General features: G+C 40.1%; 2 protein-coding genes across 3 annotated transcripts; both read right to left on the bottom strand.

The window, feature by feature from the left end:
- Positions 1-10,075: 10,075 nt before the first annotated feature.
- FBXO22 (F-box protein 22) lies at positions 10,076-40,129 on the bottom strand (the record flags this gene model as incomplete). Its single annotated transcript, XM_084239502.1, has 7 exons — positions 10,076-10,493; positions 13,706-13,871; positions 20,575-20,739; positions 34,180-34,275; positions 35,104-35,191; positions 39,633-39,771; positions 39,993-40,129. The coding sequence occupies 7 exons, from the start codon at positions 40,127-40,129 to the stop codon at positions 10,076-10,078; spliced, it is 1,209 nt and encodes a 402-aa protein (XP_084095628.1).
- A 6,630-nt stretch (positions 40,130-46,759) lies between these two features.
- Positions 46,760-105,803, bottom strand: UBE2Q2 (ubiquitin conjugating enzyme E2 Q2; the record flags this gene model as incomplete). Of its 2 annotated transcripts, XM_084240861.1 has the most annotated exons (13): positions 46,760-46,791; positions 48,825-48,891; positions 51,092-51,187; positions 51,612-51,660; positions 56,320-56,378; positions 70,159-70,249; positions 76,237-76,297; positions 78,614-78,698; positions 81,598-81,738; positions 84,193-84,249; positions 90,989-91,093; positions 96,375-96,476; positions 105,642-105,803. In XM_084240861.1, 13 exons carry the CDS (start codon positions 105,801-105,803, stop codon positions 46,760-46,762), a joined length of 1,107 nt encoding a protein of 368 aa, XP_084096987.1. The 2 variants fall into 2 exon arrangements, with proteins under 2 accessions (XP_084096987.1, XP_084096988.1); XM_084240862.1 differs by lacking the exon at positions 90,989-91,093.
- Positions 105,804-122,257: the final 16,454 nt, after the last annotated feature.

Here is a 122,257-nt window from a genome sequence, read left to right as displayed (position 1 = left end):
TTAACATTTAAAAGCATCTTGAGAAAAGATGAAACAATAGGGACTAGACTTACCTTCTGTGGGGAACAGTGAAAAATAAATGAGCATAATACATAACTCAATGGCTTTCAAGACATTGGACATCAGTAAACAAAGGGATCATGATTTATAAGAGATTAAAAACAGGCAGATGTGCTGATAATTACTTCAGAGAGAGAGAGTGTCCTGCCCGTGGCATAGATTGGGGGTTCCCAGGCTGAGACTGGCAAACTCACTCAGTGAAGATGCAAGCTGAGTCCAGAAAGCTTGAGAATGGCCATACCTCTTTGAATACTGGAAGAGAGAGAGAGCTGCAAAGAGAGAGAGCTCCAGAGGCTTATAGTTCAAGTGTCCAGTTCAAGTATCCGCACATATATAGAAGAAAAATTCTTGAGGTTAGGGAAGAATCTCTTGAAAGATTGCAAAGTAACAGTACTCACTCATGGTCAGGAAAAGTGCCTGTTCCTAATAGTAAGACTAAAATCCTCATTTTTCATGGGACTCCATGGTGGAGTCCACAGAAGAGTGCTACCCTAGCAGCAGGGAATAGTCAGCCCTAGATTTAGCACTGCTTCTGTTCTACCTAACAAACCTGAAAAGCCAGAACGGAACAGACCAAATTGTTTCCAATTAACTCATCCCCTATGGAAACTCAGTACTACCCCAAAAATCTAGAACCCAAGTAAAATTGACATCTCATATTGGCTCAAATGTTACCAGTTTGGCTTAACGTGAAAATCCATCAACCTCGCTAACAGAATAAAAGATTAAAAACATGATCATCACAAGAGAGGCAACACCATGGACAATTTATTTATGAAAACTCCACAGCTAACATTATCATTGGAAAACCTGAAGACTTTTTTTCCTAAGATAAAGACAAGGATGCCCAACCTCATCAGTTCCATTCAACATAGTACTGGAAGTGTTAGCAGGAGCAATCCAACTTCCCAGAAAGAAATAAAAAAATTCATATTAGAAATGAAGAAGTCAGATTATCACTGTTTCTAGATGCATGTAGAAAACATAAACACTCCATTAAAAAACTATTAGAATGAATGATGAATCAGTAAAGTAGCAGGATACAAGAATGAGCATGTGAAAATCAATTGGTACATGACAAGTGTCAACATCACTAATAATTATGGAGATGTAAATCAAAACCACAAATAGATACCACCATACCTCTGTTACAATGGCTATTATCAAAATGGTATATTGGTGAGGATGTGGAGAAAAGGGAACCTCTTTACACTGTTGGTGGAAATATATGTTCATCCATTATAGAGGCTCTTCAAAATATTAAAAATAGAACTATAATATGTCACAGCAATCCCTTTTCTGAGTATTTATGTCCAAGGGAAATGAATTCAGTTCATCAAAGAGATAACTGTGCCCCCATGTTTATTGTATATTATTCATAATAGCCAAGATAGTAAAACAATGTAAATGTCCATCAATGGATGACTGGATAAAGAAATAGTCATACACATGTACAGAATGTGTGTATGTACATACGTATACATATAATGGGACATGAGTATTTCCTTAAAAGGAAATTCTTCCTAAAAACCTAAATAAGGGACCAGGGAAAAGACTAATACAAAGTAAAAATCAAAATCAACAAGCAACTATAAACCAGAGACACACTACAGGGTGGTGGGGAGAGGAAGGATTAGGGTCAAAATAAGGGGGGTGCAGTTTAATAGGGAATATAACCAAAATGAAAATGCATACATTGTGCAAAAATGAAAAATGATGTTATTAAGAATTATATAAAATAAAATATTTATTTATTTATTTATTTTTTTAATAGAGGCATGTTTTTCTTTATTTGTTTGCTTGTTTGTTTTTGTTTATACATGCACTGGGTGCAGTCAGAAGCGCGGGAGGGTGAGAGAATTCACCAGAGCCAGAGCAAGGGGCAGAGCAGGCAGAAGGACCGAAGTACACTGCTGAGGGGAGCAGCGGGCGGCAGGAGAGGTCTGCGCGCCATGTGGGACCCTCCTCCGGTGGCCGGGGAGCAGCCGGGGATTGAACCGGCACCGCAGAGGCCGCGGGCAGCTTCGCAACCCAGCGCTCTACCGCTGCGCCACCGGGGAGGCCCTAAAATAAAATATTTTTTTAAAAAAGGAAATTCTTCCATTTGCAACATGGATGAACCTGGAGGACATTGTGCTAGGTGAAATCAGCCAGATGCAGAAAGAAAAATATTGCACATTACTTGTGAAATCTACAAAAAGTTGCAGAGAAGCAGAGAAAGAAGTAGAAGAACCCCAGTGGTTACCAGGGATCGGAGGTGGGGAAAGTGGGGAGATATTGGTCAAAGTATGCAAAGTTAGTTAGGTTGGATTAATAAGTCTAAAAACCTAATGTATAAAATTATGACCATATTTAACAATACTGTATTATATCCTGGAAGCTTGCTAATGTGTAGATTTCAAGTAATTTTCTCTCACCAAAATATATTAAAATGGTAACTGTGAGGAGATGGATATTTTAATTCAATTGTAGCAGTCATTTTCCTTTGTGTATGTAGATCCAACCATCATATTGTATACTTGAAATAATTTAAATTTTTAGTAAAAATAAATATAATAGATTCAAAGTTAAACTTAAAGGGAAATTTAGCAGTCTGCAAAGAAGCAGGAAATATGTTTAAAAATGAGAAAAATTAATAAATTGAAACTGATCCAGAACTGAGAATTACCAAGAGAACATTAAAGTTGTTATAAATATATCTCATGTATTCAAAAGTTAGAGGTGAACTTAATGTAGTATACATATGTTGATTCTTAGCTATGAAAACCTGAAACTTATATAATGTTACAATGCAATGACCATAGTGATACAGCAATAGAGACTTTTTGAAATTTTATTTTATTTTATTTTTTATATATTTCTTACATCATTTTTCATTTTTGCACAATGTATGCATTTTCATCTTGGTTATATTCCCCATAAAATTGCACCCTCCTTATTTTGACACCAATCCCTCCTTTCCCCATCCTGTAGTGTGTCTCTGATTTATAGTTGCTTGTTGATTTTGATTTTTTTTATTATAGTTATTCTTTTTCCTGGTCCCTTATTTAGGTTTTCTAAATTCCTGCTATGAGTGAGACCATCCAGTATTTTTCTTTTTCTTTCTGGCTTATTTCACTGAGAATGATCCCTTCCAGCTCCATCCATGTTGCTGCAAATGGCATGTGTTTATCTTTTTTGATTGCTGAGTAATATTCCATGGTGTATATGGACCACATCTTCTTGATCCAGTCATCTATTTTTGGGCATTTGGGTTGTTTCCAAAGCTTAGCTATTGTAAACAGTGCTGCTATAAACATAGGGGTGCAGGTGCCCTTTGGAATTGATGTTTCTGTGTCCTTTGGGTAAATACCTAGGAGTGGAATTGCTGGATCATATGGAAGCGCTACGTTTAGTAGGTCAAGAAATCTCCACACAGCTCTCCATAGTGGTTGGACCAGTTTGCACTCCCACCAGCAGTGCAGGAGAGTTCCTTTTTCTCCACACCCTCGCCAACATTTGTTGTTGCTAGTTTTTTTAATATGTGCCATTCTCACTGGTGTAAGATGGTATCTCATTGTAGTTTTGATTGCATTTCCCTGATTACAAGTGATGTTGAACATTTTTTCATATGCCTGTTGGCCATTTGCATTTCCTCTTCAGAGAAGTTTCTTTTTAGCTCTTCTGCCCATTTTTTGACTGGATTATTTTCTTTGTTGTTGTTGAGTCTCATCAGCTCTTTGCAGATTTTTGTGATCAGTCCTTTATCATTAGTGTTGTGTGCAAAAATGTTCTCCCAGTTGGTGGGGTTTCTCTTTGTTTTTGTTATTGTCTCTTTTGCTGTGCAGAAGCTCTTTAATTTGATGTAGTCCCAGCTGTTTATCTTTGCCTTCACTATCACTGCTTTGGTGTTGAGTCTTTAAAGATGTTCCTGAGGTTGTTCCTCATTTTCTGTGTTAGTATCATCTTTGTGTTTAGTTGACGTTTTGTAGTGAAGCATTTTATTCCTCTTTCCACTTCTTTTTTGAGTAGATCCTTCTTTGTGGTTGCCATGAGGATTGTATTTAACATCCTAGAGTAGTAACACTAATTTTAATTCATGCCACTTAAATTTCAATAACATATGAAAACTTTGCTCTTATATAATTCTTTTCTCACCCCCTTTTAGTTACTGGTCACAAAATTACATCTTTTAGCAGTTATGTATATGAAAACCTACACAAGTATAAACATCAAAGTCATAATACTAGCATTTATAACTTCCCATGTATACCTTTACTAAAAATCTTTTATTTCTTCATACTGTTTCAAGTTCCTGTGTGCTGTCCTTTCATTCCAGCCTGAAGAACTGCTGTTAGCATTGCCTGGAGAGCAGGTCCACTGGTCTAAATCTCCACCAACTTTTATCTGGTAGTTTTCATTTCTCCTTCATATTTGGAGGTCATTTAGTCATTTAGTTGAGTTTTTGAAGAACACTTTGAATATATCAAACCATTGCCTGTGGTCTCCTAAGTTTCTGATAAGAAATCTGATCATTGTAAAGATCTTGAATATGATGAGCCTTTTCATTGTTGCTGCTTTGAAGTTTCTCTTTAGCTTTGGATAGTTTGATGGTGTATCTTGGTGTGTATCTCTTTTGAGTGTACCCTATTTAAGTTTCTTGATATGTACATTCATATCTTGATTCTAAGCTGGCTTTTGGCCATTATTTCAAGTAATCTCTATGAAGTTTTCATAGAGATTCTGTGTGCTTATGGCACACCCGCAATGCATTCCTTGTTCTATTTGATGGTGTCTAACAAATCTCTTAAGACTATTTACTTTTGCTTCTGCTCCTGAAGTTATATAGTCTAACTTCAGTTGTGCTTTTTCCTGGTCAAATGTGCCATTAAACTCCTCCAGTAGAAATGTTACTGTGCTTCTGTGGGTCCAGAATTTGTTTTTTTTTAAATAGTTGATATTCTAATTTTTGTCCCTCTGCCTGACTTGCATTACTTATTTGAGCATATTTTAAAGTGTGTCACTATTAAATTCAGTGTGTGCCCTGCCCAGAGCCTGTTTCTATTTATTTATTTTTTGGACAGGCTTTCTCTGTTTCTTTGTATACCTTATGATTTTTTCTTTTGAAAATTGGGTATATCATTACTGTGATATGATTAGTTCTGTCTATGAACCTCATCATCAGGTTTATAGGCCTTGTTTTTTGTTTTTATTGCTGAAAGTTGTATACTTTCAGACTTTTCCAAACAAATTTTACAAAGACTACCTCTGGGGTGCATCATTGACGCCTGTATTCTTTTCATCTATGTTTGGCTGTTTTGACAGATTTCCTTGAATGCCAGAGTTCTTGGATTTGCAGATTAGCTGAGTGCTAGGGCATTCCTCCAGTCCTAGGCTTGCTGAGTCTAGGTTTCAGACCAAAGTAAAAGCTTAAGGTATTCGGTCTTTTCTGAGCATGCATTTTTGCCTGGGCATGTATGTTGCTTGGGCATTATATGACATCTTAGATCCCTTGGTAAACAGCTCCTTTTAAATTGTCCAAATCCAAGAGATTTACCCCAGCTTTTCTGGGTCATATGTGGCCTATCCATAATTTCTTGCCTCAGGTAACTGAGTCTGTAGTCACTTTGCTACTTTTTCTTAAGAATTATTTATTTATGCATACAAGAGCTGGGGTACAGGCCAGAGATACGGGGGAGGGGTGTGTGTGAGAGAGGATCCACCAGAGACAGAGTGGGGAGCAGAACAGGCAGACTGACTGAAATACACTGCTGAGGGGAGCAGCGGGTGAGTCAGGAGAGGTCTGCTGCACCATGTGGGCTGCTCCCTGGCCGGGGATCGAACTCACAATGCAGAGGATGAGGACAGCTTTATTAGGTTGCATCTTAACTCCTTGCGTCACCAGGGAGGCCCTGTAACACTTTTATTTAACTGTTTATATCCTTTTGTTTTACGTGTGTGTGTCTGTGTGCTTTTAACACTTTTTTTTTAAAAAGATTTATTTATTTATTTATAAAAGCACTAGGTACAGTCAGAAGCGCAGGAGGGTGAGAGAATTCACCAGAGCCAGAGCGGGGAGCAGAACAGGCAGAAGGACTGAAATACACTGCTGAGGGCCTCCCTGGTGGCGCTGGTTCAATCCCCGGCTGCTCCCGGCCACCAGAGGAGGGTCCCACATGGCGCACAGACCTCTCCTGCCGCCCGCTGCTCCCCTCAGCAGTGTACTTCAGTCCTTCTGCCTGCTCTGCTCCCCGCTCTGGCTCTGGTGAATTCTCTCACCCTCCCGCGCTTCTGACTGTACCCAGTGCATGTATAAACAAACAAATAAACAAATAAGTAATAAAACATGCCTCTATAAAAAGAGGCATGTACCTTAAATACACTGCTGAGGGGAGCAGCGGACGAGACAGGAGAGGTCTGCTTCGCCATGTGGGTTTCTCCCTGGCCAGTTGGGAATCTAACTCATGCCGCAACTCCTTGCGCCACCAGGGAGGCCCTCACCTTGCTTTTACAAGCAGTGTCTGTCACCTTTCCTGCCTTATTTCCAAGTTATGCAAAACCAAGTCCTTCAGCTATCAGCCAGACGATTGGAAAAGACACACAATAAATTGCAATTAAATCCTATTCAGCTTCTTCTGGTTTGAGGGAAGTAACTGGGACTGCTACTCTAAAAAATACTGACCATGCTGGGGAGAGGTAGAGCAAGATGGAGTAAAAGGCTCAAAAGCTTTCCCATCATTTAAAAATGCTTTTTCATTACTGGGCATTATTTTGGATGCTATAAAACTGTTTCCTAGCATTCCAACAATGGTGGTCCAGGCAATTGCCTTTAAAATTTTTTTTTTATTTTTACATAGAACTGGGGTGTATGCCAGAGGGGGGGTGTGTGTGTGAGTGGGCGGGGTGAGAGGATTCACCAGAGACAGAATAGGGAGAGGAACAGGTGGATTTTACTGAAATACACGAAGGGGAACGCTGGGCAAGACAGGAGAGGTCTCCTACACCGTGTGGCCAGGGATCCAACTGAGGCCACAGTGGTGCTAGCAGAGACTTAACCCATAGGCCACCAGGGAGGCCCCTGCTTTTTTTCTTCTTTCTTGTTTCTATGGGGGAGCAAAAGATCGTTGCATCCTAGTCTACCATTTTGCTGGCATCGTTTAGGTCAACTGTTTTATTTCTATCTGAAACCCTGGTATCATGACAAAACAGAAGTTTTAGATATATGTATGGTAACAGAATTTTGGTTAGTGAGATTTGGTCTCAAATTTCTCAATCTGGTCATTTGCATTTAAAATCTATCAGTATATTTTCTTCCAATTTCTTGCAGTTATGAGTCTTACCTTCTTGCTGGTTGTGACAGGTACTGGAGAATAACTTGTATGAGCTATTTGTGAAATGAAAATGCTCCATCTGCTCTTAGTACCCAAAAACTAAAAGCAGCTCATTGCTTCTGCCAATGTTTTCCCCTTTACGGTAACATATATTCTTGTAACTTAATTGTGGCACAGGATAGGAATGAAACATCTAAAACAAAAGTATGTTTTACAAGTATCTAATTCTATTAAGCCAACATTAAAATAACTTTCTGGTAAAACACCCTTTAGAGTATAGATGTTAATTTCGTTTGCTTAACAAGGATGTTATTACTAATATATATTGTTTTATTATTTTAGGGCTCACTAAGCAGACTTTCTACAGATGAAAATCACGTCAGTTATCTAATCTCACAATTTCCAATCAAGAGGATTTGGAGTTTTATGAAAATTTATGGTAACACTAATCTAGGTTATACTATGTGTGTGCAGTGTTTATAAAAGGTTTTCTCCTTGAAAGTTTTTGTGGCTTTGGACATTTAACTTTTTGTGTTTACTTGATAAATATGCATTATAAATCAGTGGCAAAACTTGCTATATGGCTTCTCTTACTAGGTGAAGAAGCTGATATATTTGCCAACGATCCAGGTTTAAGCAAAGTTGAGACATCTTTGCAAGGGGACTACTGGATTCCCCTTCATTAGTATAGGTCAGTGTAGATTCCGTAACTGTGCACAATGTGTCTATTACTGGTCTTATTCCCAAGATTTCCTTTACTGAGCCTCTTCTCCCCTTTATAATCTGCACCAACCCTTACAGCTAAATAAATTCATTGTTCCTAACAGCCCTGAAGATTGACCTCTAAGAACCCCCTTGTTTTTCTCCAATATTTTGTGAAATGGCCCAGTAGCAGACTCCTTTGGAAAGAGGGTCTTCACTTGAAAAAAATAAAATAATCCTTTGAACTTCAGGTTTCTTTTGTTCCTACTTTCATTTTCAAAAATCCCTTTTCTCTGCTATTCACACAACTCTGGATAACATCAGGGACAAAGAAAATTTATGAAATATTCCTTTGATGCTATGTAAGCATATCCAAGAATTCAATTTTTGAGGTATTATCTACTTGGTAACAGAAAAATTAATAGCTAAATAGAAATGTCTAAATATTTAAAGTTCTACGACAAACTTTTGTTTGGAATTTGTAAGATACAGAATAACCATAAAAAATGATTTTATAAATTGCAAGAGAAAAATTTTTTTATGGTAAATGGAAAAAAAGTCATAAAAATAGAAAAACAGGAATGTTAATACTTTACTTGTCTTACAAGTTTTCTGTTGTCCTGTTACAAGCACTGACCATTACAAAAAATACCTTTTATTAGTTATACTGTATTAGCAGCATATGCTAATACAAACTGTAACAAGGGGTGAGGGTTGGGGTATGCGGCTTAGGCAAGACAGAAATTAATACTTCTGTCTGGTAAGATCCTGTGGAGGGAGGTAAGTATTTCAGGCGAATTATGGCAGCATTTCACCAAGAGTGTAAATACCCAGGCTCTTCTGTTGCAATCTCCTTCCATGATGGGGTGCTGGCTCTTATGTAGAGTTCAAGTGGGCTTTGTGGCCCGTTCTCTGCAATGATGTCAAGAAAGAGGGAAAAACCATTCACACCATTTTGAGCACCATGTACTTCCCCTTACATTTGCAAGGGAGAGTGGGAATGTGGTCTTTGTTCTGGGAGACATATTCCTGGATAAATATCAAAAGTTCTCTCATTATATGAAAAGGCAAGATGTCAGTACTCTCTGAAAAATCTCATTTAAATATCTGCATAATTAGAAACCTGAACATGAAAGTCATTCTCCTGAGAATAAGCCAGAATGTAGTAACTGATAAATACCTGCTAGTCTGGTTTCTGAATAATTACTTTATTTCCTTTATTCACTCACCAAAAGCAATGAAATACAAAACATTATCTGAATTGAATTTCTGATGTATACTTTATTGGTATCAAAACCAAAATAAGGTGATATAGTTGTTTGGTCTGCCAATTTACCACATAGAACAAGGTGGAAAAAATATTTCCTTTTAACAATTTTTTATTGAGGGAAAAGGAAATTTTCTTTCCTTGTAAAGTAATAAAATACTGATTAGCCTTGGCAATTTATTTGACTATGCAACTTTAGAGTACTAAAACAAAAATAGTCCTTTAATTTTTACCAAGTAAGTAAAAAGTCAATACATTTCTAAAAAACTGGTAAAACTGTAAAGCGGAGAATGATACCATTGCCTACTTCTCTCCTTTACTAAGGGAGAAAAACATGTCTACATGATTCTGCTAAAAAAACCACCCAACAATTCAGAGGTAGTCATGGAATGTCTGTCTCAGTCTCCAGCCTACACACGAGCCCTCCTCAGCCCCCCGTGGAGAGGACACGGCAAGCCCTGTCCCTAGCAGCGACATCTGGTGCGACAGCCATAACCAGGCTGCTGTGCCTGATACAAGAGCTCAACTCTGGGTCTGTATAACCTTACATACAAAGTTGTCCTTCATCTCATATATTAAAAAAACAATCTCAACATAAATCTTTAGAGTGTCAAAGCTACAAAACAGATACATAAAAAATTACTTTTGTTTGAAATACACACATCCCAGTTTTCCATTTTCTGGAAAATGTAGAGTCCCCCAAATTACATATGTGAAAGCCCTTTTACAGGTGGCTCTATTTAGGTGACCCGAGGTGAATGAGTGCCATGATTGTGGTATAGCTATGAAAGAGATCATCATCCTTCACCTCATTACATTTCTTCAGTGTGAAGTTCCCAGTGACTATGCGATCACATCCAATCTCTCCATTTCCAAAGAAGCCAAATAAAGGAACACTAGGAAAAAACTTTCTAAATGCATCAGCCTCTACATTCCTCTTGGCTCTGTAATACTGGAAGCCCCTGCCAACACATGCGAACATGAAGCCGATGGTGTTGTGCTCTGGAATGTTGGCTGCTTTCAGGCGCTGCACGGCAGCCTCGGCAGTCTTCTCATCGTTGACGTCCTCGTTGAGAAGCACAGTGGCGCTCTGGATTCGGTGCCCACTAAATGACAGTCCAACCACACCAGTGGCATCAATATCCAGAGGGGTCCTGTAAAATTCAGTTAGAAACTAAAAAGGAGGCAGTGTATTTGACAGTGTAAAAGAAGACAGAAATCCTCTGACTCACTGGTTGGGAGCAGCTTACCTTAGCAGCGTGCAGCTAGTCTAAGGCTCACTCTCCCCAACAAGAGGATCATAACAAAGATTAAAAATTAAACTACTGAAAATTAGTACATTTAAGCAATGTAGAAGGCAGAAATCTATGGCAAAGTAAGCAACTATCTGTTCAGTCACAAATACAAAGCAGCAAATGCATCTCGACAAAGATTTGTAAAATCCAGCATGGGTTTTCAAAACATAGAGTATCATTACCTTTATCACTCCCTTAAGAGAAACCTTACAATTTTATTCACACACGATTGTCTCTATTAAATGAAACTTTTTAGTACATTTTCTAGTATACTATCTTTGTATCTCACCCCGACTCCAGCTGTCAAATTCTTTAAAAGATGTATTAAAATTCAATCACAGAGGATAGTTTTACTAAGAACCTATAATTCCAGAAGTTTTAGCTTTATGTTGTTTGCTCCATATGGAAATGTGACTGATTACATTGCTCCATGTCTTATTTAATCTTTTGATCCGAGAATTCAATTGATGTGCAGGTAAAAACACATTTTCTTTTCATTTGTATTTGCCTATTTTTATTTTAAAATATTTTATCCTTACTAAAAATATATATTCAATATCAATACAGTTATAAAGCTAAATCAGTGACACCCATGGGGTGGTAAGGGAGAGACAAATAAGTAACTTACATTTAGCTAATCTAAGATTATATTGGGGTGAAAAGACTTAAGTAGAAGTGACTGAGATGAGACTTGTTGGTGGCAAAACTGGTTTCTTAGGGGCAGAATCCATTTTCTGAAGTGCCCTGCTGTTCCTTTATTTCCTCTCTGGTGGACAACTGCAGCATGTCAATCTCTTGCCTGAATCAATTTTTTATTCATTTTTTTTGGGGGTGTGTGTGTGTAGTAATCTGAACATGATTAAAATGGAGCACTGATTTACTCACTGGCTTTTCTTACCCAATGACAGATTAAGATGAATGTGTCCTCTAAGGAAAAATGAGTGGGAGTGTATTTGGGTATAATAAAAATTAAATGATATGCCAACAGGCTAGCACCCCAGATGTTTTATGTCTGAGAAAGACATTGGCATTTCAGAGTTAAGTTACATATTAAAAAAAGCACTACTGTGCTATTTTTATGTATAATTTAAAGGTAAAGAGGGAAAATTGTACAAGTGGGGAAATAACATAAATAACTATCAAGAACTGGTGTATATATGCACGAAATCCAATGTTGGATATCTTATTGCTTTAAATTGAATGCACTTGGCTTTCTTTCCCCCATTGGTAGTCCGGGGATCTTGACTTTGGCAATCTACTATCCCTGGTCCATTAGGGAGACTACCTGGCTGGAGATCAAAACTGGGGTGACTTAACAATGGTTTTGCAGATAGTTCTTGCTGGATCCAAACACTAAACAAGCAAGTGTTTGCAGGAAGTATCTGGGGAGTAGGAGAGAAGGGAGACGAGGGTATTCACATTTTCCTGCTTCTGATAATCTCTACTTATGCTATTGATACTTTATACCAAATGATATTTATACTACTTAATTAGCTTAAGCTCAAAATACTGTTATTTTCAATCAAAATGTAAAGGGATGGGCCTCTCTGGTGGCGCAAGAGGTTAAGACACAACCTATGTGGTGGGAGTGCAAACTGGTCCAACCACTATGGAGAGCTGTGTGGAGATTTCTTGACCTACTAAACGTAGCACTTCCATATGATCCAGCAATTCCACTCCTAGGTATTTACCCAAAGGACACAGAAACATCAATTGCAAAGAGCACCTGCACCCCTTTGTTTATAGCAGCACTGTTTACAATAGCTAAGCTTTGGAAACAACCCAAATGCCCAAAAATAGATGATTGGATCAAGAAGATGTGGTCCATATACACCATGGAATATTACTCAGCATTCAAAAAAGATAAACACATGCAATTTGCAGCAACATGGATGGCGCTGGAAGGGATCATGCTCAGCGAAATAAGCCAAAAAGAAAAAGAAAAATACCGGATGGTCTCACTCATAGCAGGAATCTAGAAAACTTAAATAAGGGACCAGGAAAATGAATAACTATAAGAAAGTGAAAATCAGAATCAACAAAAAACTATGAAACAGAGACACTTTTGGGGGGTGGGAGGGGAGGGATTGGGATCAGAATGGGGGGGTTGCAAATGTATGGGGAATATAAAAATAAAATTTATTATTAAAAAAAAAAAAAAACAAACCTCTTGAGAGTTTAGAGAATATGCCTTGTTGTTATCGAATTAAATGGCTTAACAACAACAAAAAAAAGACACAACCTATGAAGCTATCCGAAGCACCTGCAGCATGAATTTGATCCCCAGCTGGGAGCAACTTACATGGCGCAGCAGACCTCTCCTGACTCACCCGCTGCTCCCCTCAGCAGTATACTTCGGTCAGTCTGCCTGTTCTGCTCCCTACTCTGTCTCTGGTGAATCCTCTCACCGCCCCACACCTCTGGCCTTTACCCCAGATCTTGTGTGCATAAATAAATAAATCTTTAAAACAAAATGGAAAGGGAGTAGAAGACTATTTTTATCCATGAAAGCATAAGCCTCAGTAGCAAAAATCAAAAACTTGCAATTTCTAAGCTTGAAAAAGCCCAAAATGTTTGTCAAGTAATTCCAATAGGCCTGCAAGATACTCCAAAAAGAAAAGGTTTTGTGGATAATTGGACTTTGAACTACCACAGATAATAACAGTATTCCCTCTCTCGATTTCCAACTCACTTAGTAAATTAGAGGTTCTGAGACATTTTACCGCAAAGATTCACTGTTTAACCATACCTTTCCTTTAGAGGAGGAGAGAGAATTAGAGACATTATGGTTACAAAGAGCCCAGAGCTGTCAAGGGAGCTCTGTAGTTACTGTAGATAAGAGGAGACAATGTTGAAGTTTTAAGAGTGTTGGGTCCAACTAAGAATAAGTTCTTATATGAATTTCACTACTCAACTGCAAGTAGAATTACATTGAGTAAGCCTCTCAGCCTGTGTCTATTGAAAAATTAAATGAACTGTCAGCTTAGCAATTCTTTAAGAAAGACCCAGAGTAACTAAAACTTGAGAACATTTCCCATCATGCACAGAAGTCTGAAGTACATTAGACATACTTTTCAGAGGTCAGCGATGCCAAGTTGTCCACCTGGCCTCCAGCCAAGATGACATTCATATCACTGAATGTGCTGACTACGCGCTGCAGGTAATTGCTGGCTCCTACCCTACAGCAATTATAGCCAAAAACAAGGACCACACGAAGCTCAGGGTTATCTAAAAGACCTGCAAAGAAATGAATAGCAAGAATTAAAGTTAGTTGTAAAACAGATTTTTAAAATCTAATTAAAAAGTGTTTTTATACAGCCTGCAAAATGAAAATTTTATTGCTAATCACTTGCAATCCTAATTAAATACAATTTAGTGCTTAAGCTATAAGTTTTCCCTTTAAATCTTTAATACCATTCAAAATCTTTACAACAATTTTTCCTCATAAAAAAAAATCAAATGGTTGTTTAGAAACTAATAAGACAATATAACACAAATAAAGAGGCAGCTATGTAAGTGAGTAGCACCATTGGTGGACCTTGGTGCCAGCCATGTCCACACAGGCCACCAACTGGAACAAAAGGGAGCACTGGTTTACAGCAGTGGAAATTTAAAGAGCCAGAGAAAACAGAAAAGGGACTAAGCCATCATAGTGCGCTGAATGATAACCCCCCAAAACTCTATCTACACCAGAACCAATAAGGTGACCTAATCTGGAAAAAGGGTCTTTGTAGATGTAAAAGTTGAGGATCTTGAGATGAGATCACCTGGAATGTCTAGGTTGGTCCTAAATACCATGAAAAATCTCCACATAACACATGTGGCACAGAGACATAATGCAACCAAATGCGATGTTGACAACAACCAGAAGCTGAGAAGACAAAGAATAGATTCACCACTGGAGTCTCAAGGAGTGCTGTCCTGTCTGACCTGTGGCAGAATAAATGTCAAATGTTTCAGCCACCAAGTCTGTGGTGATGGCACTCTCAGGAAACTAATGAGCCACTATAGGCCTCATCCACCTTTTCCATACAGAGGGTGAAGGTGAATTTACTATACGGAAATTCATTTCAAAGCACGAGCAACTCTAGGCATGTGGACAGAAAGCACAGCAATAGGAGTTGGCAGAGTTTAACAGGAGACAGTGGCCCCAGCAATGCCCCCGTCACCTGTGCTTCCGGCACCCTATTGGCAGACTATCAATTTGAGATTTTTGCCAGCATTACAGCTGATTGGGCCACACGACTCCCACACTGATAAACCTGAAGTGAAGGTTAACAGAAATAAGGCTCACCTTGGGACAGGGATGGGAATTCGAGTGATCAGTGGCTAACACCAGACAGTGACATCCTGAGAGAATACTCTATTTTGTATTCTCTACAAAGTGAATCACTGATTTGGGAAGTTTTAAAAGGCCATGAGTATACAAATCCCGTACTTTCATATCATACTCTAAACCATTATTAAAAGTGTTGTTTTCTTTCCTCCCCCCAAAAAAAGATCAGTTCAGCGAATTTTAAGACATGGTTTTCTTTGTTAGAATTAATTTTCTGAGTTTGGGCTCAACAGTCTAGCCTTACTTTACAAATAAGGACTGCTAATCCCAGAAAAGTGACTAGTCCAGGCTAGTACCATGTCAAAACTCTAGGTTAAAAACCCTTATCTCCTGACTCTCAGGTTTTAGAAACCTAAAGACTTCTAAATCTCCACCTTTTCTATTTTCTAAGCTCTAGATCAGCCCTTATAATGAATTTGTAATTCAGCTGAATAATTTTAAAGGCTCCACCCCGTTCATATACCAAAGCACATCCAGTGCTTTCAACATGTTCCTCCAGTGGGAGGAATCACACGCACACCTACTGGGAATCACACACACACCTAGAATCTACAATAATTTTCCCCATTCCAACTTAGAGAATAACGCTATCTGAGCCCAAGCTGCTGCCTGATAGAGCAGATGGATCTGCATTTAGCCAACAGCCTCTCTGGAGCCCGAAAAAGGTCACTGAAGGAAAGAACGAGTCAAACTCCTTCCCACTCAGTATTAAGAGCACCCCTGCTCTTTCTGAGGGGAATCTAGGCACTGCATTCAGGCTCTCCTCAGTCTCTCGTTGTGGACAAGTATTCGGGTCTTTCAACTTCAAGAAAGCACACTAGTCACATCCCAGCAGTGTGCTGGCAGATGACAACCATGAGAAGCTGTGATCTACTTCGCCATTATTTCAAACCCTGCTGACAGATCCAAGGTTCAGCCATGTGCCTCAAGCACCCACTTCTTTGGTGACCGCATATTCTCAGATTAAGCAGAGAGGTTAGTAACCAGTTCTCCCTGACTTGGATCCTAACAACTGCTTTTCTTGAGACTCATTTGGGATGATGGCACTGGCACTTCATAGACTGCAATAACACCAAATAGCCTGAAAAAATTACTCTATTAACTGTAAAGGCATTGGGGTTCCAACAGAATTTATCTCAGCTCTCAGAAAACTGGGAAGAGTGTGCTGCTTCTGTTCCAACTTAGCCAAACCTGTGGATCACCTCTAGCGAATGTCAATGGGATGCTTTTCGTTTAGTACCCTCAGACCCCAGCCGCCTGCATCCCGTCTATGTATCTCTCAATTCAAAGTTCTTCCACTGATACTCTCTCATCTTTGTAAGCTGCCTTAAACTCATTTTCAAATAAATGAAAATTCACTACAGCACTGATCAAGCTGAGTGATAAAAGAAAAAAATAAAAATAAAAATAAAACTTAGACACCAAGACCAGTGTCAAGAGTTAGAAAAGCGAACTCTGAGGACAGGGCAGCATGGCATGAGAAGACTTTAGGTCTACCGGTTCAGGCTTCTATCTTTTTAGAGGAGCCACTATGAAGACAATCGTTTCACAACCTACTTGAAAGTTATATAATCCAAATGGAGAGAAAAGGAAGCGTCTAACACGAGAGGCTGATACATGCACAAATCATGTATCTGTCCCACAAAGCCAAGTTCTGTCCCACAACCTCAGGCTAACCACCGCTTCCCTCTTCCTGTCTTTACACCCAGCTCTCTTAACCTACCAGTGCTAAGTCAGCACAAGTAGGACATGGTGTTGGAGTCAGACCTAGGTTGAAACTTGGGTTCATCCACCTGCTGTTGTACAGCTGTCACTTAAATTCTCCAAGTTCAGGCTGCCTTTGAAAGCCCGGAAGAGCAGGTGGTGGTGATGAATAAATGACAGTATTATAAAGCATCTCATTTCAGTGCCGGCACTCAGCAACGGCACGGTGGAGGAGAGTTAACAGAACACATTTTGGCCAAGTTGCAGGCCCAACCAAAATTTACATCTGTTTAACCTACTAATGAAATGAGGAAGCTTTAGACAACATTTTCCTTTGATTCAAACACCACCAAGTTTAGAGAAAAGAGCTCAAATCCGGGGTCACCTGTGCTACTCTGGTTTTTATCTAGTTGTTACATCTTTTGACAGGCACCTTATCCAAACTCTCCCTGATGTACAAAGGGAAGCCCACATGAGCTGGGAACAGACCCAGAACAGTCATGGTTTGAGGTTTAAGAACTGTTCAGTAGCTCAGTGACACCTGCCACAAAGAACAGCAAGATAACAACATTGTCATCAATTACTATTAATTCCTTGATGATCCCCAAACATCTCTGGTGCAGCCTATCCTCTTTAGCTCCAGATCCATATATTCAAGTGTCTGGTCAATGTCCCCATTTCATACTCCATGTGTCCACACTAGAACTGACTGATTCCTCTAAACTGTGCCCTTAACTGTCCTCACCCCAGGAGAAAGGACCAGGTGGCTGCCAGAGCCTGATTAATGTGGTAACCACCTCCCTCACTGTAAACATCCTGTATTTTAACCAGCTGCCACATCCTGTTAATTCGACCTCGAAGCTTCACGTTTACCTGTCTCTCAACTCCACTGGACCCACCCCATTCATGCCTTAGTCATGTTACAGCCTCCCAGTTTTCCTGTGTCCAGTCTTGCCTTCCTGCAAACTGATCACCACACCACGGTCAGAAGGGTATTTCTAAAAGGCCTATCCTTTGTCAGATCCTGCTTTCTGCTACCTCACTCTGTTTTGTGTCAGTTAACTGGACAAAAGGGTGAAGACTGCAGTATTCCTCCCCAGCCCACACGTCAGGGTCTCCCTATCCTAGTTCACCTCTTCTCAGGCTCTGTTCACCTGTGTACCTTCTGCACACTCTGGACCAGATTAAGTCCCATGGTTCTATGTTTTCTAGCACATTTGTGTTTCTCTTGGTAACACTCATTTTACGTGAGCCTGTCCCATTAGACTGGCTCCTCCAGGAGGCAGGTACAGTGAGTCTCCAACATTTCTATAGCTTGCACGCCTGGCATCAGCACTGCTACAACAACCAAATGCAAGGTGCATTTCAGAGAAGCGTGCCATTCCAGGGCTGCCGTGGGCTTCCCTACATGGCTTCTAGTCACTGTGATAAGCTCACAGGAAGGGGAAAACACGACAGTCCATGGGCCAACTGTTTTTATAGATAGTTTTATTGGAACCCACCATTTGTTCTCATAGTGACTACGGCTGCTTCTGCTCTAGCAGCAGAGTTGAACAGATGGAGCTAGGAAGTATGGCTGGCAAACACTAAACCACTTACTTGCTAACCCAGTACAGCAAATGTGCATAGCCCCTAAGGGACACAGACATGAACAGGACTACCCAGTGTCACTGACATAGAAAGGAGCTGCTGCAGACCTCTGCTTGGGAATGCAGGTGAGGTAAAATAGCCTCCAACTATTCCTTCTGGCCCACTTCAGATCCCTCCACGTATTTGAGTACAGAGAAGATAATGATCCAAACTTAGAAATATGGGAAACAGGGACACAAAACAGCATGTTAAAGAATAGAGATAATCATCTCAATCTGGGCAAAGCATCAATTTCCTAAAGGCCATAAACAGGATGAAAATAAACCAAAACTGTAGATGGCAAAGAGCGCAGGAAAGGATCGAGTAAGAACACTTCATAGAGCACAATAAACAGGGGCGCTTTACTCTTCATTTTCTGATTCCTTGAACTTGGTGTTATAATGCAAATAAGGGATAACAAATCCAGTAACTAGATGCTAGCTTCCAGCGGGACACTCAATGCGATTGCCAAGGTGCTGTGGAGCAGAGGAGAGAGCCCGCCATTGGCACCATCCTCTCCTTGGGATAAGAGACAGCACACAGGAGCGGGGGAGAAGTGGCTCTGTGACCTTCAGCGAAACACTGACTCAAAAGCCAACCAAAAAAAAAAAAAGGTTTCTCTAATGAGGTTTGCTTTCTCCCAACCTGCTCCTCCTCCCCAGTGTGCCCCATATTTTTGCATTTCATACCCCCATAGTCCCACTCTCCTAGGCTCAAAACTTAGTTCTCACAGAGGCCCCAGTCTTCCTTCTTGTGCACAGCTAATTATTTATTAATTTTCTTCAATCAATTCCTTACTCCTCATGGCCCCATATTATTTCTTGCCTAGGTGGCTGTGGCTCCTAACTGGTTTCCCACTTTCAATATCTCCTCACTGTGTGTGTGTGTGTGTGTGTGTATTCACTATCAGCTAAACAGCAGCTGTCAGTAGTACCTACACTCTATAGTCTCATTCCCACAATCCCCTTCATATACTTTGTGTTTGCAAAATGAAACAGCTTACTGTGTCTCTGTATGCATTGATTATCTGGCTATTCCACTCTTTCTGGCAACCCTTAGCCTGATCCTTGACTCACCCTTGTCACTTAGATACTCCCATCCTTCAAAGGCTTAAACACTGCTTACTCCAGGAGGCCTGTCTGCTCTCCTCCCACTGGCGAGCCCCACACAGCAGTCTTTCCACACCTCTCTGTTTGTACAACCCACCTTTTCACTTGGTTATAATTAAAGACAATTCCAACTGACAGTGGTTCAACTCAGGATTGCTTAGCTTTGAAATGACATGAGAGCCATATGCATTCAGTAGAAATTGTACTTTAAATTGCAAATTAGGGCATTTTGTTTTTCACTTTCAATAAATTATGAGACAGTTAAGACTTTATAAAATAAGCTTTGTGTTAGACGATTTTGCCAACTATAGGCTAATGGCAGTGTTCTGAGCATATATGAGGTAGGTGAGGCTAAGCTATGGCACCTGGTAAGTTCAAGCATTTTCAACTTATGATGGATTTATTCCCATCTTTCTACTTAGCTGACATAAAAGGTAATTCATACCTTCTAATATATTTTTAAAAGGCTTATTACTACTAAGTGTTTATTACTGATATAAAAAAGTTCAAAAAAACCATTTAGCTTCAAAAGCAAAAATATGACAAAATAATAAGAAAATATTTAAAGAGAAATAAGTCTTTCAAAATTCAATATTACAACAAGTGGAGAAAAAGGAACCCTAGTACGATGTTGGTGAGCATGGTCCAGCCCCTACGGAAAGAAGTGCAGAGACTTCTCAAAAATCTGAAAATGGATTTACTAGACTCAGCATTTCCACTCCTACATATCTACTCAAAAAACACAATAATACTAATTTGAAAGGAAACCTGCACACCTGTGTTTACGCCTATGTTTACTGTGGCACTATTTACAATAGCCAAGATATGGAAACAACCTAAATGCCCCAGAACAGAAGAGTAAATCAAGAAAATGTGGCATATACACATAATGGAATACTACTCAATGATCAAAAAAGACAAACTAATGCTATTTACAGTAACAAGGATGGAGCTAGAAGGGATTATTCTAAGCGGAAGTGAGTCAAAAGGAAAAAGATAAATATCAGATGGTTTCACTTAAAAAAGCTCTCCTCTCTGTTAATTACTAGCCTGAATTACACACATCTTCAGCAACATCTATATTTAATTCAGACTCTCTCAAAGGCACAAACAAAATCAGTTAACAAACGCGGGCTACTAATGGTAAATAGTAATAACTTACCTACTTCAGTAAGTCGATGCCTTTCTAATGTTAAGTTCTTTGGATCCTTAATAAAATGAAAGGGCTGTATTTTTATTCCTTCGATTTGAGGGAATAACAGAGCAAAGCCGGATTCTCCAATTTCTATTTCCTGAGGTCGATTGCTACCTGATCCCATTGGAGTCACTAGGAAAAAAGTTGAAACGGTTTCATGAACAGATACAATAAAAACTTAAATTTCATTTGGTAACAGTGTAAATTAACCAGCCCCACCTAGATAACTACTATATAGGTGACTAAGATCAATCAACAAACTATAAGGCACTCTTTAAAAAAAAGGTATTTCAGCTTTGACATTTTAAAGAGTATATTGTCATGTATCTGCAATTTATTTTCAAATGGTCCAGAAGGAAATGTTTTCATATAAACAAAGACAGAAAAAGCAAATGTTACAAAATGTTTTAAACTGGCAAAACTAGATGAAGGGTATATGGTTGTTTCTTGTATCAGTCCATTATACTCTCAACTTTTCTGTAAGTTTGAAGTTTTTCTAAATAAAAAATTAAGTGGTAGCAAATACATCTTCATAGCAACTTCACTTTGTAACAGAGTTATCCCAAAAAATAACCACACATGCTTTTATCAGATAATTTTTAATAGGAAGTAAAAAATGACCTAAACTTGTATTTATATTAAAAATTACGTAGCTATTAAGAATGACTGACAGACAAGAAGAAAACATCAGAACCCTGCTACCCTACCCCATTCACAAAGCCAACACACTTCAACCAACAGAAAGGAGGAAAAAACAACAACAAAAACAACAAAATAGAGATCAAGCGCAACAATGAGTAGAAAGGAACTACCGCAGGCACTGCACCCTGTGACCGGGAACCGTGCAGAACCATGCCGGAATTGCCATGGAGGTGAGCAAATGGCTCCGGGTGCCATTAGAGGAAGATAAAGATTCCTTGGAGAGACCTGCAAATAGCCAAAGGCCAACCGATAAGCTTGTTCAGAAAAGTGCATGTGCTCGAAAAGCATACGCAATCGCGGCTGCCCAGGTCCCTGTGGCTGCAACCTAGGATTAAGGGGAGATGTGTGGGAGCCTCCACTGAGGTGAATGACCCTCACTGGGTAATCAAAACCAGGCATCCAGGTATGGGAGCAGGGTGGAAAGGCGCCATTTCTGCAGACACTGAACTGAGAACCGGGGCACAAAATTCGGGGCGTGGGATCCCCATGACAGCAGGGTAGAGGGCAGACACAGCACCCCCATGCCACTGAGGCACTCCATGCCACCCCCCACTCTGTTCTCCAGAGACCCACAGGGGAAAAAGCACAGTTCTGGAAGGATACTAGGAACGATCTCTGGCGCCACTTAGTGATCAGAAAAAAATCACCAACTTCCTAATAGTTGGAAGACAGGGATTCCAAAACTACCCTCAGGCCCTGAGAGGGTGGGCCACGCAAAAGGGGGCAAGAAGGGAAATGAGGCATGGAGCAAGACCCCATTCTGGAACTGAGAACTGGGCACTGGATCCGGAGCGTGGGACATGCCAGAATAGTGGGCACTGCACGGGATGACAGCCAGCATTTGGGATCTGAGACCCCTGGAATTAAGAACTAGAGTCCAGAATTCAAGGTGTGGGATCCACACAGCTATGGGCACAGCACTGGGTGAATATAGGGCAGACATTGCACCCAGCATGAGCAATAGCCCCTGTGTTGAGGTGCTCCCCTACCCTCCTCCATTTCTCAGAGAACTACAGGAAAAAGCACAGGTCAGCAAGTACAGGTCTCTGGCGCCACCTAGTCACCGCAGCAAGATCACCAACTAGCTGATTCCCTGCTGGAACTGAGTAAATACAGAGGAAAAGAACTGTAAGAGAGAGTACCCAGCAACACAGCCACAGCATCAACACCCTGGTGGAGTTTTGGCCTACCAGTGCTTGTCTCAGTCTGGTAAACAGTTTCCAACACCAGTGAAGGAGCACTCCAAAGAGATGCCTGCCAACACCAAGGGCACAATGTCCCAACACATAGAACTACTTAGAAAGCAAACAGAAGGGAGAAGGAAAAATATAAATAACCAAGCAAGCCCGCAAGGGAGAACACACTACAAAAAGTAAATCAGTCACCAGAACTCAACAATGACATGGATGAACATCTCTGAATGTCAGAGAATTTAGAATCATCATGATTAAAAAGAATAAAGAATTTATCTTCCCAATCAGTGGGGTGTTTGTTTTGGTTAATGATGGCAAAAAGTGAAGCTAATTCCATACAGGCTTTGTGGATGCCATCCCCACTCCATCAAGACACCAGGAACTACAAATCCCAGGATCCCCAAAGGGAAGTTGCAAGGACCTAAGGTCGGAGTTAAGCAGCCATTTGTTTGTAAATAAAAACCAGCCATGTTAGTGGGGTCGGGCATGCTTGGGTCATGCTCTTGGCCAGGCAGGTTTGGTCTTGGTGGGTCATTTGGGATTCCAGGTCGGCGGAATGGGTAGAACACATTTATCCCTCTTTTCTCCCTGAGTGGTACATTTCTTCATTGCCTTTCCCTTGTAAATAAATCTTTTGCTATCCTTTAAAAAACAAATAAATAAAAGTTAAAAAAAAAAAATATATATGGGCCTCCCCAGTGGCGCAGCGGTTGAGCGCTGGGTTGCGAAGCTGCCCGCAGCCTCTGCAGTGCCGGTTCGATCCCCGGCTGCTCCCCGGCCACCGGAGGAGGGTCCCGTATGGCGCGCAGACCTCTCCTGCCGCCTGCTGCTCCCCTCAGCAGTGTACTTCGGTCCTTCTGCCTGCTCTGCTCCCCGCTCTGGCTCTGGTGAATTCTCTCACCGTCCCGCGCTTCTGACTGTACCCAGTGCATGTACAAACAAAACAAACAAATAAATAAATATTAAAAAAAAAAAACATGCCTCTATAAAAAAAAAAAATATATATATATGGACTTGCTACTGTAGGAAGTTTTACCTGAGAAGTCAATGATCAAAATGCTCATTACAGGGAAAAAAAAGGAATAAAGAAAAGGAAAAGATGATATGAAAAAAATAATCAATGAACTGAAGAACAAAAATGAGACCTTAAGAAAGGAAGTAAAAGAAAAGGAGGAGACTAAAAGATTACTGGAGAGACAAAGAGCTCTGGGAACAGCACTGAAAACAGAATTGAAAAAAATGGAAGAACAGATCAGTATTCTCAGATACAGAAGTAAAAAGAACCGAAAGAGAAAAGGCGAGAGAAGTACAAAGGAATAAGAATGAGGACACTCTTTGACAATTATCAGACTGGAGAAGACAGGAAATGTAAGCGTAACAGGCATCCAGAAGGTGAGGAGACAAAGGAACTGAGAAATTATTCAAGGAAGTAATTGAAGAAAACTTCCCAAACATGAAAAAGAAGACAAATATAGACAAACAAGGAGCAAGAACAACACCCAATTACCACAATGAAAACAAAACTACAGCAAAACATAATAGTAAAGCTTGCAAGACTCCAAAACAAGGAAAACATAATAAAACTGGCAAGGGGGAAGAAACAGATAACTTATAAGGAAAAATCAATCAAGTTAGCTTCAGACTTCTCTGAAGAAACACTATGGGCAAGAAGAGAATGGAGTAACATATTCAACGAACTTCAAGACAGCAAATGCCAACCAAGAATACTTTACCCTGCAAAGTTCTCCTTCCTCTTTGAAGAAAAAATACAAACCTTCAGACAGAAACTCCAGAAATTCAATACAACTAAACCCCCACTCCAAAAAATTCTACAAGTCCTAAAGCCAAAACCAATAGAGAAATGAAAAAAAAAAAAAAAACCAGAATAAAGTGAGGAATAAAATCACAAAGAAGACAAAGAAAATGGCAAATACAGATACAGATGTCAGCATATCAATATTAACTCTAAATGCAAATGGATTCATCTTCTCAAAAAAAAAAAAAAAAAAAGACACAGAGTAGCAGGCTGGATTAAAAAACAAAATCCAACCTTCTGCTGTCTCCAGGAGACACATTTAACTGCAAAAGATAAACAAAGACTGAAAGTAAAAGGTTGGAAAACAATCCTACAAGCAAATGGACCAAAAAAAAAAAAAAAAAAAAAAAAAAAAAAGAGAAGGCAGGAACAGCTATACTTATATCAGATGAAAAAGACTTGAAATTAAAAAAGGTAAAAAGAGACATAGACGGATACTACATTATGATCAAGGGGACAATATATCAGGAAGATATAATACTCATCAACATATACTCACCAAATGAAGGGGCACCAAAATATATCAGACAATTATTATCAGCTCTGAAAACAGACATTAAAGAAAATACATATATAGTGGGAGACTTCAACACCCCACTCTCACCAATGGACAGATCAACGAGACAATAAACAAAGACACTAGAGCCCTAAATAAAGACATAGAACTCATGGACTTAACAGACATCTCTAGGACACTGCACCCAAAAAAAAAAATCCAAGTACACATTTTTCTCAAGTGCTTATGGATCATTCTCCAGAATCGATCACTGGGGCCACAAGACAAACAACAGATACATTAAGATCAAAATCATTCCAACTATCTTCTCTGATCATAAAGGCATTAAATTAGAAATAAATCATGAAAAGACAACAAGGAACCCTCCTACTTCATGGAGATTAAAATCCACACTACGGAAAGACCATTGGACTAATGAGGAAATCAAAGAAGAAATTAAAAAATACTGAGTTGAATGACAAGGACACCAATTCCCAGAATGCATGGGATGCAGCAAAAGAGTAATAAGAAAAAAATATATATCAATACAGGCTCATATCAAGAAACAAGAAAGAACTCAAACAACCTAATCTCACATCTCAAAGAGCTAGAAAAATAACAACAAAAACCCCCTAAAACCAGTAGAAGGAAAAAATAAAAATCAAAGCAGAAATAAATGAAATTAAAAAATCAATCCAAAAGATCAATGAAACCAAAAGTTGGTTTTTTGAAAAAATAAAACAAACAGAACTCTAGCTGTGCTCACAAAGAAAACACACATAAATAGGATTATAAATGAAAGAGAAATCACAACAGACTCAGTATAAATCAAAAGAATAATCAGATTACTATGCACACTTATATGCAAACAAATTCAACAATCTAGGGAGATGGACAATTTCCTATAATGATACAATCATCCAAAGCTTGACAAAGAAGAAATAGAAAGCCTAAACAGATCAATTACAAGCAGTGAAAGTGAAGCAGTAATCAAAACACTCCCCAAAAACAAAAACCCAGGCCCAGACAGCTTCTCACAAATGTATTTTACCAAATGTTCAGCAGTGAATTAGTGCCCAGCCTACACAAACTCTTTCAAAAAATTGAAAAAGGAGGAATACTACCATATACATTCTACAAAGCCAACATTACACTTATCCCAAAACCAAACAAAGACAACACAAAAAAGAAAATTACAGGCCAATTTCCCTAACACTGATGCAAAAATCCTCAACTAAATCCTTGCCAAAGGAATCCAACAACGCATCAAAGGGATAATACATCACAATCAAGTGGGATTCATCCCAGGGGCACAAGGATGGTTCAACATATGAAAATTGATCAATGTAATCCAACACATCAACAAAAAGAAAAATAAAAACCATATGACCATGTCAATAGATGCTGAGAAAGCATTCAACAAAGTCCGACATCCATTTATGATGAAGGCCCTTGAAATTCTCAGGATAGAAGGAATATACCTTAACATGATAAAAGCCATATATGACAAACCCCCTGCCAGTATTATTCTCAATGGAAAAAGCTGACAGCCTTTCCTTTAAGATCAGGAACAAGACAAGGATGACCTCTCCCACCATTGCTCTTCCATGTAATAGTGGAGGTCCTAGCCAGGTCAGTAAGACAAGAGAAAGACATACAAGGATTCCAAATAGGGAAAGAAGTAAAACCATCACTATTTGCAGACAATATGATAACATACACAGAGAACCCTAGAAACGCCACAGAACAACTACTTGAAATAATCGACCAGTTCAGTAAAGTAGCAGGATACAAAATCAACACACAAAAATCAGTAGCCTTTCCACACACAAACCATCAATCTGAAGAAGAAATCAAGAAAACCATCCCTTTTATAATTGAAACAAAAATCAAATACTTGGTAATAAACCTAACAAAAGAGGTGAAAGACCTATACAAAGAAAATTATAAAACACTGCTAAATGAAACAGAAGACACAAAGAAATGGAAAGACATCTCCTGCTCATGGATTGGAAGAATTAACATTATTAAAATGGCCATCCTCCCAAAAGCAATACACAGATTCAATGCTAGTCCAATAAAAATCTCAATGACATTCTTCACAGAAATACCATACTGATGAAATTCATATGGAACTACAAAAAACCGTGAACAACCAAAGTCCTACTGACGAAAACAAAGGATAATGGAGGTATCACATTTCCAAACTTCAAGCTATACTACAAAGCCATAATAACTAAAGTGGTCGGTATTGGAACAAAAATAGACACACAGACCAATGGAACTGACTAGAGAGCCCAGAAATAAAACCACACTTACATGAACAACTAATCTTTGACAAAGGAGTAAAGAATATGCAATGGAACAGTTTGTTCAATAAATGGTGTTGGGAAAACTGGACCTCCACATGCAAAGGAATGAAACTAGACCAGTACCTCTCACCGTGCACAAAAATCAACTCAAAATGGATAAAAGAACTGGACATAAGACCTGAAACCATAAAATATACAGAAGTAAATATAGGTAAAACACTACAAGACATACATCTCAGTAACATCTTTAAAGACTCATCACCCAAAGCAGTGACGGTGAAGGCAAAGATAAACACCTGGGATTATATCAAACTGAAAAGCTTCTGTACAGCAAGAGAGACATTAACCAGGGGCCTCCCCTGGTGGCACAGGTGGTTGAGTACAGCACAGTGAAGCTGTTCCTGGCCTCTGCAGCACAGATTCAATCCCAGCCAGCCAGCGAGATACCCACATCGTGCAGCAGATCTCTCCTGTCTTGCCCGCTGCTCCCCTTCGCAGTGTATTTCAGTCTGCCTGCCTGTTCTGTTTCCCGCTGTCTCTGGTGAATCCTCTCACCCTCCCGCACTGGGCCTGTACCCCACTTCTTGTATGCATGAATAATTCTTTAACAGAAAAAAAAAAAAAAGAGACATTAACCAAAGAGACACCACACTGATTGAGAAAAAAAATTTTGCACTCCATCCAACTGATAAGGGACTGATCACAAAAATATACAAAGAACTCACATGACTCAACAAAAACAAAGTAAACAATCCAGTCAAGAAATGGACAGAAAAGCTTAAAAGACATTTGTCCAAAGAGGAAATGCAAATGGCCAACAGGCATAAGAAAAAAATGTTCAACATCCCTTAAAATCAGGGAAATGCAAATCAAAACCACATTGAGATATACCACCTTACACCAGTGAGAATGGCACATATCAAAAAAATTAGCAACAATAAATACTGGCTAGGATGTGGTGAAAAAGGAACTCTCCTACATTGCTGGTGGGAGTGCATTCTGGTCCAACCACTATGGAAAGCTGTCTAGAGGTTCCTCGGTCTACTAAAAATGGAGCTACCCTTTGACCCAGCAATTCCACTCCTAGGTATTTACCCAAAGGACACAGAAACATTGATTCAAAAGAAGACCTGTACCCCTGTTTACTGCAACACTATTTACAATAGGCAAAACCTGAAACAACCCAAATGCCCAAAAATAGATGACTGGATCAAGATGTGGTATGTAGACACAATGGAATATTACTCAGCAATCAAAAATCATAAAACTCATGCCTTTTGAAGCAACATGGATGGAACTAGAAGGAATTATCCTCAGTGAAATAAGCCAGAAGGGAAAAGGAAAATATTGGATGGTTTCACTTATAGCAGGAATATATGAGAACCAAATAAGACATCAGTGTTTAAAAAAACACAAAAAACAGTAATACAAAACACAATAAAACAAAGACAAGACAATTATAAACTAGTGACATCCTGCAGGGGAGGGGAGGAGGATGGAGAAGGATCATTGGGAGGGACGGAGGAGCACAAGGGACTGAGGTGATGGTGCGCAGGTGCATTTTGTTGAAGGAAATTCTATGGGGACTACACCGGGGAAAGGGGGGAAACAAATATTGTTTAAAAATGAACAATAATATAAAAAATAATTAAAAAAAAATTAACCTGGCCAAAAAAAAAGACAAACATGTTTTTACAGACCTGAAACTATGTCTGTTTTATGTCAGAAATTTCAAAGGTAGGTGTTAGAGACAGAACCGTGTCTCCTCCACCCCCCACCTCCCAAATTTTATGTTGAACCCTAAACCCCCAATGTGACTGTTACTTGGAAATAAGGTCATTAAAGGTCATTAATAATGGTTGAAAGAGGTCTTAAGAGTGGGGCCCTAAGCAAGAGAACTGGTGTCCGTATAAGAAGAGGAAGAAACATTAGGGATATGCACACAGGAAAAGAAGGCCAGGTGAGGACACAGAGTAGGTGGTTGTATCCAAGCCAAAGAGGCCTTAAGAGAAAGCAAACTTGCCAACATCTTGATCTTAAACTTCCAGTCTCCAGAACTATAGAATATGTGTATGTGTATCCCCATAAACACACACACACAAAGTCTGGAAGGTCATGCCCCATAATATTAACAGAATGGTTAACTTTGTGATGCTTAAAGATGCTCATATTTTTTCCCCTTTTTACTTATCTGTATCATTCCATTTTTCTTTTATTTTTTACACAGTAAAGTATTACTAGTATACACAATACATTTTTTTTAAGTAAGGTAAGCCTTTCAGAAATCAACACTGCAACAAAATAAAAAAATATTCAAAAAGAAAACTTCAGATTCAAGTCAAACCTACATATTTTGAATTAAAAGCATGAAAATAAAACAAGAGTTTATTTTAAGGCCCCTTTCCCCCCAAAAATATCAAAACTTTTATAAAAGCAATTTTTGAAATTTCTGTACTAAGTCTCAAGACATTTTGATTAAAATTCCAACAGGATTTTAAAAAATAGACACTGATTCTAAAGTAAATGTGGAAACACAAAGGGCCTAGAATCCCAAAGCAACTGTAAAGAGCAACAAGACCTACTAAAAGATAGCACTGCTTTAAGCATAAATAAACTGAACAGAACAGAATTAAATCCAGAAACAGCCATACCCACAAAATTGTTTTTGACAAAGACGCCAAGAAAATTTAATGAGGAAAAGAAAGTCTTCACCCAACAATGATGAAGATAAACATATGAAAATAAATTATATCCCTTATGAAAATTAATTCATTAGGTCCTAGAACTAAGTGTAAGTTAAACTGTACAGGTTGTAGAAGACCTAAGAGTATCTCTGTGAGCAAAGATTTCTTGGAGAGAACACAGAAAGCATTGTAAGTGGAAAAAATAAATTGGATTTCACCAAAATGAAAGTGTTTTGCTTATCTAGAGATACTGTAATGAAAATGCAAAGACAGCAACAGACTGGGAGAAAATATTTATAAAACTTAAACCTGATAAAGGTGTTACATCAGAATATATATGTGAACAACACCTTTAACAGGTAAACAATAAAGTGACAATTCAATTAAAAAAATCAGTGACACTTGACACTTCACAAAAGCAGATATACAGTCAATAAAAACATGCAAAAATAATTACACATCAGTGTAATTCAAATTAAAACCACCATAAGAGGCATCTTTATACCCCCCAGAATGGCTAAAATGAAAGACTGGTGATGCTAAATGCGAGGATATGAAGCAACAGGAGCCTCCACTCATTGCTGGGGAGTTTAAAATGGCACAGGCACAACTTTGGAAAACTATTTGCAGCTTCCTAAAAATTTAGATGTACACCAACCTTAAGACATAGCAACTGGACTTGGTAAGTGCTCATGAGGAACAAACCTATGTCTACAAAAAGACTTACAAAGTGTTCTGACTGTTCCATCACAGTAGCCAAGTATGTGAAACAATCCAATCTCCATCAGAAAAGAGACCAGAAAAACAAATTGTGGCCTATTCATACAACAATACCACTGGGGAAACTTTTTAAAAAAATAAAATACTAATACAGTAACACAAGTGAATCTGAAAAATACTATGTTAAAAAACATGTTAAAAGACTCAAGAAATAAAAAGATGTAACTAATGATTTCATTTCTAATAGATATCAGAACCAGGGTTTCCCATGACAGGCAGTGATCCACAGGCAAAGGGCATGAGGAAACTTTCTGGAGTGACAGAAATATTCTGTATCTTGATTTGTGTGTTGGTTACACATGGGTATAAATGTCAAAACTCACTAAGTTGTACATTTACAATTATGCTTTTCACTTTAATTAAGAAAATCAGCTCTGCACATATAAGAATGAACAAATTTTCTCAAACCTGGTATTATCCCAACCTGAAAGAATGACAGTAGCCTATAGCTGTTTTAGAAATGTCCCTACACTGCGGCCTAAGTAAAAGGAATCAGCTGTCATGTAAGTTTTGTTGGGACACAAGTGGAACTGGCCCATAGAAAGCATCCAGCTTTGAGGGAGACCAGAATCAGTAAGTGGGGGAAGAGTGGTCCATGAACATACAGGAGGACAATCCTGACTAACCGTGCCCAGTGATGTTTATTCCCCATGGGACATCTGCTTGGGTCAAGGAAGGCAGAAGGGTATCCACCCAGGTCCATCTGCCCTTCCTCTATAGCCCCCAGATCTAACTGAAATTTCAGAAAGGAGAAACTTGTCAGGCTTGTGGAGAAGCTGCAGTGGGTGGGGTGGGTAGAAACAAATGAAAACTATGATTCTATATAAACATTTAATAACCAGTAGTTGTAAAAAACACATCAGTCATTTAAGGAAAAACTCAGAAGTTAAAAGACAGCCATGGTCGCCACTATCTTTTTTTTTAATACAGTGAAAAATGATATACAGTGATGGGGTAAATGAATACTTAATGGGGTTGGGAGTTGATAGAGGAAGAGATGAAACATAACATTTATCCCTATTCATTTCTAAAACACTTAAAATCCTTTGTGCTTTTTTTTTAATTTTTATTTTATTTTATATATTTTTTACATTTTTCATTTTTGCATAATGCGTGCATTTTCATCTTGGTTACATTCCCCATACAATGCCCACCCCCCTTATTTTGACCGTAATCCCTCCTACCCACCCCCCCACCCCGTACTGTGTCTCTGGTTTATAGTTGCTCATTGATTTTTACTTTATTATAATTATTCTTTTTCCTGGTCCCTTATTTAGGTTTTCTAAATTCCTGCTATGAGTGAGACCATCCAGTATTTTTCTTTTTCTGGCTTATTTCGCTGAGCATGATCCCTTCCAGCTCCATCCATGTTGCTGCAAATGGCATGAGTTTATCTTTTTTGATTGCTGAGTAATATGCCACTGTGTACATGTACCACATCTTCTTGATCCAGTCATCTATTTTTGGGCATTTGGGTTGTTTCCATAGCTTAACTATTGTAAACAGTGCTGCTATAAACATAGGGGTGCAGGTGCCCTTCTGAATTAATGTTTCTGTGTCCTTTGGGTAAACACCTAGGAGTGGAATTGCTGGATCATATGGAAGCTCCAGCTTTAGCAGGTTGAGGAATCTCCACACAGCTTTCCATAGTGGAAAGTTTGTTCACTAAATGGTGCTGGGAGAAATGGGTCGCTACATGCCAAAGAATGAAGTTTGACTACGACCTCACACCATGCACAAAAACCAGCTCAAAATGGACTAAAGAATTAGACGTAATATGTGAAACCATAAAATATATAGAAGGAAATACAGGCGAAACACGACATGCACCTCAGTAACATCTTTAAAGACACATCACTCAACTCAGTGATAGTGTAGGCAAAGATAAACAGCTGGGACTACATCAAATTAAAGAGCTTCATACAGCAAAAGAGACAGTAACCAAAACAAAGAGACACCCCACCGACTGGGAGAAAATTTTTGCACACAACACTAATGATAAAAGGCTGATCACAAAAATCTACAAAGAGTTGAAGAGTGTCAACCTTTGTGCTTTATTGCACAACAAAACCTAAATTCAGACCAAAAGTCTCTCAGCAAAGACTAAAAATGCCAATTATAGTGTACTACTGAGTGCAACAAAGAAGACAATAGTAGTGAACATTTACTGTTTATGTATATCCCTATTTTAAAACTTTACATGTATTAATTCATTTAACCCTCATCACCCTTAGATGGGGAAACTGAAGGAGTTGTAAGAGGAATGTGAGGAACAACATCTGAGAGTGAGTGGCACTCATAGCCAACGCAATGGTAGAAGGCAATTTGTGAACTCTACCCCATGATGGGCTGAGGCAGCTTTTGACTATTTCTCCTACAGATGGGAAATACAGATAGGGTGGGCCTGGAACTTTGGCAGTTGTACTGTTGGTAAGGAAGGGGTCTTCAGCTTGGACCCAGCTCTTTGCTTAGTGGGCACTACTTGGGATAGGACAGAGAGCATCTGGCTATGTGCCAGACATTTTTTTTTTTTTAAAGATTTACTTTATTTATCCCTACAAAAGCATGGCCAGAGGGGCGGGGGTAGGAGTGAGAAGATTCACCAGAGACAGAGTGGGGAGCAGAACAGTCAGACTGACTGAAATACAATGCTGAGGGGAGTAGTGGGTGAGACAGGAGAGGTCTGCTGTGCCATGTGGGTTAGCTCCCTGGCCAGGGATTGAACTCATGGTGCAGTGGCTGCCGACAGCTTCATAATGCTGAGACTTAACCCCCCTGTGCCACCAGGGAGGCCCCCCTATAAATATTTTCTGACTCACTCTCTTAGCCGTCCCTTTTCACATTCTCTATGTAAATAAATCCTGTTGTTGGTCCTCCCATGTGTTCATTTTTGAGTGCTGTCCTCCTGAAGTAGAAAGTATGAGCGTAAGGACACGCCCAGTCCCTGGGAGTTTGTCTTGCTTCACTATGAGGTTTAAGTACCTTGCCCAAAGTCATATAGACACTACACTAAATGGTATAGGTGGGATCCCAATTCACGTTTCTGAACCATAGCACCATGCCTACTGCAATAGTCTCTCCCCCATTAGCTACAGAAAATAAAAAACAATACAAATCAGCAAAAATTCACCATCAGCAATCAAACTTGGAGAAGGATATGATTACATGCCATGACCTTCAAAAGTTTATAGCAGAACATAAGTCTCCTAGCACGGTATACTATAGCTCCACACCCCAGCCCTGCACTGTCATACCCACCAGAAACCACAGTACTTGAACTTACAATAGGGAGAGAGCTCATTACTGCTTTCTAGTTTGGGGACAGAATGTGACCTTTTTCCTCTTGTGAATGGCTCCTGAGAAATGCACTGCATTTGGTTTATACAGACAGGCCTGTGATTTGCTATATTAAGCACAATAACCTAAAGGACATTAATGTTAGTCAAATATAATACCATAATACAATACCATTTTATTGCATTTTGGATGACCAAAATATAAATGTGCTTTCAGCTACAAACAATTACCTATCTATAGGACCCCAACCAATGCAAGGCAAGAAATCACCAGATTGGTATTTTTCTCTTACCTACAATTCCCGGGGTCACAATCCCAAGGACTTGACATTGTTTTGGGAATAGTTTCTCAAGGGCAAATGCTGTTTCCATAGTAGTTCTTTTCCTTGCTGTAATAATACAGTAGCAAAATTATTAACTGTCAGTCATCTATCTACTGTTAAATATCATCCACATTTCAAATTTGATGATGTGAAAATAAAAGCAAATACTGAATAATGTTTAAGTCCTTTTAAGCCAAAAAACTTTACAAAAATGTCTAAAAACTGATGAAAACAAGTATTTTTCCAGTTTGGTCTGTTTCATATTTTAAATTTGAACTTTGGTATCAGCAGTCTTCTACTTTGTTCAGACATTGTCTTTGCCTCAATGATGTCAAATTTAACAGAAGCATCTAAATTGAGACTTACTATACTGTATCTTTCTGCTCAGCTGACAGCACAGCAGGATGACTTTTTCACTGCATAAATTGTCATCTGGCTTCAAATCAGACCATGGTTATCCAATACCAAAGTCTAGACTTGGGTCACAATGTGCCATGGCTTCCTCTTAGCAAGTCAAGAATACACAGTATCTTCAGATAACTTTGGTAAATGGATCCCTGCCCCAACATAAACAATGAAAGGCTTTAACAGTCAAAGGTATACATCCTGTTTTGATAATAGAAAGTGTCTAGAAGCTCAAAGTATTTCAAAATAAGAAAAACACCTTCGTACACAACTTGTTTCGATTGTACTAGGTTTAAAAATCAATCTTTGAAGCAAAAAAGGCTCTTTAAGGTTGAAAGGCAACATATTCAAGCATTTCTCCAGAGAGCAGGCCCAGTGTCTCAGAAGGTCAGTAACTTTCAGGAGTAATCAATATTTTAACTTTGCAAGAAGGTACAGGAGGAGAACAAAACACAACCCCAAAACCCCCAAATTTCTTTTGATATTCACCTCTCTTGTGGCCACGACACTCTTCCAGACTAATGAAAGTTTCTGAATCAGCCATGTAAAGAACTGTCCGTGGTAAGATGAGAACATTCTGCAAAGAAAAAAACTGAAATTGACTAACATGAATTTGAGTGCTCTGTACCAAACTGCTGTTGTTCCCTCACCCTCACCCCCCGCCCCCGTCCCTCCGCCCCGCTTCAGGTCAATGTTTGCATTGAGTCCATTTCTGTTTCACTCATCCTCTTTCATTTTCAGCTCATTTATCTACTGTGCATCTATTATTTTTTCAAGTCAAACTCATTCCATCCTGACTCAAGAAGTTCATTTCAAAGTAAAAATTTGAACTGTTAAGCAAAAACATTAAGTACCAGCAAAGGATGCCACTGGCTTTATCTGCACAGGCATCACAGTAACAAAAACATTGCATCAGCAGAGGGAACATACATTCCTCTTTCACTGAGAGCCAATTAAATACTGAGGCCTTTACCAACTTGTCTCTTATGGGGACCCTTCGCTTACTATTCCTGTCCTCCGCCTCCCACAGTTTTATATGTGTTCTCCTGTCATTCGGCTTTTTTTCTTTTTTAAAGATTGATTTATTTATGCATACAAGAGCTGGGGTACAAGCCAGAAGTGTGTGTGTGGGTGTGTGTATGTGACAGGACTCCCCAGAAACAGAATGGGGAGCAGAACAGGAAGATCTACTGAAATACACTGTTGAGGGGAGCAGCGGGCGAGACAGAAGTCTGCTGCACCATGTGGGTGAGCTCCCCGGATGGGGATCAAACTCCTGCTGCAGTGGCTGTGGATAGCATCATAGTGCTGCGTCTTAACCAGGAAGGCCCCATTCAGCTTTCTTCCCCACACCTGAAGTAAGATTGTTTCCTTCAACAACCCAAATATAGATGACTGGATCAAGAAGATGTGGTACATATATACCATGGAATATTACTCAGCATTCAAAAAAGATAAACACATGCAATTTGCAGCAACATGGATGGCGCTGGAAGGGATCATGCTCAGCGAAATAAGCCAAAAAGAAAAAGAAAAATACCGGATGGTCTCACTCATAGCAGGAATCTAGAAAACTTAAATAAGGGACCAGGAAAATGAATAACTATAAGAAAGTGAAAATCAAAATCAACAAAAAACTATGAACCAGAGACACTTTTAGAGGGGCGGGGGCGGGAACGGAGGGATTGGGGTCAGAATGGGGGGGCTGCAATTGTATGGGGAATATAACAATAAAATTTATATATAAAAAAAAAAAGATTGTTTCCTTCAAGTGACAGCTTACATGCCGCCTATTCTACAAACTTCTTCCTAGACTACCTCAGCACTTCCATCTCAGATGCAACATCCCTCACATTCCTGTCATTTGCACCTTAACCACCCAAACTGATTCAGACTTGTTTTCCACCACACTTCTCATTGCACAAATAAGTTGCAAAACAGTTGAACTGAATATAGAGGATAAATGTATTTTTCCTTCTAAACTAATTTTTACGATGAGAATAAAATGTAGTATTTAACATATAGCAAAACCTCAATGCTGATTTTAAAAAGTGTTGGTACACTGCAATTTGGGGTACTGTTAAGATGTTTCACAGTAAATTCCATTTAGGCAAACTTGTAAAAGATACGGAGACACAATCCTGTGGTGACCTCCTGGCTGGATAAAACATAGAGGTACCTTCCTAGGTCCACAGAGCATTAGAGTCATTTGGTTGCCAACATTTAGAATTCCACAAAATATTCACATAAGGTGGATTTCCACATTCACTTTCAAAAACTAGACATCTGCATTCCTCAACTGTAGCTACAAAGATCAACACTCTGGCTTGCCAGGGTCCTTATCATCTATGACCTTACACTGAGCTGCTTGACCCCCTTAAGGTACAACCTAACCTTGGAGTCATTTGAGTTTGTGATGCCTGATGTACATACAAAGAGAATTTGAGATTAATGTCTTAACAGCGACTCTGCCATTAACAAGCAGAATAACCCTTAGAAGTCTGAAGGCCTTAGCTTTCCTAAAGATTGAAGTCTAGCTCCAAAGGCTTATTTTTTCTCTTTTTCTGGTACTCACTGGAAAGCAATTGTTGAATTCTCATTCCTCATTCTCACCAGAGGCAGTGACACTGACAAAATCCTCAACATTAAATGTTTTCAAGGCACAATGTAAAACTAGAATTTTGTTCCATTATTCTAAGAAGCTCCAAACAGCAAGATGTTTTATAAAAAGTTTAGTAGACTTTAAGCTATTTCTAATAAAAAAGTTAAAATCAACTGTCTTTATGGCTATAAAAGTATCATGTCCATCTGATAACTTGTTAAATAAAAAGAAAACAGCACATATGATTTGGACAGTATTCCCATGTTTTTGTCTCTTCAGTCTAGAGCTTATTTGTTACAATGCATAAACTTTTTTTTTTGAAGATTTATTTATTTATTCATATAAGAACTGGGGTACAGGCCAGAACACGGGAGGGTGACAGAATTCACCAGAGACAGAGTGGGAAGCAGAACAAGCAGACGGACCAAAAGCACTGCTGAAGGGAGCAGCGGGCGAGACAGGAGAGGCCTACCATGCCATGTGGGAATCTCCCAGGCCGTTGGGGAATCAAACCTGTGCTGCTGAAGCTGTAGACAGCTTCGCAGCATGGCACTCAACCCGCTGTGCCACAGGGGAGGCCCACAATGCCTAAACTTTTTAAGGGTATTACTAGGTGAATTTTAATGACAGTAATAATAGAGTATTTAATGTTACTGAAAGTATATTCCTAGTATTGCAAGTAATGTCAGATACATTATCTTATTAACCCTTCAAACAACAATATATAAGGATGTAACAGGAATTTTTCATTTTAAGATAGATTACATTGAACACAATTTCACAGTCTGTTTTAGTCACTTATTAATCAACATTTTCTCTACTGTTAATGCACCTTGTAGTTTATCATTTAATGACTTCATTTACTAGGTAAACATCAGGTCAGTTTTTTCTTACTACAAATGATGCGCCAAAGAAAATTTCTATGGAAGTCTTTGCTTGCATTTTGAATTTTTCCAACAACAAACTTTTGGGAAAAGACTGAGCAGGGCTGGGGCCAATGTGCCAAGAAGAGTTTTCTGCAAGCCTGTCTCTGGATACTAGTCACTTTGGCTCCAAGTCCCAGAGCCCAGACAGGTTAAGAAGAAAAGAAAACCCACATAAGGAAGTGGGGAAACAATTACCCAACGGGGCAATCATCTTAAAGGTTATCTAAATATATTAAGGATGACAAGAACCAGGGTTCTCACTGTCCAAAGGGGAGGCATAGACATGAATTGAATCCTATGTGGATTGGAATTGGATGCATCTGCATCAATTCATGAATTTCCATATATAAGCATATATAGTTGTCAATGTGTGTATGTGTATGTAAACATGTACACACACATAATGCACATATAAGTTTACGAAGGTTACCTCTCAGCTTGTCACCTGATTGCACTTTGAAGGAACAAACCTTAAGACCAATGAGTTAGGCCCATCTTGACTTCCAAATACCACTCTCCACTAAGAGGAACCAGAGTTCCTTGGAAAAACTGCTGATTGCAGGAGTGCAACAGGCAAAACATAAAATAGGCTTAGAACATCTTGTGTTGGAAAGCAAGGAAGGGATCAAAGAAGACTGAGTCTCAGCTAAAAGATACTGAAGTCAGATGAAGGAACGCCCATTAGTCAAATTTGGGACATCTGAGCAACTGATACTAACGTGTTACAACCCACTGAGTAAGAGACTAAGAGTCCACAGATATGATAAATGAATAAACCGAAACAGGACATTTTACTCAGCTTCAAATTATCTCCTCACAAAATTCAGCGGAAATTTTGTAATTACAGTGGGGAAAAAGCAAGCGACATCTAGCGGACGCCGCTTTCCTCAACGGTGCCGTGCCCAAGGAGGAGACTCCGGGAGATGGCAGGGCCGAGGGCGCCGGGGAGGAGCGGGCATTTCTTCTCAGAGTTTCGCCAGATACACGCGAACCCAACCTCAGAAACGAGAGACACGGCCAGACTGATGGGTGCTGGGAAAACAACTGGCCTGTCATTGACATTCTTGTCCCAACTGTGAAAATCAAAGCTCGAGAAACTCCTCCAGATCAAACATCGAGGAAACGGGGCGGAATCCAAACACGCTTCTAAACGGCCTCTCGCGGCTGTGGAGACGGCGCGGGGCAGCAGGCGAGGCCCGGGCAGGCCGCAGGGCACGTGCCCCGCGCGTCCCACTCAACGGTCCCGTCAGGGCGGCGCCGCCGCTGCTGGGGGCGCCCGCCGAGCCGGGGCCGCGGGGAGAGGCCGGGCCGGGCCGGGCGAGGCGTCTCTCTCAGCGCGGCCGCTCGGGCCCGGCCGCCTCTCCCGAGAGGACGGCGCAGGCGAGAGCGCGGCGGCGGCAGGCGCCCCTGAGGCAGCAGGCCCGGCGCGCCCCTGACGGTCCCCCCGGCCCGCGCCCGCCGCCCCCCGCCCCGGCCCCGGCCCCACTCGCCTGCAGCTCGTCCTCCGCGGCGCGCAGCAGCCCGTGCTCGTCCCGGCGGCCCCGCCCGGCGGCGCCCGCGGAGATCCAGGCCACGCGGCGCCGGGCCCGCAGCGCTCGGCGCGCGCACTCGCTCCACAGGCGGCTCACGCTGCGGACGCAGACACGGTTGCGGCGCCGCCCGCCCGCCCGCCCGCCCGGCGGACCCGGGAGACCCGGGGAAGGGCCTGGGGGAACCCGGGGAGGGGGAGGGGGGCCGGGGCGCGCGGGAGGCGGCCGCGGGGGGCACGTCCCTGAGGCGCGCGGGGGTCCCCCGTCCACCCCGCCCGCCGCCCACCCCGCCCGCCGCCCGCCGCCGCCGCCGCGCCTCACCCGGCCGCCCGCAGCAGCGCCTGGGCGGGCAGGAAGGCCAGCACGCGCTCCACCACCTCCGCCAGGTGCCCCAGCACGAAGGCGCCCCGCGCGTCCGCGGGGGAGGCGCCGCGGGGGCCGCCGCCGGCAGGGTCCATCCTGCAGCCCCGCGGGCGCGCGGGCGGCTCGGCGCGGGAGGCGGCCTGGAAGCGCCCGCTCTGGGAGGCCGGCCCGGAAGCGCCCGCCCGGGAAGGGCCCGGCCCGGAAGCGCCCGCCCGGAAGCGCCCGCCCTGGAAGGGCCCGGCCCGGAAGCGCCCGCCCGGGAAGGGCCCGGCCCGGAAGCGCCGACGCCTCCTGCGCGCGCCCGGCCCTGGAAACGCTGCCGGGGCGCCGGTGTGTCCGGTCCCTCGGCAGGAAACGCCCGGGCGCGTCCGCGTCAGACCCTGCTTTGCCGCGTCGCCCGCCGTCGGGCGGAGCCCAGCGCTTCCGCCTCTGAGATCGTGGCCTCGCGGTGGGGAACGCGGTCGCGGGCGGCCCCCGGCGCGGCGGGAGGTGCCCGCCTCGGCGCCCCCGCGTCTGCTCCGAAGGGCTCCGCGTGCGGAGTGGGCGAGACGCTGTCCCGGGAGGCCGTGGCGGCAGGTCCCTGCGACGGCGATGCTTGAGGGGGCACCCAAATAACACCTCAGTTAATTTAAATTAGGGAAAAAAATCTTAAAAAAAAAAAAGAAACAGTGTGTGGGACTCATGGTTTTTGAAAGAGTGTCGTAGCTTTCGAGGACAGTGTCAAAGGTAGGGGACAGGTCACTCTATGGGGTCGTACCTGCTTGCACAACTGCAAGGCCACCTAGGCCAGGGAACAAGGATGTGTAGTTGACAAACGGCATTTCTAAGGCCGCAAGAGGCCGGCTTGCTCGTCCCAGATAGTGTCCACAGTGTCCAGGAGACCCAAACAAAGGGCTGCTCGTTCAAAACGGCATTGTTCCATCAACAAGGGCTTGGGGCTCTCGGCACACTGGCAAGCAGTGGACCAGGATCAACTCGCAGCGGCAGCTGGAGGTGCTGAGAGGTAGGGGTCTCTGAGATGACACTGCATAGCCCACAGCAGTAGTCTGAAGGCAGGGCTGGCCAGCACTGGGAGCTGGACAGGACAGCAGTGGACGCAACGGTACTGGAAGGCGGTGCTGATGATCCGAAGTGGTGACGGGCTCTCTGAGCCAAACACAGTGCTCGTCACCTGTCTACAGTGCTGGACCACAGTGGCCAGTACTGCCAGTCACCACCAGTCACCAGGAGATGGTGCCAGAATCACCAATGTAAACAGCTCTTTGTGAGTTGTTGGCCTACACCAACAACAAGGACGTCTTTGAGACATGACACTAGGCCAGAGGCCATTGGTGCTCATTTCAGGCAATGTCAGAGGCAAGGCCTGAGGCAGGTGCAGTGGCCAGGGCTCTGCACAGCTCTGCAACTTCTTTCTTTGGAGGTTGGCTGCTGGATGCTGCTTTTATCTGTGGGGATTGGAACAGGATCCTTCTGTTTTTGTCAGAGGACAGGAACAGGATGATCTAAGCAGGCTTCTGCCCTGTCTTATATCCTCTTTTAGGGTCCCCCACCCTGCAAGCCTGATTGGACCATTTTTCAACCCTCAGCAGCTGATTTGGACCATTTAGAACCAATCAGCCTATTGATTTTTCAACCCAATAATTAATAACTTGCTTAAACTTGATTGATTCATTTAGCTCACACCTGATTGGTCCATTCTGTGATCCAGGAGCCAAATATAAAAAGGAAATCTTGGTGCCTCACAGACCTGCCCTGCCCTGACCTTATGGTCTTATGGGGCTGGTGGGCTATGAGGGGCCACAGCCAGAACCAGCCTCAAGTGTGAGGCACTCTGCACCCAGTTGCCCTTTAGTGGGGCTGGGTGTAACAACATAGGGCAGAGCACCTGCAGGAGCACTGCAGATTGGGCTCCACTGGGAGCCAGACTTGTTGACCTGGGATTCCATGGCCTCTTCTGCCTTTGGCTCCAGGGAGTCAAGTTGCTGGAGCTGTCCCAGTGGGGCCTCATGCTCCTCCCTGCAGCCTGAACTAGGGACTGCGGGGCTAATTGTTGCCTTCTAAGCCAGAGCTTGCTCCAGCACAGGGCAACCTTGCCTCTGTAGCCCCAGAGGGGCTGCATGTCCTGGGGTGGCATGGAGGGGGAAACACTGCTGCCCCCCATCACTGCTGGCCACTGCTTGTGGCCTGAGCCACAATGGGGTCACTGGTGATGGGCGGTAAAATACCCATCACCAGCTGCTGCTTGCACTGCCCACAAACAGTTTCTGGGGGTGGTGCCAGAGCCTAAAGGGGTGGGGGGGGCATATGGTGACCAAATCTGGCTAGCATTAGGTGGGCCATCAAGCTCGACCCACTTAAATGGGCTTTCGTGTACCATCCTGCAGCCTCCTACTACAGGGCAGCCTCAGTACTGCCCAGTGGCAGCGCTCTGGGTGGCCGCTGGAAACACTGCAGGAGACTTAGGGCCTCCAGGACACAAACCCAGCTGGCACAGGGAAGGGCCTGCTCAAGGCAGCATGCTCCAGGCAGCTGATGGGAACTCCCAACTCCTGCCACTGCTGTTGCTTTTGGATCCAAGCACAGACCAGTTGCTGGGGCAGCAGGTGGGAAACCACTGCTGCCAATTAGCCTCAAGACACTGCTGTCCCAGCTGCAGAGTACGCGAAAGTCAGTCATGGTTCCAGTTTCACTTTCATCATGAATGTTAATGCATGACAGCAACCTTTAATGCTCTGAATATGCAAAACAGCATATATAGCACCTTATGTTGCTGTGAAAGCGTACCTCAAAGTACACTAGTTCCCTGTCAGGAATATCAGGTGGTTTTGGTATGTTCTGAGTCTTCACCTCAGGTCTACTGAGTCTAAAATGGAGGGGTGAGAGAAGTGTTCTGAGTTTTAATATTCTCGTGATTTAAGATTTCCTGTGATTCTAAAGCAAGCTCACAGCTGTCACTGTTGTATCCCCACCTAATACTCTGTTTTTCCTGTGGCTTCCTTGCTAAAACTCTGATTTGATCCCCATCTGGAGGGTCAACTTGATTCGTCTTAAACCAAAGCAGTGGGCTGCAAACATTTTGGCCTCAGGACTCTTTACACTCAAATATTGACAAACCCAATTTGTTTCTGTAGATTATGTATGTGAATATTAACATTTACATGTGAATATTTATGTATGTAAAGTTATAATATTTAACATTAATTCACTTAAACCCATTAACAAAGTAACATTTTTAAAAAATATTTTATTTTATATAATTCTTACATCTTTTTTCATCTTTGCACAATGTATGCATTTTCATTTTGGTTATATTCCCCATACAATCCCCTTATTTTGACCCCAATCCCTCCTCTCCCTGCTGCCCCGCCCCACCCCCCCTGGTAGTGTGTCTCTGGTTTATAGTTGCTTGTTGATTCTGATTTTTTTCTTTATTATAGTAAGTCTTTTTCCTGGTCCCTTTTTTAGGTTTTCTAAATTCATGCTATGAGTGAGACCATCCGGTATTTTTCCTTCTCTTTCTTACTTATTTCGCTGAGCATGATCCCTTCTAGCTCCATCCATGTTGCTGCAAACTGCATTTTATCTTTTTTGATTGCTGAGTAATATTCCATTGTGTATGTATACCACATCTTCTTGATCCAGTCATCTATTTTTGGGCATTTGGGTTGTTTCCATAGCTTAGCTATTGTAAATAGTGCTGCTACAAACATAGGGGTGCAAGTGCCGTTTGGAATTACTGTTTCAGTGTCCTTTGGGTAAATACCTAGGAGTGGAATTGCTGGATCATGTGGAAGCTCTATGTTTAGTAGGTCCAGAAATCTCCTCACAGCTCTCCATAGTGGTTGGACCAATTTGCACTCCCACCAACAGTGCAGGAGAGTTCCTTTTTCTCCACATCCTCGCCAACATTTGTTGTTGCTAGTTTTTTTAATATGTGCCATTCTCACTGGTGTGAGAGGGTATCTCATTGATTTGAATTTCCCTGATTACAAGTGATTTTGCACATTTTTTCATATGCCTGTTGGCCATTTGCATTTCCTCTTTGGAGAAGTTTCTTTTTAGCTCATCTGCCCAATTTTTGTTTTTCTTTGTTTTTGTTGAGTCTCATCAGCTCTTTGTAGATTTTTGTGGTCGTCCTTTATCATTAGTGTTGTGTGAAAAAATGTTCTCCCATTCGATGGAGTTTCTCCTTGTTTCTGTTATTGTCTCTTTTGCTGTGCAGAAGTTCATTAACTTCATGTAGTCCCAGCTGTTTATTTGCCTTCACTATCACTGCTAACAAAGTAACATTTTTGTGAAAAATAACTCCTCCCTCCCCAGTGAATAGTGTGGCATTGCTTTATATTTTGCAAATCTAATTTCTGGCTTCATAGAAGACAGCTAGTTTTGCTTCTGAACTCAGTCTGTTGTAACATCAAATCATGTAGTCTGGAAAATAATTATAAAGTAAAATTTGTGAACATGAGAGCAAAAATGGCAATTTTTTGTGTAATGAAAATGGTTTGACCTTGAAAACCTATTTAAAAGTGTCTCAGAGGTTCAGCGCACCCTGAATATTATATGCTAGAACCACTGATCCAAACTAATCATTATGGTTTCATTAGCTTAGGGTTGGACACAGGTCCCAGTTCTACAAGGAAAAGGGTTCTGAGATTGCCTCACATCCTAAGGAGACACTACATGATAGGGCCATACATTTGCACTGAATAAAATGGCTGCACATCCAGACACAACTGTCAATCAAAAGATGAAATGAACAGAAATATCTCAAAGCAGAGCACAGCCCTGATATACTGTGCCTGGGGTTATCTACCTCTGGACTTCTTGTAAGTGAGATAAACTGACAATTGTGCATAAAAAGACTATGGGTCTGCTGAGTGGGAGAAAAATTATTGTAACTGCAGGACCAAGAGGGCAGCCTTGAAGAATAAAGCCCTTGGATTTACAGTAAAGAATGAGTAGGGGGGAGAGGGCAGAGGTTGAGGAAACCTGAGTGTACACGCCATTTATGGGTTCTCTGGCTTTCTCATGTTCAATCGGAATGGATTTTCCTCTCAAGCCTCTTCACCATGTATACATCATGATGAACAATTCTATTCCAGAAACTCAACTGAACCTACAGATACCTGGAACAGAGTATCTTTTATGAAGAAAAACAACAAAGTTTTTAAAATGGTCTTTATTCATAAAATTGATGCAAGTTTACAAAATTTACTGTACATTGCCAAATAAATCTGCACTGAAATAGAGAAAAAAAAAAAAACAACAGAAGGCATACCAAACTTGTAGCTATCTATCTGCTAGCCACCGGGATATTAAAGAATTCAATAATGTATTCAAGAGTTAGCCTTAGGTTTAAGGAACTTTAACGCTTTAAAGATTTTTGCCTTGTCACTTGTTCTCTGAGCAACTGGCAATCAGAACTTTACACAAATGAAACCAAGTGAACAAGGATGACAGAAAATCTTTTCTACTGTCCTCTTAGCCAAAATAGAATAAAAAGAAATTAAACACAATAATGCAGCAACAAGTCTCTCAGATGTGATAAGTTAAAAACTGAATCTTAAACAAATGCATAAGAAACACTTTTGAACTTTATAATTGGTTTGTGCAGAAAAATGTGCTTTTGGATTTCTTTTTAAAAGTGCTTAATAACTAGAGTTTACTTTTAAACTGGGTATATTAAAAAGTCTATTATCAATCAGACAGGACTGATTCAGGTAAGGCAATAAAATGGAAAGCACACTTATTTGAGTCAGATTTTATAAAATAATTAATGTAAGTGGAATTCCTATTAGTCTTGTGATGTAAAAGCCATTGTTAAGACTATAGCAAAATTTTTAAGAGTTCCAAATTAGATTTTTTTTTTTGGACTTAATGGTGCAGATTTTTTTTCCCAATGAGTCAATGCCAATCATTTTATGAGTTTTATTGGTTTACAAATGATTGCAACACCCCGATAATAAAATGGGTACATAAAACGACTTAGTTTTTAAAATAATTTCAAGCTCTGTACTGCAGCTCTTTTTCATAAGAAATATTGAACCAACAAGAAGCAGACTCAGCCCAGCAAGACTCTGATGCTCCAGTGGAAATGACTAATTACACGCTTTAATTGGCATAGCCTTGCTTTGATTTGCCCAAAATGTATTCAATTCAGTTAAGAGCATATTTTCAGGAAACAGTCCATATTTTCATGTCATAAAAAAAGTTTAATGAGTAGGTTTCCTGTCATTATTTTGACAATATCATAAAGTGATTTTAACCTGAAAAAGTTAACTGTGATTTAGAAGACCTTAAATTTTCTAAACCAATATTAAACATCAATTAAATTTTTATTGGCTCTAAATGGGACACTACATTGCAAGTCCTCGTAATGCATAAGCTCAATACAGAAAAGGTACCCTAAAGTTGCAGTAACTTGATGCTCACTTGCCTGCTTCACAGGTCTCACTTTTCAAGACAGATGATAAGGAGTGAGTATAGCCAGTATATGTCTTTGTCAGGGAGAATACAGTAAAGGCCCCATTGCTCAGTCTGAGATAGTCCTAAAATGAGCAAAATGAAAAGACTGCAACTTATACTGGATGTCAGTGGGCAATTATCCACTAAAATTTCTATTAGCTAACATCTTCGGTATTGCTAATGTAGGGCCACTCAAAGCTGCATGTTGGAAAGAATTTCTTTAAAGCAACATTGGTCCAAACATACATCAGTTAACACATTTAGCCATCTTCCTTTGGAGGAGTGTACCAGCCTGAAATAGAATGGGGAAAAAAAAAAGTTAAAATACTTATTCTTAAATCAACTCTAGAAATGCCATTTTAATTATGGCTACTTTCTCCACTTATAATTTTAAATCAACTGTGGAAAAACTTATACTTGGTAAGTTACACTGGTAACAGTAATTTTGATATGTTCATGACAAATTTTCTATGAATAAATTATATTTGCATTTTCAATATTAGAATTCTGTATTAATGGCATTTCTAAGTAAAGATAAAAGTGTGGAACATTAGACTATAAACTAGGTTTTCTTCCATTTCAATTCTGTATTTGAAAACAGACCTCACTGAAAATAACTATCCTGCAAACAAAATCCTGGCATTTTTAAAATAAGATGACAATTTTGAATTATTACATAATGACGTAATTTCACCATTGAGGAAGGTATTTCAGCAGCTATAGTGATTTAAGTAGTGATGATGCCTATGATCAGTTAGTAATACAAGCCAAACTAGAATCTACCACCTAATTCTTAGTTTATTGCTCTTGTACCATAGTTAAGTTTACAAATACCCACACTTTCTCAAAGAAAGCACTTTCCATCAAGGCTTTGGAATGCAACCTGCAATGTTTACTTCAATAAAAAATAAGTAAGAGATTAGAACAAAGTTCTCTATGGAAAATGAAATGAGAATAAACCACTTACCGTTTGGTCTGAAAGTGCCATTTTGGAACAGTATGAATATACCAAGATTTATGGACCATCCATCAAGTTATGAAATAGGAGACAAGTTATCTTTGTATTTACTAATTTAGAGTGCTGGGAATGATTATTTTGACAACCTGGCCTTCCTCAAGCTTTATCATTTCCCTTTGCTGAAACTTGAAAATTGTTTAGAATATTTTCTTTCAGAAGCAATTACTGCAAGTGATGTTTGCTTTGTCATTAGAAGCGAATATCACAAGCTTAAGTCATAAGCTACTACATTTCTAGCAAATAAGACTTTACTGTAAATACTGCTCTTAAAGAAAACTATTTCCTATACATTTATTTACTCTGCCTGAAGCATCAGTTTCACTATGATGGCTATATAATTAGCATTTATTTGCAAAGTACTATGCATACATACTATTTTTTTTTTCTTTACAAGTTTAGCAACACAAACATCATGCCAATTTTAGATATGAGTATTTTTTAAGTACTTTCTCAGGGCCAAATAGCTAGGAAGTGACACAAAGGTCACTTGACAAGAGGTCTTCTAATTCCAAGTCAACTTGTTCATAACCTCACTATTAAGAGACAAAAACTCAAAACATGCATTGGGAATATAAGCAAAATTTAAAGTAAGGCCAATCAAGTTTATTAAAGATATTTTAATAAATTTTATGTATACACTGAAATGAGAACTATTTTTACTTGAATAGATAAATGCGTTAATGTCAAAAATCATTAAGAAGTCTCATGATCCTGATTATATTTATTTAGTTATAAAAGAACTCCACCTGTAGAGTCACCTGTAACAATTCGTGTCCTAACACCATACATTATAAGTGAGTAAAGTGATTCATTTCATTAATCTACTCAAAAATCATAACTCTGACCTAGAGGTTCTCAGGCTAAGTATTTAAGATTTTGAAGGAAGCACACACAGCATGTGTTATCCTCAAATTAAATGTTTTCACTGTGGTAACAGTACTGTATAAGTAATGAAAGCAAACACAGGAAAATAAAACAGGATGACTATTAACAGCACATTATGCAAAACATAAGAAAAAACTTGCTCAATTATACTTACCAGGCCTCCCTGGTGGCCTAGGGTTTGAGTCTCAGTGTGATTACCTCTACCGCCTGACTTTGATTCCCGGCCAGGCAGCTGGCCCACATATGGCACAGCAGACCTCTCCTGTCTCAGCCACTGCTCCCTGGCAGCATATTTTAGTAAATCTTCCTGTTCTGCTCCCTACTGTGAATCTGGTAAATCCCCTCATCCCCCCACACCTCTGGCCTACACCCTTGTTCTTCTGTGCACAAAAAAAAAGAAGTTGAAAAACGTTTAGACTTACCATTTTTCTCATGTATCTGTACAATGGAATTATAAGATTGCTGGGCTCTTGCTAGATTATATTGATTCTGAAAGAAAATTATACATTTTAAATCAGAATTGAAGGTTGATGAAAATTATTGCAAAGAACTTCTGGATACATCACCTCTGTGCTTAAAATAATCCAGAAAACAGAATTATATTTCCATTTCAAAAGGAAATTTCTTAATTTTGTTATTCTCTATCATTTTAGTATAACAAGGCCAAAAATGTACTCTGTAAAAATCTATAACCTTCACACCTCATTTTACAAGTCCTCCTAGCAGTGAATAAGTACAAAGATTTATAGTTCTAGTGGTCCTCTCCACATTGATGAATACAGTTAAAGGATACTATTTAGATATTAGTAGAATCCAAAAAAAACCCCCAAAAAACTACAAAATTTTACCTTCAGTTAAGAAAATATTAATACCATTTTGGTTAAAAAAATGAAAGAATGTCCACAAGTGGGACCAGACTATTCATTACTAACTGAGTTCCTCCTTGGTACTCTTAAAACAGTATTTAAGGAGCCAAATTTAGGACTAATTTTGACCCCATCAGGACGACTGACCACAACCTAACTTTCAATTAATAAATTATGAGCATCCTCACTAGCAGTACACACTTATCTGTCATAGAATTTGTTTGCTAATACACACAGCACAAGAATAAACAATGAGGGCCTCCCCTGGTGGCGCAGCGGTTGAGTGCTAGGCTGCGAAGCTGCCTGCAGCCTCTGCAGCGCTGGTTCAATCCCCATCCCTGGTCGCCGGTGAGGGTCCCACATGGTGCCACAGACCTCTCCTGCCACACCCGCTGCTCCCCTCAGCAGTGTATTTCGTCAGTCTGCCTGTTCTGTGTTCTGCTCTGGCTCTGGTGAATTCTCTCACCCTCCCATGCTTCTGACTGTACCCAGTGCTTGTATGTATAAATAAATAAATGATTTTTTTTTTAAAGAATAAACAATGAGTGAAGCGTCCTTCCCACTAACCTCCAAGCCAGTTTCTTCCCTCATTCATCCTTCTTTCACCCAAGTTAGATACTGTAGTTTCCTTATATCTTAACAAAAAAATTCATGTATAATCTACTGACATTAGCCAACGTCCCCTGCTTTTGCCTAACAATCAGCTAACAGCATGCTATAGACACCATACTCCCCCTTTTCTCACTCAACATAGCTTTGACCCTGTTCCTTCTTAATACGTAGAAAGTCTGGCCTTTCTCTACTTTTATCAGTGAAATATTCCATTGTTTTCAATATTTTGCTGTTACAATGAGATGTAAACAGTTTTGTACATATGTTTCAAGTACTGATACAAAGTTTTAGCATGGAGTTGCTGGATAAAAACATATATTGACCTTTGTTAAGTGTGAAATGTTGCTAAATTCCCTCTATAGGATTAATGAATGTGCCAGTGTGTTAGTTATGACTGTGCCACTACAGTCAAAGCAAGAGAATACTTCTTCAAATCCTTATCACATTTGACAATGTAACAGGTGAAAGAAGGACCCTCAATGTAGTTTTGATTTGCATTTCTGCTGAGTTAGGCTGAGAATGTCTCCATTGTTTACATATCATTTATTTCTATTTCAATAAAGTCCTTTTTACCTCTTTTTCCTACTTTCTAGAGTTGTCTTTTTCAATTTCTAACTGCTGTTTAAAAATAGCAAAACCAGGCCTCCCCTGGTGGCACAGCGGTTGAGCGCCGGGCTGCAAAGCTGCCCACAGCCTCTGCAGTGCCAGTTTGATACCTGGCCGCCAGCGAGGGTCCCACATGGCATGGCAGACCTCTCCTGCCACGCCCGCTGCTCCCCTCAGCAGTGTATTTCGTCAGTCTGCCTGTTCTGTTCCCTGCTATGGCTCTGGTGAATTCTTTCACTCTGCTGTAATGTCTGACCAATTATCTAACCTCTGTGTTCCTTCAGTTTCCTCATCTACAAAATGAGAACAGTAATGGCACTACTTTTAGGTTACTGAAGTGATTGAAAGGGTTAACCCAAGTAGAAAGTGTAGGGTGTAGCATGCAAATGCTCACTGGAAATTAACTGTTACAAAATGAACTCAATTTGGGGAAACTTCAAAGTACATACAACTTTTTACTTAGTAGTATATATACACATGAATAATGTAAAATTAGACATATTTATCTATAGTAAATATAATAAAGATTAAATGAACAGGAAGAAGCTTCATAAGGTAACAGGAAATATATGTTGTGGTTTATGTGACATTCTTAGCTAAAATACCTTATTTGCGCCAAACTGCACTCTGGCTTTGCCTTTGACTAAGGTGGCATTGATCTGCATGATGACTGATTCTATCGAGTAAGCACTGCTCCAGCCCTATAGAAGAAGAAAAAAAAAACACTTCTCTAAAACAATGGTACTCCTGAGTCCCACTTAACAAACTGTTATGTAACAACTCAACAAGAGCCAATCAACTTTAAGCAGTTTGTAGTCAAGAAGAGAAACTAAATTAATAGTTCCAAAATTTCACAAAAAGAAAACAAATTTTATATGCCAAACATGAGTAAATTATAACCTGAAGCAAGCATGACTAATACCTGTCCTAGCATAAATTAAGCACAAAATACAATGTCATTTTACTGTTCTATCTTAAATAGACTTTTCATTATTAAAAGCAAGTGCTATTAAAAACTAATTTTTCAGCAGGTTATATTATATCACAAGTATTCTGTTCAGAATCTAATCTACAGACTCAAAACACTATATTGAGGTTGAAAAATGTAAGAACTGTAATAGTCACCTGTTTTGTGAGAAGTTCCATACATAATGCTCCACCACCCAACACGTACCTTTAAAAGAAGAAACATACAAAGCTCGCTGGATCTCAGTATGCCTTCTTAAAAATGCTAACTTTAAGAACCATTACTGAAAAAAGGGATGCATAGAAGATTAAAAGATTACGTGCAAAAACGTAAAAGATTAGAACACTAAGTAATATAAAATTCTAATGTCATTACTATAATAGAATTGATAATGGTTTTTAGAAACAGAATACTTTAAGACTTTAAAAACAGCAGCAACTAAGAAATCTGGCCCTAAATATGAATTTCAGAGAATGGGAACATTCTATTCATGAAAAATTTCTTTCATGTCACACAACCAAGAGTTTTTCCTCTGACAATGGCACCAACTTTATCTATAATAATGAACATCTATATGGTATCCTATGACATAACTTGTTTTTATCCACTAATTTCTGAGGATATCAAATGGTTCTGATCATAGAGTTCCTCCTTAATTTCCCTTTCTAGTCCTGAGGACTGTGCTCTGAAACAAAGACAACTTCTGGGGATCTTCCTGAGCTCCCTTAGGAAACCATTATTTAGATCAAGATTTTTCGAACTTTTAGCACTTCCTCAAAATAACTTCAGCTGTTTCTTGAATGACATTTTAAACTTCAAAATACATTAAATATCAGGCCTAAAAATAAAATGAAGGAAATGATAATTATAGAAGAGAAACTGTACACACAAGACCACTGATTAGACTGATGAACATTAAGTCCACCACAAATGTTTATTGCCAACTTGGAATTTTGTCCATGCCTTTTCATTGTATGAAATTCTTTCTGCTTACTACTCTTTCAAATGCCTTATTTTCCCCCAGCAAACCTGGCCTAGACCATTCTAACCTGCTAGACTGGCATTCTAGCTAACCAAATGCATCCTCATGTTGACTCAACCAAATTACAGAGAAGGAATCTAACAACATCTACTGTAGACCACTATCAATAATATAACGAAATTTCTCAAAAAATAAAAATTGTTCAATAACTCCACCATCCTGGAGGATTCAAGTCATTGTCTCTCTTACTTGCTTGGGACGACTTTGGGAATTTTCAAAGTTAAGGTTTAAAGCGAAGGAAAGAGAAAAACACTCCAAAAATTAAATATGGGTGGAGAATCACAGGATTTTAAACTTCCTTATGCTTTCTTCTATGGACAAAGAAATCTATCTCCAATTCTTTGAGTTTTCCTTCTGGGTTCAAAGAATTTCTTTATAGCGAGCTTTAAATAAGCACTTCTTGATTTAACAGAATTAGAAAATCCAGGTTTTCCTCTGGATTTTGGTTTCTCCATAAATCTGTTACTGAGGTAACACTATGTTTTGTGATATTTTTGCTATTATTTTATTCTTTATTAAAGTATTAACAATACATTGCATTTTAACATCATGTAAGTTTCAGTCAACACCATTCTTGAATATTACACTTCATAAATGCTAAGGGCAAAGAGGGACTTATTTTAGGGAAAAGAAGGTATGTAGACAAGACTGAGTTACTGATTATCCCACCACCACCTTTTCTTTTAGCACCCACTCTTCATGTTGAGGGTCCAGAGTCTAGTCAGGCGGAAAGAAGAGAAGTAAATACATTTTCTACAAGCACATATAGCTAAATGTGTTTGCAAGCAAATAACAAATGTTTGTTGGATGTCTAACGAGAAGATAGAATTCTAGTAGATACATAAAAATCGAGGTAAGTAAACTCTTATTATCATCAGCATTTACACCTGTGAAAGAAGTAGTTGCTATTTTCAGTTTCCTACATCTGTACTGAATTACATTTGTTTTTATCAATATATTCTATACCCTTATTGCTCATTGTCTGCAACAAAGTTCCTGCTGAATACTGAGACAATTCAAGGACACTAGGAAAGAAAAAGAACAATCACAAACACAGGCATAGTGTTATTTTAAATTTTTTTATTAGGAAGTTCTGGCAAGAATGTCTGCTACCTAACCTAACCTCCCCATTCACAAGATCTGATGATTACTTAATGACATGGATGAGGGGACAACATATAACCATTACTCACACTGGAGTGTTACATGATTTTTATACATGACTTTTATTTTTTTAAATATTTTATTTTCTATAATTCTTACATCATTTTTCATTTTTGCACAATGTACGCATTTTTATTTTGGTTATATTCTCCATACAATTGCACCCCCCCCCTTATTTTCACCCTAATCCCTCCTCTCCCCGCGCCCCCCCCCCATAGTGTGTCTCTGGTTTATAGTTGCTTGTTGATTTTAATTTTTACTTTGTATTAATTTGTCTTTTTCCTGGTCCCTTATTTAGGTTTTCTAAATTCCTGCTATGAGTGAGACCATCCAGTATTTTTCTTTTTCTTTCTGACTTATTTCGCTGAGCATGATCCCTTCTAACTCCATCCATGTTGCTGCAAACTGCATGTGTTTATCTTTTTTTGATTGCTGAGTAATATTCCATTGTGTATATGTACCACATCTTCTTGATCCAGTCATCTATTTTTGGGCATTTGTGTTGTTTCCAAAGCTTAGCTATTGTAAATAGTGCTGCTATAAACATAGCAGCTTGACTACTACCTCACACCATGCACAAAAAACAACTCAAAATGGATTAAAGACCTAGACATAAGACCTGAAACCATAAAATGTATAGAAGGAAATATAGGTGAAACACTACATGACATGCACCTCAAAGACATCTTTACAGACACATCACCCAAAGCAGTGATAGTGAAGGCAAAGATAAATAGCTGGGACTACATCAAATCAAAGAGCTTCTGCACAGCAAGAGAGACTATACATGACTTTTAAATGATCAAAGAAGAGGTGAATATAAATTTTTTACAGTATATTCAAATTCCTGACAAAAAACACACTAAAAAAGGGAAGGTTTATCAGCCCATGGAAAACAGTCATAATCCTTCCCTTTTCTGAGGTTTGGGGCATGGATTCTAAAAACACAGTACGAAGAGGGAGAGAAAAGAAAATGTTGGCACTTATACCCAGACTTTTAAGAACAATTCCATTTAATACAGACAGAAACAACCCATGATTGTCTAAAGTAGAAATATTCTCTTTGTGGGTGATACAAGTACAAATAATACATTGCATTACATTCACAGATAAAGCATTTTCAGTTCCTACAAATAGCTCTCTCACAAAGAGATAAAAAACTAAAATAATTTTTATGTTTCTCTCTCAAGCATTATACCCTGGATTAAGCAAGGACAATCAACTATCAACTATCAGTGGCTCCATAAAAGAACTTGAAAAAATATCAGTGGGCATGTCTTCTGGAGGCCCAAGGCACTGAGACTCCAAAGGCACCCCAAATAACCCCTGAAGAGTGCTCCCAGGAGAAGCAAGCGTGACCACTATGCCATCATCACCATTCTGACCATGAGTCAGTCATGAAGAAGAGAGACGACAATAGCAGACTTGTGTTCACTGCAGTATCGAGGCCCACAAGCGCCAGATCAAACAGACTGTGAAGGAGCTCTGTGACATTGATGTGGCCTGATCAGGCTGATGGAGCTCAAGAGGCAGGTGTTTCACTGGCTCCTGACTATGCTGCTTTGGAGGTTGCCAACAAAATTGGGATCCTCTAGAAATAAACCCACAGATTTATGGTCAACTAATCTTTGACAAAGGAGCAAAGAATATGCATTGGAGCAAAGAAAGTTTGTTCAATAAATGGTGCTGGGAAAACTGGGTCGCTACATGCAAAAGAATGAAGCTTGACTACTACTTAACACCATGCACAAAAACCAACTCAAAATGGATTAAAGAACTAGACATAAGACCTGAAACCATAAAATACATAGAAGGAAATACAGGCGAAACACTACATGATATGCACATCAAAGACATCTTTACAGACACATCACCCAAAGCAGTGATAGTGAAGGCAAAGATAAACAGCTGGGACTACATCAAATTAAAGAGCTTCTGCACAGCAAAAGAGACAATAACCAAAACGAGGAGAAACCCCACCGACTGGGAGAACATTTTTGCACACAACACTAATGATAAAGGACTGATCACAAAAATCTACAAAGAGCTGATGAGACTCAACAACAACAAAGAAAATAATCCAGTTAAAAAATGGTCAGAAGAGCTAAAAAGAAACTTCTCTGAAGAGGAAATGCAAATGGCCAAAAGGCATATAAAAAAATGTTCAACATCACTTGTAATCAGGGAAATGCAAATCAAAACTACAATGAGATACCATCTTACACCAGTGAGAATGGCACATATTAAAAAAACTAGCAACAACAAATGTTGGCGAGGTTGTGGAGAAAAAGGAACTCTCCTGCACTGTTGGTGGGAGTGCAGACAGGTCCAGCCACTATGATCTAGCAATTCCACTCGTAGGTATTTACCCAAAGGACACAGAAACATCAATTCCAAAGAGCACCTGCACCCCTATGTTTATAGCAGCACCATTTACAATAGCTAAGCTTTGGGAACAACCCAAATGCCCCAAAATAGATCCTAACTTTCTCTGAACCTTCAATCACAATATATATTTGAAAAACATTTTTATGGTGAAATATATACAAATGGGGTCATTAAAAACTCTTTCTATAAACAATGTAATGGTTTCACTAGCCCTCCAAATTATGTGATATGATTCTAAAGCACATATCAAAGACAATAATCACTTAACTTACCCTCCAGAGAGAACAGGTAACAATACTCGAACAAATGGAGGATCAAATGGAAAGTTATCCTAAAAATCAAATAAGCAAATTTAATTAATTTTAAAAACAACATTAATACTACTTTACTTAGAAGATTTTAAAATAGTCTCTAAAGAATGTGTACATTTATTATCTGATGATGAGTGAGGATCACAAAAGTAAAAAGAGTACTAAAACATGAAATAAAAAACAAAACAAATAAATATTAAGTCAAGACCCAAAACAGAACACTGTTTTGGTAAACTTATGAAATACATGAAGCGGTTCTGCTTCCAAAACAACTAAAGATGGAACTATTTAAATACTATTAGACTACGTAATATGGATAAGTCCCTGACCAAGAACTATAAAAGTAGACACAAATATAACAATTAGAGAGCTAAGATCAGGAAGAGGGACCACCAGAAAGCAGGCCTTTAATGCCCACTTAGGTTTTCCTTCAACTACAAAAAAGGAGATCAGGAGAAGCGTAAAACTCACAAGGCCAGGAAGATAAAAAGCAGACATCAGCATTCACCAAGGAGCGACCCTTACAAGTCTCCACACTTTAGGTTGAGACTCTAAAGGACAAACTGTAACCTGCCCCGACAGAGGATGAAGTCCAGCTTTAAGTCATCTCAATCCCCAACTGGACTCAGGGGCCTTGCATGTAAGTGCCGAAACCTGGACAGCATCAAATATAAATCCTCTCTGGAGAAGAGTGTCATCCAAGATTTCAAATTAGCTTTCCAATTTTTCTTATTTAATATTTATCACTAACAGTAACCAGCTATACAAAATTAAAGACGTCAAAATCAGTAAACAAGAAGCCAACAAGAAACAAAACTACAAGGAATCAATGAGGTATCAGACATAGATTTTAAAATAACTATGCTGAACATATGCAAGCAAAGAAAAATGAAATTGAAATCCAGTCAGGCAGCTAAAATGAAAAATTCTTTTTTTTTTAAAGATTTATTTATTCATGCATACAAGAACTGGGGTACAGGCCAGATGTGGGAGAGGGTGAGAGGATTCACCAGAGACAGAGTGGGAAACAGAACAGGCAGACTGAATGAAATACACTGCTGAGGGGAGCAGCCTGCGAGACAGGAGAGGTCTGCTGTGCCATGTGGGAATCTCCCCAGCAGGTTGGAATCAAACCCACACTGCAGAGGCTGCGGAAAGCTTCACGGAACTGCGCTCAACCACCTGCACCACCAGGGAGGCCATTAAAATGAAAAATTCTTATGAACAAATGGTGTAAAATAATGGTAGATCAACAACAACAACAAAAATTATAAAATAAAATGTAGAAATTCTTAAACTTAAAATACAATAAATGTAATTAAAAACTTAATGGAGGAGTTTAACCACAATGGAGACATAGCAGAAGAGAAAATCAGTACACTGGGGGAATGAAACTAGGAGATTTAAAAAAGTTGAAAACATAGAACATAACAGTTATAGGAGAATGTACTGAAAAAAACAAAACAAAACAAAACAAAGATGTAGAGTCCTAAAAAAGAGAATGGAAAGAAGCAATATTTGGAGAGAGAATGTCTGAAAATTTTTCCAAACTGATTAGAGACTTCACAAGTTTAAATCACCAAAAATACTTTAAGGGAAACCATGGAAGCTATGATATGGAAACAGTATCTCTGAGGTTTTGAAAGGAAGTAATTTCTCACTTAGAAGTCTATATCCAGTGAAAATACTTTCAAAAAATGTTAGAGATATTTTCCTAGCAATAGACCCACAATAAAAGAAATTCTAAAGGACATCCCTCAGGCAGAAAATGATCATAGCTGGAAACCTGGATTATAAAGACGATGAAAAAAAGCAAATATGCACATAGATCTAAATGAGTATTGACTACATAAAAATGATGTGTGAGGTCTTCGCACTAAAATGCATGACAACAGCAGCACATATTCAGCAAGGAGTACGTGCTCTCATGTTTCTGCATTGATGAGAAGAGAAAAAAAAAACATAAATCAACAAGTTTACATTAAGCTTTGACAAGTTAAGGATATATATAGTAATTGTAAGGTTGTAACAGGAGCAATTCTCTTTTTCAAATTTTCAGTTTTCAAATCCTCCACCTGGAAACTGAGTTTCCAGAAGAGTAATTTTTTTGCTTAATAAACAGAAGCAAAGATGGTAGTTGAGGTAGCCAAGAGTGCCAGGGGTCAATCTCTTGTGACAGAGAAGGCTGCCCTTTATTTCCCTATAGCAGTGGGGCAGGGAAAAAGGATATTGAAGATGAAGACATGTCAGCTAACAAACATTTCTTTTATCCAATTATTTCCAAGGAACGCAAAAATATTTTTAACCAGTAGAATAAGCAGCATAATTCAAGCAATTGATTTTGAATAGTTATAGTTCACTTCCTCATAATGAACTGAAGTCCACCTCTTTAAAGTTTTACTAGTTCAAATGTCATGCCTTGTGTTCATCAAAAACAAAATCAAATTTGCTTACATAGCTTTCAAACAGATGAAAAATGATCATGATTTCCATGTTCTCCTCTGCAAACTCAGTTTAACCAGTTATCTTAGAACATGGAATCTCTTTCCAATCCTCACTACTATTTTCTTTTTCTTAATAGATTTATTTATTTATTTATACAAGAATCGGGGTACTGGCCAGATGTGTGAGAGGGTGAGAGGATTCACCAGAGACAGAGCGGGGAACAGAACAGGCAGAATGACGAAATACACTGCTGAGGGAAGCAGTGGGCATGACAGAAGAGGTCTGCTGCACCATGTGGGACCCTCGCTGGCGGGCTGGGATCGAACCAGCGCTGCAGAGGCTGCAGACAGCTTCACAGCGCAGCACACAACCGCCTGTGCCACTACTATTTTCAAAATGAACCTAAATTTGTCTAGATAAACCATTCTTAAAGTACTACTTCAGAATTCAACTCAATTAATTCAGATGTGGCCTGAAAATCCAGCCTATCACGTCCTTAAAAGTATCAACATCAATGTTAAAAGCAATAATATCCTTAAAAGTATATCAATACAGATTTAACCAATTTACTGACAAATCTAATCAGTATCATTCTCTCCTTCCCCATCTCTATTCCCATCCTTCTGTTATATCTCAAGTTCCATTTTCTTATTATTCATGACTCTCAAGTCGTCACTGTGGATATCTGATACCACAAATGGAGTTCATGCTCCTACTTGTAAGTCCTCCTTCTGAGTTATTCCTGCTATCCTCCCAAATCTGTGAATCCAAGGAAATCAGGCAAGATGGAAGAAGAGTGAGGACATTGGCTCACCACCCCCCACATATTTACAACCAAACTGTATGTAAATAAAAATAACCATTCCTGGAGGACTACCAGATGATGACTCTATCAAGAGGAACCAACTCAAAATGGGTTAAAGAACTAGACATAAGACCTGAAACCATAAAATATAAAAAGGAAACATAGGCGAAACACTACATGACATGCATCTCAAAGACATCTTTACAGACACATCACCCAAAGTAGTGATAGTGAAGGCAAAGATAAACAGCTGGGACTACATCAAATTAAAGAGCTCTGCACAGCAAAAGAGACAATAACCAAAATGAGGAGAAACCCCACCGACTGGGAGAACATTTTTGCACACAACACTAATGTAAAGGACTGACCACAAAAATCTACAAAGAACTCATGAGACTCAACAAAAACAAAGAAAATAGTCCAGTCAAATAATGGGCAGAAGAACTAAAAAGAAACTTCTCCAAAGAGGAAATGCAAATGGCCAACAGGCATATGAAAAAATGTTTACCATAACTTGTAATCAGGGAAATGCAAATCAAAACCACAATGAGATACCATCTCACACCAGTGAGAATGGCACTAAAAAAAACTAGCAACAACAAATGTTGGCAAGGTTGTGGAGAAAAAGGAACTCTCCTGCACTGCTGGTGGGAGTGCAAAATGGTCCAGCCGCTATGGAGAGCTGTGTGGAGACTCCTTAACCTGCTAAAGATGGAACTTCCATATGACCCAGCAATTCCACTCCTACGTATTTACCTAAAGGACACAGAAACAGTAATTCCAAAGGGCACCTGCACCCCTATGTTTATAGCGGCACTATTTACAATAGCTAAGCTTTGGAAACAACCCAAATGCCCAAAAATAGATGACTGGATCAAGAAGATGTGGTACATATACACAATGGAATATCACTCAGCATTCAAAAAAGATAAACTCATGCCATTTGCAGCAACATGGATGGCGCTGGAAGGGATCATGCTCAGCGAAATAAGCCAGAAAGAAAAAGAAAAATATGGGATGGTCTCACTCATAGCAGGAATCTAGAAAACCCAAATAAGGGACCAGGAAAAGACTAATTATAATAAAGTAAAAATCAAAATCAACAAGCAAACCAGAGACACACTACGGGGGGGGGTGGGGGAGAGAGGAGGATTAGGGTCAAAATAAGGGGGGGGGTGGGAATTGTATGGGGAATATAATCAAGATGACAATGCGTGTATTGTGCAAAAATGAAAAATGATGTAAAATACATAAAATTAAATTTAAAAAAGAGGAACCACAATGCAGAGAGTAGGAAAAACTGAAATTTAGTAGTGTTTAGAGTATTACAGGGCAATGCAACCCAAGAGAGGGAGCAGCATCTGCTCTACTGAATCTCTCTATTGTTGACCTCAGAAGCCACAGACTGGACTGGAGGGGAAAGCACATAGTTGGTGGGCCGGATGGGGGAGAAAACTATAGCAGTAGGGGAGCAGAGGATGTGCAACAAATAATGAACAGTAGATTTGTGCTTGCAAAGGCAGACAGCTAGATAGCAGCCAGGCAACCAGAGCAATAAGGTGAGATATCCCTCATCCTTGAATAGGGGAGCTTGTGGACAGAGGATGGACAGTCTTGGTGACTGCCAGTGTAGGGGTTGCATAAAGTGGCGATTATTAGCTTCAGCTTGTAATTCCCATACATGAATAACTGAAGCCCTAACCAGAGGAGAAGGCCAGACTGGGTCACCTGTGCTGCAGATAAGAATCTTCTCTACAGCTGGTAGTGGTGTTATGCAAAAGCCTGCTTCACCTCCACTGGGAGCTAAAGCTGAGATAACTACATATGGGTGCATACTGCCATTAACCAAGTCTAAAAGCACCTGTGCAAAAAAGAGGGCTTTGTGAAATACTGAGCAGTCTTGGCAATAGGAACAAGCACCCCAGGGCAAGGATCTGTACTTGAAAGGTGAAGGGAACAAACGCCAGCATTAACTCTGTCCCAATCACAACTACAAGAAAGATTGAGAGAGTCTGCAAGGAAGGCACTCTTTTTTTTTTAAGGCACCTGCAAACATAGAGAAACACACAGCCTTCATTCACCTGTAATCAGAACTAGTTATGTGTGTGGTGGGGGGGGGTGGAGGGAGTGCTGGGTAAATACTCGTTGTTAGTCGCATAACCCATGAACCACAGTTGCAAGGTCAATGTTAGCCTGACACTTTCATGACACTTTATCTGAGGAATTAGCTTAGGTCACTGTAGATCCTCCCTACCCAACCCAGGCATCTGCAGCACCACTAGCAGCAAATTCCTGATACACTGGTACAGATCTCTTACCCCCTGTTGCCCACAGAGTCCCAGTCATTCAAACAGGCACAGAGGCATCACTCAACAAAACAACAGACACCCAAGGAACCTGGATAAACAATCTAGTATTAGATTCTGCAACCTATAAACATAACGTAAAGCCAATTCACCAAGACAAGAAAAGAAAGCCCTTATCTCAATCCATCAAAACTAAAAATGAGGAGACAGAGCAACATACCACAAATGATAGAACAAAAAAGCCCTCAGAGAAGTCCAATCTAGCAGAACTATGGAACTTGCCTCATAAGGAGTTTAAAGTAAGGTATAATCATGCTTGTTGAAATAAGCAAAAGAATGGATGACCAAAACAGGAACATAACATGCCTTAAATTAAATTAATGAAATTTAAAAAAACCATAAATGAACTAAAAAATGCAACAGAGGACCTTAACAGTAGACAAAGACAAGTAACTGATAGAACCAGTGAGTGCACAGTGGTAGAAAACATACAAAAATGCTAGCAGGGAGAAAAAAAATCAGAAAGAGTGAAAGCCATGGTAAAAGTTCTTTGGGAAAATTTAAGAAGGAACAATGTCTATATCATGGGTGTCCCAGAAGGAGATAAGAAATTGGCATTGAAAAAATATTTAAAGAAATACTAGCTAACATTCTCTCTAACCTGGGAAAGAGCCAGATATCCTGACCCAAAAGGCCTAAAAAGTCCCAAACAAAATAATGCCAGAAAGATACACCCCAAGGCATATTATAATAAAACTGCTAAAAACTACTGACAAGGAGAGAATACTAAATGCATCCAGATAAAGAAGAGACACATATAAGGGTATACCTACCTATTAGATTACCTGTGACTACTTGGTGGAAACCTCGCAGGCAAGAAGGGAATGGTAGGAAATATTAAAAGCCATCAAAGAAAAGGATTTCCCACTTAAAATACTTTGTCCAACCAGACTAGCATTCAAGACTGGAGGAGGAATCAAGAGTTTTATAAAAAAACAGAAATCAAAACATCTTTAGGGATTCATCCCTAAAGCAAGGAACGTCCCAACACAAGGAGAACAAGAGAGAAAATAAACAACTGGGACTACATCAAACTACAGCAAAAAAGCTCTGCACAGTGAAAGGAACATAACTAAAACAAAAAAGAGATCCTACCAAAAGGGAGAAAGTATTTGCACACCACACATCTAACAGAGGACCAATATCGAAGATCTATAAAGAACTCACAATTCAACAAAAAGAAAACAACCCAATTGAAAAGTGGGTAGAAAAACTAAATAAATATCTCTCCCAAGAAGGCAGAAGACTTCAAGCAGGCACATGAAAAAATGCTCACAAGCACTTACAGAAATGCAAATCAAGGTCACAATGAGATGCCATCTCACACTTGTGAGAACGGCCTAATATTGAAAAGACCAGAAGCAACAAGTGCTGGTGAGGATGTGGAGGAAAGGGAACCTTCCTACTCTGCTGGTGGGAATGCAAACAAGTCCAGCTTTTATGGAAAGCAGTATGGATGTGTCTCAAAACACTGAAAATGGATGTGCCAGATGACCCACTAATTCCACGCCTAGGCATCTACTTAAAAAATTCAAAAACACTAATTCGAAAGGAAGCTTTCATCTCCACACTTACTGCAAAGCAATTTATTATAGCCAAATTATGGAAAAAACCTAAATGCCCCACAACAGATGAGTAGATCAAGAAGATATGGTATATACACAAAATGGAATATTACTCAGTGATCAAAAAAGGTAAACTCATGCCATTCCCAGAAAAATGGATGGAGCTGGGAAGGGATAGTGCTAAGTGAAACAAGTCAGGATGAGAAAGATAAATAGGGTGGTGTCACTAACATGTGGAATATACAGTAATTGAACTAAGGGTCAACATGCTGAAAAATAAACCCCTGAAAGCTGACTATAGAACTGAAGCATCCATAGGGGATGGGGGAGGGGTAATGCATGGGTAAGAACAAAGAAGCAAGGAAGCATGGCAGGTGATGTGGAAGTTGATGCACCATGGTGGCAAAACTTGTTGTGGGTATCCAAATACTATCTCAATAAAAAATAAAATTAATTAAAAATATATAAATAAAAGAAAAAACACATCATCACTATCAAACCAGTCTTGAAAGAAATACTAAAAGAATTATTGTACAATAAATTTAGTTTTACCCATTTCCATCTCTATATAAACATGTTTTGGGATTTGATTTCTCTTTTTTTTTAAAATCATAATTTTTTGAAAGAGGACAGATTTGTTTTTTTTTCCTACCATCATTCTTTTTACTCCCTCACTCTTCAACCTCTCCCATTCCCTCTAATCTAAGAATCCTGGGTTTGGTTATCAATCTCTGTTGGTTTGATTATTTTGCTCTTGTTAGCACATCCCTTTTGTTTCTTCATATTGTTCATTTATATGAAACTGTACAATATTTGTCTTTAACTTTCTTGGCTTACATCACTTTGCATAATCCCACTTCATTTCATTTTGCTATAAATGATATTATTTAGGTTTTACTCTACTTTTTTTTGTGTGTACATTACATCTTCTTTATCGAATCTGCTATCAGAGAGCAATTAGGTTGCCTACATATCATTGCTATTGTAAACAATGCTACCATAAACATTGTGAAGCATAATTTTTTGAGTTGGTGATTTCATGTTCTTCACATAGATTCTCAAAAATGGTTGCTGGACCATATGGTATTTCCATTTCTGTTTTTAAAAAATAAGTCCAAACCACGTTCTGAAATAGCTGCACCATTTATATTCCCGCCAATAATGTATAAAAGTTCCTTTCTTCACATCCTCTTCAGTATTTGTTGAGAGGCTGGTGGTTGTTTTTTTTTCCCATTTATTTGGTAGAGACCATTTTTATCAGTGCAGGCTGATACTCACTGTAGTTTTGCTTGCATTTTCCTTACTAGAAACCATGAGTATTTCTTCATACCTCTGTAAATTGGTTGGCCTTCTGATGTCCTCTTTGGTAAACTTCAGATATTCAGATCTACTGCTCATTAACTGGGTTACTTTTTACTGTTTTTAAGTTGGATGAGCTCTTAGTATAACTTACATATTGACCACTTGTCAGTTGTGTGATGTGTGAATATTTTCTCCCATTTAGTAGGACATCTTTTTAAATCTGCTAATACTTTCTCTTTGTAGAAGGTCTTTGATTTGAAGTGGTTCCACAATTGTTTGTTTTAGCTTTTACTTCCCTTGCTGTAAGGTTCCAATCCACAGAGACATCGCTATCATTGATGACATGGAACATATCACCAATGTTTTCTTCTATTTTATTATTGCACGTCTTATATACATAAATCTTTAATCCATTTTGAATTCATTTTTGTGCATTGAGTTAGATCACCTTCATTCATTTTCATGTGTTTGTCCAGTTTTCCCAGCACCATTGTTAGTGATGTTCCTTCTTCCACTGCATGGCCATGGCTTCTTTGCCATAAATAGGTGTTGATGTATGTGAACATTTATTTCTGAGCTTTCAATTCAGTCCCATTGACCAACCTATTTTTCATTCTAATACCATATTTTGTAAATTACTGTTGCTTTATAATATAGTTTGAAAATCAGGTGACACGATGCCCCCGTTTTTCTAACTTTTTCCCTCAAAATTGCTTCAGCTATTCAGGAACTTTTACGGTTTCCTATAAATTCTAGGATTTTTAAATTCTATTTCCTTGAAAAATATCACTGAAATTTTAATGGGGAATACATTAAATCCTCATCAATATATGGCTTTGTATAGTCATTTTAACTATATTAATTCTCCCTGTCCTTGAACATGGAATATTTTTGTCTCTTTATGTCTTGTTCTGTATCTTTTAATAGTCTTACAGTTTTCATTGTATAAATCCTTCATCCCTTGGCAAAGTTAGCTCCTAAGTATTTAATTCTTTTTGATGTAATTGTAAATGAAATGTTTTCCTTCATTTTGTTTTCTTCCCATTCTTCATTTACATATAAAAACATGTATTTTATGTGTGAATTATATGTTAATTTTGTAAGCTGCCACTTTACTGTATTCATTGATCATTTCTAGTAGCTTCTTGGCACAGTCTTTAAGATTTTCTATATATAATGTCATATTATCTGAAAATAATGATAGTTTTGTTTTTATACTCTTCTGTTTCATTTTAAGATTTTTATGATTTTATTTTATATAATTCTTACATAATTTTCATTTTTGCATAATGTATGCATTTTCATTTTGGTTATATTCCCCATACAGTTCCCACCCCCTTTTTCTGACCCTAATCCCTCTTCTCCTCCCCCATACCCCACTGTAGTGTGTCTCTGGTCTATAGTTGCTTGTTGATTTTGATTTTTACTTTATTGCAATTAGTCTTTTTCCTGGTCCCTTATTTAGGTTTTCTAAATTCAAGCTATGAGTGAGACCATCTGGTATTTTTCTTTTTCTTTCTGGCTTATTTCACTGAGCATGATCCCTTCCAGCTCCACCCATGTTGCTGCAAATTGCATGTGTCTATCTTTTTTGATTGCTGAGTAATATTCCATGGTGTATATGTACCACATCTTCTTGATCCAGTCATCTATTTTTGTTTTTTTTTTTTAAAGATTTATTTATTTATTTATACAAGCACTGGGTACAGTCAGAAGCGCGGGAGGGTGAGAGAATTCACCAGAGCCAGAGCGGGGAGCAGAGCAGGCAGAAGGACCGAAGTACACTGCTGAAGGGAGCAGCGGGCGGCAGGAGAGGTCTGCGCGCCATGTGGGACCCTCCTCCAGAGGCCGGGGAGCAGCCGGGGATTGAACCAGCGTTGAGGAGGCTGTGGGCAGCTTCGCAACCCAGCGCTCAACCGCTGCGCCACCGGGGAGGCCCAGTCAGTCATCTATTTTGGGCATTTGGGTTGTATCCATAGCTTACCTATTGTAAATAGTGCTGCAATAAACATAGGGGTGCAGGTGCCCTTTTGAATTAACGATTTTGTGTCCTTTGGGTAAATACCTAGGAGTGGAGTTGCTGGATCATATGGAAGCTCTATGTTTAGTAGGTCAAGAAATCTCCGCACAGCTTTCCATAGTGGTTGGACCAGTTTGCACTCCCACCAACAGTGCAGGAGAGTTCCTTTTTCTCCACAACCTCGCCAACATTTGTTGTTGCTAGTTTTTTTTAATATGTGCCATTCTCACTGGTGTGAGATGGTATCTCATTGTAGTTTTGATTTGTATTTCACTGATGACAAGTGATGCTGAACATTTTCTCATATGCCTGTTGGCCATTTGCATTTCCTCTTTTTTTTTTTTTGGCAGATAACACCTTTTTTTTTTTTTTTTAAATTTCTTTATTTATTTTATACAAGCACTGGGTACAGTCAGAAGCGTGGGAGGGTGAGAGAATTCACCAGAGCCAGAGCAGGGAGCAGAACAGGCAGAAGGACTGAAGTACACTGCTGAGGGGAGTAGCGGGCGGCAGGAGAGGACTGCGCGCCATGTGGGACTCTCCTCCGGTGGTGGCTGGGGAGCAGCCGGGGATCGAACCAGCGCTGCAGAGGCTGCAGGCAGCTTCGCAACCCAGCGCTCAACCGCTGCGCCACCGGGGAGGCCCTGCATCATTTCCTCTTTGGAAAAGTTTCTTTTTAGCTCTTCTGCCCATTTTTTGACTGGATTATTTTCTTTGCTTTTTTTTTTTTTTTTTTTTTGAGTCTCATGAGCTGTTTGTAGATTTTTGTGGTCAGTCCTTTCTCCTTAGTGTTGTGTGCAAAAATGTTCTCCTAGTCGGTAGCATTTCTCTTTGTTTTGGTTATTGTCTCTTTTGCTGTTCAGAAGCTCTTTAATTTAGTCCCAGCTGTTTATCTTTGCCTTCACTATCACTGCTTTGGGTGATGTGTCTGTAAAGATGTCTTTGAGGTACATGTCTTGTAAAAATCCTCAATCAAATTTCAGCTATCAGAATCCAACAATGTATCCATAGATAATTCACCACGACCAAGTAGGATTTATTCCAGGACACAAGGATGGTTCAACATCCAAAAATCAATCAATGTAATCCAACACATCAACACAAATAAATATAAAAGCCATATGATAATATCAGAGATGCTGAGAAAACTTTCAACAAAGTACAACACCCATTTATGATAAAGGCCCTTGAAATTCTCAGGATACAAGGAACATTCATCAACATCACAAAGGGCATATATGACAAGCCCATAGCCAGTATTATTCTCAATGGTGAAAAGCTGAAAGCATTTCCATTAAGATCTGGAACAAGACAAGGATATCCACTCTCACCACTGCTTTTCAATATAATACTGAAAGTCCTAGCCAGAGCAATAAGACAAGAGAAAGACATACAAGGAATCCAAATAGGCAAGGAAGAAGTTAAACTATCACTATTTGCAGATGATATGATAATATACATAGCATACCCCAAAAACTCCACAGAAAAACTAATTAAACTAATCAGTTTAGTAAAGTGGCAGGATACAAAATCAACATGCAAAAATCACTAACCTTCCTATACACAAACAATAAATCTGAAGAAGAAGAAATCAAGAAAACCATCCCTTTTATTATTGAAACAAAAAAAAATCAAATACTTGGGAATAAACCTAAGAAAAGAGGTAAATGACCTATACAAAGAAAACTATAAAACACCATTAAAAGAAATAGATGAAGACACAAAGAAATGGAAAGACATCCCCTGCTCATGGATTGGAAAAATTAACATTATTAAAACGGCCATCCTACCAAAAGCAATTTACAGATTCAATGCTATTCCAATAAAAATTTCAATGACATTCTTCAAAGAAATAGAACAATTATTGATGAAATTCATATGGAATCACCAAAAACCCCAAATAGCCAAAGCTCTCCTGAAAAAAAAAAAGGAGGAAATGGAGGCACCACACTCCCAGATTTCAAACTATACTACAAAGCCATAATAATCAAAACTGCATGGTTTTGGAATAAGAACAGACACATAGACCAATGGAACCGAATAGAAAATCCAGAAATAAACCCACAGATTTATGGTTAACTAATCTTTGAAAAAAGAGCAAAGAATATGCACTGGAGTAAAGAAAGTTTGTTCCATAAATGGTGCTGGGAAAACTGGGTCGCTACATGCAAAAGAATGAAGCATGACGACTACCTCATGCCATGCACAAAAATCAACTCAAAATGGATTAAAGAACTAGACATAAGACCTGAAACCATAAAATATATAGAAGAAAATAATGATAGTTTTACTTCAAATCTGAATTATTTTTATTTCCTGTTGCCTGATGACTCTAGTTAAAGAGAAGTGCTGACAGTGGACATCCTTGCCTTGTTCCTGATCTTGAAAGGAAAACTTTCAGTTTTTCATAAAGTATTATATTGGCTGTAAGTTTGTGATATGTTTATAATGTTGTGGTAGCTCCCCTCTATTCCTATTTGTTTAGAGTTTGTATCATAAGTTGGTAGTGTATCTTATCAAATGTTTTCCCTGAATTTATAGATATTATCATGTAGTTTTTATCCTTTCTTTTGTTGATGTAATATATTACATTGAATCATTTGCATATGCTGAACCACCCTCACATTCCTAGAATAAATTCTACCTGGTTATAGTTTATGATCTTTTTGATGTATTGTTTAATTCAACTCACTAGATTTTGCTGAGGAATTTTGCATCATTACTCATCTGAAATTTTGGTCTGTAGTTTTCTTTTTTTGTGATGTGTTTGTCTGGTTTGGGTATTGAGGTATTATTGGCACTATGTATTAAGAAATATTCCCTCTTGTTGGATTTTTAGGAATAATTCGAGCAAAATGGGCTTAATTTTTTCTTTAGAGGTTTGAGATAAAATTCACCTGAAAAGCCATATGGTGCTGGGCTTTCAATTTGGGGTAGATTTTTGATTACTGTTTCTTTTGCTCAACATTGTGTTTAAGAGACAGCCATCTGCACATAGCTCTATTCCACTCTATGGAATAGAAATACCACAGTATTTTATTCTACTGAAACATGACACTCAGGTTACTTTTTGTTTGGAGCTATTATAAACAGTTCTGCTCTGAACATTCTGGTATAGGCCTCCTATTATACCTAAGAACTCATCTCTTGCAGGGTATGTATCAGTAGAATTCCTGATCCACAGGATATATGAGTTACCTTCTACTTTTCCAAGTAACACCAAATTGTTTCCCAAAGCAAGTGTACAAATGTACATTCCCATTAGAAGCATATGAAGTACCCTTACAATTATCTTACCTTAAAAGAGAAATTAAGCAAAATGTATTCTATGCCTTCTTTTTCTTTCAAGATCTGAAGATCACTGTGCAAAGGACTATCAGGATCAACCCTAAGAATTACAAGACAAAAAATAGTTCAAGCAGAGTGTCAGAGATTTTTATTAACTAACTTCAAAATGAACGAGAGAGAAAGAGAGAAAGAGAGGGAGAGAGAGGGAGAGGGAGAGGGAGAGGGAGAGGGAGAGGGAGAGAGAGAGAGAGAGAGAGAGAGAGAGAAAGGAAGGAAGGAAGGAAGGAGGAAGGAAGGAAGGAAGGAAGGAAGGAAGGAAGGAAGGAAGGAAGGAAGGAAGGAAGGAAGGAAGGAAGGAAGGAAGGAAGGAAGGAAGGAAGGAAGGAAAAAGCCTAGGGTAAGTTCTAAAAGGAGAGGTCAAATTGCTCTATGATCCCCTGGAAATACAAATCACTATAGCCTCCAGTTCCTTGGGATTAAGAACAAAAGACATCATTGTTTAAATCTATTCTCCTAGGGTAGAATTAAAATTTAGCAGTCATTCTAAATGAAAGTTAAATGAACATATTTTTCTCTCAAGATCTCGGAAATATCAAGAAGATGTGGTACATATATACCATGGAATATTACTCAGCATTCAAAAAAGATAAACACATGCAATTTGCTGCAACATGGATGGCGCTGGAAGGGATCATGCTCAGCGAAATAAGCCAAAAAGAAAAAGAAAAATACCGGATGGTCTCACTCATAGCAGGAATCTAGAAAACTTAAATAAGGGACCAGGAAAATGAATAACTATAAGAAAGTGAAAATCAAAATCAACAAAAAACTATGAACCAGAGACACTTTTAGGGGGGCGGGGGCGGGAGGGGAGGGATTGGGGTCAGAATGGGGGGGCTGCAATTGTATGGGGAATATAACAATAAAATTTATAAAAAAAAAATAAAGGTGATGGAAAACGGAAAAAAAAAAAAAAGATCTCGGAAATAATGTTTTTCTAAAATTAGATTTGTAACTCAGTGTTTACAGGAGATATTTTTACCACAGATGGGACCAGAAAAAATGAAATCAGTAATAAAATCTAAATTTGTCTATGAGTGTTCTACATATTCAGGTCCAACTGGAATTCTTTATTTCAAATTAAAACAGATTATCAGCATCAAGCTCATCAAGTTATTAAGTATACCCCTGCTTTTTAAAAAAATATTTATTTTTTTCGTCATTGTTCACATTTGTATATCTGATTTAGGTGTAATCCCCATAAAATCCCACACCTGTGAAACTTCACCATAGCTTCTTGTGCTCTTCCCTCCTATTTTTTTCACCACTCTCTCTACCCCTCCCCTGTAGTATGTCTCAGTTCTGCAGTTCATCTGCTAGTTTTGTCTTTTTTTTCCCAATCCCTTGTTCAATTTCCCTATAATACTACTATAAGTGAAACCATCTATTTCTTTTACCCTGAGTTTTTTGACTGAACATACGCCCTTCCATCCATGTTGCTGCAAATGGCATGACTTTATTATTTTTCATTGCTGAGTACTACTCCACTGTATATATATACCACATATTCTTGAACCAGTCATATTTTTGGGCAACTAGGTTGTTTCCGAAGCTTGGCTATTGTAAATAGTGCTGCAATAACCACAGAAGTGCAGGTTTCCTTTTGAACTAATGTTTTTGTGAGCTTTGGGTAGATCCCTAGGAATGGAATTGCTAAGTCATAGGGTAGATCCATTTTTAATAATTTGAGGGTCCTCCACAAAACTTTCCATAGTGGTTGGACCAGTTTGTATTCCCACCAACAATATAAAAGGGTTTCTTTTTCTCCACATCCTCACCAGCATTTTGTTGTCAGTTTTTTTTTAATGCGGACCTTTCTTGATGATATGAGGCGGTATATCATTGTGGTTTTGATTTGCATTTCCCTGATTATAAATGATATTGAGTATTTTTTTATATGCCTGTTGGCCATCTGCATTTCCTCTTTAGAGAAGTGTCTTTTTAGGTCTTCTGCCCACTTTTTAAATGGATTATTTTGTTTCTGTTGAGTGGTGTAAGCTCTTTGTAGCTCTCTGGTATCAGTCTCTTATCAGTTGTGTGGAGTACATATATTTTCTTCCAATCTGTAGGGTGCCTCTTCATTTTGGTTATTGTCTCTTTCGCTGTACAGAAGCTTTTTAATTTGATGTAATCCCAGCTGTTCATCTTCTCTTTCATTATCTTTGCTGCTGGAGATGAGTTCTCAAAAATGTTTCTGAGGCATGTCAGGGAGTGTTTTGCCTATGTTTTCTTCTATATATTCTATGATTCTAGGTCTTATATTCAGGTTTTTTTTATCCATTTTGAGTTGGTCTTTTGTAAGGTGTGAGGTAGTAGTCTAGTATCATTCTTTTAAATGTAGTAGCCCAGCTTTCCCAGCACCATTTATTGAAGAAACTGTTCTTGTTCCAGTGTGAAATCTTTGATCCTTTGTCATAGATTAGTTGTCCATATATGTATGGCTTTATATCTGGGTTTTCAATTCGATTCCATTGGTCTTCATATCTACCTTTGTTCCAGTACCAGTTTTAATTATTATGGTTTTGTAGAACAGCTTGAAGTCCTAGAGTAATACCTCCATATTTTCTTTTTTTTAGTTAGGAGAGCTCCAGCTATATGAGTTTTTTTATGGTTCATGTAAATTTCATCAATATTTTTTCTATTTCTTTGAAGAAAGTCATTGAGATTTTTATTGGAATTGCAATGAATATGTAAATTGCTTTTGGCAGAATGGCCATTTTGATAATGTTAATTCTGCTAATCCGATGAGCAAGGCTCATCTTTCCATTCTTTTTTATTTTCTTCTATTTCTTTTATCAATGTTTTGTAGTTTTCTTTATGTAGGTCTTTCACCTCTTTTGTGAAGTTTATCCCCAGGTATTTAATTTTGGGGTGTACAAAAGTGAATGAGATGGTTTTCTTTATTTCTTCTTCTTCAAACTGTTTGCATATAAGAAAGCTACTGATTTTTGTGTGTTGATTTTGGACATGCTATTTTACCAAACTGATTTATTGTTTTAATTAGTTTTTCTGTGGAGTTTTTAGAGTTCTCTATATATGCTATCATATCAAACACAACTAGTAATATTTTTGTAACAGGGTGGTCCCGAGGAAAGAGGGAGGTTCCAGGTTCCCTGCCCCACCCAAATGGAGGGTGAAGCTGAGCAGAGAGAGAAGAAGCTGCAGAGGAGACTAAGAAAGGGAGGAGCAGGATGCAGAGCCAGAAGGAGACCTGGAGGAGGCACATGGAACCGCGAGACACGTGAAGAAACTGTGCTTGCCTTTTGGTCGTGGACTGGGTGACACAAATGTGGGTGAGAGACCCGTGGGGAGGTGACAATGGCGGTTTTTGTCTTGATGTTGATTTCGCTCTTTTCCCTCCACACTTGTTTGGTTGTTTCTGATGCTTTTCTGTGGGTCCCCACTGGAAGATGCTTTAGACTTGTGGCAGGCTTTGGAGATTTGCTCTGGGTCAATCCCATTTGGATGGAGTTTTACCCATGAGGGAATGGGTAACTGTGGGGGTGCTTGATTTAGGAATAGATTCTTTGCCTTTCCTGTATTGTTTCCTACTTGTATTGAAGTTCATTCCCAGTGAAGTCTCATGTTTTGTGTTGATGCGGCGGCGGATGGCAAAACCCATTTAGAATAGGCAGGTTTGTGGGGTTTGGGCTGCCCCTCTCCCTGCCCTGTAATGGTTTTACTACTTCTTTTCCTATTTGGATTCATGTCTTTCTTTTGCCTAATTGCTCAAGCTGGAACTTACAATATTATATTGAAAAAAAGTGGTGAGAATAGACATCCTTGCCTTGTTCTAGATCTTAAAGGGAAGGATTTTAGTTCCCCACCATGAATAATGATATTGGCTGTGGGTTTGTCATATATGGCTTTTATTAAGTTAATATAGTATGTTCCTTCTTTTTCAAGAATTAAGAGGGCCTTCATCATAAATGGTTGTTTAATTTTATCAAATGCTTTCTCAGCATCTATTGATGTGATCATATGGTTTTTATTTTTCTTTTGATTGATGTGGTGAATTACATTAATTGATTTTCAGATGTTGAATCATCCTTGTGTCCCTAGTATAAATCCCACTTGGTCATGATGTATAATTATTTTGATTCCTTGTTGGATTAGGTTTGCTAGGATTTTGTTGAGTATTTTTGCTTTTCTGTTCATTGGGAGATTGGTCTGTAGTTTCCTTTTTGTGTGTGGTTTTGGTATTAGGGTAATTTTGGTTTCGTAAAATGTACTTGGTAGTATTCCTTTGTTCTCAATTTTTTGGAAAAGTTTTTGTAGGATAGGTACCAGTTTATCTTGGAATGTTTGGTAGAACTCATTTGTGAAACCATCTGGACCAGGGCTTTTGTTTTTGCAGAGGGTTTTGGTTACTGTTTTGATTTAGGTACTTGTAATTGATTTAAGTTTTCTATCTCTTCTTTACTCAGCTTTGGATGATTTAGGTTTTCTTTCTCTTCTTTATTCAGCTCAGCTTTGGATTATATAGTTTTAGGAATTTGTCCATCTCATCTATATTGTTGAACTTGTTTGCATATAAATGTTCATAGGAATCTGATTATCCTCTGGATTTCTGCTGTGTCTGTTGTAATTTCTCTGATTTCATTTATGATCCTATTTATTTGAGTTTCTCCTTTTTTTCTTCTGTGAGCTTGGCTAGAGGTTTGTCTATTTTGGTTATTTTTTTCAGAGAATAAGCATTTGGTTTCACTGATTTTTGGGGTTGTCTTTTTTTGGTCTATTTCATTTATTTATGCTTGAACTTTTTTTATTTCCTTCCTTCTACTGGGTTAGGGTTTTTTTTTTTTTTGTTGTTGTTGTTGTTCCTCAAGATGGGAGATAAGGTGGGTTTTTCTTTTAATTCTTTCTTGTTTCTTGATGTGGGTGTTTATTGCTATATACTTTCCTCTTATTACTGCTTTTACTGTATCTCATGTATTCTGGAAAGCAGTGTCCTCTTAGTCAATGTATTTCTTAAATTCTTTCCTGAATTCCTCATTGATCCAGTGGTCATTCAGTAGTATGTCTCCAAGTAATGGGGGTGGGGGCAGTGTTCATTGCTTTCTTTTCACAGTTGATTTCTAATTTTATGCCTTATGGTCAGAGTAAATGTGTGGTGTATATGGGCCAAAAGGCACTTTCCCTGGTGGTGGTTGCTGCTCCCTGTGGGGCTGCTGGGCACTCTCTCCCTGCCTAGCTCCACTCAGTGGGCTGGGCGGTTTCAGTGTCACCCCATCAAGGTCACACAGTCTCTGGTGCTGTGTGTGGGCCAAAAGGCACTCTCCTGTGTGGGTGCTGCTCTCTGTGCTGCTGGGCCCTCCCTCTACCTACTACGCTTCACTCACAGGGCTGGGGAGGAGGGGGGGTGTCGGCTTGTAGGGATTTTGCGCCAACTCTATTGCTGCTGTGTGTGGGCCAAAAGGCACTCTCTTGGGTAGTTGCTGCTCCCCATGGGGCTGCTGGTCCCTCCCCACTGTAGTCCTGGCTTCACTCTTACCCTTGTTTCTATAATTCCTAACTGTCTAACTCATGAAACACTTTATCCCAATATTGGTGCTTCCTGTTCTACCTCTCAGTTATTATTAGGCCTAAGAAACAGCTCATTTTAACACCTTGAGAAGTATTTCTAAAGAAAGAGGGTCTAAAGTTCTAAGTAAAAGTCATAGTATAAAGGTGTCAAATGGGGAGCTAGGGAGAAGAAGTTACACAGGGAATCTCCATTATGAGAGTCTACCATTACAAAAAAAGTGGGTTAGCATTAAAAAGCCACTTACTGGGCCTCCCCGTGGCTGCCCGTGGCCTCTGCAGTGCCGGTTAGATCCCCGGCTGCTCCCCGGCCACTGGAGGAGGGTCCCACATGGCGAGCAGACCTCTCCTGCCGCCCGCTGCTCCCCTCAGCAGTGTACTTCGGTCCTTCTGCCTGCTCTGCTCCCCACTCTGGCTCTGGTGAATTCTCTCACCCTCCTGCGCTTCTGACTGTACTCAGTGATTGTATAAATAAATAAATCTTAAAAAAAAAAAGCCACTTACTTCTGCAGTTTAACATGCCAGTCATATAAACTGTCATTTACGAGTTCCACTGCATAAATTCCTGTAAAGATAGAGGACATGTTACTTTTCATTTGATCTTGTAACTATTATTATGATGTAAAGGTATACCAAACAAAGCGCAAAAGTAAAAAATTTTGCTATTAAAACATGGAAAAACTCAAGTTATTTGTGAATATTTTGTCACTGAACCTGAGTATCTTAAGTAAACACCCCTACCTTAAAGCAACACTCTATAACAATGAACCTGGAGCTTTGTAGCACAAACCACAGGGCAAGACTGGCTCTTTCCCACAGCTGCCTAAGCAGTGGAAGCCATTGACGTGGTGGCAGTCAACTGCACATGCCAGAGTGGATACCTATGGGCAGCCCCTCCACTGAGCACCAGACCGGTTTGAGCACTGAGCCTAAACTCCAGGGACAGAAAGGGAATTTCCCCATTGGCCTCTGGGCAGCACCCAGGTCGCTTTGCAGGGAGGATTGGTGCTGTCCAGGCTCCATAGCCAGATTTGAGCACAGGGAGCACCACCCCCTCAGGGTTCTGGCACCCACCCTGAGAAGCTGTTGTGGACAGTGCAAGTGTGAGAAAGTGGGAGGTATTTTACTACCTGCTATCAGTAGATCCACTGTGGCTCAGGCTGCAGGCAGAGGCCAGCAATGATGGATAGCAGCAGTGGTTTCCCTATCATGTAGCCCCTTTGGGACTGCAGAGGCAGGGTTTTCCTGTTACCCCTAGTTCAGGGCTGCAGGGAAAAGCATGGACCTCACTGGGGGAGATCCAGCACGGTGGCTCCTGCAGGCAGCAAAGCCGCCTATGTAGTCCCAGGAACAAGGGTAGGCTCCCAGTGGAGCCCATCTGTAGGTCCACCTTCCACCTTTCACATTGTAACACGTGGCCCTACTGGAGGACCACTAGGTGCACAGAGCCTCCGGCCCTAGACTGACGCTAGCTTTGCAGTCTATTGAGCCCATGAGCCTGCCCTGAGGTTAGGGCAGGTTGGCTCTGTGCAGTCACCAAGTTTTCCTTTTTATATTTGGCATGTGGATCGCAGACTGGACCAACCAGGTGCGAGCTAAATGAACCAACCAGGTTCAATCAGCTTATTAGTTAATTATTCATATTGAACATCAAGAATAGGCTGATTGGTTCTAAGAGGTCCAATCAGTCACTTAGGATTGAAAATGAAAGAGCCTAAGACAGGGCAGGAGCCAGCTTAGATGATCCTGTTCCTGGCCTTGGAAGAAAAAAGAATCTAGCAGCCTACCTTCAAAGAAAGAAGAGAAGCTGCATTGCTGCACAGAGACCTGGCTACTACACCTGCCTCAGGCCTTGCCTCTGACATTGCTTGAAAGGAGCACAAATGGCCCCTGGCCTGGTGTCATGTCCCAAAGACCTCCTTGTTGTTGGTGTAGGCCTAAAACTCACAAAGAGCTGTTAACACTGGTGGCTCTGAAACCACATCCTCGTGACTGGTGGTGACTGGCAATACTGGCCAGTACTGTTGACAGGTGACCGGCACTGTGTGTCTAGATCACCTTGACGGGCTGTCCACCACCGCTGACATCTGGCATTGCTTCCCAGTGCTGTTGCCTCTGTTGCTGTCCAGTCCAGCTTCCAGTGCTGTCCAGCCTTGCCTTCAAACTGCTTTTGTGGGCTGCTGCAGTGTCACCTCAGTGATCCCCACTTCTGAGCACCTCCAGCTGCCAGCATGACTTGGATTCTGGCCCACTGCTTCCTGGTATGCCATGATCTCTAGACCCTCACTGAAGGGGCACTGCCCTCTTGAATGAGAAGTTTTCTGTTTGGGTCTTCTGGACACTGTGGACACTGTGTGAGGTGAAACAGCCAGCCACTTGTGGCCTTGGAAACTCTATTTCCCCCAGTTTGTTAAATAAGCCCTACTGTTGCTCCCTGAACCTGAGTGGTCTGGTAGTTGTATACGTGAAACTCTTGTTTCAACAAGAGTTAATGAACATAACCAAAAAATGTTTTTTTCTTTAAAAAAGGAAAGCAATTATATAATTAACTTGGTCATAATTCTGCTTATAAAAATATAATCATCTTATTTGATTTACAAAGCAGGTATTACTTGTACTAGTCCCAGAAGATAAAAGTCATGAAATAATTTTTACAAGTAAGAACAACAACTGTGATATAGCCATAAATACATTTTAAAAAAAAAAAGAAAAACTCATCAATTCTATCCATTACATCTTATCATTACATAGTTAAATTTGTGTTTCACATAAATACACATTTCTGTTCCTCTCCACTTAAAGTATGAGACATGAACTTAATTACTGGGAAACTGCTAAAAGCATAAGCACAACAGAGATGGTGGAGATCAGAGATGCTCACCTGTTTTATAACTCTGTGATCTGTATATGTCCCTGAGCTCTTTCATAAGTCTATCTGAAGCTTGCACAGACCCAGACACTGCACCCTGAAACATAAAATTTGCTGTTAATCTGGATCTACTGAGTCTAATAAGATCAAAAGGCACTGAAACCTAAAATCAAAGTTTAAAATGGATCACCCTCAACATTGTAACAAATCAAGACTGCTAAGTTCAATCAAATGAAGACATGAAGTTTTGATATGAATATAAAATTGGGGACAAGTCTGGTTCATCTACTATTTCTTATCATGTGGAAAAAAGTTTAACCAATATACCCAAAACACTATGGCCCCTAGAATTCACTATGTATCTATTTCAAATTCCATTAACTGAAAATTTTTATAATGTTTTTAATTTAAAATATTATTTTTTAGCTCAGTTTTAGGATCTCTGCAAAATCCAAAGTACAGAGACCTCCCATATAAATTCCATTCAATGTAGTATCAATCCCTCATTATCAAAATCACTCTTAGAAAGGTATATTTTTGATGTGATGAACCTAAACTGATACATTATCACTTAAAGTCCACAATATATCTGAGGCTCACTCTTGATGTTTAATGACATAGATACAGCACTATAGTATCATATAGAGCACTTTTACCACCCTAAATCCTCTATGCTCTAATCATCCTTCCCCACCTCCAACCATGGAATACACCAAACTTTTTATTATCTCCATAGTTTTGCCTTTTCCAGATTGTCTTTAGTTGGAAACATGCAGTGTGCAGCCTTTCAGATTTGCTTTTTCACTTAGTAATAGGAGTTTAAGTTTTCTCCATGTCTTTCCATGGCTTAAAGGCTCATTTCTTTTTTTTTTTTTTTTTTTTTAAGCAGGTAATAATATGCCACTGTTAGTATCCGATGAAAGGATACTTTGCTTGCTTCCAATTTTTGACAATTATGAATAAAGCTGCAGGTTTTTGCACATTCACCCATGAGCAGGTTTTTGTGTGTACACAAGTTTTCTATTCATTTGGGTAAATACCCAGGAACACACATGGACTGCATGATAAAAACATGTTTATTTTTGTAAGAATCTGTTAGACTGCCTTTCAAAGTAGCTGCACCATTTCTGCATTCCCGTCAGCAATGTTGCAGAACATCCACACAGGCATTTGGCAGTGTCAGTGATCTTGATCTTGTCCATGCTATTATGTGTGTAAGGACTCCACAGCATTTTGAAAACACTAGAAAATCCTCAGACCACGACACATTAAAAGAGAGCTGTATTAATCAGACTATAAGCAAGAATGTTATCCTAAAGGTCCAGCTGTACACATTAAGAAACTGAGGAACATGATTGCCTGTATGCAACAGATATTGTTACGGAGCAACCCCGACCAGGCAACCCGTTTTATATCGGGGTTGCTCTGTAACAATATTAGTTCTTATCAGTGTTGGAACTCCTCTAAAGATGAAAATGTACCAATGTACATTTGAATGCAATGTACAGTTCAGTCAATGGAACTATTTATCATAAGACAAAAGCATTTAGAATGCCTTAACTAAGAAAACTCATCACATAAAATCTAAGATGTTAATGGCTACATTACCCTTTAAGAAGAAAAAAATCAGGTTTACAAAGATACTATTTCCTAGGCAAGTGACTTTGAACCCACTATTTAACTGGCTTAGAGTCTAGTTTTACATCTATAGAATAGAAAGTGTATTGCACACAGTGATTAAAATGATTAAATGGTAATGTACAGAAATGTTAAAGTATTTGAACATAGTCTCTGCAATGTGAGAATGTTTAATAATTTGTAGTCATTTTCACTATACCAAACAAGCTGTAAGCAATCGCAAGATACAGAAAGTATGGTAAGAATCATTAATTTAGATGCCAACAAACTTTTTTTTTTAAATAATCAAGGTAAGAACAGGCTAAAAAAAAATCTATCAAATTAATAATAGTAAATTAAGAGTGAAAAAAGAAGAGAAATCTACTTGTTTACAAAACTCAGTATATTCTTGCGTAACAATTCATTTCCTGTGTTTAAAACCTGTGCTCAAGACAAAGGAACTGGTACTCAAATTTCATGGAGTTGATAAATAGCTCTCTGTAAGTAGTGTTGAGACAGATAGCTACATTCTCATTTGATATTTTCCTGCTCAGTCTAGGTGTTTGTATGCATCATTCTCATTTATTCTTCACAGCAATATCTCAAAAAGCATGCATTCCACATTTAACAGTCACACAGTTGTGGTTGTTATCAACTCAAGTGTTCAGTTAACTCCCTCATGCTGCATCTTATATAAAAAGAGATGTGAACACAAAGGAAAAAGCTACTTTTGGTTTGGTCAGGCAAGACAGGCCAAAAGTCAGCCTCACAGAGAAGAACTGGAATTGTACTTTGTAGAGAGACTGATTTAAATATATATATGCCATAGGAGGAGGGTAAACAAACAGTATAAACAAGTTGGAAAGGGAGCATATACAGGAAGCAGTAGTTGATAGCAGGATGGGAAAAGCAGATGAACAGGAAAGTAGCTATCAAAAGATGAAAAAAGTTTTTTTAAAAAAACTAGGGTGGGTCCTCCCTGGTGGCGCAGTGGTTGAGCGCTGGGTTGCGAAGCTGCCCGCAGCCTCTGCAGCACCAGTTCGATCCCCGGCCGCCAGGCGGGGGTCCCGCATGGCGCGCAGACCTCTCCTGCTATGCCCACTCTTCCCCTCAGCAGTGTACTTTGTCAGTCTGCCTGCTCTGCTCTCCGCTCTGACTCTGGTGAATTCTCTCACCCTCGCGTACTTCTGACTGTACCCGGTGCTTGTATAAATAAATAAATAAATCTTAAAAAAAAAAAAACAACTAGGGTGACAAAACATGGCTGAATTCACATTCAAGACAGGAATGGAGGAGGGCAGCTGAGATGGTTAGCTGAATGTATTGCTCTGTAATTATTTAACCACAAAAGCCCAAGTTAACGAGATTTATACACTTACATTTAGATGGTCTTGCCTTTGAGTCTTTCTAATTTTCTCTAATATTGCCAAATTTTCTTTTTCAATTCCTTCATCTTCTGACTTTTTCCCATTAATAGGCTCTTCTTCCTTCATCTCATAGTGATCCAAGTCTTCTATATCCTACAAAAATATGGAAAATATTAGCTTATTCAACTTTATGACAAAAGTAAAACTATTCTTGACCTAACAGGGAAAACAAAAGGGAGAATACGTGATTTTATGGTGACAGGCAAAAAAGCCTTCTTCACACTCAATTCAAAAGGGTTCTCCTTTTACATCCTGTGTTTTTTTTAAAAGCTTGAGTCTGAGTAAAGAATACTTAATGGCTTTATAAAGTTGTAAGTATTGTTACATGGCACAAAGGAAACGTGGACACCAGGGCTAACAAGAAGCAGGTTCAATGCACCAGTGCTGACTCAGAGGATTCGTATCCCAAAGCTGAGTCCCGTCTGTAGGGGCTTGTATACACTTTCAGTTTCTACAATATTCCAGGTGGGTTTGCATTGGGAGCTATACATGGTCAAACATGACATGGCTGCATACTGAGAGGTAAGTCGTACAGTTGCATATCAAGGAGGAGTGAAGTTTCAGTAGTCATGGGACCCCCCAGGTCCATCCTGTCTCATGGCAGCACATGATCTAAGATTCCTGTCAGGGACTATGTTGCACACCAGGAACTGAGCAAAAGGTTGTTACTAAGGCCCCCAGGCTGCTTATCCCAAGTCACCATGCTTCAGTATTACTAAATAAGACATCTTTTCAATCTCCTATTAAAAGGCACTTATGAAACAGGTTAGCATCAGCCATTAAGGACATTAATGGTTCCTAATTAGCTCTAGCAACTCAGCTTTTAGAAATCCATGGTATAAAGAAACAAAAAACCTAGTCTAAAATGTAAACACAAATTTAGGTATAAATATTTATAACCACACAAATACACACAAATCTGCTGGTATAAAAATATCAGATTTTTATATTTTTATAACTCAATTCCATGGAATACTGGAAGACTATGAAATGCCAACATAGCATAATGGCTTCTTCCACATCAATAATTAAATGAAAAATACAATACAAAACTGAATATGCAGAATCTCAAGTGTGCCAAAATAAAGGTAAAAAAGACTGGAAGAACACTTACTGAAATTATAATAATTAACTCTATTTAGTGCTTTTTCTTTTCCATGTTTTCTGCAGTGTGTTGATTTTGACAGTTAGGAAAAATATAAGAATATGAATATATCCTTAGGTCAGCACCTTTAATCACATTCTTCTAAACACTCCTTTCACATATCATCTGCTTTTACCAGTATATAAATCTACAAAATTTTAAAAATCGTAGCCTTTTTCTACTTTCTTACTCCTCTTTACTTCAATCACCAAATCTCTAAAGGAGCAGTTAATACATACTATCTCCATGCTTCAAACAGACTAATTCACTGATTTCTAGGGCAGGCTGGTGACTGCCTCCCTCCATACCCAATAGTCTTTTTTTTGGACTTCCATCTCTTCAAGCCCCATCTCTTCCCTTTTTTATTCAGACCTTGTTCATGACTCCATGCTTCATGGAACAACCTTTGCCTAGTTTGCACCTTTTAGTCCTGATCTTCAATCCTATACTTGTTTACCTCGGAGTTCTGAGAAATGCCCTTAGCCAGCATCTTCTCCTTGACTTTCAACCTCGGTCTCATTCCTACTCACAAAACTTCTCCACTGGAGTATTAATCAGCAGAAAAGATTTCAGGTTTTCATGCGGTTTATTTCAAGTAAGTTAAACTGCATGACACATTAAAAACAACCTCTGCTCCAAGAAGTCATTCCAATTGGACACATTCAGAATTATTTTACGCCCAGACTCACAAAACCAACCCATAGCTAGTTCTTTAGTTCAAAGGTAAATGTTTTAGATGATTTTATACTCAAGAAAATAATGTAATAATCTAAATTCATTCTAAGATTTAAAACAGCAAAGACATTTTTGAAGCCAAGACTGTGCAACGCAAACACATTTTATCTGGCCAACATAGAGACACAGCTCTTTATTCTGAAGTTCAATTTAAATACCAAACTCAGAGTCTAAAAACTTCCAAAATCACATCAATGATTGGCAATTAAACTGGCCTAAGCTCAACCTCTTTGCAATTTTCTCTATGAAATTCTTAGATGATTTTTCAATAAGTTTTCTTTCTTATGCTAAGTTGTACATGAAAAGTTTCCAAATTCTCTTTTCCTTCAAATGCTCAATCTTTGTAACCTAGAGGAATTTCTCTTCTTAAATACAACCAAATAAAGGTTACACTATAGGTTAATATTGATTAATATTAAATATGAGTATAATTTTAGTGTTAAATGTTAAGATCTCTTATTTTTCAGAAAAGGAAATTCAAGGACAACACATAAGCATACGATTAATTAGAAGTAATGCCAGATTTTAAAAACTATATTCAATTCCAAGTACAACGCACTTTTTATTATGCTACATTAACACTGGTTTACAAAGGCTCTTTAGAGAATGTCTACAGTGCTCAAAAATAAAGATATACATAAAACGTAATTATCATATGAAAGATTTACTTCAGCCATCTCTTCCTCGTCCTCTTCTTCTGAAGTCACTTCTTCTGTTACCCCATTCTGAAAAGAAAAAGAATTTGCCAAGGCTCTCTAGAACAAGTAAACACACACTCAGTACATGGAGACTTTAGTACCAATAACACAGTTTATTAAAATTAACATATCTATTTTAAATCCAGCTTTGATAATGTTTATCAGCTTTGAAAAAGGATTTTTCAATCTAATAGACAACTTTAAACAAAGCAAAACTGAAAAAGAATTTAAACATAACCAATTTAAAATAAAAAAACATTTTACACAAATGTTATGTGTAAGAGATCAATGACCTTTATTTTGTCCATTAAAATAAATACCCCAAAACAGATCCCTTTTTAAACTTAAAAAGACTGAATCTCTGCATAAATTTAACTGCCTTACATTGAGGAAGATCACATGCATTTTAAAGAAACAGACACTTCTCAAAAGTAAGTTATAAAATGATCACCATCTCGCAAACTTAGTTACAACTTGTTACTATAATTCTCTATATGGCACAATTTACCGCTAATACACAATGAATCTTTGGGGTTTTAAGGAAGGGCTTTCATACCTAGTTTTGGCAAAGTTCAAAAAGACAAGTTCCCAGCAACAGCATAAAGTTAGCTGGATTTTCCCTTCCACAGAAATTCTTGCTGTATTTGTGCTAACTACAAATTTGTGCTAACTACAAATTTGTGCTAACTACAAAGCTGATAAGGAGCATTCTCTTATCTAGGAGGCCTACTTTGATAGTCTTTTAGTGTGGATGCCAGAACCAAAGAGAAAAGGCAGACTCTATTAATGTAACTCACTGCAGCAGCAAAAGTTCATGATATAATCTCTTCCTTTCACTCAGGAGTTGTTAAATTCAACTGCCAGAACCTCCCATAGGGAGAGCACAGATGTGCAAACCAGGAAGAGGAAGGCCAGAGCAGAGAGGAGGAACAATTGCTAAGGAAAACTCATATCAACAACTGACACTGATCAATGGAATATCTCATCTGTAAATGAGCAGATAACTAGTATCACCATATATCCGAAGAAAACTGGTAATCTGAAAGAAAGGTACCAAATTAAACAGCAGAATAAATGACCTGAAGCGTTACTAATGAAGGATTTAATACAGAATTACTGTACTAATACAAAAAAGTCTATTTGGAATCTTGAGCAGTAATTAAGATATTGCATCCATAAAATAACAACAGATAACAATAGGCAAGATGACTCTGGGATACCAAAGGATCCTTCTCTCCTTCAAAAAAGAGAAAGGAAAAGCAAACAAAAATGACTCAGTAGAAGGACCAGAGAACAAAATGAATTTGAACAAAACATTTCTGATTAAGAAGACAACTAAATTATGAGATTCCTTTAGAATGTGAAGAAAAAGAGGTGGGAACAGGTTCTGAGAAGTAGAGATAGAAATAAGAAAATTGATATGAAAAATGGAAGATAGGAAAAGAGAGATCTTATATTCATCCATATTCGTCCAGAAGACATAAAAGTAAAAACTTAAGAAAGGAAGGGCCTCAGAATATTAAGTGGATCAGAACTTCCCAAGGGAATATCAAAAAGTAATGTTAATGCAAGAACCATACCAACTTCCAGAAAGAAAAAATCAACAGAAGTAAGAATCAGACAGGCATCAGATTTTCTTTCTGTAACAATACTGGAATAATATAAAACTAAAGAATCTGAAGCCACTCAATTATGAACTTAGACTTCTGTGTCTTGTAATCCTCAGCATCTCCACAGAGGAGTTACACAGTCAAGAGATAGTTGTTGAATGAATAATAAAAACAGACACTGACTACTCTAGAAACACTTTTCATATACATTCTCATAAACCCCTTCTAGAAAAATAAAACAGGTGGCATTATTCAGGAATGTATTTCAGAAGGGCAGAAGAATGGAATACAAGAAACAGCAATAAGCAAAGACTACAGTAAGACTAGTGGTTAAGTCTAAGCAATTGCTTGGATGCTGCTGAAAGGTTACAGGCTGTATTCTTTGACAAGAGGGAAAAATACAAATAGCCAAATGCTATCTGAGAATGCCAAACTTTTTTTTTCCTAAATAACTTATGAGTTGACTGTCATGGCCCCAATAATCTAAATCCTAAGTACATGCTTGCTTGGGTATACCACAAAATGTGGATAAGAATATCATGATAACAACATTCCCAGTACAAACAAATCAACCCAAATTTCTGTGAACAGTCAAATGGATGAATATGTTATGGTATATTCAAACAATGGCATAAATGCAGCAATGAAAAAATGATGGCAATACAAAATATAAAGAAATTTAATACAATGTTGAGCAAAAAGCAGACATAAAAGAATACACATATAGTAGTGATAGCTCATAATATGAAGCTCAAAACAGGCAACACTATACTATACTATGTTGTTTAGGAATGTACATATAAGTGATAAAACTAGAGAAAAGTAAGGAAAGATCAGCAAACATGGGAACGGTGATTTAGAAGGAACCTCCAGGAGGTTTCTATAGTGCTGGTTTCCAGGTATTCACGTCAACTATTTGCTAAACTAATCTTACGTTGATATGTTTTCAATATGTATTTTAAAAAACATTTTATTGTGAAATATAACAAGAGTAATATGAACAAAAAGTTGTATCTACTTATGAAATACAAATTATTTAGGAAATAAGTAGGTTAAATTTTAAAACCTGTGTGATAAAATCAAACTCTGAAGAAAGTGTTTATCCTGTTTGATTACAAAGCACTTTAAATCTCATTGGTCCAATAAACCAAAAAGCAAAATAAAATGAAAAGAGGACTAACTATGACATGAGCAATACATAAAAAAGAAACTATCAGATTAAAAAGAAACACTTTCAAGTTAATTCTTTAAACAGACAAGCCTCTGACAAGTAATCAAGGTAAAAAATTTAGAATAAACAGAGGCTTATAACCACTGTTTGAAGATGAAGATAAACAAATTGTAAATACTTTCCGTAACGGCCTATAAAGTATTAAGTGATTATTTGTTTAGACTCTGAAGTTACTAAAAGTGACTGAAGTAGAAATCTGAATATACTAATACATAGAAGACAAAAGATAGCCAGAGACTCTACCCCCAAAATCAGTTCAGATTGTATGTTTATTCAGATGAGGCCCTTTCAACATTGGAACTGAGATTTTGGACAGATAATTCTGTGTTATTGGGGGCTATCCTGACACAGTAGGATTTCTAGTAACAATTCCTTTACCCCAAAGTGCCAATAACACCCCACAAGTCATTGTGAAAGTCAAAATATCCGCAGATCTTTCCAATGTTCTGTGGGAGGCAAAATGGCCTCAGTTGAAAATGAAACTATCCTAGAACTTAGAAAATACATATGCTTTCCAAGTCATTTTGAGAATGCATAACCCTGCTACCAAAATGAAACAAGAAGAGCCCAATTAAAAAAATATATATTACTATCTTGATGTGGAAAAGTTAAAAAAAATGAAACATCATATCCTACCCTGTCACCTACAGAGGTGCTGAGTGCTTATTATGGGAATGCAAAAATGATTTAAAAGTAGAAACTTAGAGTAATCTACAAGTTATGTTATATTCCTACATGGAATTATTACATATAGCCATGAAAAACAAGGCATATCTATGCATTATGTCCATGACATATTGGTAAGTGAAAACTCTAAGTTGTAAACATTCCAGAGAAGTAAAACTGAACAGACTATATTTCTCTCAGCCTCTCTCTTTCCTGAATCTCCACTAGAATTTCAGTGAAGAATAGACATTATATAAACACACAATGATAACAAGGAAAGCTACGAGGCTTCCAGCAGAAAAGAGCATTCATGCCAGAAAATTACAGTGAATGAAGGAATAGTAATTAATGGAACAATCAAGTGATGCCACAGGTTAAGGGGATATAAATAATAAGGAGTTAATTTTTCCTGCAGTATTTGGGAGAAGCTCTGGGTTCCAAGACAAGAAACAGTAGACAGCCTAAGGAATGGAAAAGACTAAAAACAGAGAGATTGACCAAAAGCCTACATACAGAACATATCATCCAGTCCCCAAAACAAATTGCTCTCCCCCAACTCTTTAAGCAGACCCTAAGTGGACATACACTTACTTCAAGCAAAAGGCTCCAAGGTTTTACATTCAGAGGAACTTAGTATGCTCCAGTCATCATCTAGTGTGTATAAATTCCTCCTAAAAGCTATCAGTTGACAGGTCTTGGCCACAAAAAACTCCCAATCAGCTTCAGTATCTCTCTCAAATATGAATGAAAAAAAGAAGGAAGAACAAAACTATGAAAGTGCGACAGAATGAACAGGCATTTGGGGGAAGTCTTTAAAAAGAAAAACTAGGAAAACAAGATACATTAGGGGAAAAAAAAGAAAATAGGGAGAATGGAACAAAAGTATTAAAAGAATTCCTTAAAGAGACTTACAAATATATCTATGAAAATAAAAACAATGCTTTGAGTAGGAACTAGAGAATAAGAAAAGGCTCTTGAAAACAAAGGTTCATCTTTGGAGACGACTCCAGCGAAACACACTCCCAACATTCATCTCCTCACATGGATCCCTCCCACAGTCAACCTGGGCTGATGCTATGAGTCACTTTAATCCTTCAACTAACAAACGTGGTAGAAATGACACTGATCTGTTCTGGAGCTAAGCCTTAAGGTGTGCAGTTTCTACTTTCATGCTCTAAGAAGCTGTGAAGAACACCAAGATCCTAGACACGGGTATGAAGAAACCATCATGGATATGATGCAGTCACGCATCTAATGACTCCTAGTCCCAGTAATTTCCTGATTGTACCATGAGACGAGCAGAAAAACTGCCATGCTAAGCTGAATCAACTGGCACAATTGCCAAAAGTTGAAAGATAAATCTTCCAGAATTTGAAATTAGTTAAAAGACAAAGGTAATTAATACACTGAGACACAAAGTATAAGACACAAAGACTAAGCAAAAAAGGTCTAAAATTCCATTAGTAAACATTCCAAAATGAAAGTGCTATCAACAAAAACAAAAACAAAAAATAAGAACATTGTTTAAAAAGGCCCATCCATACTGAGTGCTGAGGCGCAATGAGGAAAAATAAAAGACCACAGCTAAGTATACCACTGTGATATTTCTGGAAAAGACAAACTCCTAAAAGCATCCAGAAAGCCATACGAATACAGATGGTGCCAGGTTTCAGCAATACCACTGGCTAAAAAATATAACACAGACTTTTAAATTCTGAGGGAAAATTACTTTCAACCCAGGGTCTCCCTGTTGGTGCATGGGGTTAAGCACCGCACCATGAAGCAATCCGCACCCTCGGCAGCACGAGTTCAATCCCCAGCAGGCCAGGGAGCAACCTACATGGCACAGCAGACCTCTCCTGTCTCCCTGCTGCTCCCCTCAGCAGTGTATTTCAGTCAGTCTGCCTGTTCTGTTCCCCACTCTGTCTCTGGTGAATCCTCTCACCCCCTGCATCTCTGGTCTGTACCCCATCTCTTGTATGCATAAATAAATAAATCGTTAAAAAAATTATTTTCAACCTAGAATTATATACTCAACCAAACTACCAATCAAGTATGGCGGTACACTATTCAGTAGTTAACATATATTAACCGTTTACTATATACAGGGCACTGCTCTATAACATTTGCTCTTGAAAAGGCTAACTTACTTAATCTTCATATGCTAACTTACTTAATCTTCACAGTTCCCCCCAAAACAAGTACTGCTACCATTTCCCTCATTTTGCAAAGAGGAAATTGATGCATATTGACTAGGAAATTAGCCCAAGGTTGTACAACTTAATAAGCAGCAGAATCAAGATTCAAACCTTTGGTGGTATGGCCATATTTTTTTTTGAAGTTAAAACTCAGAAAATGTACTATTACTTCATACTTTCTTATGATTCTACGTGAGGATGTACAAGGCAAAGTGAGAAAGAGTAAGTTGAGAAAGATAGCCTGAGATCAGGAAGTAAGTGATTTACTCTAGCAGAGGAGACAAGAAAAATTTGAAGATGACAGCTATACAGCCAGCCCAGAAAACACCCCACCAAGACTGGAGCAGAAGAACCAAAGGCTCCAGAAGAGATGCTGATCCCACAGAAAAGGGGTAGAAAATAACATTTTTAAACTAAGAATTATCATCACCATCACCATCATCATCAAGGAAGACAAAGTGCAAAACAAAACGTTGTACAAGAAAGGAAAAGTAGTAGAAAATGTTACACTACAAAATCCTAGTGATCGTGTTTATTCATATGCCTGAGTATAATGTTTTAGGAAGGTGAGGTAGGTGGTATAAGGGGTAAATACTACCTATTATGGTACAAGTCAATATATTATGCCTAAATTGGTAAATCCAGAAATCCAGAAAAGTTGGTGTTGTTGGTGAGCAAGTGGGCACTTCTGCTGCTTGGAGGAGATAAACCACTTGAGGTTAGGCCTTAAGAAGAACAGCTGAGCTTACACAGCTGGTACACCAGGGCAAGAAAAATGAGTAAGCAAAGGCAAACAACTGAAGGAAGTGAGGAACAGTCAAGGAAAGCAGGGACATTAACAGCAACAAAAAGGCAGTGGTGGGTGGGGACAATTATTTACATAAAATAAAAAGGTTATTTTGAGTGCCTAAAACAGAACAAAACATTTCAACAGGAAAGCAAAAACTCAAAATAAGTTGTAACCTCATTAATATAATATTGAGAAGAAAAATCACCCTACTTTTACTTTTACTTGAGACAATTTACTTTAGTTCTTGAGCACTAGAGAATGTTTACATTACCTGGCCCGTGGGTAGTTGTTGATCTAGCATCTCAACATCCAGGTGCTTAGGAAGGTTATATAATCTGCAGAGTTCACATATCAACCACTTCAATTGCTGACGAAGCTACAAAACATATTTCAGTAAATAAGCATCATGTTAGTCCTCAGAAGACATGAATAACATTATGATTCCATGTAACTAGTCCAGTAGGAAATGAAAAAGGCATGTAACTGCTCAATTACAGGCTACAAATAAAGTATCAGTCTTTAAAAACTATTTTTAGGGACTGCTAGTATAAGAAAGTCACTATGGCGCAAGCGTGATCGCTACAACTGACACCGAGCAGAACAAAATCAACTAAAAGGCAGAAGGGGAGAGCCAGACACTGTCTGCTTTTCAATTGCTAACTTTTCTTAGAAACTTACAACTTCAGACTAAAGTACCATTAATGAGGTTACCAAAAAAAAAAAAAAAAAGCAGTGTTGTTGCATGTAGTTTCTAAAATCATATATTCCATATTTATATTCATTTGAAAGAACAGAGTCAAATGAGGTCTCACACATAAAGCCTTGAAATCTAGATGACCTACGATACAGTAAACTTACTGCTAGAGTTTGAGTTTCCTCATTTGTACTAGGAAATGAAAACCTTCTCATAACAGTACAGACTGATTTCTGTGAAAACACTTAACATTTAGTAGACTCTTAATTCTGTCTAAAGAAAAGAAAACTATACCAGGAAAACTAAAAGATAACTCCTTAAAGTTTCATTTTTATTTATTTATTTATTTATTTATTTATTTATTTTTTAAATGAAGACTACTACCCATGTTTATTGCAACACCATTTAAAATAATCAAGATATGCAAACAACCTAAATGCCCCAAAGCAGATGAATGAATTTACAATATGTGAGATATACACAAAAAATGGAATACTACTCAATGATCAAAAAAGATGTGATCGTAAATGGAGTGATTTTCTTAATTCTTTCTCTTCCAGTTAAATATAACTATAAAAAAGAAATGCTCATGAAAATCCTTCGTATTGAAGTGATAGGGTTTAGTTTATGATACCATTTGCAGTTTAGGCATATAAGATCCAAACTTTTCATGTGTACTTTGTTACACCACACCGGAAGAGTAGGACTTATTGATTGCAGCTTGAGGATGTTTGACTGGTATATTGTGAATCCCTAAAATAAGTCTCATGGGCTATGAGAAATTTAATCTGACTGGGCTATGAACTAATATGAAAAAAAATGTTTTGGATCTTTTTTTTTTTTTTTTTTTTTTTTTTTATAAATTTTATTGTTATATTCCCCATACAATTGCAGCCCCCCATTCTGGCCCCAATCCCTCCCCTCCCGCCCCCGCCCCCCTAAAAGTGTCTCTGGTTCATAGTTTTTTGTTGATTTTGATTTTCACTTTCTTATAGTTATTCATTTTCCTGGTCCCTTATTTAAGTTTTCTAGATTCCTGCTATGAGTGAGACCATCCGGTATTTTTCTTTTTCTTTTTGGCTTATTTCGCTGAGCATGATCCCTTCCAGCGCCATCCATGTTGCAGCATGTTGCATGTGTTTATCTTTTTTGAATGCTGAGTAATATTCCATGGTATATATGTACCACATCTTCTTGATCCAGTCTGGACCTACTAAACATAGAGCTTCCATATGACCCAGCAATTCCACTCCTAGGTATTTACCCAAAGGACACAGATACATCAATTCCAAAGAACACCTGCACCCCTATGTTTATAGCAGCACTGTTTACAATAGCTAAGCTTTGGAAACAACCCAAATGCCCAAAAAAAGTTTCATTTTTAAATCCAGGTTGTTTTGTGAGCATATTTATTTGAAGCAAGTAAGCAGGCAGATTATATGCACAAACATGTTTTTCAAAGTTTGAAAAACTGCCTTCAATGTACAAGCTTGGCCAATTATGGTTTGAGAAGAATAGTTAATACTCAATAGAACTAGTGAGGCAATTTACTTCACTTGGGTAGAAAAATTTCTTCAATGTTTCTAAATAAGGAAAGAGAGAAAGAAATGGAAGCAAGTTTATGAAGGGCTGAGAAAACAGACACAGATGAGAATGGGTTAAACAAGCAAAGAATAAACCTCTCCAAAGTAGGCAAAGGAGCAAGTAAAACTGAGGAAAGTTAAACAGTAAATTAGGATAAAAAAAATCCTCAAGCAAAGCCCCAGTGTGGATTTGCTCTATACCTAATAAACTGTGTTTAGTGTTAAGTGCATGAGAAAGATGAGGCAGGCTAGCCTGCACAGACCCCACTTCTCCAAACCCTGGGCCAAGGAAGAGCTACAGGATGCAATGGGGGAGGCAGGAACAACAACAGGGTGTCATGTCTTGCAGGAATTTCGACTTTACATACTCCCAAAAAATGTGACTAAGAGCATGAGAAAAGATTTAAAAAATATTTAGAAGGTAGACAGAGAGGTCTTAGAAAGTTACTAGATACCTGGGGAGGAAAGTGTCCTGAAACACTGGTATAAAAGAACTCTAAGATAGTTAACAGGTTAAGGCATGGATGCAGAGTTTCATTATTTCACTTTGCCTCATTCACAAGCACATCATCAAGAGAATTACTGAGGGAAACATGATGGGGATGAGGGGAGTACTGGGAGGTCGATGATTTTAAATTGAGCTGGAATCATTTTGAACAGCCAAGGTACAACCGACTGACATTCCCTACATCTATAGGATATACAGATAGATGGCTTTGAAACTTGGAACATAAATTTTAGCTAGAGATAACAAATTTAGGAATCCCTGGAATATAGGCCATGATTAAGTAATGGGAGTAGGAGATATTACTCAGAGAAAACACCAAATGAGAAGAAAGAAGCAGAACAAAGAATAGCTCAGTAGGTCAAGGCAGGTTAGTGAGAGATAAATACAGGGACAGATAAATACAGAGACAGTGACCTGAAAGTACTCCACAGATTCCCAGCTCCCAGGGGATAGGGACATACCTTGTTTTTACAACCACCACTTATTACAGAGCCTGGCATAGAAATCAGTCAATTTCAAAAAGTACTTTTCTATGTTCTCTAACAATTTCTTGTATCCACCTGGGGTGGAGGGTCGGGGGGAGGAAGTATGTAAAAACTGGCAAATCAATTTTTTGGTCAACATTATAGACAGATTTTGTCTATAATTTGGCCAGATTATAGACAATATAGTATTCCTTGCTTTTTCACTTAGCAGATGTTGGAAAAGTTGTATACACTCTTGTGGGAAGATTGGCTGCATTATTTTTAACTACAACTCAAAATTCTATCATAAAACTATACACAGTGATTTTTATCTTGCCAGTTGTACTGGTAGATGTTAACTAAATGTATGTTGAATGAAGGACTGTTTCAATAAGGGAACAATCAACAGTAACAAATGCTGAAGAGAAGTCAATTTTAGAACTCAAAAAGGAGTCTCTAGATAGAAAGTTTCAATATAACAATGAAGGCAGAATCCAGATTATAGTGAATTCAGTGAATTAAAGATGAAGGAATATAGCTTATTCTGTCAAGAAGCTAGGTTTCTACCATGCAAAGACTATAAGAAAGAGTGGAGGATATGGTCAATTTTTGTTTTATACAAACATTTACTTATAAAATTAGATGCAATTTTTTATTTCATATCCTGTGTCATTTTACTTTATGAGCATTTATTAATGGACTATTTTAGACATTGAAAAATAACTCCACTCATTTTCACTTTTACCAAACGTCCATCATTAGACCATTAGAGGTACTGTCAAAATGGCAGCCAAAAAGCTTCTATCTATGTAAGCACTCTTTCCTTCCCGCACATACGGGTGAGCATCTGTCTGGCTTTTAATTTTTGCTCCCAACCTTCATGGCTCTCCAGACGAACCTTCACTCTTGAAATACTCTTCAAAGTGATGTTGTGCTGTTCTTAATTTAAGAACAGATGTATTTAACCTACCTATAACATTTCAACAAAAATCTGAAGGCTCCAAACGTTCCCAAATGGTTAGTTCTCCCAATACTATTTGTAGAACAAATAGTATTGAGTTAAGATACCAACCCTATTTTATTCTAAATTCTGAACTACATGCATCTGCGAAATTCCTAATGCTTTCCAGTTCACTGTCATTACACAATATTTCATTTTATTTAATATTTGGTTAAGCAAGTCTCTCACTACTTTTTCAATGTCATTATTTTTTATTATTCTTCACAACAAAATTTAGAGCCATTTTATCAAGCTCGAGAACTATGTCAAGATTTTTACTAGAATTTCCTTCAATTTATAAATTAACATATAGCAATGGCGATAGCTGACATTTATAATATGGAGACTGTCCATCAAGCAGCACAGTAGTCAAGTCTTTCATTTTATTAACAAATTTTAGTAGTTCTTTTGCTACAAGTCCTGCACATCTAAGTCTATCCCAGGATATTTAATGTTTGTTCTAGTTTTCCACCATATTTTCTATCTGGCTATAACTGATATGTGTGAAAAGTATGGATTTTTATATAGTAGAGCTTTTAACTAATTATCTTAAAATGTTTTTTCAGTTGATTACTTTAATTTTTTTTTTAGGTAAACAATCATATCAAATAATGACTGACATTTTTCTATAGTGATTTTATGACATAATGGCAATACAATAATGATGCAGTTGTATGTAATTGTATGTAATGATACATACAATAATGATGCAGTTAACTTTTATAAAAGGATATGTAGAATATGATCTCAACTATTTAAACGTATATATACAACTAAAATATAACCACTGTTTACATGATGGCTATCAGGTAGAGAAATTATAGACTATTTTTCTTTCCCTTTTTTTTTGCTTTATTTTACCAGTTCTCTTACAATGGTCACTTATTAGTTTTGTAATCAAATTAGTTTTACAATTGTTGTAAAATGGCCAGTTATATTTATTTATGTATTTTTAAAAATATTTTTATTTGCATTACTTGGCTTTTACCGCAGAGTTATAAACTCTTGATAGAAAAATCAATTCCCTAACACCAGAATTGGTGTCACTGTATCTTTATTTCCCCTCATACCTACACCTCAGTCTTTTTTCCCATTTCCCACCTTGGCTAGCAGTCCCTACCAAAAATGCTTGCTTGGTTTAATGGTTAGAATTCACGGAAAAGAGACCATTTAAATCCTGACCTCAATTAAGACTATACTTATGGAGAATAAAGAGAAAACCAGGTAGTAGTAAATTAAATCTGAAGAACTAAAACAAAACAACACAAATGCCCTGGACTTTAGCTCCTCCTAGATTACCAAATAATCTAATTAATCAAGCTTTTATATCATACAATCTCTTAGCACTTAAATTCTATGTGTAATGTTCATAGAGAAAAAAGAAAAAAGCTTGATTTATTTTTCTCACCGAACTGTTGTTCTTAGTATCTTCTAGACGTTCTAGAACTGTTGTAAGATTTGGGTCATCAGAGTCCACAAACCATATTGGCGAAGAAGATGGGTAAGATTCCTGTTATAGAGACAACTATGTTAAGTAGATTTACATACAGACCAACCAGATACGCAATTAAACAACCACTAAACAGTGATATGACAATGAATTGTGATAAAATATATCAAAGGGAAGAAATGCAACACATCAGAAATCATTTTACATGAAATTTTTTTAAACAAAGATTTATGGTTTGTCCTGATGCATGTTACATAACGTATATGTCTAAAAACCAAGCAAAAAGTACCCATTAAGTAAATAATTTCAAAGAGAATACAATGAAAAAGTTTTATCTTATCAAAAGCATGGGGGAAAAAAGCACCAAGGAAGATGGGCTTCCTTCCTTTGCAAAGAAAGGTCTATTATGGTCTACATTCTACAGCTTTAACATTTTTAAGGACTTTAAAATCTAGAATCATAATAAATCCTTCAAAAAAAGGCAAATGTATACATGCACACACATACATACAAAAATTAACCATGAAGTATAGCCTATAGATTTAAGCAGTACTACTTCTGCCTTCTAATAGTCACATTTCTAATCTTTATTTTGATGAGAGCTCTGAATTTCTTTAATAAGAGTACATATCTAATCATTCGTTATTAAATCCCTACAAATGCTAAAAATTTTTCAGCAATATAATTACTAAGTTACTTTGAGACTTTTCTCCAATAGATATTGGCCATAAAAGCAATCCCATATATTTTGCCTTTTCCCTAGTAATTTTCCATCCCTCCTTAGGTTACAGGGAGGAACACAGTTTCTAAAGGAACAAATTTCATCAGTGAGGTTAAGATTACTTCCTAGTGGGCCTCCCTGGTGGCGCAAAGGGTTAAGCACCACGCTATGAAACAATCTACAGCCTCTGCAGCACGAGTCCAATCCCCAGCCCACAAGGCAGCGACCCACATGGTGCAGCAGATTTACATACAGACCAACCAGATACGCAATTAAACAACCACTAAACAGTGATATGACAATGAATTGTGATAAAATATATCAAAGGGAAGAAATGCAACACATTTGTCTCCTGTCTCGCCCGCTGCTCCCCTCAGCAGTGTATTTCAGTCAGTCTGTCTGTTCTGCTCCCCACTGTGTCTCTGGTGAATCCTCTCACCCACCCACCCCCACATCTCTGGCCTGTACCCCAGTTCTTGTATGCATAAATACATAAATCTTTAAAAAATAAATATTATTGCCATACAACAGAACAGCACACAATAATTGAAGACACTGTAGAGTAATAAGTATGTTATGACAAGACTGTTCTGCGAAAAGAACTTTTTTTTTTTTTTTTTAAAGACGAGGGAGTCTATATAAGCACAGGAGAAAACAGATTACCAGATGACCAGAAAGATAAATGCCAAAATTTGATAGTGGTAGAATTATAGTTGATATACTTTCTGATTTTGCTTACTGGTCTCTACATTTTTAACAGTAAGATGTCTGGCTTTCCATATGAAATCCACCTCCCCTGGTGGTGCAGGCGGTTGAGCGCCACGCTGTGAAGTTGGCCACAGCCTCTGCAGCACCGGTTCGATCCTGGCTGGCTGGCTGGCGAGGGTCCCACAGGGCGCAGCAGACCTCTCCTGTCTCACCCACTGCTCCCCTCAGCAGTGTGTTTTGTCAGTCTGCCTGTTCTGTTCCCCGCTCTGCCTCTGGTGAACCCTCTCACCCTCCTGTGCATCTGGCCTGTACGCTGGTTCTTGTATAAATAAATAAATAAATCTTTTTAAAAAATGGGATTTTTGAACACCATCCGCTTTTCAGAATCAGTATATCACGGGTTATTTTAAAGAGGAATATAAGGAAACTCTCCAAGATAGAGAAAATATTAGTGAAGAGGTTTAGATACTGGTCATAATCTTACATAATCTACATTATGTTCAAAGTTCATTCAGTGCTAATAATAAAAAAAAAAAAAACTATTGCGAAAGGCTTCTAAGATTATGACCAGTATCTAAACCTCTTCACTAATATTTTCAATCACTCACATGTTTCGGGCCTTTATGTTTTTACAAGGTAAGCACTTAATCTTTATATTTCTCTATCTTGGAGAGTTTCCTTATATTCCTCTTTAAAATAACCCATGATAGAAATGCAAATCAAAACTACCATGAGATACCATCTTACACCTGTGAGAATGGCACATATTAAAAAAACTAGCAACAACAAATGTTGGCGAGGGTGTGGAGAAAAAGGAACTCTTCTGCACTGTTGGTGGGAGTGCAAACTGGTCCAACCACTGTGGAAAGCTTTGTGGAGATTTCTGGACCTACTAAACATAGAGCTTCCATATGATCCAGCAATTCCACTCCTAGGTATTTACCCAAAGGACACAGAAACATCAATTCCAAAGAACACCTGCACCCCTGTGTTTATAGCAGCACTGTTTACAATAGCTAAGCTTTGGAAACAACCCAAATGCCCAAAAATAGATGACTGGATCAAGAAGATGTGGTACATATATACCATGGAATATTACTCAGCATTCAAAAAAGATAAACACATGCAATTTGCAGCAACATGGATGGTGCTGGAAGGGATCATGCTCAGCGAAATAAGCCAAAAAGAAAAAGAAAAATACTGGATGGTCTCACTCATAGCAGGAATCTAGAAAACTTAAATAAGGGACCAGGAAAATGAATAACTATAAGAAAGTGAAAATCAAAATCAACAAAAAACTATGAACCAGAGACACTTTTGGGGGGGCGGGGGCGGGAGGGGAGGGATTGGGGTCAGAATGGGGGGGCTGCAATTGTATGGGGAATATAACAATAAAATTTATTAAAAAAATAAAATAAAAAAATAAAATAACCCATGATATACTGATTCTGAAAAGCGGATGGTGTTCAAAAATCCCATGTTTTTAAAAGATTTATTTATTTATTTATACAAGAACCAGCGTACAGGCCAGATGCACAGGAGGGTGAGAGGGTTCACCAGAGCCAGAGTGGGGAACAGAACAGGCAGACTGACAAAACACACTGCTGAGGGGAGCAGTGGGTGAGACAGGAGAGGTCTGCCGCGCCCTGTGGGACCCTCGCCAGCCAGCCGGGATGGAACCGGTGCTGCAGAGGCTGTGGCCAGCTTCACAGCGTGGCGCTCAACCGCCTGCGCCACCAGGGGAGGCCCCCAATATTTTTTAATATTTTTCTTCTATCAATTGTTTAAGTGTTTCAAGCACAGCTCTTTTTTATCACAGTTATAAAAATTTTAGACTTAAATACAGAACAATTATCTAAGCATTTAACTAAAAAGGAGCTTTGTTTTGCCACCATTCCACTATTAGCTTTATAGTAATTTTAAGACCAATGGGATAACGATGTCTATGATCACCACCACAGAGGTTACCAAAAGTGCACAAATTTCAATCAAGTTTACCTCCACTATTACCACAATAAAATGTATTGTGTTATTCTGAGGAAACATAACTCAAGGTTAATCAAACGAAGCTCTTTGCGTGTCACTGCTTAAGAAAGAACTTTCTGTCTTATTCAGAAATAACTTTCTCTACATTCAAAATAAATCTACTAAGAGACCAATGTGTGACTCTATCAAGCACTAGCCAGCAAAATTGCCAGCCAGAATGCTCAGTTTCTCGTATTTTTCCAAATGGCAGGACATAACCATCTCTAAGGATTTCACAACTTTTTGAAAATGAGTGCACACACTCCTTACTGTACAGGGTTCAGAGGTCAACAGTTCTAATACTTCTGGAGAGCTTATAGGACACATAACTTTCACACTCTGCTCTCCAATAAATATGGGGTGGACAATGTGATAAACTGACATAATTACCATCTAGATACTTAGTATACTAATTTTAAATGCTCAGACAACATGAAAAGCTACTAAAAGAGTGAAACTGCTCCCTGCTAATCATTTTACAACTAAGTATCTAACATGACCAGAGTCCACAAAAGCTAAGTAAAGACACTAATTCTTGATAAAAGAAAAATACGTATCACTGTGATCTGCAGAATGCTTACATGTTCTGAGTGCTTACATGTTCTACTCAAGCCTTATTCTTTTTTTTTTTTCCAAACCAAATAACAATAGTCCATTTTATTTATTTATTTTTTTTTAAATAATAAATTTTATTTTTATATTCTCCATACAATTGCAGCCCCCCCATTCTGACCCCAATCCCTCCCCTCCCGCCCCCGCCCCCCTAAAAGTGTCTCTGGTTCATAGTTTTTTGTTGATTTTGATTTTCACTTTCTTATAGTTATTCATTTTTCTGGTCCCTTATTTAAGTTTTCTAGATTCCTGCTATGAGTGAGACCATCCGGTATTTTTCTTTTTCTTTTTGGCTTATTTCGCTGAGCATGATCCCTTCCAGCGCCATCCATGTTGCTGCAAATTGCATGTGTTTATCTTTTTTACTCAAGCCTTATTCTAAGTGAACTAAGGCAGAGAAAACAAAGGTACTGCAAAGCATTCAAACCACCAAATCTGCAGAAACCATTGACTAGTTTCCTTGGTTCTTCATATGTTATGTCTTTAGAATGTGCATGTAGAAGAGCAGAGAACACTATTACCAGGTTTTGAAATAAGGAACCATTGCTTCATTCCTTCAGCTCTCCAGTGGTGCTTTATGTTTGGCAGTGACTATTTCAATTCAGTTCCCCGGCCCTCAATGAGCTGGCATTTATCTAATACTATCATTTTTCAGGTCTAAGGAAGTTTAACAAAAAAAGAAAAGAAAGTTACTAAGGGATACCCCTTAGTTTCATAAAATAGAAACCTGAGTCCCCTCTTTTCATATATCTGTTCCTTTCAAGGGCATAAAAAGTGGGATGAGGAGACTAAATAATGAGTAGGAATTTGACTCTACACTATAATTTGGCCAGATGAATGAAAACAAAGACTACTCTGGCCTAAAAGTACCACCTAAGTGATTAACAACACAGTTCTAATATTTCCAAATCATTCTCCATGAGTTCAATTTGGAAAGGCAATCTGTCCCAGGGGGATAGGCCAAGGAAAAGTCCTTAGACTCTTTACTAGAGTTTGTTCATTATTTCCTTTGGATAACTGTGGCTGGGCTACTTTCATCAGTGTAAAGACTAGAAGTGTGTAAAGTTAAGAAATCAGTAGCACTGATTTATTTTCCATGAAAAGCTATGATAAAGCATTTTCAAATAAAGTGTTATTCAGTCACAGATGAGCCATTACTTTCATATTTACAAAGAACATTATCATTGGTAAAGACGTTTCCTATATATGCTCTCTTATAAGGCAAGTTATCTATTTGATACAGCAAAAGAAATTATTTAAGGACCCAACTACTAAATAAAACCTTTTTCTCTATGAAACTCTGATTTAAAGTTTTGTCTTTTTAAATTTAGTATTTTGCTAAAGGTTGTGTGTGTGTGGGGGGAGGGAACACATTTTGGCAATGATGAAATTTAATTAGCTGAACCAGAAAAAAATCTTCAACCACAAGTACTTTGGCAAATAGCTACTTCTACAGAAAGAGTAATGATTTATGCCACACAAACAATACAGTATGAGGCTTCATTTGTTTTACCAGTTAATTTACTTCTGGGGGAGGGGAAGAATTTTTAATTGTAAAACAGAGAATGCCTACAAATATCATTAAGTCCATAAAAGGAAAAATGGAGATGCCAAGCTATGTTAAATATTTTGAAGGACTAAAAGAAAGCCTCAACTAAGGCTGCACAGGTTATTGAACAAGCAACTTTGCTTTAAGTGTAATGATAAGTATAAGTTAGCATTAATTGGCAATTAGATCTAGTGACTTAAAAATTACCTAAATTTTCACGACAATCTTTCATGAGTTCACAGGAAATAATAAACGACCCCTTGAAGTTGAAAATAGCATTCTTTCTTCCGTCACATTTAAAATTAGGACAAAATTGATCAAGCAAAAAATTTGCTCAATCCCTTGGACTAGAGAATAAATGGTTTTTTTACTTCTAAAAACTGTCTCTTATATTAAGTTAAATTACAGATTTCCTACCAAACCCTCAGGGACCTTCAAAATATATATGCACTATCGGTTACACTTGATGTTTACTTGGTACTTGTAACAAATTTTTAGTAGTTAACTTACACTATAGCTAGAATGGTGGTTCATATAGACAACAAATATTACCGACCTACATTGACTAAGTGGAAGATGAATAGCGTAACTATAAATTATTCTTTTATACCACCAAAATAATTCAAAACTGTTGAAATTATTCATAAATATACCTAAAGCCATAAATAGTAAGGATTATAGAAGGAAGGTGGAAATAATTATCAGCATGAACTGAATATGAGAAGAGCCTTGAGGATGGTCAGACACGGACGCAGGAGTGTGATAAGGGACACATTCCACACAGGAAAAACTGTGGATGCAAAAGCCTGAAAGGTGGCTGAGTATTGTTAGAGGATTATTTCTCTAAGAGAAATTGGTATGCATGTGTGTGAGGAAATAATTAGTAGGTACCTTTAACTCAGATATGATAGAAACTGAAAAAGGGTGCTTCTTGGTAAGCACAGAGAAGACAGGGTCTGGCTTGTAGAAAGCTCAATAAATATTTGCTTCCATATGATCCAGCAACTCCACTCCTAGGTATTTACCCAAAGGACACAGAAACATTAATTCAAAAGGGCACCTGCACCCCTATGTTTATAGCAGCACTATTTACAATAGCTAAGCTATGGAAACAACCCAAATGCCCAAAAATACATGACTGGATCAAGAAGATAAGGTGCATATACACCATGGAATATTACTCAGCAATCAAAAAAGATAAACACATGCAATTTGCAGCAACATGGATGGAGCTAGAAGGGATCATGCTCAGCAAAATAAGCCAGAAAGAAAAAGGAAAATTCTGGATGGTCTCACTCATAGCAGAAATTTAGAAAACCGAAATAAGGGACCAGAAAAAAGACTTTTAATACAAAGTAAAAATCAAAATCAACAAGCAACTATAAACCAAATACACACTGGAAGGGAAGGGTGGGGAGAGGAAGGACTCGGGTCAAAATAAAGGGGGGTGCAATTGTATGGGGAATATAACCAAAATGAAAATGCATACATTGTGCAAAAATGGAAAAAAAAAGAAAAAAAGAAGAAAATGGGAAGCTTCTAGAATGAATAAATAAATAAATAAATATTTGGGAAGAAGAGGAAAAGCTGAAGGATAGGTCAAATTCACTATCTTTTTTTTTGAGCTACAACTTTTTAGGTAACAGCAAACCACAAATGCAGTCATCAGCATTTGAAATCCAACCTCATTTTTTTTTTTTTTTTGCTCTTTCCCCTGATAAAATGGTATCAACGTGAACAAGCCACATGAACCTGAGATACACAGATAATAACGTAAAAAGTGATGCCTGGAATCACATGAAGTGATGCCTGGAATCTCCTTTAGAATAATCTAAAGTGTGGCACAGGTGAAGTTAGAGGGCCAAAAGTTTGTCACTGTTGAGGCTGGGTACACAGGCCTTCTCCACTGTCCAGCTTTTGAATGTTCGATGTTTCACCACAATTAGTAGTTAACGCACATTTGTCTACCTAAGCATTTTCCATGTCATCTTCTGATGTCTGTCTTAATTTACTAGAATCTCAATTTGAATACCTTCTACTAAAGTTAAGGTTATACCTGTCTCCCAGCAAACCCTCCTTTCACTAGTATCTCTAACACACTTCTTGCTCCCTTTCCTTGCTACCACCTGACCCAGGTCACTGTTCCAACCTGGGCGCAGCACGCGGCTGGCAGCCTCCAACAGGTTCTCAAGGAGACACTGCTGGCGTCTCAAGCTGACATTACAAGATGCCACCACCACCAGATAAATGAAACCACACCACTTCTTACCGCCACCTGCTACAGAGGAACCTCTTCTAGTCCTGAATGGCGAACGCATTTCCCCCAATTTACCTGATTAACAAGGTGGCTCCCCCTGTCATCAATCTCCCAGCATTCAAACCCGCCCCACCTGTTCCTGGTCATTCCCCAACTTCTCCAGCAGTATTCACCCCCCAGGTCGTTCAGACCAGTCAGTCCCTGTGCTCACCTAACTCTCCCCCTTCGCGAGCGTATCAGCCTGGGCCTTCCCAGTCTCAGCATAACTTGTCTACTCCTAAGCAGCCCCACCCTCTCAGGCTTTGGGGTCTTTCTGAATAGAGTTCCCGTCTACCCAAAATGCCTTTCCATCTCCTTCCAAAATTCTGCTCACCCGTGGGGAACCCAACTCCATCCTCAAAGCCTGCTGAGACACCCCCCCCCACCACATCCATGTCAAAATTACTTTCTTTGGCTTTCACGACACCCTAGACCTTGGTCACTCTTGATAGTGTGAGGAGACGCTTCCCACAGGAGACGGAGCTCTGCAGGCAGTTCTGCTCAGTTCTGCAACCTCCGCGCCTCAGAGCTCAGCCGTGCAGCAACCTGACCGCGGGGGAGGGCCGTGCAGCCCCGAGGCTGTGCTGGCGCCCGCACACCTCCGCCCCAGACGCCCTCCCTGCGCGTTATTTTGATACCGATGACCTTAACCTCGGGCCCGCGCAGGACCCGCATTGCCGAGGACAGCCCCGGCCGGGCTCCGCGTCCAGGGGGACTCGCCGGGCCCCGGGGGCAGCCTCTCGGGCCGCTTGACCCGGCGCCCGACCCCGCGTCGACACGCACTTGGAGAAGTTACTTCACTCTTCATTATTTTGCCAAGCTTGGGTGGTGAACGGATTTTCGGCTTCAGGGGAAGCGCGAGCCTGAGAGCGGCTTTGCGACCGTCGGGGCGGGCGCGCCCCGGCGGGGGGGCTGCACCCCGAAGGCGCCGCCTCGCCCGACCCCGCCGGCATCAGGCAGCCGCGCGGGCGTCCCCAGGGCGCATCCCCAGGGCGCATCCCCAGGGCGCGTCCCCGAAACGGCTCCCGCGAGGCGACGCGGCCGAAGCCCCCGCCCGGCGAGGAGCCCCCCCCCCCGGGGCGCCGCCCGGAGCCCCCCGCGGGCCTCGGCGATGGAGCGCGCGGGCGGCCGGGCAACGGGCGAGGGGGGGCCGGGGCCGGGAGGCCGAGGACCGGGGGGGCAGGGGCCCAGGGGGGCTTAGGGGGGCCGGGGGGCGCGGGGGGCCGGGGGCCGGAGGAGGGCCAGGGGGCCAGGGGCCCGCCCCGCCGAGCCCGCGGCCTCGCGGGCCGCCGCCTTTGTCCGGCCGGGCCTCACCGAGAGGCTGCAGTGCAGCGAGAGCGGCGGCGCGGGCGGCGCGCCCAGGAACTGGCAGTGCAGCTCGTCCGGCCGCCAGCTGACCAGGCGGAAGCGCTCGTGGCCCCCGTGGAAGATGGACGCCAGCAGCTTCAGCTCGGCCTTGAGCCCCGACGCGGACATCTCCGCGCATCGCCGGGGGCGGGGTGCGCTCGGCCGCCGGCCCGAGCCGCCGTCACGGCCGCCACCGCCCCGCGGGGCCGGCCCGGGCCGCGCTCCCGGCGCCCCGCCTCCCCCCGGCCGCGCCGAGCGGGCCGGACACGCGGGGACCCGACGCCCGCGGCCGGAGGTGGCGGCCCCCCCTCTCCTCGGGCCCCCGCGCGCCCCCCCCCGCGCGCCCCCCGCCCTGCCGGCCCCTCCGCCGCCGCGCGCAGCCCCCGCGCACCTGAGCGCCCGCGCTGGGGGCCTCTGGGGGGCCACCCGCCCGCTCCCCGCACCCCAGCCGAGCCGCCTGTGCCGCAGCCCGGCTTCCCGCGGCGCCCGCTCCCGCGCCCTCCCCTGCTCTGCGCGCGGACCTGACCTCCCGCCCCGCGCGGAGCGGCCTGCTCTGCCTGCGTGTCTGTGTCTCTCGCTCTCTGGCATGAGGGCCTGCAGAGGGTTTAAACCTGACAGCGCTACTAGAACCAGAGGGAAATCCAGAATCCAGACTGTGTCTGATTTAATGGGGCAAGTCACACTTAAGCTCTGGGGTTCTCAAGCCCCCACCCCCAACATATCCTTTGGACCAGTCCAAGGCAGTGGTGAGTGGGGGGTAAATGGGGGTTGCTCAGGCGCTTGCGCTGTTGGCCTCTGCGGCTGTCACCTGGGACCCTGAATGCAGGAGGCGCTTGGGAGTGTGGGCTTGGGGTACACATGCCTGATGCCTCCCCGGAGTATGGTGGGGGGATGCAGAGGTGCTGAGACAGGTTGCAAGGGCAGCATCAGGGCTTTGTGGGGGAGGGCAGTGGACAGTGCTGGAAGGGCTGTGAGAGGAAGAGACGCTTGTAGAGAAAGCCTAAGAGTGAAGATTGGCTGGGGGCTAGGCGGCCTGCCAGCCTCCTGACCCCTCACCCCTGCTCCCAATTTGCCCGGTCTGCCCTGCTCCCTGCCTGCTCTACAGGGAGCAACGCTAAAGTGGGAGAAAAGGAATGCACCGAGTCTAGGGATATTGATGAGGTGGAACTGCTCAATTATCAAGTTGAAGGAAGCACAGAGGGAGAGTTTAAACAAAGCAACACGTCTAACACTTGAAATTTTCTGAAGCAGGTGTCTGGGAGGTAGGGATGCTGTTGACACACCCAGGGAACAATATTGACTTTGAGGTGCTGTTGGGACCTCAGATATAGAACTTGAATCATAGGCCAGGAATTTATAAGGGGAGGCAGACAAGGAACATAGAATTGTGCCTCAGTCACCTGAGGCCCATGGGTGTGAGTGTGATGTTGAGTCACAGGGAGGGAAGTCAACATGGGCCCTGGAAGGGGCCCTGAAGAAGGCCCACTGGGAATGCTTCAGTGGACGAGGAGTCATCAGAGAAGTCAGAGGGGGACCCACGTGCCAAATTATTTGTAGAAAGATCAAACAAGTTCAGAACCAAGAAAACGGCCATTAGCTTTAGGGACTAGGAGGTCAATGGTATTTTAGACAAAGCCATTGCAATAGAATTAGGGGCATAGGGTTAAAGTCTTGTGGAAGTAAAGACAGTGTATGTAGACTAATTTCTTAAGCTGTTTCAGACTGATTAATAGAGATGGAAATAGTGATTTGCAGTGGCAAGGCAAGGGAGCTTTAAGGCTTGCCTTGTTACTGTAGTGCAGACACAACTGGCTTTACTGTGAAATTCAAGCTTCAAGGCCCTCACCTGTGCACTGGCCACTGCTGAATAAATACTGTATTTACTTTGGTTCCTAAGTTAGAATGTGTAATTTTCTATTCTTTTTCTTGAAGAGCGCTCCCAAGAGTAAATAAGCTCCCCACCCTGCAAAACCTGGATCTGATCCTAGAAGAGAGGAATTTCTAGGCACTGAAAACTGGAGATACATGAGGGGAGCTAAGGCACAGAACTGACTCCTAGAAGAGGAGGGAAAGGTCAGGATAAGGGGTTCCTCATGGAAAAGAGTCCTCATCCCCCTCATTCTATGTAGGATGGGAAGGGTGGGAGAAAAATAGGGGGAGATACAGAGAAGTGTTGGATTAGAGTAGAAGGTTGTTGAGAGATAGTGAAGAAATGATCTTGATTTCAGCAAGATAAGGTTGGAAACGGGTGAGAGAGTTGATACATAAGCCAGAGGACAAGGGAGTGTGGCAAAAATTGGTTGACAATCTGACCATGGAGTTCCAGCAGAACATTCATAAGGGAGCATGTGAGTAAGGTGGCATGGAGCGTCTACAAGTCTCCGAATGACAGAACAAGTCCCCCACCAAATGGATGGGGAAAACCACCATTTGTGTGGAAGAACTGTGAACTTGAAGAACTTGAACGTGGAAGAATTCCCAGCGCTGGCATAGCTCAGGCTGTTCTGTTGCAACGTATCCGGCAGGGCGCTCGCCAATGCCATCTTTTATCAAGCCTTGCCTTATCCCTTAAATGAACCGAAGCTCCCCTTTTCTCAAATTTCCCAGTACCTTGCCTGTTCCAGCACTTATTTTGTTGGTTTTACCTTGGCTTGACTAGCTGGTTTCATGTTTGTCTCCTCTGCTAGGGTATAAACTTTTTGTTTTCATGATCTCCATCTCTTTTGCCTTGTCCTGGAAGCGTAGAAAGTGACAGCTGAATGAATGTAGCCTACTAGAAGTGACAGCCGATGTCTTCAGTTCCAAGAGACCACAAGTAGCTGATGAGAGCAGCAATCAAGTTCCCCTGAAATCTCAGAGTGGCTGTGGGGACCGTTCTTGTCCCGTACGCACACGTCAGCGTGTGGCCACACTTGCCCAGACAAACTGCAGGCTTCCCCACGAGGCTCAGGAAACAGAATCCATCCCTGTTGAAATGAACAGGTGACTAATTCTCCTGCACCCAACTCTGCCGGATATGGTTCTGAGCTAACATTTCCATAAATTTGGACTTGGTTATACTGAACCTAACCTTGGTTTTACTTGTAGTTACCAGCACTATCCATTTCTCTCTTGCTCTGTCATCAGGGCTTTCAAACCAAGGTACAAATACTTTGACACTGCATGAATTTGAATACCCATGAATGCTATTCTGGGGACAAGGTCTAAAGCAGCATTTTCCAAGTAGAACTTTCTATAATATATTTGCACTGCCCAATGTAGGGGAGTAGTGCCACAGAGCAGGATCTCTATGATCCTATGTAGACGGGTAAAGGAGAGACCTGGAGCCCTCAGTGGCTTTTTCAGGCTTTTATTGGGATTCTACCAGGTACACGGCAAGCAGGGATGCTGGGGGAACAGGAGGCTGCCAGACCTCCCAGCCCCCAGCGAGTCTTCACTCTTTTCTGGGCTCTCCCACCTTCTCTGGTGGTCTCATTCTTTTTCTTCTTTTCCCCGTGGCGCTGCTCTTAAGAGTCCAGTCTCTCAGCCTGGGTATACCCACCTATGCCTGCCCATACCCCTCTCCAGGTGCCGCCATCAGGCATGCATGCAGGACCGCAGGGATCCATCATTAATCCTGATGGTGGGAGGGCAGAAAAGCCTGGCAATCATCTACCCTACAAGGAGTTATGTGACTACTGACTGCTTGAAAAGTGGTTAGAGTACTGATGAACTGAATTTTATTTAATTGTAATTGATTTAAATTTAAAATGCCCCAGACAGCACTGTGGCAGGGAGCAATAACTAGGTTAAGTGCTTTTAAAGGCATTCCTGGTTGTCCTTACTCCCTGGGAGTGAGGACCATCTGTTACTAATTATTTTATCTTCAGGTTGACACAGGCTCAGTGCTCAGTTCATGTTTGCTAAATGAGTGATTGAAAAACCAAATTTTATATTTTCTCTGAGCTTACTTTTTTTCATTTCTAAAATAACTTCTAACTCAAAGAGAACCCATGAGATTCTAGTAAGCAAATATTCCCTTATTCAACAATCATCTATTGAGCCTAGACTTCCTGGCTATCCAGAAAGAAACTAAGTAACATTTATAAAGCAGAAAACAGATCCCTTCCTCAATTGAAACAAAGTATTTCTCCCTTCCCCACTTTCCCCCACTCCAATAAAACCAAAAACAAAAAAACCCACCACTTACTTGGTACTGCTTGGTGTTAAGTTCACAGTTATTTTGCCTTCAGGCTTATAAGCTTCCTTGACACTTGATTCCCTTTAGAGCCAGCAAACTGCCTGGCAGCTGGGTGGGCACAATCAGGCCCCAGGTCTCCTGTCCACGCCTTGAGTTTTCTATCACAAACATGCAACTTGTGTCTTCCTTGGGTAGAACTAGTGGCCATTTGTGGCTTTAGAAACTTGTATTTTCCAGGCCTCCCTGGTGGTGCAAGTGGTTAAGACACCATGTGTGAAGCTGTCCGCAGCCCTGCAGCACGAGTTTGATCCTCCAACTGGCCAGGGAGCAAGCCACATGGTGCAGCAGACCTCTCCTGGCTCACCCGCTGCTCACCTCAGCAGTGTGTTTCATCAGTCTGCCTGTTCTGCTCCCCACTCTGTCTCTGGTGAATCCTTTCACCCCCTACTCATGCCTCTGGTCTGTACTCCAGCTCTTGTATGCATAAATAAATAAATCTTAAAAAAAAAAAAGAAACTTTCATTTTCCCTTATCTCTCTCACCTAGTAAATAAATTCTGTTATACTCTGAGTTTAAGTCATTGCTTGCAGTTATAAGAGCATGGATGAGGGGCCTCCTCTGGTGGTGCAGCGGTTGAGCGCTGGGCTGCGAAGCTGCCCGCAGCCTCTGCAGCACCAGTTCGATCCCTGGCCACTGGCGAGGGTCCCAGATGGCGCGCAGACCTCTCAGCAGTGTACTTCTGTCAGTCTGCCTGTTCTGTTCCCTGCTTTGGCTCTGTTGAATTCTCTCACCCCCCGGCGCTTCTGACTGTACCCAGTGCTTGTATAAATAAATAAATAAATCTTAAAAAAAAAAACAAAACCAAAACCTCGTATTTGTCAGGTTTGTCAGGTTTGGTATTTGTCAGGTATTTGTCAGTCTCAATAAGTGTGGCCAAACAGTACAGAGGGTAGGCCTAAGAAGTATACCACTTCCAAAGTTTGTCCTTACATGTACTCCACTCCCCAGCCCACTCCTTAATTCTTGCTGGTAGGGATGTTGAGGGTAAAGGAGTCAGCCTGGCTCCGTGGTAGAAGCTGTAGGATAACGATGAAGACAATGCCCTCTAGTTCTGGAATGTATTTCCTGATTGTTATATAAGAGAGAAATAAACTTCTCTCTAGTTTAAACATTATATTTGTGGCCTCTGCTTTCCCCCCATAATAATTTATATTTATTTTAATGATTCACATGAATTTCCTTTTCAAAAGGGTAAAAATAATAAATTATGCAGACAAGACATTTTCTGTACATATATTTCCTTTAGGAAACATACATTTCCTTTAGAATGAATGCTGCTAGGAGGAACAGTTAATCAAGAAGACAGAAGTGAATGGAATGAACTGGTTATCCTCACTTACCTAAGAAAATCACCAGATGATTTTCAAAGAAAGTAAAGCTGTGCACATCTGCACTTCATTATGTTTCTTTGAATATTGTTTCACAAAAATTATGAAGTGAGTACTGTCAAAGTGCTAGTAAATTAGGACTGCTTACACTGTTTAAACAGTATTTCTCAGCACTTGTCTGCTTCCATAATTAATTTGTAATTGTTTCATTGTTGCTAGTGGTACCTTATTTTGGAAGTGGAATTCTCACTGCTTGTCTATTAATTTATTATTTCTCTAAATTTATTCATTTTCTTACACTGTCGTCCATTTTTGTATTGTAACCGAGAGACCCCTTCAGTGTGGTTTCCCGTCACCACATCATCCACGAACCATCACCGCAGTCCCTGGTGCTTTTCCCTCCCCTGTTTTCACCCCTCTCTCTCCCTCTTGCTTGCTACGTGCATCAAATCTGTGATCAATGTGCAACCTTTGACTTTTTCTTGGCATTTTGTTTGGTTTTTATGTATTCCACATATAAGTAAAACCGTCCAATATTTATCTTTTTCCTTTGACTTACTTGCTTAGCATAATCCCTTCCAGCTCCATTCATGTTGCCATAAATGGTATGAGTTTGCCTTTTGTGATTGCTGAGTAGTATTCCATTGTGTGTATATATATATATATATATATATATATATATATATATATATACCACAACTTTTGGATCCCTTAGTCTGTTTGGGGGCATTTGGGTTGTTTCCATATTTTTCCTATTGTAAATAGTGATGCAGTAAATATAGGAGTGCAGGTTTTCTTTCGAATTCTTGTTTTTGTGTTCTCTGTGAGGATTCCTAGGAGTGGGATCACTGTCATATGGAGACAGAGTTTCAGTGTTTTGTGGGGCCTCCATGCAGCTTTCCATTGTGGCTGGACCAGTTTCCTGTCCCACTAGCAGAGTAAGAGGGTTCCTTTTTCTCCACGTCCTCTCCAGCATTTTTTGTTTCTGTTTTGTTTTGTTTTTTTAATTATAGGCAATTCTTACCATTGTGAGGTGGTGCCGCATTGTGGTTTTGATCTACATTTCCCTGGTAATTAGGGATGTTGAATAATTTTACATATGGCTGTTGGCCATTTGCCTTTCTTCTTAGGAGAAGTGTCTTTTTGGCTCTTCTGTCCATTTTTTTTTAAAGGACGTTGCTTGCCATATCATGGAACAGATGTGAGATTTATTTATTTATTTATTATTTTTATTTATTTATACAAGAACCGGGTACAGTTAGTAGAGCGGGAGGGTGAGAGAATTCACCAGAGCCAGAGCGGGGAGCAGAACAGGCAGAAGGACCGAAGTACACTGCTGAGGGGAGCAGCGGGTGGCAGGAGAGGTCTGAGTGCCATGTGGGACCCTCCTCCGGTGCCCGGGAGCAGCTGGGGATCAAACCAGCGCTGCGAGGCTGCAGGCAGTTTCACAACCCAGCGCTCAACCGCTGTGCCACCGGGGAGGCCCTCTTCTGTCCATTTTTGACTCTGTTTTCACTTTGTTTTTGTTCACTTATGTTAGATCTTTGCAGATCTTTGTCAGTCCCATATCCATTGAATGGTATGCAAATGTTTTTTCCCATTCAGTAGGATGTTTCATTGTTTTGTTACTGTCTTTTGCGCTCAACTGCTGCGCCACCCGGGAGGCCCTATTTGTGGGTTTGGTTTTTTTTTGTGATTCCATATGAATTTCATCAATATTGTTCTATTTCTTTGATGAATGCCATTGAGATTTTTTTATTGGAATTGCACTGAATCTGTAAATTGCTTTTGGTAGGATGGCCATTTTGATAATGTTAATTCTTCCAATCCATGAGCAGGGAATATCTTTCTACTTCTTTGTGTCTTCTTCTATTTCTTTTACCAGTGTTTTGTATTTTTCTTGTATAGGTGTTTCACTTCCTTTTTTAAGTTTATTCGCAGGTATTTAATTTTTTTAAGGATTTATTTTATTTGTTTATACATACAAAAACCTGGGATCTAGCTAGAGGTGCAGGGAGTGAGAGGATTCCCCAGAGATAGATGGACAGCAGAACAGGCAGATCCAATGAAATACACTGCTGAGGGGAGCAGCAGGTGGGACAGGAAAGGTCTGCTGCGCCATGTGGGTTGCTTCCTTGCTAGGGATGGAACTCAGGCCACAGTAACTGGCAATAGCTTCATAGTGCTGAGACTTTAACTCCTGTATCACCCGGGAGTCTCTGTATTCCCAGGTACTTATTTTTTGGAATAATTTTAAATGGAATGGTTTTCCTAACTTCTTCCTCTTTAGACTGACTTGTTTCCATATAAAGAGGCTATTGATTTTTGTCTGTTGATTTTGTAAACTGCTATTTTACTGGGTTATTGTATTAATGTTTTTCTGTGGATATTTTAGATTTCTCTATAAATATTATCATATAAGCTGCAAATAATGATAGCTTTACTTCTTTCCTAATTTGGATTCCTTGTATGTCTTTCTTACCTAATTGCTTTAGCTGGGACTTCCAATATTATACTGAAAATATTGTTAGCTGTGTGTTTGTCATATATGGCTTTTATTATGTTAACATATGTTGTATTTAACCTAAGTACTTAGAGGACCTTCATCATAAATAAATGTTAAATTTATCAAATGCTCTCTCAGCATCTAAAAACCATATAAGCATATAGCATTTATTTTTCTTTTTGTTGATGTGGTGAATTACATTAACTGATTTTCAGATGTTGAACCATCCTGTGCCCCTGGATAAATCCCACTTGGCCATGGTGTATAGTCCTTTTGACGCATTGTTGGATTTGGTTTGCTAAGATTTTATTGAGTGTTTTTGCATCTGTGTTCATTAGAGAGATTGGTGTCTACTTTTCTTTCTGTGAGTGTCCTTACTTGGTTTTGGCATTAGTGTAATGTTGGCCTTGTAAAATGTATTTGGTAGTATTCCTTCTTTCTTGATTTCTTTTGGAAACATTTTTATAGGATAGGCATCATTTCATCTAAGAATGTTTGGTAGAACTCTTCTGTGAAACCATATCATCCTGTGTTTTCTGTGGTTTTTTTTTTTTTTTTTTGGTGGGGGAAAGGATTTTTAATTAATGTTTTGATTTTGATGCTTGTAATTGTTTTGTTTTATGTTTTCTATTTCATCTTTGTTCAGCTTTGGGGTGATTGTGTAATTCTAAGAATTTGTCCATCTCATCTAGATTGTTGAGCTTGTTTGTATATAAATAGTCATGGTAATAATCTAGTTATCCTTGGATTTCTGCTTTGTTTAATGTAATTTCTCTTATTTGTGATCCTATTTATTTGAGTTTTCTCCTTTTCTTCCTTCTGAGTACAGCTAGAGGTTTATTTTATTCATTTTTACAAAGGACCAGCTTTTGGTTTCTTTGCTATTTTGTATTGTCTTTTTTTTTTTTTTTTAGTCCATTTGCTTTTTTTTTTTTTTTTAAAGATTTATTTATTTATTCATACAAGCACTGGGTACAGTCAGAAGCGCGGAAGGGTGAGAGAATTCACCAGAGCCAGAGCGGAGAGCAGAACAGGCAGAGTGACGAAGTACACTGCTGAGGAAAGCAGCAGGCGGCAGGAGATGTCTGCGCGCCATGCGGGACCCTAGCCCGGTGGCCAGGGATTGAACTGGCGCTGCTGAGGCCGTGCGCAGCTTCGCAGCCCAGAGCTCAACCGCTGCACCACCAGGGGAGGCCTGATTGTGATAATGCCCCAGTTCTGAAAGTGCAACTCTTCACATGGAAAGTGACCAGTGTGGTGATGTGGCCAGGAGAATCCGATGCCTACACATGCCAGGCCTTGTTCTGGTGGATGTGAGGGCAGGGGCCACTGAATTCAGAGGCTGGGTTGTTGAAACCTCACTTCTTCTAGGAGCAGTGCTCAGTGTCTTTCTCCAGTGGCCAGAAGGGCAGGGGGTTGCTGAAGATTCCAGCAGGGGTCCCTAATGTGGGGCAAGGCACTGACTGGGCCAGGCTGGGCCCAGTGTGCTCAGAGATGCTGGGAAACGAGTGGGATATACTTCCTTATGTGGCTGGGGAGGCCATGGTGAATAGCTGGGTCTTGCAAGATTGTAGCTCAGGCCTCTGTCTCCTCCCAAGTAGCTGGGAGCTGATGCTAGAGTCAGAGGTGCTCATCTGAGGGTAGCTGAAGTTCCCCAAGACAGGGCACAGCACTGTGAGGCCCAAGCTGTGTCCATTCTGCTTGGAGGCACTGGCAAGTTGAGTAGGATATACTTCCCTGTGCAGCTGGGAGCCACAGTGAATGGCTAGGTCCTGCAAGTTTGCAGCTTGGGCCTCTGTCCACTCCTGAGGATATGGGTGCTGGTGCCAGGGTCAGGGGCGCTCACCTGGGGTTAGCCGAGGGTCTCTGATGCAAGGCACAACACTGAGAGGCTGACTGTGACCTGGTCCTCTGTGTGGTCCTGGCAGGCTGAGTGGGATGTATCTCCTGGTGCAGCTGGGGGAAACTGCTAGATCCTTCTGTTACCAAATGCCGGCCTCAGTTTCCCTCAGCCAATGAAAGGAAACCGAGTTTGAGGAAAAAGAAAGCGATTTTATTTGTTGACAAATGAGGAGGGCAGCAGACTCATGTCTGAAAGACCACTGTCCTCCTCTTTGGCAGTGGGCAGGGGAGATGGCAGGGGTCTTGTTAGGGGGAAAAGGATGTCCCAAAGCAAATTCCATATAGGCTTTGTGGACTCCACCCCCACCCCAGGTCAAAGCCAAAGACACTGGGAACTCCAAATCCCATCACCACCCAAGGGAAGGTGGCTGGGACCTGAGGGTGGGGTTAAGCAGCCAGGTGGATACAAAAGGCAGACACGTGGGCTTTGGGGGCTCTCCATTTTTGGGCTCTCGGCCAGCTCGCAGTGTCCGGCCAGCTCTGAGAGTGACTTTGGGTTTCCAGGTCGTCGGATCGGGTAGGACGCATTAAAGACTTTATTTCCCTATTTTCTCCCTGAGTTGTACATTTTCCTTATTTCTTTTTCTCCTGTAAATAAACCTTTTATTAACCCTTTTGTGTGTGTCTGTAGTAGAGTATTCATAAGTCCCTTTAAAGCGCGCGGGTGAGGACCCACAGCCAGGAACCCGTTTAATATCGGGGTTGCTCTATAACAGCCTGAGAAGGGGTCCGCATGGAGACGGGTGAGTGCCAGCTTGTTTTCATTAAGGGAAGGGGGTCAGCAAGGAGACCTAGCCCGGTGGGTGTGTCATTTTTTTTCTTAAGGGGAGGGGGGACCTGCAACAAATGGGGAAAGATAAACTATTAATCTTGTTAATGCTAAGTAAGGGGAAACTGCAAGAAATGGGGGAAAGACAAACTTTGTTAACTGTATCACTTTGATACCGGAATTGTCAGGCCTCGTCTCCCAGCCAGGAACTGATTCCAGGCTGCAGGGCAGCGCTGAGCCCCAGCCGCTAGACCCCCCACGGGTTGGTGTCTCACGAAGTCGAAGTCGCAGCAGGAACTTCCCAGATGCTCAGGCAAGCAAGAGAGCAAAGGCAGGTTTGTTTAGAGAAAGAAAAAGTTTATTGAGGAGAAAAAGAACAGAAATAAAGTGGGACTCCCAGGCCAGGGAACCAGGCCTGGGAGGGGCAAGGAAGCCAAAGTGGAGTCGTGTCTCAGGAATATATACTTTCTTTCCCTACCAGTCTTTTTGTGATTGGTCAGTTTTTGGCTGTCTCACTTAATTTGCTACTGAGTGGGGGATCTTCACATTCCTTATCTAACAGGTCTGTCTTTCCCCATTTGCTATATCTTTATCTTTATGGTCTAGCCCTCCCGTGAGCATCTTTACACTTTATCTTATCATCTGAAGAAAACCAGGACCAACCTTAACAAGATTATCTGTGGTGCTGGGATGTTTGTTTTTCCCAGTGGAATTGGTTTCATTTCCTTGCTCGTCCTTATCTCTGAAGCCTTCCTGAATTCTTCAAAGGTCCCCTCCTGCACTGTCCTAAAACTGCCTAATAACCCTAGCTTGCCCTGTCTCAACTTCAAGATTGCGACTCAGGACTCTGTCTGCTCCCAAGGAATTGGCAATTGGTTCTGGGGTCTCACCTGGGGTAGCCAAGAGTCCTCAATGCAGGGCATGCACTGCAGGGTCCAGGCTGGGTCCCAGCCTGTTGAGAGGTGCCTGCAGGCTGAATGCAATGCACTTCCATATTGAACTTAATTTGTGGCTCAGGAAAGAAGAAAGAAAAATAAAAAAAGAAAAGGAAAAGGAAAAGAAGATTAAAAAAAAGAAGCAGGGGGTGGAGAGGGAGGAAAATTTTTGTGTGGCTCAGGGATCTGTGGGCTCCCAAGGAGCTGGTGGCTGGTGTTTTTGTAACAGGGTGGTCCCCAGGAAAGGGGGAGGTTCCCTGCCCCACCCAAGGGAGGGTGGAGCTGAGCAGGAAGAGGAGAAGCTGCAGAAGAGACTGAGGAAAGAAGCAGGATGGAGCCAGGAGACCTGGAGGAGGCACATGGAGCCTAGAGACACGTGAAGAAGCTGCGCTTGTCTTTTGGTCGTGGACGGGGTGACACAGATGTGGGTGAGACCTGTGGGGAGGTGACAATGGCAGCTTTTATCTTGATGTTGATTTTGCTCTTTTCCTTCCGGGCTTGTCCAGTTGTTTGTGACCCTTTTCTGTGGGTCCCCACTGGAAGATGCTTTAGACTTGTAGCAGGCTTTGGGGCCTTGTTCTGGGCCAATCCCATTTGGATGGACTTTTACCCACGAGGGGACGGGTAACTCTGGATGCTTCATTTAGAAACTAGACTCTTTGCCTTACCTGTATTGTTTCCTAGTTTTATTAAAGTTCCTTCCCATTAAAGTCTCCTATGTTTTGTGTTGATGTGGCGGATGGCAGAACCCATGTAGAATAGGCAGGTTTGCGGGGTTTGGGCTGCCCCTCTCCCTGTCCTATAACATTTTGACCAGGCCCCACTGCTGGAAGCATGAGTGGGATGCTTCTCTGGGGTTCATGTTGAACTGCTAGCTCAGGGGAAAGAAAAAGAAAAGGAAAAAAAAACCCCACAAAGATTACACCTTAGGGCTCAGTCTTCTCTGAGGAGCTGGCAGAGGGTGCTGTGGCCTGTTTTCTGGGAGGTACCAGGAGCCTGTGTTGGATGCACCTTTGTGTTGAACTGCTACCTCTTTCTGGGTTGTGGCTCAGGAAAACATTAGTAAAAAGCTTGTAGTTGAGAGCCGGTCCACGCCCGATCACTGGCTGCTGGCACTTCAATCAGGGATGCTCATCTGGGGTGTCTCTGAGGGTCTCAGATGTAAGGTAGGGTGCTGGGAGCCCCTGGGTGGGCCCAGTTTTTTGTGTGGTGTCAGCCAGTGGCTAAGTGGGATGCCCTTCCTGGTGTCCCTGGTGCCTGCAGAGAATGGTGAGACAGGGCAAGCTAGGGTTATTAGGCAGTTTTAGGGACAGTGCAGGAGGGGACCTCTGAAGAATTTAGGGAGGCTTCAGAGATAAGGACAACCAAAGAAATATAACCAATTCCATTAGGAAAACAAACACCCCAGGACCACGAATAATATTAATACTGTTAATGCTAGTCCTGGTTTCCTTCAGGTGGTAAAGGGAGGCGGAGATTGGAGAAATGGAGAGTGGTTTAATTTATGGACACATTAGAAGGGCAGCTGTTTAACTTCAATGCAGGGATGCCCATCCAGAGGACTGGGCCATAAATTTAAAGATGCAACTAATGGGGAAAGAGAAAGCTGTTAGATAAGGAATGTGAAGATCCCCACTCAGTAGCAAATTAAGTGAGACAGCCGAGAACTAACCAATCACAGAGAGACTGGTGGAACTTTAGAATAATGAGGGGAAAAAGGTATATATTCCCTGAGACACGACTCCACTTTGGCTTCCTTGCCCCTCCCAGGCCTGGTTCCCTGGCCTGGGAGTCCCACTTTATTTCTGTTCTTTTTCTCCTCAATAAACTTTTTCTTCTAAACAAACCTGCCTTTGCTCTCTTGCTTGCCTGAGCGTCTGGGAAGTTCCTGCTGCGACTTCGTGAGACACCAACCCGTGGGGGGTCTAGCGGCTGGGGCTCAGCGCTGCCCTGCAGCCTGGAATCAGTTCCTGGCTGGGAGACTAGGCCTGACAATTCCAGTATCCCATTGGATCTTTCTTTGGCTCTTGATCTCCCTAAAGATCCAGTCAGTTAAAAGAGTCTGGGTATTGCTAGGAGCTTATATCAGTTCTTTTTAATAGTTGTTTATAGGAGAAAGACTGATTCCAATCTCTCCAGTCTGCTATGTTATAGATGGACTTTTGGGGCCTCTTTGTTATATCAGCTTAACCTGTACCCTGTAATCCACTTCCTTTCTCTCAGGACTGTTTTTATTTTCCTCTTTGGCTTGATTCCTAATTTGATTCCTCTGATCAGATTATGTTTTTTAGTGTTTCTTTACATCCTTCCCGGAAAGAGGCAAATAATTTAAAAAATAATAAAAACTCAACCGTCTTATTGGCATTTCCCATATTTATATCTGCCAGTCATGCTTTAGATCAACTCTATATATGTGAGAAACTTGTGTCAAAAAGAACCAACGTTGGACATTAGAAATAAAATATTTTTTTCAATAACTCCTGACGTAAGGGTATAGGGTCTACCTTATTCTGATTTGCATAGAAATGACTGGATATTTTTGAGGGAGAATAAAGGAGTAGGGATGGGAGAAAAATGGGATTCAAGTGAAAAATGACAAAGGACTGGTGGGTACATTAGTGATTAGACCAGGTGTCAATTATCTTAGGATTCTTTCCCACCAGAGCCAGAGGGCCTAACTCCTCCTGCTTGATTACACTTTAAAGGAATGGCTCTGAGTCCTGAAGAAAGATATTCCTGTGTTGTAGGAGACACATCTATCTCCTGACGGGACAGAGGGAGTATTCACAATTGCAAGTGCCTTTTGGTAAATTTTGTAAGAGACAAGCCTTGTGAAAGGCTTGTTTAAACCCCTTCTGATTGCAGGGCTTTGAATGGAATGTTCCTACTGAGGGTGTTTGCAGTTTTCAGTATGTAACTGGATCCCTGTTGCCCCAGATGCCCTGGGACAAAGTGGCTTTGTTGAGGCTGAGGTGTGCTGGCCTCCGCCTGTCACCTGGGGGTGTTCCCCCTCCCTTGCCCTCAGGGAGACTGGCCTCAGTCCTGGTTCCCTGAAGCCTACAGGCCCCTGAGCCTGCCTAACCCCAGAGCAGGCCAGGGTGGACTTTACCCCCTGTAGGGAAAATGATTAAATTATTGTGATTAAATGATTGTCAGACTTTTCTGCCCTCCCACCATTAGAATTGATGAGGGACCCCTGGGTCCTGAATGCATGCCTCATGGCAGGCACCTGGAATGGGGGGTGGGCCTACATAGGTGGGTTCACCCGGGCTGAGACGGGGCTCATAAGGGTGGTGTCACAGGACGCCAGAGGAACAGGACCACCAGCAGAAGAGAGAGAAGAGACCACGAGATGGAGAGCCCAGCAAGTACAAAGATTTGCCTGGGGGCTAGGAGGCCTGACAGCCTCATACGCCCTCCCCCCAGCCCCTTGCCTGCCATGTACCTGGTAAAATGTCAAATAAAGCCCGAAAAAGCCACTGAGGGCTTCAGGACTCCTCCTTTACCCCATCTGCTCGGATCATAGAGATCCTGCACAATGCCCTTCCTGCCCCTACACCCCGTTTTATATCTGGCTTTAGGGTTCTAAATGGACCAATCAGGTGCGAGTTAAATGGACCAATCAGGTGAAAGCTCAGTTCATTACTTAATTATTCAGATTGAAAATGAAAAGTGAGCTGACAAATAGTCCAATTGGATGTGGAGGTTTGAAAATGCACCAACCAGTCTTGTTGGTGTGAGACTCTGAAGGGGATACAAAGCAGAGCAAAAGCCAGCTTGATGCGTTCTATTCCCAGTCTCCAAAGAGAGAAGGATTCATTGGACCACCTTCAAAGGATTCTGCTCCCAACCTCTGAAGATAGTGACGCATCCAGTAGTCATTCTACTTCCATGGAACTCAGTAGACCTTCATAGACTCCAGACCTCTGTAGATTGTGCAGAAACTTGGCTGCTGCACCTTGCCAGCCCCGTATCTGACATTGCCTATAAGGGTGTGCTGTTGGACTTGGCCATTGTCAAAAAGAGCTGACAGTAGCTTCTTGTTCTCTGGCACCACCTCCTGGTGTTGTTGAGTCCGGCACTCTCTGGTCCAGCATCTGGCCCAGACTTCAGGATGCTGCTGTGGGCTGCCGCAGTGTCACCTCATCTCCATGAGTGGCCTTTGTTTGGGATTTCCAGACACTGTGGACACTATCTGGGGTAATACAATGGGCCATTTGTGGCCTTAGAAACTCTTTCCTTTACCCGAATCTCCCATTTGTTAAATAAACCCTGTTGTTATTGGACTCTGAGCTTGAGCAGTTTTGTGATTGTTCTTGTGGGTGTGAGCCCACAGAAACTGACTTCACCTGCATCTTAACTCTGTTCTTTCACTTTGTTTTAACTACTGCTTTAGTCCTGTTTTTGCATTGTCGCTTGGCACTGTTTGAGCTCTGTTTTAGCACTCTAGCAGCTCTGTTTCAGGACTGTTTAAGTGTCTTACCCACTGTCTCAAGTTCCCACATGATAGAAGAGTAAGCGGTCCCTTGAAGCTGGTGTGCAAGCATGTAACCAAGTTTCTACTACACTCTTGAAAGGAAAAGTAACGACTTAAGGAGGTAGCCAGGTTCAGGGAAAATGAGCCTCAGGTAAGCACCATGATGAAGAAATTAGTATTCGGGGCAACAGACTTATACCTCTGAGGGGCTGTTGAAAAATTGGGTCTGAGTCTGTATTAATACTGCAGACAAAATGGCCTGCTGCTCCTGGAATCAATTGGACTGCCACCCCATTACAAGGAACTACTGCTGAATAATGTTGACAGGAACAGGGAATAAAACTAAGAAAAGAACAATTCCCTGTCCTTTCTCCAACACTTCAGTCTCCTTCAAGCAACCCGGATTGGCCTTTGGCCAAAGTAAAA

This window comes from Talpa europaea (genome assembly GCF_964194135.1).
Source record: "Talpa europaea genome assembly, chromosome: 8".
Taxonomy (NCBI): Eukaryota; Metazoa; Chordata; class Mammalia; order Eulipotyphla; family Talpidae; genus Talpa; species Talpa europaea.
This window is presented reverse-complemented; position numbering and strand designations above follow the sequence as displayed.